Source organism: Nuphar pumila, chromosome 5, assembly GCF_984573655.1.
Source record: "Nuphar pumila chromosome 5, dmNupPumi1.hap1.1, whole genome shotgun sequence".
NCBI classification, from domain to species: domain Eukaryota; kingdom Viridiplantae; phylum Streptophyta; class Magnoliopsida; order Nymphaeales; family Nymphaeaceae; genus Nuphar; species Nuphar pumila.
In genome coordinates, this window is record NC_143253.1 from 116,701,881 (window position 1) to 116,846,059 (window position 144,179).

The 144,179-nt window shown below is 37.2% G+C and overlaps 3 protein-coding genes across 6 annotated transcripts; 1 reads left to right on the forward strand and 2 right to left on the reverse strand.

Annotated features, from left to right (window-relative positions):
* Positions 1–1,977: 1,977 nt before the first annotated feature.
* On the forward strand, positions 1,978–63,549 carry LOC149838293 (ubiquitin fusion degradation protein 1 B-like). Of its 2 annotated transcripts, none has more exons than XM_090006502.1 (9): positions 1,978–2,079; positions 29,856–29,933; positions 31,970–31,994; positions 32,078–32,110; positions 32,707–32,828; positions 32,948–33,078; positions 45,422–45,651; positions 62,467–62,708; positions 62,802–63,549. In XM_090006502.1, the coding sequence occupies exons 1-9, from the start codon at positions 1,999–2,001 to the stop codon at positions 62,892–62,894; spliced, it is 1,035 nt and encodes a 344-aa protein (XP_089862628.1). In that variant the 5' UTR covers positions 1,978–1,998; the 3' UTR covers positions 62,895–63,549. The 2 variants fall into 2 exon arrangements, with proteins under 2 accessions (XP_089862628.1, XP_089862629.1); XM_090006503.1 differs by lacking the exon at positions 1,978–2,079 and adding an exon at positions 2,516–2,531.
* Positions 63,550–79,336: 15,787 nt separating this feature from the next.
* LOC149838294 (flavanone 3-dioxygenase F3H1-like) lies at positions 79,337–81,708 on the reverse strand. Of its 2 annotated transcripts, none has more exons than XM_090007656.1 (3): positions 81,525–81,708; positions 80,559–81,382; positions 79,337–79,822 (listed from the first exon to the last, which is right to left on the reverse strand). In XM_090007656.1, exons 2-3 carry the CDS (start codon positions 81,369–81,371, stop codon positions 79,577–79,579), a joined length of 1,059 nt encoding a protein of 352 aa, XP_089863782.1. In that variant the 5' UTR covers positions 81,372–81,382; positions 81,525–81,708; the 3' UTR covers positions 79,337–79,576. The 2 variants fall into 2 exon arrangements, with proteins under 2 accessions (XP_089863782.1, XP_089863783.1); XM_090007657.1 differs by having other exon boundaries at positions 81,471–81,708.
* Positions 81,709–114,514: 32,806 nt separating this feature from the next.
* On the reverse strand, positions 114,515–137,380 carry LOC149838295 (F-box protein At5g39450-like). 2 transcript variants are annotated; one of them, XM_090006505.1, is made up of 2 exons: positions 134,915–137,380; positions 114,515–115,176 (listed from the first exon to the last, which is right to left on the reverse strand). In XM_090006505.1, the coding sequence occupies exons 1-2, from the start codon at positions 136,942–136,944 to the stop codon at positions 115,173–115,175; spliced, it is 2,034 nt and encodes a 677-aa protein (XP_089862631.1). In that variant the 5' UTR covers positions 136,945–137,380; the 3' UTR covers positions 114,515–115,172. The 2 variants fall into 2 exon arrangements, with proteins under 2 accessions (XP_089862631.1, XP_089862630.1); XM_090006504.1 differs by lacking the exon at positions 114,515–115,176 and adding an exon at positions 132,822–132,887.
* Between the last annotated feature and the right edge of the window lie 6,799 nt (positions 137,381–144,179).

Below are 144,179 nucleotides of genomic sequence, written 5' to 3' on the forward strand. Positions count from 1 at the left end.
TTTACTTTTCAAAAACACAACCAAACATGGAGTAAGGGAGAAGGTTGCATCCTAATTGTTAATAACATCAAATCAATAAATGTGTTGCAATAAAAACCTTACAAAACTACAAAGCTAAGTTTCTAACCACTACTTAATTTAACATAGTTGTGTTTTTCTAAAAAGATATCAAATACATTTAAATCACTACAAAAATTTAGTCATTGTGAGAAAACATAGAAAATTATAGGAATTGTAAAAAAAGATATAAATATCTGCATTAGTAACATAATATTTAAAAAGACATGTTATATTTTAAAAATATGGTACTTTTTACATGGACCTACCTGGTCACAATCACAAAATCCTGCTCTAGCAAAGGAAAACCTTGTAATACGTTAAAAAGTGTTGCCTTTCTATTAAAAATAGCAAACATATTTAAATTTAAAAAACATGTAAGAAAATGCATACATTTTTTGAAAAAATAAAATAGAATAATTATATAACAATATAAATATTCACATTAATATAGATATAAAAACTCAACACAAGACATTTTCCTAATTGGTGGTATTTTGAGAATACTATGCTTTTGTAAAGTCACAAATCAAATCTTATTCTTTGGATATTCTCAACAAATGGAAAATTTATGAATAAATTTAGAAGTATTATTTTCATGAAAATCCAACTATATTTAAATTGCAAATATACGTGGCAAAATATGAAAAGTTGGACCATACTAATTATATAAAATATGAAACTTTGAAAACCATGCAAAGTAGCAAATCTAAAATTACTACCCACCACTTAATTTAGCAAAGTTATGTTTTCCGCAAGAAGAATATCAACTGCATTTAAATCACACAAATATTTGAGTTGTGAAAAAATATATAAATTTCTTAGAAATATAAATATGTATAAAAATATTTTCACTAGTAACATAATAATAATAAAAAAAACAAGTTATATTTTGAAAATATGGTGCTTTTCACATGTATCGACACAGTCACAATCACAAAATCCTGTTATAACAAAGGAAAACCTTTGAATAAATTAAAAAGTAATGTTTTTTCTTGAAAAATGGCAAACATATTTAAATTTCAAACACATGTAAGAAAATACATAAATATTAAAGAAACCAAAAACACAATAATTGTATAACAATATAAATATTCACATTGATATCAAACCATGACATTTCCTTAATAGGTGATATTTTGAGAATATTGTGCTTTTCTCAAATCACGATTCAAACCGTATTCTAAGGATTTTCTCAACAGAAGATATTTTATGGATAAATTTAAAAAGTATTATTTTCTTAAAAAAACAAATACATTTAAATTACAAAAACATGTGACAAAATCTATAAAAATATACAAACATTGATAAATATAAATTATACAAAATATAAAATTTTGCATTAATAACACAATAATATTGAAATATGACAACTCCAGTTTGAAGATATTGTGATATTGGTTTGATACTTATGTTATATACCAACATAGAATAAACTTTATTATATTATGCAAAATCACAATAAAGATTAGTATATCATACATGTTGTAACACGGAAATTCTAAACATGCAATAAATTAAAAAAATGGTAAATATAAACTTGTATGCTTCTTTGGATGTATGTCTCGACCTATTAAATTAAATTACTAATAAGGTATTAAAAATTAAACCTATTAATATTGATAAATAAAAGTCCATCAATGTCATTTTGAATTATATTGCTATTCGCTTGTATTAACTATTTTAAGTATTATTAATGTTATAATGGATATATTGTTAAATATTTTAACTTTTTTTTAAACTTTAATTAAATAATATTAATGTTTCAATATTTACTTTATTAGCAATTTAGAGGTGAGACGACCCGATTCCACGTGGATCGTTTCACTCGTGTTGGTTGAACACTTGAACCGAGATATACACAAACGAGTCGTATACTCACCGGTTCAAGAGACTATATAAAAAAGAAGATTAAGGTTTGGTGGCGTTGTGTTCACGAGGATGACAGAGGAGGAATCATCCTCATCCGTTCCTGGTGGTGGAGGTGCGGTTGGGGCTGCACGAATTTCACCTCTACCGGCGGCAAGTGGCTAGTCCCCATTATATATATATTCTGTTTTTTGAATTGGTGTTTGTGATGTAAGGGGGTTTGATGGGCTACTCTCTCTCTCATACCCTTGTTTGTTTTTTCTCCGTGTTTGTGACTGAGGGGGATTTGATGCCGTGTTTGTGATGGAGGGGATGGGATGGGATGGGGGTCTGATAGCGTGTCTGTGATGGGGGGTGGGGCTTGATAGCGTGTCTGCGATGGGGGGCGGGGCTTGATAGCGTGTCTGCGATGGAGGGCGGATTTGATAGCGTATTTGTGATGGAGGAGCCTTGATAGCGTGTTTGTGATAGAGGGGGCCTTGACAGCGTGTTTGTGATGGAGGAGTCAACTGTGTTCCTCAAGGTTCCTGGTGGCTCTCCCGGCTCCCTCCAATATGGGTGTCGCCGTCACCAATTATGGCGGCAGATCTACTTTCGTAGTCTAAGTTGCCTTCTTCCTCCTCTCTCGCTCCGTTTCTCATTGCCCCTACATCACCTTGGGTAGTAGATTTGCAATGCTGTCAGATCTGACGAGCATGAGTCCTTCCTGATTGGTTAAACGTCTGGTTCTCATTGTTATTTTCTGTTGATTTTGAGATGATCTATATCGCACCATCTTTTTTCTCCCTTTTCTGTTTCACAAATCGATATTGCTCTTTGATTTTTGCATGGGTGACATTCTTTTTAGTTTAAAATATCCTACTTTTAGCTACTTTATTTACTTTGTTGTTGATTTATTCAAGGTTAAGATAAATTTTTACTAAATGGTTTTCCATCTAGATTGTCAATTGATACTTCAGTATACTGAAGTTGCTTGATGTAACTATTACTATTCCAATTTTATTTAATGCATACTACTAGAATAGACATTTTCAGTACTATATCACATGTTCACCTTAAATGACTGCTTGTAAGAGTTTCTAGAAAAATAATTTTAGATGTTTGTTATTTTATTTCATTTGATTATATGATGTGTCGTGCATTGGTAGTTCTATCTTCTAATATTTTAGATGGAAATTAGTAATCCTGTAACTGGTAAAAACCAATGTTGTATGTATCATAACCTGTATCGTTCGGGCTCAAAATAAGATACTTATCATACCGTATCTTAAAAAGTCATAAATTTTGAAAAAACCCTAAAAAATATAAAAAACCATAAAAAATAGCAAAAAATAAAAAAAATCATAAAAAATGATGAAATGCAAAAAAAAATGCAACCATAAAATCACATGTGAAGCATTTATGTCTCTATGAGTTACATAACACATCATCAATCATCAAATCTCATAAGAACAATGCAAAATAATAATATCTTCTATTAAGAACATGCCACAAGATTCATCAAAAAGCAAAAAAAACCAAGTTTATGAATACTTAACAGTTATAAATTACAATACATAACCAAGTTTTTTAGGAAGTATACCATCAATAATCATTATCATCATTATATTATTCTTGTTCTTCATCTTCTTATTCTTCTCCTCCGACATTCAAATTATCTCCAATATACGTGGGGTCTTCGTCATGTACATCTTGAGCTTCCCTCACGTATATCCGTTGAATGCCTTTTTCATTCAGGAAGGTCTGCTTCTTGAGCCCATTTATCCAATGCATCAAAGTTTTCTAAAATGATGGGATCAAAATGTTCTTTGTACCTCCTTGATGACAATTTTTGTATTCGCCTAGAAAGATAACATGAAAATTTAAAATTAGTTGAGTTTTGTATGTATAAAAAAGTATTAAGTAACACATGAATATGATAAATAAACTTTATAATTTTAAAATTACCTTTGCCTCAGTCGTAGGTTTTAGCGAATGTACACGAGGTCATTGATCCCTTTGTGCTCTAATATGTTTCTTCGCTTTATATGAATTTGTTCAAAGACACTTCAATTTCTTTTGCATCCATTTGCACTGCATGTTTGACTTAGGATGCGAATAACAAAAGCTCTTAGGTTTGGAACATTACTTTCAAACCTAGTCCACCACATGTCTGAAAAAAACAAGAAAACGAGAAATCAAGAAGACAATAACTGATACAAATCATACAACCATACAAAACATCATAACTAAATAACAATATTTAATCAAAATTGAACTAGATAAATAAATTACCTGGGTGCATCATGGTACGATTTCATATTATTGCAGGTCTACCTATATCATACCATGTATTATCGTAATATTTCATTTCCTTATGAATCCGATCTTGAATTCCATAATCAACGCTTCAACCTTTCAATTGAATCCAAGCGACCCTTTTTAACTTTCCTATCCATCTTAAATGTAGAGTATCTAAATGCATGATTTAAATAATACGTTGCAACATGAAGAGGTTGATGAAGCTGCCCAATCCACTTATGGTCAATGATGTTCCATATATGCAAATACAATTTTTTGTTTTCATTTAAATTATATGTAATGACCTCTTTTGCCTTATCCATGGCCTCATAGAGATAACCCATAGCTGGTCGGTCTTCGCTGTCAACCAATCGAAGCACCTTTTCCAAATGTATACTTATTCTCAACAACTTAACATATGAATCCCAAAATTCACTTTCTCATTGCCTTCTTTAGGAATGGGGATATACATTCCACTCATCTGAATAAACCATTTTTTTAAGTGTACTTATATTATTTAAATGTAGAGTATCTAAATGCATGTTTTAAATAATACGCTGCAACATGAAGAGGTTGATGAAGTTGCCCAATCCACTTATGGTCAATGATGTTCCATATAGACAAATACAATTTTTTGTTTTCATTTAAATTATATATAATGACCTCTTTTGCCTTATCCATGGCCTCATATAGATAACCCATAGCTGGTCGGTCTTCGCTGTCAACCAATCAAAGCACATTTTTCAAATGTATACTTATTCTCAACAACTTAACATATGAATCCCAAAATTCACTTTCTCATTGTTTTCTTTAGGAATGGGGATATGAATTCCACTCATCTGAATAAACCATTTTTTTAAGTGTACTTATATTCTTTAAAAGACTATGCACTGTAAAAAAATTTGTAGCAAATGTAGTAGCTGTGCTACGAATCAACCAACATCATTAGTATACTTCCTCATTAAGTTCAAAACCCATGCATGATTATAAAAAAGTTTTGTAATTTCTTGGTAGCATTCAACTATATGTCGTTATCTTATCCATGTTGTCAATGTTCTCAAGCTTGAGGTCTATGCAATGAGTAGCACACGAGGTCCAAAATAATTACCCATAATTCTTTACCTGCTACCCTATATTTCGTTATATTATCAATAATGAACTGTACAATGTTTTGAGGTTGAATCTCTTCCACAATCTGTTTAAAAACCCTCAGCAATACATCTGCTGTCTTGGGCGTATCAGGCAAATCAATTAATTTAAAAAACATGGTTTCTTTGGGGCAATAGACAAGAAAATTTATCAAAGTCCTCAACTTTCTGTCTATCCACTCATCTGCCATGATGCTATACCTAATATCTCTTCATGACTGCCTCATCTCATCTAAATACTTTACTCTCAAAGCATGATATGAAATCATCTTGTATCCAAGCCCAATACTCGTTATGGTATCTGCCACGACCTGAAAATAAAATGAATTTGCCGCATTCAAAGGAATACAAACATCATAAAACCATCTCCCAACCGCGACATTCACCCGCTCGACTAAATGTTGAGGAGTTATAGCAGTACGAATGTTGGGTTTTCCTTAGGGCAGTCCTAGGAGGGAAAAAACTCCTAAAAGAGTCTCTAGCTCTACCTCATCTCGAAGAACTTCCTCTTACTCATCTTTTTGTGCACGCTTCTCTACTACTAACGCCAGCCACATGTGATCATCGCAAAATTTTTCCTCTCGTAATATTCTCTCTCTTCCTTTCCAACCTCTTATTTTCCTCCTTTTTGAAGGGAGAAAGATAAAAAGACAGAAAGAAAGAAAGAAGAGAAAAGAAAGAAGAGAAGAGAAGATGAACTCTTTTGCGGGTTTCACTTGACCTTAATTTTTGAAAATATTTTGAAATAACTCGCCTCCATTTTTGAAATATTTGCGGGAAAATCTGGAAGACGGGATCCGCTCGTCGGTACGAGGTTCGACCGTTCCTGGCGCCTTTACCAGGGGTAATCGAACCAAGGGTCGAATTAATGCCTTTTCGCTTTGTTAAGAAATTATCTAAGTGTTTATCCTAAGTCTAGATGCACAAAGAATCATGCTTGTGTAAATGCAAAGATGTATGCTCTTTTTGAAAAACATTTTGAAGAATTTCCAAGTGAAATTGATAAAGTGAAGAAATGATTCCTAACTTAGAACTTAAGATTAAAGTTCTAAGTTTTTAGAATAATCAAGAGCTTGGGAAGATAAATCTGGATCTGGAAAGAGATGGTTTTTGAAGTTTTTGAGATAAAAGAAGAAGAAAGAAATTTTCTAAGTCATAAATGGACTTTGAGTCAGAAATAGAAATGAAAACGAAATTGAATCAGTAGGAAAGATAGAATTGGGAAAAATTGAGAAATGTAATTGATTTAAAAGTTGAATTTTCAAGATGAAATCCGAATCCAAGATCTGGATTCTGAATAGAATTCAAAGTTTAAAATTTGAATTTAGGATGGGAACTTGATTTGAAACCTGGAATGAAATGGAATTGGTTTTGAGGATTGAAATTAAAGTGGAATTTGGGATTTGGAATTTTGGATGGAACTGGATTCAAGATTTGGAATCCAAGATGATATTCGGATCTGAAATCTGAGATCCAAGATAGGGTTGGACTCTGGATCCTAAGATGGAAATAGATCTGAAGTCTGAGATCCAAAGTAAAATTGGATTCTCGATCATAAAACGGATTTGGATCTAAGATCCAAAAGTGAATTGCGTTCTGGATCCTAGAATGTATTTGGATCTGAAGTCTGAGATCCAAAGTTGAATTGGATTCTGGATCCTAAGAGTTGTAATTTGGATCTGAATATGAGATCCAAAGTAGAATTGGATTTTGGATCCTAAGAATTGGAGTCCGGATCTGAATCTGAGATCCAAGGTAGAATTGGATTCTGGATCCTAAGAATTGGAATTTGGATCTGAATCTGAGATCCAAGGTAGAATTGGGTTCTGGATCTTAAAATGGAATTGGATCTGAAGTCTGAGATCCAATGTAGGATTGGGTTTTGGATCCTAGAATGGATTTGATCCAAAATTTGGAATCCAAGATGAAATGCGGATCTGAGGTCTAAGATCCAAAGGGGAAGTTGGATTCGTACTTGGAAAGCTGGATCCAAGTTTGAGATTTAACTTTGGATTTGGGCTTTTGAAGGTCCAATTGGGACTCTTAAATTATGGATCTGGGTTTTGAAAACCCAGATTGTATTTAAAATTTGAGAAAGGTCAAGCTTTTGAGAATCAATCTTAAACTGTGGTTTTTGAATTTTGATTTTGATTTTGAGTCCAGAATTTCAAAGTTTAAATGGAACTTTGAATTTTTTTGAATTGAATTGGAATTTCAAAATTGTTTTGAGAATTTGAATTATAAATGAATTTCAAAGTCAAATTGGACTTTGAATTTGGAGCTTGAACTTGGAATGAATCAAGAATATAAAGATTGAATTTTGAAATTTCAAAGTCAAATTGGACTTTGAACTTGGAATTTAAATCTTTGAAATATGATAGAAGAATGAATTAAACTATAGACTTGAAGAAAGATATTTGAGATCACTTGGATTTTTGAAAGGAAATTTTGAAAATATTGATGCAATTCTATCCTGAATGATGAATGAATTTGAATAAGTTAAAATTGGATTTGAAAGTCAAATTTCATTCTTCAAATGAATTTAAATAAGATTAATAATATAATACACTCCTGACTATGGCCATTGAATGTATTATATAATAGTCATATCTAAATTCAAATGAGGAATAAAATACCTTTTTGGTGCTTTTATAGAATTTAAAACGAAATTAACCCCCAATATACCCTGACTATGGCCATTGGTATATATTTTGAGTTAATTTTAAGTTAAATTCTAATAAAAGGAGAAAATATGATGAATTTTGAAAACGGATTCGGTGTGGATCCAGTGTTATTTTGTAAAAGATAAAAATACTAAGTTTTGTCCACATCCTGACTATGGCCAGTGATGTGGATCATCAACTTAGGATCAATTACCTCTTACGAAATGGTGCACGTGTCATTCGTGTTGCCATTTGTGAGAATTTGATAAATAAAGGCAAAAATGCATGAAAACAAGCAATTCATGATATTTACAATGCTCATTCATTCTATCTAAACAGGAAATGTAGAGTTTCTCATTAAGGTCTAGCTTATTGCATCATTAACTGGAAATTAAAATCTTAATTCAAGAAGAAAGATAGCCCCCTTTTTTTTTTCATATATCTCCTGCAAAATGTAAGTTAGTAGAAGGCAAATAGAAAAGCGAACATGTAAGAAGAAGCATCATATTGGAATCAGCATGCATATGGTTATACTGAATGAGTATATAGATGTTTAGAGTGAATGTGCATAATATATCCTATATTGCCTATATGGAGCAGGAAAAGGGTTTTTGTATCTAAAGAATGCATTTAGCTGAGAATAACACCTATGCTAGTTAAAGAACGGATATTATATCTAAACTAAGCATGGAAAATGTAGGTCATGTACATAGCTAAAATAAGGACAGCTTAGTGCAGTAGGTAGTGAAATAAGATGAAGTGGTAGGTAAGTAAATGCAAAGATGGGTGATATAGTGGAAGATATGAATGTGCAGTAGCAAAGTGAATGCAACTGGCAGCAGTGATGTGCAATAGTGCGGCTATATAGGAGGGGCTGCTGTGCAAACAACAAATTTTCCATAGATATTCTTGTGAGCATTACTGTGAACATCACAGTTGGTAAGGGTTCTGCTGCTACATGGTACGACAGTGAAGATGGAAGTAAAATGCCGTTGACAGAATGCCTTCAATGCTACAGCAAGCAGCACTGTAACAGTGAGGGAAAGGGTTGGCATGGCCTATGTTTAATAGGCTTCAAATGATGAAGATGACATATTGTAAGCATAGTAGTGGTAGGATATTATGACCCCTAATGCTATATGACAAAAAGATAAAATGTTATGAAGAGAAGGTGCTAAAGAATCAAAATGAAAGATAACAAAAATACAACCAATATGATTCCTGTATGCTGGAAATAGGGTGCAGGTGTTGGATAAAGAAAAGGGAGATGCTATGGTGACAGCCATGCGGTGAATGGTGGTGACATGGTGGAAACAGTGATGCTGCTGTGCACTGGCAAGTGGAGTGGTGTTGGTAGCTAAAAAAAAAAAAAAGGGCTTCACTATGGAGGTGGCAGCAAAATGATATGCTGCTCACGTGTATGCAGCAGGTAAGTGTACTCAGGATGATGCTGTGGGGATAAATTACACAGGTGGAATAAGTGGGGTTGTGATAGTAGTAATATAAATGGAAAAGCACATGAGTGAGTGAAAATACCCAAAAGTAGGGACTGTGGGTGTTAGGGCCAGGAACAGGGGTCATGAAGGAATCTGAGGTATTGAGAACACAGATGCTGATGCAATGAAAATAAATGTAGATGTTTTAAAAAAAAAAAAATTGTTGTCAACAAAGGTGTTGGGTTGCTAGAGGTGAATGAAAGAGCTAGGAAATCTGATAATGCCACAAATTTAAAATACAAAGAATATTAAAATGAAAGGAACAAGCTAAATCAAAAGGGGAGAACATGAATGAACTGAAATAATCATACTGAGATACAGGAATAACCCATCAAATGAACCTGCAAAATGAAATGAGTGATCAACATAAATGCAAAGAGGATCAGAACATGGCAAGTCGTAATGGCAATACTGTCCAAATAAATGATAATAGTTATATGAAAAACAAGAGTAAAAAAAAAAAAAAAACTATCAGTTGTGTATCAAACGAGGGCTGAATCCATAGATAAATACAACAAAAGAAATTTTTGAGTCATCTTTCAATCCCAGTATGGGGTACTCTGTTGACGCATATGCCTTAAGCACATTCTTGGATGCCTCGTCATACAGAAGGAAAGAGAGATGAGAACCTAAACTGATGCCGAAAAGGAAAAAGAAAAGGAAAGAAAGAAAAAAAAAAAGAAAAAAAGAAAAGAAAAGGGAGAAATCGATGATGCTTATTGCGAAGCACCATCGGTTCCTGCTATGATCGAGAATATACAAAATAAAGTTGGGGGTTCCATGTCAATCTTGGAACCAAGATACCTAATCCGTATATGGACATACAATGAAAGCGAAAATGCAAAAAAAAGGCGAACTATAAATGTATATGAAGATCTTATGAAAAACCAATCGAGAATTGAGAATGAAATAAAAAAAAGATATATATAAAAAAAAAAGATGAAAAAAAGAAAGAAAGGGTAATCTGTTGGAATCGAGGATTCCATTTACTGTTGCATCAGGGGTGGTTTGATTTGCTATATGCAAATCAATATCCTCATGGATGCTTGGAAAAGAAAATAAATAACAGAATGAAGAAGAGGGAAATGCAAAAGTAATTAGGAGTTCAGAAAGAAGAAGGGGGGATTTACCGTGCTGGGGCTTCTTATCCAGAGGGCAGAGGCGGTAGCTTCTATGAGTTGCCGCTGGGTAAGGTTGAAGATGACGGATTCTGCAGGGGAATTTGATGAACCGATGAAGTTGATGGGATCGTAATCGCCTCCTGGCAGAGAGTGCGATGATCATGGACTCTTGTGGATTTTTGCAAAAAAAACTTGGTGATCGATCGGTATTCGCAAGGAAAATGGATGCCAGAGGAGAGTGGATACAATGGGTGTAGCTTAAAGAAGATGGATGCCTGACCCCTTCTCGATGCTCTCTTTTATAGGCATCCGAAGGATCGAGAAGGTAGTTTAGGGATGAACGGGTGAAGAGGGATCAAGAGGATCGAAGGGTAGAGGAGCCATCGCCTTCTCTCCTGTGGTGTTTCCCGCAACAGATGGCCGTTAAGATTTTTCACGGGAGGCCCAATCTTTTTCAAAGAATTTAAATAACGGTTTTGCTTTCTTAAATTTTTTTTTTTAAACGTGACTTTAGCTAAAGAAAGGTTTTTCAAAAAAACGGGAGTTTTCTATCATCATCATTTTTTTTTATATTATATATATATAATTTTGTATTTTTGACATAAAAACTCAGAAAGCTAAATGACTTTAATTTAGTTTTGCAAAAGTCTGGAAATATTTATAAAAGGAAAGGTTTTCTGAGAGTTTTTTTTTTAAAGCTATTCTTTGAAAAATCCTTCAAAAAAAAGGGTTTTGATTCGAAACTCGAGGAAATATTTCAAGTTTTTGAATCTTGAATCAAGAAATATAAAGCTGTGAATCCAAACGGATGATGGACGGACTGTTCGAGCCATTCAAAAACTATTTTTGGTATTTTTGTAATTTTGGTTTTAAAAGATTGGATAACGAGGCTCGGATTTGGATTCTGGACTGGATCCAGATCCGGAATTGAGTCAGATATATAAAATAGATTTAATTTTTTTAAAATTTGAAAAATAAACTGGAATTTAGATTTGAAATTGACTCAATTTACTCAGAAAGTGGGGGCCCAATGGAAAAGGAGAATATTTACAAAATTTTGAAAAATTTGGGGTGTTCATAGATGCCCCTCTTTGCTACTAAGCCGGTTGAAAGCCGAGTTTAGTGGCAAAGAAAACACTCCAAATTTTTGAAAAATGCCCCAGTCAGCAGATCTGAACTGGGTGTGGAAGAATTATTTTTGAAAAGGTGGCTTCTGAGGTTTTAAACCTTATCCTGAATGGTTTTGGGGAACCGAAATCCTTGAAAGTAATATGTTTGAGTAGAAAATGAGGAAATCGTGATGGGATTTTGGATGAGAATTCCGAAATGGTGAAATAAAAATTTTGATCAAGCCTCATGGGTGGGACAAGATACTCTTTTTGGACTGATTCAAGTTTAGCCCTTAACCTGGATGGGACGAAGATATATCAAAAAATGAATTTGTAAATGAGGAAAGGAATACATGAGTACCTTGATGGGACATTTTGAGAAATGCCTCGTGAATTGAAGCTCAAGTGGAATCCTTATCCTGGATGGATATACAAAGCATGGGTTCCTTGATGGGAAGAGCCATGATGGGACTGGAAGAAAACATCTCGTCAAAACGAGTTATCTCATTGGAATGTGACTCAGGTTTTACCCAAACCTGTAAGGAAGATACCTCGCGAAGCGAGGTTCCGGGTTAACTCTTAATCTGGATAGGAAATCTACCATACGGATTTCTCAAATGGAGAAACCATAATGGGACCTTTAGAACTTGGACGAACAAATCCGAAAGGGGTTTTACGAGAGGGGGAAAATATGGGGTTCCCTAAAGCTTCGAAAAGGGGAAGAAATTGGGCGTCTCATTGTTGAGACTGAAATAGCTGTTGAAATCTATGACCTCTCGTAGGGGGTTCAGGTTTGACCCTTATCCTGAGTGGGGGAAAATCTACCATACAGGTCTCTCAAAATGGAGAAAACCATAATCGGACCTTCGGAATTTGGACGAACAAATCCGAGAGGGGTTTTCGCGAAAGGAGGAAATATAGAGTCCCTAAAGCTTAAAAAGGGGAAGAAATTGGGCGTCTCATTGCTGAGACTGAAATAGCTTTTGAAATTAATGATCTTTCGCAAATGGTTCATGTTTGCCCCTTATCCTGAGTGGGTCATCCATACAGAATTCGTTAATGAGAAAACCGTGATGGGACAGGAAAAGATACTTCAACTGAATGAGGCAACTCTTCTGGAAGATATAAACAACGCTAGGTTGCATCAGAATGAATATTGAATGTTTATTTCATTCTTGGAATAGCTGAAAATTTTTGCCAATAAGATAAAATTATAGTTGATTCAATTATTTGAAAAATGTGCACGTATGTGCAAAGATATTTCCTCTTTTACCTAGAATATTTCCTCCAATGAGGTTAACTCCTCAGTTCTAAGAGTCAAATTCAAAATTTTAGCACTGATGATTTCCTTCAAGGAAGCTATCCATTTCCTTGATATGAGAAAAGAAGAAATATTCTTAATTTCATAAAAGCAGGAAATGAAGAGATATTGATAAAAGAATTTTGCATGAGAAAAGATGACTTCTAGCAACTTTGGCAGTTTGATATCTGGGTGTTTTCCCACAATAATCTTTTTGCACTCTTTTTGAGTCATTGGGCTTTCTCGATTTTTCTCATCATCCTTCATTTGGATGGGTCCTGACTTTTCTCTCTTTTTCAGGGAAGCGGACGTCACAAACTCCTTCATCTTGGAGATGTTCTGATCCTTCTTTTATCTCAGGGATTCTATTGATCTCACTGGCTCAAAAGGTCTTTAGATGATAGCAGAAATCAAATATCTTTTAGGGTTTGTCGGTAGGTTCATCACACTCGCCTTCATCCCGACGGTGATCTGAACTTTCCTTGGAAGGATCCGTCACAAAACTCCGTCATCTTGGAGATGTTTCAAATCTTCTTTGGCCCCGGTGGTCTACTCGCTTAATTCGCCTTCATCTTGACGACAATTGAGAGATCCCTTTTGCAGATATTTGATTGCAACTTTTTTAAACGAAAATGAGAAGATATGGGTTGAGTGGATTCTTTTTATAGCTCAAGATATTTCCACTACCTGATTGCCAGAAAGTCATTTTTAAAACATGCGCCATAGCTACGATCAATATCAATTTGCTTCTGGCTTTTCAACATCATTGAAGATTTCTTTCATTGATCATATCGAGGACATTTCTTACATCCTTTTGGTTGATCAACAGAAAAAGATTTGAATTTTACCTCTTTTTCGCAAAGAGTCTCATCTTCTTGGAAGGAAATACAAGAGGTAATCTAAGGAAATTCTTTTTGTGTAATAAAAATGTTTAGAATCAACAAATGCTTTTAGCAAATTGGCAAAGTTTTCATGAATTTCTTGTGAAATAATCACTCAATATAGATTTTGATGAGACACTTAGCTGTAATTTAAAGAAATGGTGCAAGAAATCAGACTTTAGAAAATTGGACTGATGAAATATATTAGGTTTTGGAAATCCCGACCAGTTTATGAGAAACTGGATTTTTGATAATCCCGACCAGTGAAAACACTGGATTTTAAATCCCGACTAGTGAAAAATACTGGATTTCAAATCCCGACCAGTTGTGACAACTGGATTTCAAATCCCGACCAGTTATAAAAACTGGATTTCAAATCCCGACCAGTTATGAAAACTGGATTTCTAATCCCAATCAGTGAAAAATACTGGATTTCAAATCCCGACCAGTTATGAAAACTGGATTTCAAATCCCGACCAATGAAAAATACTGGATTTCAAATCCCGACCAGTTGTGACAACTGGATTTCAAATCCCGACCAGTTATAAAAACTGGATTTCAAATCCCGACCAGTTGTGACAACTGGATTTCAAATCCCGACCTGTTATAAAAACTGGATTTGAAATCCCTACCAGTTATGAAAACTGGATTTCAAATCCCGACCAGTGAAAAATACTGGATTTTGAAAATGAAGGATTTAATCTGATGGTTTGAAAGTGATTGAATTTGGGAGATTATAACCCGAGGGTTAAGAAAATGATAAGACTTTGAGGATATTACAACCAGAGGTTGGGAAACTGATAGAATTGTGAGATTGAAGACCTTGAAATGATAGAATTGAGGAGTCGCACCCTAAGGGTTTGATCTTTTGGAATACACGACCAGCGGGAGCTGGATTTTTTTGAAAATACGTGACCAACGAGTGTTGGATCCTTTAGGAATACATGACCAACGATTGTTGGATCTTTTGGAAATATATGACCAACGAGTGTTGGATCTTTTAGGAATACATGACCAACGATTGTTGGATCTTTTGGAAATATATGACCAACGATTGTTGGATCCTTTGAAGTGGTCTGTTTTCAGGATTTATCTTTTTATCCTGAACTGAGAAGGAAGAAAAGAAAATACCTCGTTATCAGGAGGCATCAGGTTTATCCCTTAACCTGAAGGGGAAAGAGGAAATTTTAAAGAGAATAAACCTGAATTTTTGAAATGGATTAGCCGGAAGGCTGGAATTTGGAAGAAGTTCCCGCCTGGCAGTTGGAGAGAATCCGAGTTGGGGCTCGAATCTTCAGAAAATAAAAGATAAAGAGACACCCGAGTTTTGAAAAACTTGAATTTCTAAAGAAATGATTGTTTTCCAATGCGAGGATTGGATTCAGAAGGAAGTCTGAGTCGGAACTCCGAACTTCAAACGAAAATAAAATAAAAAAAAAACCCGAGCTAGAACTCAGATAAAAGATGAAGAGAAACCCGAGTTTTGAAAAACTTGAATTTCTAAAGAAATGATTGTTTTCCAATGCGAGGATTGGATTCATAAGGAAGTCTGAGTCGGAACTCGGAACTTCAAACGAAAATAATAAATGAAAAACCCGAGCTGGTACTCGGATAAAAGATAAAGAGACACCCGAGTTTTGAAAAACTTGAATTTCTAAAGAAATGATTGTTTTCCAATGCGAGGATTGGATTCAGAAGGAAGTCTGAGTCGGAACTCGGAACTTCAAACGAAAATAATGAATGAAAAACCCGAGCTGGAACTCGGATAAAAGATAAAGAGAAACTCGAGTTTTGAAAAACTCGAATTTATAAAGAAATGATTGTTTCCAATGCGAGGATTGGATTCAGAAGAAAGTCCGAGTCGGAACTCGGAACTTCAAACGAAAATAAAAAACCCGAGCTAGAACTCGGATAAAAGATGAAGAGAAACCCGAGTTTTGAAAAACTCGAATTTATAAAGAAGTGATTGTTTTCCAATGCGAGGATTGGATTCAAAAGGAAGTCCGAGTCGGAACTCGGAACTTCAAATGAAAGAATAGAGGGAAAAAGCCCAAGTGAGAACTCGGGTTTTTGACAGAAAGTTTTTAATCAAAAGATTGAGTTTTGAAATCTTGCCAGTGCGAGGACCGGACCTGAGAATGAGAATGACTATTTAGAGGACTGAATTTATTTGCATATGATCTGATTGCCCCTTTATCTTAACTGGGGAGAAAATAAAATCTGAGAAGGAACTGACGAGAAGAGATAGAAATTGTTGAAAGATTTGACAGAAGAGAAGAATCAAGGAAATTTTATGGAAAGAATTCTCACAGGTAGCATTGTTGATCATATGGGGGGTTTCAGGATTATCCCTTATCCTGAATGGGAAAGGAATAAAATTTAGGCAACAGTTGATAAAAAAAAGCTTTGATAAAGAATTGGAAGAATTAAAATTTAATTAAGAAATAAGATTGATAAAATTTGGATGAAGAAAAAGATTTAACGGAGATTAACGAAGCTTTAAAAGAGAAAGACATTCAGGACTATCCCTTCTCCTGAAGAAAGAAGAACCTCGTAGGATGAGGTTTTAGGTTTATCCCTTAACCTGACGGAGGGGAGAAAGAAAGAAAAGAAGGAAAAAGAAATTCCTCATGGAAAAGAGGCATCAGGTTTGTCCCTTAACCTGAAAGGGTAATTTTTGAAATAAGAATCAAGAAGAAAAATGGATGAATAATTAATATAAATAAAAAATTGATAAGACTGATAACGATGGATAAACAAAAGGTTGATAAAAATCGAGAAAAAGAGTTTGATCTTGCCTGCATGTGGGATTTTTAAAATGAGAGAAGAAGATGGGAAAATCATTTTTTTGGAAAGAAGGATTAACCACGAGAGCTAATCTTTGAAAGGGGGATCATTCATGAGAGATCATCATGAGGGTTAACTTTTTTTTTTTTTGAAGCAATGATTTGAAAATCAATTTGTAGAAAATATGATCAACACGAGGGTTGATACTTGATTGTAATGATTTGAAATCAATTTTTAGAAAATATGATCAACACAAGGGATTGATCTTTGAAATGAAATCAAATTTTTGGAAAATGAGATCAACACAAGGGATTGATCCTTTAATGAAGTAAAATCAAATTTCTGGAAAATGAGACCAACACAAGGGATTGATCTTTGAATGAAATGATTTGGTCAATTTTTTTGGAAAATATGATCAACACCAGGGATTGATCTTTGAATGTAATGATTTGAAGTCAACATTTTTTTTTTTTGGAAAATATTATCAACACCAGGGATTGATCTTTGAATGTAATGATTTGAAAACCAAATTTTTAGAAAATATGATCAACACAAAGATCGATCTTTGAAATAAAATAATTCGAAATCAATATGATCAACACAAGGGTTGATCTTTGAAATGCAATGATTCAAAATCAATTTGTAGAAAAATATGATTAACACAAGGGTTGATCTTTGAAAAAGGTTGTAATAAAATATTTGAACTAAGATTTTCATGGTTTTTGAAAGACCCTCATAGGTAATATCATTTTTCTTATGAATGATGTCAGGATTGTCTCGAATTTTTGAAAAAGAAATTTAATGCCCCAATATAGCGAAAAAGAAGAAAGTATTGAATATCAAAGATATAAAGAAAATCGACATTTCATTGATAAGCAAAAGTTGATAACAAAACTGAATATTTATAAGTATTTTAACTAAAAAGAGCCACAAAGACTGGGCTGACTTGCCCCTACAAAGCGACTGACAGAAAGGGATGAAAGCGAAAAACTCTTGGTATTCTCAATTCTCTGATTGGTCTGGAAAAGGTCCAGTTGAAACTGCAGGCTGCTCTTCTCCTTCCTCTGGCACCAGGAGCTCTTTATCAATGTAGTCTTGCACAAGGTTTTGGAGGACGAAACAACTCTTTATCCGTGACCATGCCCCCTTGCTCGATGAAACTTGCAGAAGCAATCTTTCCATTTTCCCATGATGACAGGAGGATCAATCTTTCTTGGGAGTTTGATCATGCCTTTTTCAAGCAAGTATTTGAGAACTTCTTCGATCGGCTGACCTAGAGGGGTAAACTGACGATCATGACCCCAACCTTCATGCTTTGCTTTCTTCGGCTTGTTTGACCTCTGCCGAGTGCTGACCTCTACCTGGTAGCTGGACTGATCTTGCATGTTTAGGAGATCTGGACGCCTTTCTTCTTCGATTTTGATAAAGAGATTCTTATCAAGGCAGTCTTGAACTATATTCTTGAAGATGAAGCAATGCTCAGTGTTATGCCCTATTGCTCGGTGGTACCCACAGAATTGGTCTATATATTTTTCCATGATTGTGGAAGGGCTGGCAGCTTTTGGGAGCCTGAGTAATCTACTGGACAACATGTATTCGAGGATTTTGTCAAGCGGTTCATCTAAAGGAGTGAAATCTCAATCTTTGCTCCAATCCTTGCGCTTTGGCTCTTCTTGCTTCTTGCCCTTTTGCTGAGGACTGCATTGGAGAGGTCTATCGCGATTTTCACAATATTTCCCAATCTGGCTTTTATGCTCTCTCAAGTCGCTGCCCTGGTTCCCTTGATTGCTGCCCCTATTGGCTTTGGAATTTCCTGCACTGATATTGCCGTGTTTATTCATGGGGAAGGTGACGAGCGCCTTTCCTTCTGTGGGAGCTTTTCCGCAACTGGCTTCAGCTTGCTTTGATAATATCTCCAGTATCATCTTTTTGAATAACTGATATATCGCATAATCAATCTCACTCTTGCTGTCTTGAACTCCCTTTTTGACAGATTTTTGAGAATCCATTCCTTACTCTCTCTGCTTGTAACTGGGATGTTAGAGCAGCGTGATCTCTGAGTTTTGCCCGACTCAACTGATAGTGTTGATGCTCTCTGTGGATTATAAATGGGTCTTTTAGAAAAGATCTAGGAAGAAATTTTAATAAAGGAGGAAATTATAATCTGAAAATGAAAACATCCCATTACGAGGGATCGGGTTGTCACCAAAATTTGCGACAACCGCACTGTTTTTCTGAAAAAAGATAGACACGTAAAAATATGAATAAAGATAAATTTTGAAAAGGACATATCCTGACAAAAGATGTTTTATTGTAAATGGATAGAATATAGAAAAGGAAAATTTTGAAGAATTGCAGGCAAGATCAAAAAGAATTTAGAAGAAATTAAGAGAAGAAAAGGGAAATACACCTAGGTTTTAAAAGAGGAAATTTTAAATAATATATACCCAGGGTTTTGGAAAATATAAGGGATATAAAATATCATACAATCATTGATATACAAACAAGGATGCACAAACAGCAATCCCTTGAGGCTGACTCTAAATGCAATATTTTAAAATGGCTTGTAGGACCTTAATCCTAACTCTAGGGTTCAAAAATCATCTGATTCCAATCAAGATACGCCGATATACTCAAGCTGAAGCTCGAAGTACGTGGCATAGAAATATTCCTCCGGTTCTAAGGTAATGGTTTCCCAACATCCTTGAGCACCTACCGATATATCTCGGACTATGGCCCTTAGGTACGTGGTAGGGGGGCGCGAACCCAAATAAGTGGTCCAGTTGTGAGGCTCTCTCCCTAACTATGGTTCAGTGAGACAGCCCAGCAACGTGAAGACCGGGACAATATAGGTAAGGAGGTTTTCAAAATATGTTCAACATGCAAGAAATCAGATGGCTCTAATGCAAGTCCTAAAGAGATAGATTAAAATGAAGAGAAGCATACACTTGCATTCATTGTTTTGCATTCAATCCCTAGAATTGAGGAGAGTTGTATTTCAGACCTAAGTCTAATGTGAGCATGGAATAATCTCCTCAATATGGTCCTACCAAACCATACTTAAATCCTATATGCAATGATGTCAGCTTAGGACAGAATCTAGGCTTCCTAAGGTTTACATGAAGCTGACATTTGAAGAATAAAGACTTAGATAATGTCAAAGCAAAAGAAAAGGCATAGATTCGACCGGACGAAGACGGGTCCCATCTCGGTCGCCAAACCTGTGATCATCGCAAAATTTTTCCTCTCGTAATATTCTCTCTCTTCCTTCTCTTTTCCTTTCCAACCTCTTATTTTCCTCATTTTTGAAGGGAGAAAGATAAAAAGACAGAAATAAAGAAAGAAGAGAAAAGAAAGAAGAGAAGAGAAGAGGAACTCTTTTGCGGGTTTCACTTGACCTTAATTTTTGAAAATATTTTGAAATAACTCGCCTCCGTTTTTGAAATATTTGCGGAAAAAACTGTAAGACGGGATCCGCTCGTCGGTACGAGGTTCGACCGTTCCTGGCGCCTTTACCAGGGGTAATCGAACCAAGGGTCGAATTAATGCCTTTTCGCTTTGTTAAGAAATTATTTAAGTGTTTATCCTAAGTCTAGATGCACAAAGAATCATGCTTGTGTAAATGCAAAGATGTATGCTCTTTTTGAAAAACATTTTGAAGAATTTCCAAGTGAAATTGATAAAGTGAAGAAATGATTCCTAACTTAGAACTTAAGATTAAAGTTCTAAGTTTTTAGAATAATCAAGAGCTTGGGAAGATAAATCTGGATCTGGAAAGAGATGGTTTTTGAAGTTTTTGAGATAAAAGAAGAAGAAAGAAATTTTCTAAGTCATAAATAGACTTTGAGTCAGAAATAGAAATGAAAACGGAATTGAATCAGTAGGAAAGATAGAATTGGGAAAAATTGAGAAGTGTAATTGATTTAAAAGTTGAATTTTCAAGATGAAATCCGAATCCAAGATCTGGATTCTGAATAGAATTCAAAGTTTAAAATTTGAATTTAGGATGGGAACTTGATTTGAAACCTGGAATGAAATGGAATTGGTTTTGAGGATTGAAATTAAAGTGGAATTTGGGATTTGGAATTTTGGATCGAACTGGATTCAAGATTTGGAATCCAAGATGATATTCGGATCTGAAATCTGAGATCCAAGATAGGGTTGGACTCTGGATCCTAAGATGGAAATGGATCTGAAGTCTGAGATCCAAAGTAAAATTGGATTCTGGATCATAAAACGGATTTGGATCTAAGATCCAAAAGTGAATTGGGTTCTGGATCCTAGAATGTATTTGAATCTGAAGTCTGAGATCCAAAGTTGAATTGGATTCTGGATCCTAAGAGTTGTAATTTGGATCTGAATATGAGATCCAAAGTAGAATTGGATTTTGGATCCTAAGAATTGGAGTCCGGATCTGAATCTGAGATCCAAGGTAGAATTGGATTCTGGATCCTAAGAATTGGAATTTGGATCTGAATCTGAGATCCAAGGTAGAATTGGGTTCTGGATCTTAAAATGGAATTGGATCTGAAGTCTGAGATCCAATGTAGGATTGGGTTTTGGATCCTAGAATGGATTTGATCCAAAATTTGGAATCCAAGATGAAATGCGGATCTGAGGTCTAAGATCCAAAGGGGAAGTTGGATTCGTACTTGGAAAGCTGGATCCAAGTTTGAGATTTAACTTTGGATTTGGGCTTTTGAAGGTCCAATTGGGACTCTTAAATTATGGATCTGGGTTTTGAAAACCCAGATTGTATTTAAAATTTGAGAAAGGTCAAGCTTTTGAGAATCAATCTTAAACTGTGGTTTTTGAATTTTGATTTTGATTTTGAGTCCAGAATTTCAAAGTTTAAATGGAACTTTGAATTTTTTTGAATTGAATTGGAATTTCAAAATTGTTTTGAGAATTTGAATTATAAATGAATTTCAAAGTCAAATTGGACTTTGAATTTGGAGCTTGAACTTGGAATGAATCAAGAATATAAAGATTGAATTTTGAAATTTCAAAGTCAAATTGGACTTTGAACTTGGAATTTAAATCTTTGAAATATGATAGAAGAATGAATTAAACTATAGACTTGAAGAAAGATATTTGAGATCACTTGGATTTTTGAAAGGAAATTTTGAAAATATTGATGCAATTCTATCCTGAATGATGAATGAATTTGAATAAGTTAAAATTGGATTTGAAAGTCAAATTTCATTCTTCAAATGAATTTAAATAAGATTAATAATATAATACACTCCTGACTATGGCCATTGAATGTATTATATAATAGTCATATCTAAATTCAAATGAGGAATAAAATACCTTTTTGGTGCTTTTATAGAATTTAAAACGAAATTAACCCCCAATATACCCTGACTATGGCCATTGGTATATATTTTGAGTTAATTTTAAGTTAAATTCTAATAAAAGGAGAAAATATGATGAATTTTGAAAACGGATTCGGTGTGGATCCAGTGTTATTTTGTAAAAGATAAAAATACTAAGTTTTGTCCACATCCTGACTATGGCCAGTGATGTGGATCATCAACTTAGGATCAATTACCTCTTACGAAATGGTGCACGTGTCATTCGTGTTGCCATTTGTGAGAATTTGATAAATAAAGGCAAAAATGCATGAAAACAAGCAATTCATGATATTTACAATGCTCATTCATTCTATCTAAACAGGAAATGTAGAGTTTCTCATTAAGGTCTAGCTTATTGCATCATTAACTGGAAATTGAAATCTTAATTCAAGAAGAAAGATAGCCCCCTTTTTTTTTTCATATATCTCCTGCAAAATGTAAGTTAGTAGAAGGCAAATAGAAAAGCGAACATGTAAGAAGAAGCATCATATTGGAATCAGCATGCATATGGTTATACTGAATGAGTATATAGATGTTTAGAGTGAATGTGCATAATATATCCTATATTGCCTATATGGAGCAGGAAAAGGGTTTTTGTATCTAAAGAATGCATTTAGCTGGGAATAACACCTATGCTAGTTAAAGAACGGATATTATATCTAAACTAAGCATGGAAAATGTAGGTCATGTACATAGCTAAAATAAGGACAGCTTAGTGCAGTAGGTAGTGAAATAAGATGAAGTGGTAGGTAAGTAAATGCAAAGATGGGTGATATAGTGGAAGATATGAATGTGCAGTAGCAAAGTGAATGCAACTGCCAGCAGTGATGTGCAATAGTGCGGCTATATAGGAGGGGCTGCTGTGCAAACAGCAAATTTTCCATAGATATTCTTGTGAGCATTACTGTGAACATCACAGCTGGTAAGGGTTCTGCTGCTACATGGTACGACAGTGAAGATGGAAGTAAAATGCCGTTGACAGAATGCCTTCAATGCTACAGCAAGCAGCACTGTAACAGTGAGGGAAAGGGTTGCATGGCCTATGTTAAATAGGCTTCAAATGATGAAGATGACATACTGTAAGCATAGTAGTGGTAGGATATTATGACCCCTAATGCTATATGACAAAAAGATAAAATGTTATGAAGAGAAGGTGCTAAAGAATCAAAATGAAAGATAACAAAAATACAACCAATATGATTCTTGTATGCTGGAAATAGGGTGCAGGTGTTGGATAAAGAAAAGGGAGATGCTATGGTGACAGCCATGCGGTGAATGGTGGTGACATGGTGGAAACAGTGATGCTGCTGTGCACTGGCAAGTGGAGTGGTGTTGGTAGCTAAAAAAAAAAAAAAGGGCTTCACTATGGAGGTGGCAGCAAAATGATATGCTGCTCACGTGTATGCAGCAGGTAAGTGTACTCAGGATGATGCTGTGGGGATAAATTACACAGGTGGAATAAGTGGGGTTGTGATAGTAGTAATATAAATGGAAAAGCACATGAGTGGGTGAAAATACCCAAAAGTAGGGACTGTGGGTGTTAGGGCCAGGAACAGGGGTCATGAAGGAATCTGAGGTATTGAGAACACAGATGCTGATGCAATGAAAATAAATGTAGATGTTTTAAAAAAAAAAAAAATTGTTGTCAACAAAGGTGCTGGGTTGCGAAGGTGGTGAAATAGAAGGCCAAAAACAGGAAAGTATTCACACGATCTTGAGAGCATGCCATACCTTATGAAGCGAGTTATCATTCTAAAGAAAAGATTGAGAGAAAGTGCAGAATTTGGAGTTTGGGCCTATCTATATAACATTTGATTTTCTTGGCGCCAGTAAGAGACCCAACGACCTACTTATCGGATCTTCTTGTTTTTGAAGCAACCCATCCTTCTTGCCTTCAGACCCTCTTCATAGAGAGCTCAACCATGAGATTCCCAGCAGGTGATATTCCACAATCACTGCTTAAACTGGATTTGGCTGGTAGGTATGTTGCATATTGGTGGACTTACTGTATAGTCTATATTTTCAAAACCCAGGCCACAGCATGGGGATATCTCATTTATTTATAACAATCCAGCTTTTAATGCATTAAGGAAGTTATGACTGGTTATCACAAAGACAGATCTTGAGCATTTCTGCTGTAGTAACGCACTTAGTAAATCCAGACAACTGAAGGAAGGATCCTAAATGGAAAAGAAAAGCCATGATGGTGGAGCATACAACAATGAGATGAAATCTAGCAAGCCAAGTTTACTTGGGTTTCACTGTAACAGGTAATCGGACTCCAAAAAAAAGTTGAGCACTCCTGAAAGAAAAGAAAAAAAAATGTGAGGAAGTGCATGGAAAATGTACTGTAATGCTGTACCTGTAAAAGAGGATTAACTAAAAGAAAATCTCATAAGATGTGAACTGTAAAAAGAAAAGAAATGAGAAGACGCATAGTCCACTCATATAGACAGAATATTTTTTTTTTTGGGGCCAGACTGATAATCCCAGACCCATGTCAACCTGAGTGACCTGTATAGCCATGGAAAGTTGTGAGCTGAGCATTCTCCACGAATGGGATTTTGAAATGTCGTCCCTGTAATGCACTCTTAGTGAATTGAAAGGAAAAAAAAAAATATAACAAGCTGATCTTATATACATATATATATATATATATATATAAGCATACATTCTCTCCTTTTTTTTTTTTTTTACTTCCAACCATGGGAGTCGAAGCTCCTGAGGATACAACATTGCCCAGATAAGGCTGCTGGCATATCTACGCCAGCAGTACTAATTGGTAAAGGGGCAGCACTGGTTGCTTCCCTGTATCCAGATTTTCTCTTTTTCTTCCTTTTTTTTATTTGAACCATCATGCTTTCCTCAAGCCACAGGGAATGGGGTGCGTGTGTGCATAACGAAAGCGAAAACATGGCAAGATGGATGAGCCAGGGAGAAGACCTAACATTTGATTACTAGTGTAGGCTGTTCATACATTTTTTTTTTTAGATTCAGTAGAAGGTAGTGTTTTATCTGAACATATCTTTGTTTTGAAATGCTTCAGCATTGTAGCTGAGGAGACCTTCATTAACAGACTTCTTGACATAGGCTCAAGAATGGTTTGAGAGGCTTTGTTGCCCTATAGATAATTGGGATTCAAATTTTCCCATGGTCTGGTCATTGCTATGATATTCTTGCAACTGGTATTTCTGAGATTTTAGACTCAAGCATGATAGAAAAAGAAAATGAACTATGACGCAGACTCTCAAACAGAAATATGGCTGAAGGAGTGCAAACATCTGATTGAATTGGTTGCTTATAAGGACTGTCCTACCAAGGTGATGCGCCACACATCCCTCGTGACTCCTTTCAACCGTGAGATTACCTATTTGTCAAGGTCTCCGATCCATAAAACCACTAGAGACGCTACCCTGTGTATTTTTCTTTTTAACTATGAAACTGCTGATATGCAAATCATGTCCTGACCCTGATTATAATCGAAAAGATGGGTAAACTTCCACAAATGGGATGATGATGCTGCCGATCAAATTATCACATAACAGAGGATTGATATAAATATTTGTAAAAGACTGTGGTTAAATGTTAGCATGTGCTGCCGTAACAGGCAAGTTGATGGGTACTCTGAAATGAAACTATTGAAAACAATGGCATGAAATGCTAGAGGTGAATGAAAGAGCTAGGAAATCTGATAATGCCACGAATTTAAAATACAGAGAATATTAAAATGAAAGGAACATGCTAAATCAAAAGGGGAGAACATGAATGAACTGAAATAATCATACTGAGATACAGGAATAACCCATCAAATGAACCTGCAAAATGAAATGAGTGATCAACATAAATGCAAAGAGGATCAGAACATGGCAAGTCGTAATGGCAATACTGTCCAAATAAATGATAATAGTTATATGAAAAACAAGAGTCAAAAAAAAAAAAAAACTATCAGTTGTGTATCAAACGAGGGCTGAATCCATAGATAAATACAACAAAAGAAATTTTTGAGTCATCTTTCAATCCCAGTATGGGGTACTCTGTTGACGCATATGCCTTAAGCACATTCTTGGATGCCTCGTCATACAGAAGGAAAGAGAGATGAGAACCTAAACTGATGCCGAAAAGGAAAAAGAAAAGGAAAGAAAGAAAAAAGAAAAGAAAAAAAGAAAAGAAAAGAAAAGGGAGAAATCAATGATGCTTATTGCGAAGCACCATCGGTTCCTGCTATGATCTAGAATATACAAAATAAAGTTGGGGGTTCCATGCCAATCTTGGAACCAAGATACCTAATCAGTATATGGACATACAATGAAAGCGAAAATGCAAAAAAAAGGCGAACTATAAATGTATATGAAGATCTTATGAAAAACCAATCGAGAATTGAGAATGAAATAAAAAAAAGATATATATAAAAAAAAAGATGAAAAAAAGAAAGAAAGGGTAATCTGTTGGAATCGAGGATTCCATTTACTGTTGCATCAGGGGTGGTTTGATTTGCTATATGCAAATCAATATCCTCATGGATGCTTGGAAAAGAAAATAAATAACAGAATGAAGAAGAGGGAAATGCAAAAGTAATTAGGAGTTCAGAAAGAAGAAGGGGGGATTTACCGTGCTGGGGCTTCTTATCCAGAGGGCAGAGGCTGTAGCTTCTATGAGTTGCCGCTGGGTAAGGTTGAAGATGACGGATTCTGCAGGGGAATTTGATGAACCGATGAAGTTGATGGGATCGTAATCGCCTCCTGGCAGAGAGTGCGATGATCATGGACTCTTGTGGATTTTTGCAAAAAAAACTTGGTGATCGATCGGTATTCGCAAGGAAAATGGATGCCAGAGGAGAGTGGATACAATGGGTGTAGCTTAAAGAAGATGGATGCCTGACCCCTTCTCGATGCTCTCTTTTATAGGCATCCGAAGGATCGAGAAGGTAGTTTAGGGATGAACGGGTGAAGAGGGATCAAGAGGATCGAAGGGTAGAGGACCCATCGCCTTCTCTCCTGTGGTGTTTCCCGCAACAGATGGCCGTTAAGATTTTTCACGGGAGGCCCAATCTTTTTCAAAGAATTTAAATAACGGTTTTGCTTTCTTAAAAAAATTCTTTTTAAACGTGACTTTAGCTAAAGAAAGGTTTTTCAAAAAAATGGGAGTTTTCTATCATCATCATTTTTTTTTTATATATTATATATATATATATATAATTTTGTATTTTTGACATAAAAACTCAGAAAGCTAAATGACTTTAATTTAATTTTGCAAAAGTCTGGAAATATTTATAAAAGGAAAGGTTTTCTGAGAGTTTTTTTTTAAAGCTATTCTTTGAAAAATCCTTCAAAAAAAAGGGTTTTGATTCGAAACTCGAGGAAATATTTCAAGTTTTTGAATCTCGAATCAAGAAATATAAAGCTGTGAATCCAAACGGATGATGGACGGACTGTCCGAGCCATTCAAAAACTATTTTTGGTATTTTTGGTTTTAAAAGATTGGATAACGAGACTCAGATTTGGATTCTGAACTGGATCCGGATCCAGAATTGAGTCAGATATATAAATTAGATTTAATTTTTGTAAAATTTGAAAAATAAACTGGAATTTAGATTTGAAATTGACTCAATTTACTCAGAAAATGGGGGCCCAAGGGAAAAGGAGAATATTTACAAAATTTTGAAAAATTTGGGGTGTTCACACCACACCTTTTCCCTTCGCTGTATAACTTCCTATTTTTGATGCTATGCTAAGGGTTGCAGGATCAAAAGTAGGAAGCACATCTTTGTCCCCCCAGGGCTGCACATACCCCATTTTTGCCTCACTCATCTTTTTTTCTTGTCTTTTATCTATCAAACCATTAAGTAATTGCTTACATTGCCATTTCACGACATCCGACAAATTCCTTGACTTGCAAGCCACAACATTTAGATGTGTCCCAGCCAGAGTTACCAGTCGAGGAAGTGGGAGCGGGAAGCGGAAGCGGGAAGCGAGGCACTTTCAAAATTTTAAAAAACGGGAAGCGTGGGATGACTTAGAAGAAAATCGCGAACGGGGAAGCAGGGCTTAAGTTAAGGGTAAGCGAAAAAAAATATGTGGATGAATGGGCCCATATATTTATTCCCCAAGTTGAAAACTTTGCAAGCCAGTACTCGAATTCAAGAGTTCAATAAGTGAATGAATCGTGGGTTTTTTCCCCCACTGACGCATCTGGCTGAACAAGTTTACAACTCTGTGCAGATATCCATGTCTGGCATGGACCCAAATAATAGAATTCCAACAGATCACATCTTGAAACTGCATTAGCTCAAATGGTTTGATGGCTTCGCTTAAGCAATCGCAAGAAGAATACATGTCAACTATTTCATTAGCGATGAAAAAATGAGATTCATCCAATCCAGTTTTAATCATGCGACAATGCACTTGCTTTCCCTAGCTCAAAACACCTTCATGATCACACCCATGAATGACATAACAATAACTAACTCCATTTGGTACCATGCCTGCTGCCTGCATCTTTCCAAACATGTCAAGCAATTTGTCTGATCGACCATATTTGCTATATCCACAAAGTATCGAGTTTCAAGTAGCCAAAGTTCGCTCCGGCATTAAATCAAACACTTTGATCGCATCATCTATGCTCCAGCATTGCATATAAAAACCAACAAGAGCAGACCCAACATATAAATTCAACTCAAACCCAAGAACTATACTCAAATTATGAATCTGAAGTCCCCATTCTACAGCTCCAGCGTCAGTACAGACGCCAAGAATGCTACTAAATGCCGATGCGTTACCCTTAAGTCCCCCTTGATTCATCCATATATACAATTTAAGAAGCCCGTAAGCGAGGGGGAAGCAAAAAAAAAAGTAAAAAAAAAATGGAAAAAATGGGTAAGCATGCTTCCCATAAATGGGAAGCACGTTTCCAATAAAAGGGAAGTGCGCTTCCCATAAAAGGGAAACATGCTTCCCAAAAAAAAGATGTGCTTCCCTACACGTTTTCGGAAGCGCGACGTTTCACGCTTCCAAAACGCGCTTCGGGGAAGCGCGCTTCCCCATGCGCCTAGGCGCTTCCGATAACTCTGGTCCCAGCTAAATGATGTTTCGATTGAGAGATACCACCCAAAATAACAATATGACAATAGTTGCACTCTATTTTCAACCGGTTTTCTCTCATTATTCGAGTGCCCCATTGGTATGTTAGATCATTTGATGCCATCTGCTTCCAAAAAAGCTCAGTAAGAAACAAAGAATAAGTTTTTTTTACCTTAACCCACTTCCTTGAGTGGAAAAATGGTGGAAATGCACTCTTGATGAAATCACAAAATCCCTCTCTCTTGTGCACGGATTGACCCCAAATTGATCTCGCGAGTTATATGGTGCATTGTTAACTCTCTACTGACCTCTACACAAATGAGGGAGTCGGCTCTCAAGAGGTCTTTAAAACCCAAAAATGAAAAAATTATTTTCGGCCCTTTTTAAGTGCGCCACACCCATGGCGTACAATAGAGTACAATGCAGGCCCGTATCGTATGATACAGATACAATACGCACTCGTATCGCGATACAAGTCAGATCATATCGTTTTTCTTCATAGTTACGGTATGTATCATACGATACAGTATGATTACAAACAACCTTGGTAAAAACATTGCTTGATGCAGCTATCAGAAGCATATTCTTTTATTCTTGAAAAGTGCATGCAATAGGAGCACCATTTTTTGTGGCAAGAAAGTTTATTACATTAATTTGTTAAATATTATTGCTACTAATCATTTGCACTAATGATTTAATTCTTGTTTGCAGTTTTTTGAAGGCTATGGTTACCATAGAATGTCATTTGAGCAGACATATCACTGTTATCCAGCATCTTTTATTGACAAGGTTCGTCCGACTCTCTCTCTCTGATGGCCTCTCTTGCCGGCTGTAACTGTTTGCAATATAATGACCAAGTAATTCATGTTCATTATAGGCAACCATAACCCAACAATTTTTTTGATTTTGATCTCCTGGGCAAATAATTTTCTTGTTATATAAGCCCTGGTATTGGTATCTCCTCCCAAAACATTCACTAAAATTGCTGTAGCATTTTTGGAATTCTCTCTCTCTCTCTCTATATATATATATATATCAGCTTATGTGCATGTTAGCCTGTTCATGTTACTATCAGATATATTAATCTTCACAACACTAGCTTTCAGGAAGTCCTTTTGGCTTTTAATTTAAATAGCACGTCATTCTCTAGAATTTTTGGTGATCATATAACTGGCATTCTTTTCGAGCCAAAAACTATTTTTTTTTGTTGAAACAAAAGAATACAAAAATGGTTATCAGCAATCACTTATTGGGTTGTTGAGATGGTGAAAACTGCTTCTGGGCCTCTGGAGTCTGGCCACTCTTAGGGTGTGGAGCTTTAGGTTACAGAGCTCTTATAGCATCTTTATAATCTCCACAATACTGTATGCAAATCAATTTATGCGATGAGCAACATATCATCACACTCTCAGCTGTTGCACTATGACATGGTTATTGATTGTTGTCTACCTGTACTAGAGTTTTTCATATATATCGTGGATTCATGAGATTGGGAAAGGCAGCAATGAATGTTTTGAAGGGTTCTACAACTCCAAAAGAGTGGGTGATTTAATTTTGGAAAGCAGTGTTGTTTTTCATTGGTTAGATGCAGTCGCCCGATATCTGACACAATTTTAATTTATATCTTGGCCGCTAAGTAAGCAATGATTGGAAAGAGGAGAATGAATTGAAAAAGATCAAGGATGAAATGGGGGTGAATCTCATCCATGCAAGGTTAATGGATGGGTCAATAGGAATGAATAATTAGTAGAGTGGTACTGGTCTTTCTGGTACACGTATTGCACTTGGTTGCCTGTTGGTATTCCCTTTAACATATTGTCCAGTTTGAATGTTTATCGAGAAGAACCAACATTCCACCAATACAAAAAGTACTATGGAAAAAGACATTTTCTCCAATCAAGAAAAGCCAAAATATGTAAAATACCTATGTAAATAAATAGGCAGGAGAGGGGACAGATCTGAGCTCCCTTATGCACATATTCCACATTGTTGGCTCTTGGTATTCACTTTTTTGCATATTGTCCATTATGAATGTTTGTGTCGAAGAACTGCCAAGACAGAAAGCGTTAGCTCTAACAGGACCTTTTCTCAATAGAAAGAAGCCTGGATATGGAAAATGCATGAGAGGATTTTTTTTTTGCATAGCTTCCACTTGCATATATTTCCAAGGTGATTTCACATACAGTCATCCATGCATGCATATTTAACTTCATGGTGTCTATCTTCTTTATATGCTATCTTAATGTCTATTAAGATGTATTTGTATGCATATAAATATTAGGTATATATATATATATATATTTATGTACATAGTAGAATGTATTTATGATAAAAATGTATTTTTATTTTCTTTATTTATTTTTTGTATTTTTCATGCCCTTTATAGGGAATTTTTGTCTTTTAGTTGGGTTAGCCAACTAGCCGTTAGAGCTACCTAACCACTAGTTATTCTAGCCGTTAGGATGCTCTAATGGCTAGCTCTTCTCCCTCTTTTGTATATAGATGGGACTAAGTCCCTTGTACATTTCAATGCCTTCTTTGTGCATTTGAATGATTAATAAAATATTATTTTTAAGTGTGTTTGTGTGCTCTCTTTGGCCCTTACTGGCTCTTGTGCTTGTTCCCATAGTGGCTTGTATTTGTGGCTCTTGTGAGGTGTCTGGGCTCTTTTCTTATTCCATTACAATTTCTTGGTAGAAGAAGCCATTTGCTTCACGTCAATTTTCTTGTATCCTAGATTACTATTCTTAGGTGTATATTTCTTTTCTATATTTTTTTTGTGTATTCTTCATTGATTGATTGATCTATCCTTTTGCTCATTGCAGCCACATTTGGAAAGTGGTGATAAAAGTAAGTATTCTCATTAACTTATTTTCTCATAGAAAATTACACATTTCATTGCTAATCTCTGTTTTCCATTGTTGCTGTTGCAGTTATAATGCCTCCTTCAGCTCTTGACAGGCTTGGTGAGACAACTGGCTTCCTCACTCTTTTCTGACTCTACACACACATACATATGTATGTATAAATTGTTGGCACATTCACCTTATTGTAAAGTAATAAAAAATGATAGGGAAAAAGAAATTACCATGGTAGTTCTAAAAATATTGGCAATTTAAAAATATCTTGATATTTTTGCAAGGACATCCTAATGTTATCACGATATTTTAATCTCATTTTTAATTTTTAATTTTTAATTTTTTGAATATATTTTTCTTATTTAATCTTTGTATTGTATAGCTTTTCTATCTTTTATATACATTTCTGCAAAAAAGATTAAAGCATAATATTTTTGGTATTATTTTATATTTTTGTAGTTTTCAATGCCTTTATTTTCCTGAGGTTTGTCAGAAACATATATTAACTCAAGATTTTTCTTGGATCACCACCATATGCGACCATCATATGTATATGTCTGCGTGCACACTACCTTAGCTGATGTCTATTGAATGCAGCATTTGTGTTGGACATGTCTGTTGCTATATTTGCTGATAAGCATAGTTGTTTAGTTATCTAATTTCCACACTTGTATATCAATCTGCTAATTAATTTTTTTTTGCAGCATCTCTGCATATTGACTACCCAATGTTATTTGAGCTGCATAATCCTTCTACTGAACGGGTTTCACATTGTGGTGTGCTGGAGTTCATTGCTGAGGAAGGCATGATCTACATGCCATATTGGGTACACTACATAATCTTTATATGACCTAAAAGCATGCAAATTAGGAAACCCTGCCACAGAGCATTAAGCCTGTCTTCCACTTGTTTTAAGTTGCTCTTTTTCTCTCTTACAATGCACAGATGATGCAAAACATGCTTTTGCAAGAGGGAGATACAGTGTTTGTGAAGAATGCCACTCTTCCAAAAGGGACATATATGAAATTGCAGCCGCACACTAAGGATTTTTTGGACATTTCAAATCCAAAAGCTATGTGAGTATAATTTTTGTGTATTACTTTCCAATTTGTCACATGGACATGGATGCAGGCAGTGTAAACGTTGGCAGAAAAAAAAAAGATGATGAATAAGAAACTCTTAGCCTCCAAGTTTCTTTCTTAGTGAGAGGCTTGCACCATTGGAGTCTTATTCATACAGGAGTCTCCCATAAAGGGCACCACTTTTGGGTTATTACATTTGTTTCTAAAATATAATAACTATAATGCCGCCACATTGTGGCAAGCACAAATATAGAGGGGAGAACTCGGCATTAAATAATGTGGTTAAATTATGAAGAAAGGTGTTTCTCTCAAGTACATTAGTATAATTAAAGATATGTATGAAGGACTTGTGGAGGGGTGACAACCAATTTTCCGATAACGGTTGGGTTACATCAAGGATCTGCTTTAAGTCCTTTCCTATTTGCGATAGTGATGGATGAACTTACGAGACCAATTCAAGAAAATGTACCGTGGTGTATGTTGTTTGCTGATGATATTGTTTTGATTGATGAGTCTAGAGCTGGGGATAATGTTAAGTTAGAATTATGGAGACAGACATTGGAAGCTAGAGGTTTTAAGTTGAGTAAGAGTAAGACTGAATATATGGAATGTCGGTTTAGTAAGCAACGAAGTAGTGATGGGAGTATAGTGAAGCTTGGTGAGCAAGAAATACCGGTGAATGATTAATTCAAATATTTGGGATCCATCATTCAAAAGTATGGAGAAATTGATGGAGATGTAAATCATAGGATAAAGGTTGGGTGGATGAAATGGAAAAGTGCAACTGGAGTGCTGTGCGATCGTAGAATGCCATTGCGGTTGAAGGGAAAGTTTTATAGGACGACTATTAGACCCGCTTTACTATATGGTACGGAATGTTGGGCTGCCAAAAGACATCATATTCAAAAAATGAGTGTAGCTCAGATGCGGATGCTTAGATGGATGTGTGGAAATACAATAAAAGATAAGATTCAGAACGAGGAGATACGTAAGAAGGTAGGTGTTGCACCCATTAAAAATAAGATGCGAGAGAATCGTTTACGGTGGTTTGGACATATTCGGCGAAGGCCTAATGATGCTCCAGTTAGAAGGTTGGAGAAATGGGAAAATATATTAGTTAAAAGAGGTCGGGGTAGGCCTAGGAAGACTTGGATGGAGATGATAGGAAAGGATATGAATGCTTTGAACCTCACCGAGGACATGGCATTGGATATAAATGATTGGAGGAAAAGGATTCATGTGGAAGACCCAAAATGAATTTCTTTTTTGGTTCATATCGCTGATCCCAATTGTTTTGGGATGAAGGCGTAGTTGTTGTTGTTGTTGTTGTTGTTGAAAGTTAGTAATCAGGAGAATGTAGCTGGCTGCTGGAAACACTATAGAACATGGGGAAGCGTGATTCCCCGAAATGCACGGTGAAGCGACCATTTTAATTGGGAAGCGCACTTCCCACTAGCTTTTTGCTCGCTTCCTGCTCTCTTCCCTTGCGCTTCCCACTCGCTTCTCAATATCAGGAAGTGAGTTTCCTTTGGGGGGGGGTGAAAAAGGTGCAAAGGATCCGACCCGATCCATGTAACCGAGCCATGTAACCCTTTCAATATCTATCGGGTCTGGATACACCAGACCCGGATCCATATCTGTAATGTACATATATATACACAGTTATAGGTCACGATTTCATTATTGAAACCGTGACAGCCGCAGTTATCCTTCTCCTATCTTTTCTTTCTCTCACGCAGGTTCCAGAGAAGATTTGTAACATCGTATCAGAGCATAGATCCATCTAGGGGTTGAAGAGGATTCCAAAGGTGCGACAGATCAAAGGTTTGAGGATTCGTTCATCTCCCATCTTCTTTTCTCTTTCAGATTTCTTCTTTCTCTACCTCCATTCCTAATCTCCATCTCTCATTTTTCTGAAAAGTTAACTACCTCAAACTTCTTGATTTGGAAGAGACAAATCATTCATTTTATAAGGAGTCAAGGTCTCTTAGGTCACCTTGATGGAACCACTCCCGCTCCACTCGAATTTGTTACGAGAGAAGAAAAAGATGACAAAGGAGTAAGTTCAATTGTGTATGTCAAGAATGTAGAGTACCTCAACTGGGACAGGAAAGATCAGTCAGTGGTTGCATATATCACTTCTACCCTGTCCCAAGAGGTCCTTGTTGCAATTTCCAACAATTGTATCGCTCTGCAACTTTGGGAGAAATTGGTTCAAACATATTCACAAGTTTCGCAGGCGAGAATGGTTTTTCTCAAGAGGGAATTTCAGATGCTGAGAAAAGATTCCATGACCATCATGGAATATCTGAACAAGATGAAGACTATCACAGACCAACTTGCAGTTATAGGATGCGTGGTGAGTGACAGTGATATGGTGCAACAAACTCTGAGTGGATTGGGATCCGACTACAATATGATCATCATTTCACTATTGTGTTTCCCTGCCCTTTCTACCTTTGATGAGTTGCGAGCAAAATTGATTCAGTATTAGATGACTCTGAAAGGATTCTCTGAAGAATCTCACATTCACACAAATTCTCAAGAAGTTTTTGCCATATGAGTGACTTACGATAGAGGACGAGGACGAGGAGGACAAGGGCGAAGTGGACACGGAGGGCGTGGTCTGCTTTCCCCTCCAAATATGTTAGCTCATGCGCAGAGATCAAGATCCATTCCTACTTGCTTCCTTTGTAACAAAAATGGGCATATCAAGGCGAATTGTTGGCATAATCTAGAGAATAAAGGAAAGGGTCCACAGACAGAAACCAAAAGAAAGTTCTCAAATAACGGAGCCAGTGGAGAGATTAAAGATCTGCTGATATCTGCCTTGTCAGAGTTGAAATTGAAGCAGAGTGATGGAGGCACTTGGTTTGTCGACTCAGGGGTAGCGACTCATGTGACAGGTGATGCAGGTAAGATTTCTAATCCTATTCCTTATTTTGGAAAAAGTAAGTTTGTCACTGGAGATGGATCCCACCATCCTGTTTCTCATGTTGGAAAAACTGTCATTCCCATGTCATATTCCACTCTTACTCTTTCTGACGTTCTTCATGCTCCTGACATTAAGAAAAATATTGTCTCTGTCTCCAAACTTATTGATGATAATAATGCTTTAGTTGAGTTCACTCCCTTCTCTGTGCAGGTCAAGGACCTACGCACGAGGGAAACATTCGCTGAAGGAAAGAGACGAGGCAATATGTATGTCTTTAAAGAAGCTCCTTGTCATGCTGTTCGCCCTGCCCACCTGAATTAAAAGCCCTCATTAGAATCATGTTCATCCTCTTCTGCTAATGTTTTTAGTATTTCTGAATATAATAAGCCATTCTTATGGCATAGTCGATTAGCACATTGTGGGAGTTATTAAATTAGAAACTTGTCTCTAGTAATCTCATTCCAAAAGAAAGTCTCAATAGGGATGAGAACAGTCACAAGTGTTCCAGTTGTCTTTCATGCAAGAGTCATGTATTGCCTTTTCATTCCATTAATAAGAGAGCTTCAAAACCTTTTGAGATAATCTGTTCTAATGTATGGGGACCCGCCCCAATTGCCTCTGGATTCGGGAGCAAATACTATCTAATATTTGTTGATAACTATTCTCGATACACTTGGATATATTTCATAAAAAATAAGTCGAAAGTCTTTTCTTTGTTTCAAAATTTTCTTTCCTTTGTCAAAAATCAATTTTCTGAGTCAATTCAATTTTTCCTATGTGATGGAGGTGGGGAATTCTCATCCCGTGATTTTATTTCTTTTCTTCAAAATAACAGAATAGGAAGAAGGGTGTCCTGTCCTCACACCCCTCAACAAAATAGAATTTCTGAACGAAAACATAGGCATATCGTTGAAAGTGCCATGAATATGCTTCATGACAACAATCTTCCCATCAACCTATGAACAAAAGCTTTCCACTCTGCCGTACATGCGATAAATAGACTGCCTATGGTTATTCTGGAAAATAAGTCTCCTTATCACTGTCTTTTTGGAACTCATCCTAGTTATTATGATCTGCGTGTTTTTGGATGTGTCTGCTATGTGCATATTGATCAGTCCCTGAGAAACAAGTTTCAGGACAAGGCCCAAAAGTGTAGATTTGTAGGATATGCAGATGACTACAAAGGATATAGGTGTTATGATCCCACCAACAAACGCATCAGAATCTCAAGAAATGTTGTCTTTGATGAACAAAATTTTGATCACGGAGCTGACACAACGAATATGTCAACTGAAATTTAGTATCCTTGGTTGAGCTCAGAACTTTTTGCTGGCTCCAATGAAGCATGTTTCTCAGATTGCGTGCAACAAGAAGAAGAGGTGTTTGAGAACACTGGGACGTCGGGGTCACAGAATGCAGTGGAAGTACCAGGCAGATACAAAGGCATTGTCTATTCTAGACAGAGACCGACAACATCAAGCCATTCAGATCATGTCTCAGTCGCCAATCCTACTCCTTCTCATACTCTTGAGGCCAGAAAATCAAACCGCATACGACATCCTATTGATAAGTGGGTTAGTTATAACAACTTCTCCTTGGATCTTCAACTGTTTTTAACTGCCATCAATAAGGACGAAGAGCCCATCATTATTATCAGGCAGCCGCTTCTATGAAATGGGTAGAAGCCACAAATTATGAAATGCAAGCCTCACATGAATGTGGGACATGAGAAGTTATTTCCAGACCACCTGACAAAAATGTTGTCGAATGCAAATGGGTCTACAAAATCAAGTACAAGCCAGATAGAACCATTGAACGATAAAAGGCAAGGCTTGTAGCAAAATGATTCACTCAAGAAGCAGGGCAAGACTATGATGAGACCTTTAGTCCGGTTGTAAGAATGAGAACGATTCGAATTATCATTTGCCTGGCTGTTGAACATGGATGGAAGTTGAGTCAGCTTGATGTAAAAAATGCATTCTTGCATGGGGATTTGAAGGAGGAAGTATACATGAAGCAACCCCCTGGATATCAAGAACAAAATTGTAAAACCCATGTATGCAGGTTAAAAAGAGCCATCTACGGTCTGAAGCAAGCATCTCGCTCTTGGTTTGATAGCTTCTCGCTAGAGATTCAGAAATATAGATTTTCACGTTCCATGCTGGACCACTCATTATTTATTTTTAAAAGTCAGCCTGTGACCACTCTATTATTAATTTATGTCGATGATATTATCATCACAGGAAACTCTGCGGACCACATCCAAGAAATAAAAGACTTATTAGGTCAAAGGTTCAAAATGAAAGATCTTGGAGTTCTACGTTATTTCCTTGGTGTAGAAGTTGATAACCAGGCTCATGGCTTGACACTCACTCAGCACAAGTACACCGTAGATGTTATCAGCAAGGCAGGCATGAAAGACTGCAAACCTCTAGGAACTCCGAGTGTGCTCCATCAAAAATTTAGCGCTCATGATGGAGATCTGTGTGATGACCCCACCAGGTATCGCAACATAATAGGAATGTTACAATACCTCACATTCACTAGACCTGATATTGTTTATTCAGTCAATCAAGTGTCCCAATTTATGCATGCGCCACGTACTGGACATATGGAAGCGATCAAGAGGATCCTTAGATATCTGAAAGGGACTATTGGGGATGGATTGATGTATTTACCACAATCATATGGCCAAGACGAGCACGAACTTACTGTATATTGTGATGCAGATTGGGCAGGAGATCCTGATGAACGAAGATCTACATCAGGATATTGTGCCTTCATTGGAAGAAATTTAGTCTCTTGGAGCAGTAGAAAACAGAAGGCTATCACTAGATCAAGCACTGAGGCTGAGTATAGATCTATGGCTGCTGCCACTGCCGAAGTCACATGGATCAGGCATCTTCTAACTGAAGTAGGAGAAAAGATCTCCCACACTACCTTGCTCTGTGACAATCAAAGTGCTATCAACATGTCATTCAATCCAGTACATCACAGTCGTGCCAAGCACATTGAGATCGACCAACACTTTGTGAGACAAAAGGTTGAAGAAAAAGAGATTGAGCTTGAGTTTGTCAGTACTGAAAGACAAGTTGTAGACGTATTTACCTAAGGGTTAACAAAGGATCACTTTTTGATGCTTAAAAGCAAGTTGTTCATGGTCCAAAACCATGATCAACTTGAGGGGGGGGGGGTGGGTGGGTGAAAAAGGTGCAAAGGATCCGACCCGATCCATGTAACCGAGCCATGTAACCCTTTCAATATCTATCGGGTCTGGATACACCAGACCCGGATCCATATCTGTAATGTACATATATATGCACAGTTTTAGGTCACGATTTCATTATTCAAATCGTGACAGCCGCAATTATCCTTCTCCTATCTTTTCTTTCTCTCACGCAGGTTCCAGAGAAGATTTGTAACAGGGCGTAGACAGTTTTTGCTTTTAATATCTATAGTTTTAATCCAATATTGCGAAAGCTCAATTCCTATTTGCTTTCTACTCAAATCTTAGGTTGCTTCTCTCTTCGTTTCCCCTTCAATTCCTATTTCGCTTTCAGTTTTCTTCTCGCTTTCGAGACGATTCACGTTTTACTTCTAAGTTGTTCCACACATTCCGCTTCCTAAAATTTTAGAAGTGCCTCGCTTCCCTCTTCCACTTCTTTCGCTTCCTCGACTGACAACTTTGAGCTGACACTTGTCACACTTCTCTTCAAGTTGTACATTATGTTCAACCATGTTCAACTTGCTCTCAAGTAAGCATGACTTGTTGCTGATAACCTTTTTTGTAAGAATATCTGCAACTTGATCTTCTATTCTAACAAAATTTGGGTTGACCTCTTCTTTGTCTCCTTATCTTGGATAGATATTTGGAAGTGCTCTCATCTATCATGTAATAGCAGGTTAGCAAATAATGCAATTGCGCTTCCGTTATCACAGAATCTAAGTCACACGGACTCGGTTATAAGGTCGACACACCCGCGTCGACATGACCCAACACGGGTGGAGACACGGTCAACCAAGTGTCGGACTCGGTCAACACACTGGGTCCGAGTCCGTCCACATTCCATTTTAGGGCAAAAGACGTATAAAAACATAAAAAAATTGAACTTTATATATATATATATATATATATATATATATATATATATATATATATATATATATATATATATATATATATAGCCGTGTCCCCTGATAGGCACTGAAAAGAAGTGTTTTCTCTAGTTACGGGTCATGGATCTCCAGATCCAGACCCGTGACATACACCTTTCATTAATGGCATTGTGTAATATATTTTATTGTAATGAGGGTATTTTAGTACCCTAATTTTGTAATAGCAGGTTAATATAAAGGAGCATACACAGCAGCCGACCCTAACACAACAGGGTATCGGTCTTTCCTCAACCTCTCTCTCCCTTTCTCTATCTCTCTCTGTTTCGCAGCTCTCTCGCGTGGAACGACCTGCAGGTTGTAAATCTATCATGGTATCAGAGCTACGCTTCAGTTGAAACTGGAATCGATCCAAAAAGGTATGTTTGAAGATCTATTCCTTCTCGATTTCCTCTTCTAAAGTCTGAAGATCCAAAAAGGTACGTCTGTTTCTCAATTTTTTTTTGGGTTCACGACTGACCCAGCCAGTCTCATTCTTTCCTTTTTCTCCCTACAGTTTCATTTCTGTTTCTTGAACTTGATCAGATCTGACGTTAATCAGATTTGGTCAAACTATCTCACCCAGCCAATCTCATTCTTTCCTTTTTCTCCCTACAATTTCTATCTAATCTGAGTCAACTCAGAGAGGACTGAGTGACTCAGCCCAGATTTTCGACCCAAATCCTTGTTGAAAATATCTTTTCCTGTCATTAATATACCCTGTTCATCTTTCTTGATCACAACGTGAGCTAATCACTCAATTAGGCCCTAATTTGATTCAGCTGCATCCTTGATCAGATCTGATCAAGCCGATCCACTCTCATTTCTTCTATTTTCTCTCATTTAGCTTGGAAGCATTGTGTCAATATCAAGTGGGAATCCCACCTGTGACCTAGACGACCATGCCAAAGGTTTGGCTTATTGATTTCAGAGACACAAACTTGAAGCCCCAATCATCGTTACCTTCTGAAAATCCCACCTGTGTTTTCAGTGTCTCTGAAATCAATAAGCCAAACCTTTGACATGGTCGTCTAGGTCACTGCAGTAGTAGTTTCATTGAAAAACTTGTTTCAAATAACCTCATTCCCAAGTCAAGTTTAGGAATAAATGTCAATGACAACAAATGTTCTAGTTGTCTCTTATGTAAGAGTCATGTTTTACCATTTCATTCTATCAATAAAAGAGCTTCAAGACCTTTTAAGACTATCTGTTCTGATGTTTGGGGGCCTGCTCCAGTTGCTTCCATATCTGGAACTAGATATTATCTTTTATTTGTTGACAGTTATTCTCGCTATTCTTGGATATTTTTCATGAAACATAAATCAGAGACTTTCAAGTTGTTCCGTAACTTTCATTCCTTTGTCAAAAACCAATTTTCTGAAAACATCCTAAGTTTCCAATGTGACGGAGGAGGCGAATTCTCTTCCATTGACTTTACTAACTTTCTTCAAAGTAACGGGATAAGGAAAAAGGTGTCTTGCCCACACACATCTCAGCAGAATGAGATTGCTGAAAGGAAGCATCGCCATATTGTTGAGAGTGCGATGAGCATGATGCATGACAGTAGTCTTCCGATCACTTTATGGACAAAGGCTTTTCATTCTGCAGTTCATGTGATAAATCGATTGCCCATGACTGTCTTGGAAAACAAGTCTCCTTACTTGTCTCTTTTTGGTGTACATCCCAACTATTATGAATTGCATGTGTTTGGTTGTTTATGCTATGTTCATGTTGACAATTCAATGTGGCATAAGTTTCAGGATAAGGCCATGAAGTGCAGGTTTGTGGGTTATGCTGATGACTATAAAGGGTACAGGTGCTATGATCCGGTGAGCAAGCACATCAAAATATCAAGAAATGTCATCTTCGATGAATTGAATTTTGATTGTCGATGTACTAGTTCTTCAGAATCAAAACCTAAAGTTGAGGCTTATTATCCTTGGTTGAATTATGAACTTCTCTCAGGAGCTAGTAATGTTTGCTCAAACTGCACTCAAAAGGATAAGAGATCTGTGTCTACTGATGAAATGATTGCCCATGAAAATACAGACCCAACTTTGAATCCAGAAAGGTATAAAGGCCTCGTCTACACTCGACGAGAAAGTGAGCCGCCCACTATAGTTAATTCGGATGTGGATGCATCCTCTACATCCAACATCGTTGATACTAGAAGATCTACACGTTCTCGCCATCCAATTGAAAGGTGGGTCAGTTATGAAAATTTCTCATTAGTTTTTCAACTTTTTCTAACAGCCTTGAATAAAGAAGATGAACCCACAACGTTCTCTCAAGCGTCAAATTCCAGAAGATGGATTGAAGCAATGAATGAGGAGATGGAAGCTCTACATGAATGTGGTACGTGGGATGTCGTATCAAGACCACCTGACAGAAACGCTGTTGGTTCGAAATGGGTGTACAAAATAAAGTGTAAACCAGATGGGACTATAGAGCGATATAAGGCGAGACTTGTAGCCAAAGGTTTTACACAGGAGCAAGGACAAGATTATGATGAAACTTTTAGTCCAGAGGTGCGGATGGGGACAATCAGAGTCATACTTTCTTTAGCTATTGAACATCAATGGACTATTAGCCAACTTGATGTGAAGAATGCTTTTCTTCATGGAGATTTGAGAGAAGTATACATGGAACAACCCACTGGTTACGCAGAAGGTAATCCTATAAAATATGTCTGCAGACTAAAAAGGGCGATATACGGATTGAAGCAGGCATCTCGATCTTGGTTCGACAGCTTTTCTCTTGAAATACAAAAATATGGTTTTAAGAAATCTCTTCTTGACCACTCCTTATTTATATTTAAGAACCAAGACACAATTACTCTCTTGTTGATATATGTGGATGATATCATCATCACTGGTAATTCCAATGAGCACATTGAAGAAGTCAAACATCTCTTGAATCAGAGGTTCAAAATGAAGGACCTTGGCAAACTACGATACTTTCTTGGAGTTGAAGTCGATAGTGCTTCTGAAGGGATGACTCTCACTCAACATAAGTATACCATTGATGTTCTCAATAAAGCGGGTATGAAAGACTGTAAGCCCTTGAGCACTCCTAGCATTCTTCATCAAAGGCTTAGCTCTCAAGAGGGAGATCCATTTGATAATCCCACACAGTACCGTAGCATAGTGGGTATGTTACAATACCTCACTTTTACTCGCCCTGATATAGTCTACTTGGTGAATCAAGTTTCTCAGTTTATGCATGCACCATGTGAAGGACATATGGAAGCAGTTAAACGGATACTACGGTATCTGAAGGGAACGGTTGGGGATGGTCTCATATATAAGCGAAAGACAAATGGGCAAAATGCACATGAGATCACTATTTATTCTGATGCGGACTGGGCGGGAGATCCAGATGAACGCAGATTAGTATCCGGCTATTGTGTATTTGTTGGGATGAATTTGGTTTCTTAGAGTAGTAAGAAACAAAAGGCTGCTGCCAGATCCAGTACAGAGGCTGAATACAGGTCAATGGCAGCCGCCACTGCTGAGGCTACTTGGATTAGACATCTACTGACAGAAGTCGGAGAATCGATCTCTCGATCACTTCTTTTGTGTGACAACCAGAGTGCCATCAGTATGTCCTTTAATACAATCCATCACAGTCGTGCCAAGCATATTGAGATAGACCAACATTTTGTGAGACAGAAGGTAGAAGAGAAAGAGATTGAGCTTGAATTTGTTCGAACTACATATCAAGTGGCGGATGTATTTACAAAAGGATTGACAAAAGACAAATTTTGGATGTTAAAAGACAAGTTGTTCATGGTTCAAGATCATGCACAACTTGAGGGAGGGTGAAAAGAAGTGTTTTCTCTAGTTACGGGTCATGGATCTTCAGATCCAGACCCGTGACATACACCTTTCATTAATGGCATTGTGCAATATATTTTATTGTAATGAGGGTATTTTAGTACCCTAATTTTGTAATAGCAGGTTAATATAAAGGAGCATACACAACAGCCGACCCTAACACAACAGGGTATCGGTTTTTCCCCAACCTCTCTCTCCCTTTCTCTATCTCTCTCTGTTTCGCAGCTCTCTCGCGTGGAACGACCTGCAGGTTGTAAATCTATCAGGCACAACTTTGACCGAGTCTTATTATTGTTATATATATATATTTTTAAAAATATATATACATACATATAGCCGTGTCCCCGTGTCCAAAATTTTTGAAATTGCTCTGCACCCGTACCCGCACCCATGTGACATAGCACACAATATGCATAATCTTTGAACCTTCATCTTTGACACATTAATCAACCTTCCCTGATGAAGCCATGGCTTTCTCTAGTGGTTGCACAAAGCACTGGGAGGCGCTTTTTCTGGAAGGCAGGGGAAAGCTGAAATTGGGGGCCAGATAAATGACTATTGTTTTCAAAAGATTGTTTTGAAAAAGTGGTTTCTCCCTGTTCTAAAACTTAGTTTTAGCCCCAAAAATAACATTTTTCTAAAGTTATTTTGGGAATGTTGGCAGCCAAACAGAGAAACAACGTTTTTGGAAAATTTGACTCCCATAACATCACTTTATGCATTCATCCAAATGCCCCTTAAACTGTTAAGAGTTAAGAAAAATTTGAGATGGTTAACATCTGCTGATGTGTGTGTGCGCTTGAACGTTCAATTTCTTTTTTTAGCAGAACGTTCACGTGTATGTTCATGTTTGTAGGTTTTAGTGGTTGTTGACCAATCCAAATCTGTTTACTCTTCACAGTTCTTGAAATACTATAGCGTTGCTTTATATTAGGTGCAATTCCAAGGGTAATTTATTTAATTTGAAATAGTAAACATCATCCTTTTGGAAATGTTCTTTGGGATCAGAAGTATAAAAAGAAAACCTTTAAAATAGTTTTGGGTGGTTGCCTCAGTATAAGGCTCCAGATTGGGGCATTTAATGAACTTTGAAGCTGGAAAAACTTAGTCAACACTGTTAATGTGCAAAAAAGCAACATAGATAAACAACTCCCCATACTTTTGGTATTTTGGTGGTGACACACACAGTGTGTGTGCATGCATGCGTGCTTGTGTGTGTCTACGTGTGCTCATGCATGAGTGTTTTTGCGCATGTGTGTACAAGTGTGTCTGCTCATGCATAATTTGGATCTTCATGCAATGCTATCTATGACTTGCCTCATGTCCATAGCCATATCCTTGTGATGTAGGTTGTTTTACATTTGGTTGGATGCCGAGTTTTTGGATAATATTGGCTTAATTCTTGTGCTTGCAGCTTGGAAACAACACTGAGGAACTTCTCCTGCTTAACCACTGGTGACAGTATCATGGTTGCATACAATAATAAAAGATACTACATAGATATCATTGAGACAAAGCCCTCTTCGGCAATAAGTATTATCGAGACTGACTGTGAGGTAGACTTTGCTCCTCCTCTTGATTACAAGGAGCCAGAAAGACCAGCAACCTCAAGTATTCCTTCATCAAGCAATATACCTGCTCCAGGTAGGTATAAAGTTTTTGTTAACATTATGTTTGTATTTGATTTTGTTCTTCTATATGTCATTCCACAAATTTAATAAATTGCATGCAATGCCGTTATGATAAGATTTCATGTGGTTTACCATTCACCATTGTGTGATGCTGCTAATATTTTTATTGCATCACACATTAAAATATCTTACTTGAAAATGAATCATTTAGAAAATACTATTGTGCAAGAGGATTTCATATCCTGCAGTTAAACTAAATTAGCCCTATAAATAAATGCATCTCTGTTGAAGTAAGCTCGTAACTCCTATGTAAATGTAGTAGGCAGTTTCTCCAATACTTTTTTCTTGTCAATCTGAAATACCATTTTGGTGACTTAAGTTAGGACTTTGGTAAAATCATATGCTATTGAGGGCACGCACATATGGAAATGATGATTCATTTTCATATTTCTTAAGTAATTCATAAAATCTGGAAATTCCAAAGTTGGTTGTTAATGTTAGTTTTTGCACAATAAAAGCAGAGATAGCCCATCTTCTCATATTCATTTTGCACCAGCAAAAACTAATTCATGGGTTAAAAATTTACTGTTCACTAGCCCTTGGATCCTTAGAAGTTCTGGTCTTCGATGCCGCCAATGCTCGCCATCTATTGTTCAACATATCATTCACTTCAAACTCCTTTAAAGGGTCAGACTCGTGAAAGCCTGGTAGGTATTGTAACGCCTCAATTTTTGAAACCGAAAATTTAGAGATTTTTTTAAAACCCCTTTATATTATTTTCAAGAAACAAAGCAGAAACTCTTTTTAAATACGGTTCAAGCCTTAGGCGGGTTACCGATACATCATACACATAAATAAGACTATATTAACTCAATCAAACCATAGTTTGCATTAAAATAAATCAAATACTAGTCTCAAACATTATCAGAGTTTACATGACTTAATCAAATCAAATAACCAAATAATAAAAGTATTAGGTCGTCTCAAAGCCTTAAAGAATTGTGACCCTCTTAGCGCCACTCCGAGCCAGTTGTCATCACCCTCCAGCCTACTCACTACCTGAATTATTATAAGTAAAAGCATAAGTCCACGACCTCAGTAGGTAATCACCAAAATACGTGAACATAAATATTCCAACCACAGAAATAAACATTGGCACTTTTTCAGATAACATCTAAATCATGCAACATCTCAATTTATGAATTAAGTATAAATCACATCTACATAACTAATCATGCTTGCATTCATATTACAGGATAAACATGCTACAATACATCATGCTAATGAAATAACAATTTATGTACAAACTGACATATTTCAATGATTTCATTTTGATTTCTTATGTTTCACTTTTCCTTCTGTCCGAAGGTACATTTTCGGGTTCCTAACTTCGATTCAACCAATCTAATGAGGGATATATTATGCCATGTATTTTATTAACCTCATTGAACTGAAGAATATGCAACCTCACACCTTTCACTAGAGCTGTCTATAATCGAGAGAAAGTCTTAGTGGTCCTGCACGAAATCGATTCTTACTCTGCAAAGATTTTGGACATACCACCGACGACACATGGTAGTCCGGCCCCCCTATGACCGGAGATAAGGGACTAGGAGATGCCACTGCCCTAAAAAACAAAACAACGGTCAACCGGTCGTGTGTACCCCACTCTCTCCAAAGTGAGCCCCAATCTAGAGGACATTTTTCGAATGGCTCATGGGTGTTATTTAATTATTAGGCTCATCAATTAAATTGCATGTGCTCACAACACATGCACCCGGTCACAAGCCCAATCTTCCCACTGAAGATTCCATAAGCAAGTCTGTTTTGACCCATCCAGATCCAATTACGTGATTATGTGCATGGATATCTTTTCTGTCTCTGGTGCACCATATGCACCCATAGATTCCACCGAACCCAGGCTCACACCAAGCCATACATATCACACATCATTATCACCATGTCATATGCTCACATACATAAATAAAGGCTGCAACCACAAGCAATTCATGATCATGCTTAAACAAACAACATATGTAACAATTTACTTTACATTGATCATGCCTTACGGTTTTCAATGTTCACTAACATGCATGTCATATAAATAGTTATGAATGAAGAATAACATGGAATACATTCAATTTACATGCATATCAGCTCAAATTTCAAGATAACCATGCTGCATAATGTAAAATACAATTAAGCTTCCATACATGTCATAATGTATAAATTTGGATTCTTGTTAACCCGTTTTTGAAAAACCCACCTAAAATCACAGAAACCGAATTATACTTTTTCAATTTTAGTAGGAATGCCCCCATGTCTCAGGAGAATAATGCAAGAAACGGAACCGAAAAATTTATTATAATAAAATCAGAAAAATTTGGGGACTAAGCCCTGTTAAGAAAAAATATAAGACAGATCCTGTCATCTGCATAAAGTTATCCCGGTTTGAAGAATTTATCCAGACTTACAGAAAAATCTTTTGACAAAACCTTTTACAGGCTCATCTTATACAGGTTAGCTTTAACCCAATTTTTTTTCAATTCATTTTAATCAGTCTTGGTTGGGTCTTTAGAACCATCAAAATCGTTACTCGGAACAGTCCTGTAGACAGGGCAAAAAACATGTGCTCTGTTGCATTGAACGTTTTGGCCTCAATACTGATCCAAACGAAGAGAAACAAGATTCAAAATTTAAGTCCTGTATGTGTAGAACACTCCACTATGTTTGTTTTTATTTATTGGCTTCGTTTTCATAGAGGTATTCTGAAACAGGTCGGGATAAAAAATGAGGACAGAAAAACCAAGATTCAAACGCATGCAAGATCCATCAAGCAAGAACAAGATTCAAGTTAAAAATCCATATAATCATGATTTTTGATACTCTAAAATATTTACCTCATCATACAACAAATATTTGCTCAGATTCATGCTAATCTTGTTAAAACGATAACATATATCATCCAAGAATTACAAAACCATCAAGAAATACCTCAAATAAGATTTTATCTATGCAAGAATCATAAGAAACCCTAAACAATCATGAAAACATTGATTCTTTATACATTAACATGCTGTTTAATCATGTTAAACATGAAATAATCCACCAGACATGCTCAAATCAACTGTCTTTATAAAAAACATCAAAACCCTAAAAACGTTTTTGCCAAACCTTCTTTAAAACGATCTTTCGCATACAAGAACATGTATTCGAGCATATAACGAATTTTCAGAACTTATAAAACTTATATTTCATCAATATAACCTAAGATTTAACATATTAAACATCATGCTGGAACAAATAAGATCTAACAAAGAACAAGAAAAAAACTTTTCTTAAATCGTTTTTCACAAAAGAAGCTCAAAAATTGTCTTGTTTCAAAAATCATTTTTGTTTTTGATTCTATGGTAACAAAGATCCCTAAAAATGTGTTATCTTGATTATAAAGCAATCCTAGAGAGGTGTTTCAAGGTCTGATCCATCATTGGTTTAGATCTGAAAATCGTTCCATGCATATTTCATGCATTTGGAAAAATCTATGCCTACGTGATTGATGTACATACTGTAATCGGGTTCTCAAACGTAGATCGACTTTCGTCTCTCGTCTTCAAACCTTAGATGAGCTTCAATAGATGCTGAAAAAGCTCTAAGAAGAAGAAAAAATGGAAGAAGATAAAAGAGAGAGAGATTAGAGAACTTCAATGAGAATAGGAGAGGGAGAGAGAACTAATTTTGTTAATTTTCCTCGTAACGGCCTCTATTTATAGATGGGCTTAGACACGAGTCTCATCTCTAATATAAGAGGTTAATATCTATTAATTTTATTTATTAATAAAACAAATAAATAAATTATGGGTCTTAATTCATTAGATTTTGAAATTACTTAAACTAGAAAAGAAAAGTGGAGACTTCTGGTTTGGGCTCTAGTGACATGATAACCTTCAGGGAGGCTTACAGGCCCAAAGACTCAACAAAGTTCGACGTTTAAATAGTCGATTCGATAGCCCTCGAAACATAGATCGTCGTGGTGGTTTTAGATTTAATCGTACGTGCACGGATCAACAAGAAAATTTAGTCGATGTCAAAAAACGTTAATTTTTGATCTACAATTAGACATGAATTTTGGTCGATGATAAAAGACTCAAATCAACACCAATTTAGGCGTGTAGATAGTCGATTTTGATGCCCTTGAAATGAGAAACGTCAAGGTAAACTCCAAATTAATAGGTGATTTATCGATAGGCTAAAATTTCTGTCGAAACAATGACGTTTGGAGCGTCCGACCCTATGGGTCTAATCCAACGAGATTAGATCCAAAAATCCTAAGTTATATCTAATCTAATACATCCCTAATTAGATTCAAATGTCATGCATTATATCCAACCTAATTGGGTTTGATCCAAATACTATTAGTTAAATCTACTATCTAATTTAAGGTCCAAATCTATATTGAACCCGAATGCTAGGATTTAGATCCAAATCCAATATCTACAAGCTAAACATATACAAATCATTTACTTTCTTGTTTAATATACATATTTTAAATTTTATAATTATTCTTGCAATGTTCTTCATAAGTTGAGACTTAATTTCATAAAAATTCGAAATCAAGAAAATCAAGGATTTCAAGAAAACCAAGAATTCACATATATTTTTTAAATCAACCAAGATCCAAAATCGCTGAATCGGATTCCTTACAAGATTTACGGCTCATAACAGATTTAACTAGAGTCCTAGTTCAACTTAGATTCTTGAGTTTTGCCTAAATTTAACTTGAATTTGCTTACATTTAAAGGTTAAACTACATCAAAATCGCAGGTGTTACAGGTATATACCAATTTCAGGTGATTACATAACATTAAAACATATTTTTCAATATAAGATGTCACATTTATATCTACGAAACTACTCAGCAGGAAAGTTCACAATATTCGTGTTAAATTATGTAAATCAAACTTGTAATTTCGTATATATATTTTATATATATAAGGTAATACATATACATATATTATATATATGTATATGTATCTACCTATTATATATATAAAATATATATATTTCTATCTTTAGTCTTAGGGGTAGTTTAGGCATTTTACACATTCTTTTTCGTGAATATGTTTTGTATTTTCTTTTTTCTTTTCTTTATTTCTTTTTCTTTTAATAAAGCAACTTGTACTCACCTTGGGAGGGGCCCAACACACTAGTTGTTGGACCCCTCCAACGGTCACATTTGTGACCGTTGGAGGGGCTCCAACGACTATGTGGAGCCCCTTCCAAGGTCTCCTTATGCCCTATAAATATGGGCACTCCCTCTTGTATTCTCTTAAGGGTTTTTGGGATTATTGCCACAGGGGTTACTTATGCACGAGGACGAGGAAGTTATGATTTCAAGGGAAAGGGAGCACAAGGGAGAAGTGGTCATGGAGGTCGTGGATTATTGCCTACACCCAACTCATATACCAACCCACAAAGACAGAGGCCAATTCCTACCTGCTTTCTGTGTAATAAAAAGAGGCATATCAAAGCTAACTGCTGGTTCAATCCCCTAAATAAAGGAAAATCAACACAAACTGAAGCAAAAAGAGGCACAGACCAGGGTTACCGGAAGCGCCTACCTAAAAGGGGAAGCGCGCTTCCCCGAAGCGCGAAACGTCGCGCTTCCGAAGCGTGCGGGGAAGCGCCCCCTTTTTTGGGAAGCGCGCTTCCCTTTAATGGGGGACGCGTTTCCCTTTAATGGGGGACACACTTCCCTTTAATGTGAAGCGCGCATCCCATCACGCTTCCCCTCGCTTCCCCCATGCTTCCCCCTCGCTTCCGCTGTTTTTTTCATTTTTTTTGTATTTTTTATTTTTTATTTTTATTTTTTTCGCTTCCCCTCGCTTTTGAGACGCTTCCTAGGTCGCTTCCGAGACGCTTCCTAGGTCGCTTCCGAGACACTTCCCGAATCGGTCCTAAGTGGTCCCACGCTTCCCCGCTTCCTAAAATTTTGAAAGTGCCTCGCTTCCCGCTCCCGCTTCCCGCTCCCGCTTCCCGTATCGCTTCCCGCTCCCGCTTCCTCAACTGGCAACCATGGCACAGACAGTACAAGGACCAACGGAGAAGTAAAGTAGATATTGCTGTCAGCTTTAGTAGAATTGAATCTGAAACAAAATGAGCAAGGTACTTGGTATGTGGACTCTGACGCAGCGACTCACGTTACTGGTGATGCAGGTAAGCTCCTAAAACTTGTTCCTTACATTGGTAGAAGTAGTATAGTTACTGGAGATGGATCACACCACTCTGTCTCGCATATTGGAAACTCCATTATACCCTTGCCCGAATCTTCCATCAATCTTTCAAAGGTTCTTTATGCTCCTAATATCAAGAAAAACATCATTTCAATTTCTAAACTTGTTGATGATATCAAAGCCTCACTTGAATTTACTCCCTCTTCTGTTCTTGTTAAGGATCTCTGCACGAAGGAGACGTTCGCTAGAGGAAAACAGCAAGGCAATATGTATGTTTTTCAAGAAGATCCTTCAGCACATTCACTCTGCAGACCCAAACTTGAAGCTCCAATCATCGTTGTCTTCTGAAAATCCTACCTGCGTTTTTAGTGTCTCTGGAATCAATAAGCCAAACCTTTGGCATGGTCGTCTAGGTCACTGCAGTAGTAGTTTCATTGAAAAGCTTGTTTCAAATAACCTCATTCCCAAGTCAAGTTTAGGAATAAATGTCAATGACAACAAATGTTCTAGTTGTCTCTTATGTAAGAGTCATGTTTTACCATTTCATTCTATCAATAAAAGAGCTTCAAGACCTTTTGAGACTATCTGTTCTGATGTTTGGGGGCCTGCTCCAGTTGCTTTCATGTCTGGAACTAGATATTATCTTTTATTTGTTGACAGTTATTCTCGCTATTCTTGGATATTTTTCATGAAACATAAATCTGAGACTTTCAAGTTGTTCCGTAACTTCCATTCCTTTGTTAAAAACCAATTTTCTGAAAACATTCTAAGTTTCCAATGTGACGGAGGAGGTGAATTCTCTTCCATTGACTTTACTTTCTTCAAAGTAACAGAATAAGGAAAAATGTGTCTTGCCCACACACACCTCAGCAGAATGGGATTGCTAAAAGGAAGCATCGCCATATTGTTGAGAGTGCGATGAGCATGATGCATGACAGTAATCTTCCGATCACTTTATGGACAGAGGCTTTTCATTCTGCAGTTCATGTGATAAATCTATTGCCCATGACTATTTTGGAAAACAAGTCTCCTTACTTGTCTCTTTTTGGTATACACCCCAACTACTATGATTTGCATGTGTTTGGTTGTTTATGCTATGTTCATGTTGACAATTCAAGGAGACATAAGTTTCAGGACAAGGCTTTGAAGTGCAGGTTCGTGGGTTATGCTGATGACTATAAAGGGTACAAGTGCTATGATCCGGTGAGCAAGCGCATCAAAATATCAAGAAATGTCATCTTCGATGAATTGAATTTTGATTGTCGATGTACTAGTTCTTCAGAATCAAAACCTAAAGTTGAGGCTTATTATCCTTGGTTGAATTATGAACTTCTCTCAGGAGCTAGTGATGCTTGCTCAAATTGCACTCAAAAGGATAAGAAATCCTTGTCTACTGATGGAATGATTGATCATGAAAATACAAACCCAACTTTGAATCCAGGAAGGTATAAAGGCCTTGTCTACACTCGACGAGAAAGAGAGTCACCCACCATAGTTGATTCAGACATGGACACATCCTCAACATCCAACATCGTTGATACTAGAAGATCCACACGTTCTCGCCATCCAATTGAAAGGTGGGTCAGTTATGAAAATTTCTCATTAGATTTTCAACTCTTTCTAACAGCCTTGAATAAAGAAGATGAACCCACAACATTCTCTCAAGCATCAAATTCCAGAAGATGGATTGAAGCAATGAATGAGGAGATGGAAGCTCTACATGAATGTGGTACGTGGGATGTCGTATCAAGACCACCTGACAGAAACGTTGTTGGTTCGAAATGGGTGTATAAAATAAAGTATAAACCAGATGGGACTATAGACCGATACAAGGCGAGACTTGTAGCCAAAGGTTTTACACAGGAGCAAGGACAAGATTATGATGAAACTTTTAGTCCAGAGGTGCGGATGGGGACAATCAGAGTCATACTTTCTTTAGCTATTGAACATCAATGGACTATTAGCCAACTTGATGTGAAAAATGCTTTTCTTCATGGAGATTTGAGAGAAGAAGTTTACATGGAACAACCCACTGGTTACGCAGAAGGTAATCCTACAAAATATGTCTGCAGACTAAAAAGGGCGATATATGGATTGAAGCAGGCATCTCGATCTTGGTTTGACAACTTTTCTCTTGAAATACAAAAATATGGTTTTAAGAAATCTCTTCTTGACCACTCCTTATTTATATTTAAGAACCAAGACACAATTACTCTCTTGTTGATATATGTGGATGATATCATCACTGGCAATTCCAATGAGCACATTGAAAAAGTCAAACATCTCTTGAATCAGAGGTTCAAAATGAAGGACCTTGGCAAACTACGATACTTTCTTGGAGTTGAAGTCGACAGTACCTCTGAAGAAATGACTCTCACTCAACATAAGTATACCATTGATGTTCTCAATAAAGCGGGTATGAAAGACTGTAAGCCCTTGAGCACTCCTAGCCTTCTTCATCAAAGGCTTAGCTCTCAAGACGGAGATCCATTTGATAATCCCACACAGTACCGTAGCATAGTGGGTATGTTACAATACCTCACTTTTACTCGCCCTGATATAGTCTACTCGGTGAATCAAGTTTCTCAGTTTATGCATGCACCATGTGAAGGGCATATGGCAGTTAAACAGATACTACGATATCTGAAGGGAACGGTTGGGGATGGTCTCATATTTAAGCAAAAGACAAATGGGCAAAATGCACATGAGATCACTATTTATTCTGATGCGGACTGGGCGGGAGATCCAGATGAACGCAGATCAGTATCCGACTATTGTGTATTTGTTGGGATGAATTTGGTTTCTTGGAGTAGTAAGAAACAAAAGGCTGTTGCCAGATCCAATACAGAGGCTGAATACAGGTCATTGGCAGTCGCCACTGCTGAGGCTACTTGGGTTAGACATCTACTGACAGAAGTCGGAGAATCGATATCTCGATCACTTCTTTTGTGTGACAACCAGAGTGCCATTAGTATGTCCTTTAATCCAATCCATCACAGTCGTGTCAAACATATTGAAATAGAGCAGCATTTTGTGAGACAAAAGGTAGAAGAGAAAGAGATTGAGCTTGAATTTGTTCGAACTACAGATCAAGTGACAGATATATTTACAAAAGGATTTACAAAAGAGAAATTTTGGACGTTAAAAGGCAAGTTGTTCATGATTCAAGATCATGCACAACTTGAGGGAGGGTGAAAAGAAGTGTTTTCTCTGGTTACGGGTCATGGATCTGAAGATCCAGACCCGTGACATCCACTTCTTCATTAATGGCATTATGTAATATTAGTTATTGTAATGAGGGTATTTTAGTACCCTAATTTTGTAATCACATGTTAATATAAAGGAATATACACAGCAGCCGACCCTAACACATGAGGGCATCGGTTTCTCCCAACTTCTCTCTCCCTTTCTTTCTCTCTCTCTGTTTTTTCAGCTCTCACGCGTGGAAGGACCTGGAGATTCAAAATCTGACAGGGGATATTAATATCCTTGAAGGGGATGAAAGACAAAAGGCTCTTGAAGAATATTTTAAAAAGCATGATGATTGAGAAATGAAGAACTTCAAAATCTTATCTTGGATTTTTTCATCCGTTGAGACCAAGATAAACGCCAATATCATCAAATTTAAAAAAGCTTTCGAAGCTTGGTTGTATCTTGAGAGAATGTACACTTCAAGAGACTTATCTCACAAGTACGTTCTCCAAAAGAGGGCTTTGACCCTCCAACAAAATGAAATGACCATTCGGGAGTACTTTGCCGAATTATCCTCTATTTGGGACGAACTTGCCGTCCTTGAACCAAAATGGAGTGGAGAAGCAATCGAATTAAGGCACAAACAACTTGAGGAAGACCGGTTCTTCAATTTTCTAAATGGGCTTAGACCCGAATTTGAACAAGTTCGGTCCTCTCTTCTCTCCGCTTTCACATCTCCCTCACTTGAAGATGTAATCACCAAGCTAAGTGGTGAAGAAACCCGTATGGGGATTAGCAAGAATAATCCTAGCATTCTTGTTACCTCTTCTACTCAAGAAGATGGTGAAATGGTTAATGCCGTGTCAAGACCGGGGAATAACGTGAAGACCTATAGACCTCCTCATTTCAAGGACCAAGGTCAAGGAGAAAATGATCGGTATGGCGAAAGAGACTATAGCAAATTGAATCGCCACTTTTGTAAAGAACCAAGACATATCAAACCTATGTGTCCTAAATGGAAGAAATTAATTGCAACGGCTATGGCATCCCAAGCAGAAGAACGACCTTCATCATCAAGTGAGTCTCTTTCCCTTCAACAAATCGTACAGGCATTGCAACCTCTTCTCAAGGGAAGCATTTTCGGAGCTGCTATGTCATCTTCTTCCCCCGGTAAGACATCTTGGCTTTTAGATTCTGGGGCATCCTTTCACATGACCCCAAGTACTTGCTCTCTTTCAAATTTTTCTAAAAATTATCTTCCATCCTTTGTCTCAACCGCGGATGGTACAACTCTTGAGATTAAAGGAGTAAGCAATTTTGAAAGACAAGACTTCTTTGTTCCAAAAATTCGTCTTATCCCAAAACTTAATCTAAATCTTCTTTCTGTCTCCCAACTCTCGGACCATGGTTGCGATATAAAATTCTCTTCTAATAAATGTTGGATACAGGATCGCCAGTCCGGGAGATTGATTCGGGAAGGCTCTAGAAGAGGAGACCTCTACTACGTTGATTTTCTTCAAGTTCCCAAGAGTCAATTTTGTAATGTTGTTCAAAACAAAGATATTCATGTATGGCATAAGAGATTGGGTCATCCCAATATTGTTAAAATCTCCTATTTGCCTTTCATTAAACATCTTTGTAAAAGTGATTTTCTATGTAATGAATGTATTCTTGGGAAAATGAAAAGTTTGCCTTTTCCTCAAAGATCCATGTTTACGACAAAACCATTTGAAATTGTCCATTCCGATGTATGGGGTCCGACTCCTGTAATGTCAAAAGGAGGATTTTCATACTATGTGATTTTTGTGGATGACTACACTAGGTTTTGTTGGATCTATTTTCTTAAACATAAACATGGAGTTTTTTCAACTTTTAAAAGTTTTCATATGATGATTTTAAATCAATTCAATGGATGCCTAAAAATCCTTAGGTCCGACTCTTGGAGGAGAATACCTCTCAAATGAATTCAAAAGTTATCTTGAAAATTTTGGTATTCTTCACCAAAAATCTTATCCAAAACCCCCCCAACAAAATGGGTTAGCCGAACGAAAGCATATGCACATCATTGAAACAACTAGGACTTTACTCATTTCACAAAACATTCCAAAAAATCTCTGGGCTGAGGCAGCCCTTACCTCTATCTATCTGATAAACAGACTTCCATCGAAAAATTTAAGCAAAATTTCTTTGAAAAATTATACGAAAAGGAACCTGATTATAGCAGGTTAAGGGAAGGGTCTTTGAGTGTAAATGTTTTGTTCTTACTGATAAGAATGACAAACTTTCTCCTAAGGCCATTCCTTGTGCCTTTCTTGGATATTCTGAAACCCAAAAGGGTTTTCGTTGTTATGATGTCAAAAGTGATAAACTGTATGTTTCCAGAAATGTGAGTTTTTTGGAAAATCTTAGTGGATTCGAACATTGTGAATCTCATAATGAGAATGTGGATTATTCTTTTCTATTTGATTTACTGAATAAAAACGATGATACTAGTGATGATGAGTCAGATCAAAGTAACTCAAATGAATTTGAAATTGAGGAAAACATCCCCTTGCTCCTTTCATCACATCAACATATTGATGAAGGATTACCTAGAGACCCTATCACCTATACTTATAGAGATCGAAACAACTTTAGAAGTGCTCTTGAAAGATATGATGATGCGAGTTCCAGTGCTCCTCAGAGCGAAGTGATCCCTCGTAGAATCCAAAGAAGTAGAAAGACTCCTTCTAGGTTCATTTCTTATGACTCTTTTTCACCTAAATATAGGGCCTGTCTTAGTGCCATTCACTCTTATATAGAACCTAGAAATTTCGAAGAAGCACAAAAGTGCCCTTAATGGATTAGTGCAATGGACAATGAACTTGAAGCTCTGAGAAAAGCCAAAACTTGGGAGTTTCAAAATCTTCCTAAAGGTAAGAAAACAATAGGGTGCAAATGGGTTTTCAAAGTAAAGACTAAAAGTAATGGATCCCTTGAAAGATATAAAGCTCGATTGGTTGTAAAAGGATATAGTCAAGAGTATGGTATTGACTATGAAGAAACTTTTGCTCCTGTAGCTCGTATGGTCACTGTCCGATGTCTTATAACCGTTGCTTCTATCAACAAGTGGAACATCTATCAAATGAATGTTAAAAATGCTTTTTTAAATGACGATTCAAATGAAAAAGTTTATATGGATGCTCCACCTGGAATGGAGACTCCCAAGGGAAAAGTGCTTCGCCTTCAAAAAGCACTTTATGGTCTAAAACAAGCCCCCAAGGCTTGATATGATAATGATTGAAAATGGTTTTTCCTCTTGCTTTACTGACACTGTTCTATTTGTTAGAAAATCCAATGCAGGGATTGTGATTTTATTATTATATGTTGATGACATGCTCATCACTGAGAGTGATTCTAACGGGGTTAATAGTATAAAATCTATCTTGAAAGATAAATTTGAAATGTCTGATTTGGGTTTTTTAACTTATTTTTTGGGGATTGAAGTAGCATACTCTTTTAGAGGATTTTTTTTATCTCAAACTAAGCTTGCTTCTGAGATCATTAACAGGTCAGGTATTACAGATGAGAAGCTTTGTGAAACTCCTGCAGTAGTAGGGGCAAAAATGAAAATTGATGATGGGGTTCCTCTTTCGGATCCTACACCCTACAGGCAACTTGTAGGATCATTGATGTATCTGAGTATTACCAGTATCCCATGCAGTCCATACTGCAAGTAAGTTTCAACATGCGCCTACATCAGTTCACATGAGTGCCATCTTGCGAGTCGTAAGATATATAAAGGGTTCTCTGAATAAGGGAGTTTTTCTGTCCTCTTCTTCCGATTTAAAATTAATTGCTTATACTGACTCTGATTGGGGAGGTGACCTAAATAACCGTCACTCCACCACTGGTTTTTGTGTATTCTTAGGAGACTCACTAATTTCATGGAGATGCAAGAAGCAACAAAAGGTGTCGCTCTTCTCAGCTGAAGCTGAATATCGTGCTATGACAACTACTACCATGGAGATTGTTTGGATTCATCAACTGCTAGAAGACATGGGGATCACAATAGAAGGGCCCACCAAGCTGTGTTGCGACAACAAGAGTGCAATCTACATTGCGAAAAATCACACCTTTCATGAGCGGACTAAACACATCGAAATGGACTGTCACTATGTTCGTGAAGCATATCTCCGAGGAGTCATTGATCTTCCTTATGTCACGTCCGAATATCAGTTGACAGATTTCTTTACTAAAGCCTTGTGCGCTCCGCGGTTCAACTTCCTTCTTGGCAAACTTTCGGTCATCTTGCCCTAAGTTTGAGGGGGGTGTTAAATTATGTAAATCAAACTTGTAATTTCGTATATATATTTTTTATATATAAGGTAATACATATACATATATTATATATATGTATATGTATCTACCTATTATATATATAAAATATATATATTTCTATCTTTAGTCTTAGGGATAGTTTATGCATTTTCCACATTCTTTTTCGTGAATATGTTTTGTATTTTCTTTATTTCTTTTTCTTTTAATAAAGCAACTTGTACGTGAGGGGCCCAACACACTAGTCGTTGGACCCCTCCAACGACTATGTGGAGCCCCTTCCAAGGTCTCCTTATGCCCTATAAATATGGGCACTCTCTCTTGTATTCTCTTAAGGGTTTTTAGGATTATTGCCCAACCTTTTATTGTTTATGAAACTTATGAGTGCATTTGCACATTTGTGATTTCGTGCTTTTGTGCTTTTGTGCACAAGTGTTCCAAGCGAGAAGCGAGAAGCGAGAAGCGAGGCATTATCAAAATTTTAGAAAGTGGGAAGAGCGGGACAACTTAGAAGCAAACAAGGAATAGTCTTAGAAGCGACCTAGGAAGCGAATCAGAAGCGACCTAGGAAGCGAGGGGGAAGCGAAAAAAGAGAAAAAAGAATGAAAAAAAGAAGGGGAAGCAATCACGCACTTTTGAATTTTTTTGGAGCTTCTCACCACGTTTCGGAAGCACCACGAAACGCACTTCCCCGTACCCTATGGCGCTTCCATTTTCTTTGATTCGAACCCGAATAGTTTTAAACCTCATAAATCCCTATTTCAATTTGCTAATTAATAATTAATTGCTGTAAATAACAATAATTTGCTAAATATTTGAAATTCACCAATGGAGACCAAATATTGAACAGGTAAATTCCTTAATATTTCATTAAAATATTTGCTAAAATTTTCGGATATTACAGTCCTTGCTGAAGTTATGCCCATTATGCTGGGTCAAAGCACATGTAAAGGATAATCATCCAGAATCTAGCTTTAAACTTTCAAATTTTAATCCTCAAAGGGATATTAACGAGGGGCTAAGAGAAGACCACAACTATGTATACGTCTCAAAAGATTCAATTGTCACAGGGAATAAATTTATTTTTTTGGGCCAACTTGAGGAGCAGGTAGGCACGTCAGGCGCATATACATATGAAAATCAAGTTTACAATGGGCAGGGCCAGCCAAATAGGCTCTGCAAGTGATATTCATGGCCATTGGGCATACTTTGGAGAATGCTCATGCACAGAAAATAATATTTAGATTTTGGTGATTGAGTAGGTAAATTCCAATCTTCTTGCCATGTAGGGAGAGACCTGTGACTAAGGTAACATATAGGCCAATTGGAATGGGAATATAGAGAATCTTAAGGGAACTTTTGGATAAGGCTGGAAGTTTTTTTTTTTTGAAAACTTGGAGTTTGGCTGACCAAATGATTTGCATTAAGATTACTTGGACATGATTTTATGAGTCAACTAATCTCATGCATCCACCTAGATGAGCATGCTTCCAAATTAATGTTCAAAAGAAGGCCAAGGCTAAGGGTCCTTTAGTTAAAGGATCTGGCTGTCTAGGCTGGCAGCCCAATGTGAACTTGAAGGGGTGATTAAATGGCCTAACATTGTATTTATTTTGGAGTCTGTTATCTAATGAGAAGAATCAATCCCGAAAGGGAAGGCTAAGTACTATGATTCTGGGAATGAGAAGGCATCCAATGGTAGAGCTAGAGTGTTGACTTTGTAGGATTCTGGAATAAACTTGGCAACTGGCATATACTTGAAAACTAGCCCGCTCTTAAGATTTCAAGTCTCATAAGCCATCGAACTTGTTAACAGTAATGGTGGGCTTTGAATCCTAATGGGGAATTTTAATTATGTTTTGCACTAGGCTGAGAAGATGAGGAAGCTGCTGGTTAAATGGTATGCATCTCAATTATATGAATTCGATTCATCATATAGGCTGTTTGAACTTTGAAGTTTAGGACTTATAAAACTGTTTTACTTGATCAGTTAATAGAAAAGGTGAAAATGTATGATAAAAGCTGGATTTATACATAATAAACTACTAATGGTTCAATGATGTAGACTACCAACAATTTGAAAATTTCCCCTTGGACCATATTGGATCACAACCTACTATTGTTTGAAGTAAAAGATTTAGGGACTAGATGCAAATCTCGATTTAGTTTTTCACAATATGTGGATGCTCTTGATGATTGCCTTAAGATAGTGAAAGTGAGTTGGAGTCTTAGTTGCCGATTAGAGTGCTGGACAAGCTTTCTGGGATAAAACATAATTGAACACTTTCGAACCAATATAAGTTGAGGAATCTAGCAAAGAATCCACTCTGACGTAGCCACAGATTAATGCTGGTTCATGTGAAGCCATTAACAAAGAATTGAAGTTGAAAAATTAGCTTGAGAGCCCTTTTGCAGTAAGAAGTGTGTTGAAATAAAAAATCCTAGATTGCTTGGCTTAAAAAAGGGGGTAGGAACAATTAGGGGCGGGCCCATTGCCAAAAGTCCTGCCCACGGCCCATGGGCCTATTGGGCAGGCCGGGTCGGGCTGAACTGGCCTATTTCCACCTCACACACTCACACGCCGCCTCACAAACACACACACAGTCGCAAACACACAGCCTGACACCACATAGCCTCTCACAAACAACCACACTCAAACAGCCACTTATACACAGAGCCACACACAGCCTCATACACAGCCACATGCAAGCGCGCACATACAACCTCACATACACGCACACACAGATAATGTGAATTATCCAAAAAAGTTGGGTGTTGGTTTGGAAATAACCCTTTAAATTAAGCATTCTATACTTGCTTACTATTTTGGCTATGCTTGTAACATCCATAGTGCAATATTGGAAATAGTTGTCTTTTATCTGTTAAAAAATTTCTTAAAGAAAATTTTAGATGCCAAAAGTTTCCCAGTTAGGTTCAATTCTGAATATTGTATTTGGGTGCTGCAATAGTGTTAAAACAAAAATTCTAAATTTATTCAATCACATTGACCATGAGTTATGTAGTAGCACCACTTTTACCAAGATATTCATGTTTTTGTCTCAACGTTGCTTTTCCCATCTTCTATACAGTGCAACAAGAACCTGTTTTGGCGGAGCCAAAGTTCAGCTCATTCACAGGTCTTGGAAGGCGCCTGGATGGGAAACCTTTGAAGCATTCAGTGTCACCTGCTTCTAACTCTGTGCCTGGAGGGAACCTTCCATCATCTTCAAACAGTCGGCAAAAAACGAGTGGATCCTTTTCAACAAGGCCCACTCAAGGGAAGCTTGTCTTTGGCTCCAATTCAAGCAATGTCACGAGTGAAGCAAAGAAGGTATGTTTGGTGGAAATAAATGGGCCATGGTTAAAACTCTTTAAGAATCTCTCTCTGGGTTAATGTGCTATTTCTATTTGTTTTTCTTTGCAGGCTGCCAATAAAGAAGCGAAACCAGATAAGCCCCCGAAGGAAGAGCCAAAATTTCAATCATTCACTGGCAAGAAGTACTCGTTAAGGGGTTGATACTGTTTAGTGTATAGCAATACTCTCTCCCTTGTATGGGGTCTGAAAAAATAGATATCAAATGATTAGTCAAATAGAGGTTCGACTACCTGTAAGTTATTTTACTTGGTTCTCATCTTCATGCTTTATGACTTGAGTTATTGGATTATATACAGGCAGTGAGAGAAGCTGGCTTACAGATTAATACCATGTTAAAATGTTGCTAAAATAATTTATACGGGTATCATCCCACACAAATCTAATGGGGCCCTCATAGGGTCATTGCCTACCGGGGGCTGGTAAACAAGCGGAACAAACTGCACAAGTAACTGGCACAGCTGAGCTTGCGTAAAAAGGGTACATGGATCATTGCCTAGGTCTGGTAAACGAGCTGAATGAACCGAACAGTAAGGTGTTCAGGCTTTGCTTGTTTACTACTGAAAGATGTTTGGGATCGCGCTCATGCTCTTGTCTAGATGAACTGAGCTCGAGCTAGATGAGCTGGATCGTGTAAAAAGGGTACATGTATTTTTAAAGAGTGACACCAAGGAGGTTTTAACCATATTCGATTTGTAACATACATTATGCTTAAAGGGTGTTTTTATGGTGGTACTGTACCTACACATTTGATTTATGTAGATCTAAGCTCTAAAAGAAAAATCTAACTGTTGGATCATGTTTAGCATATTGTATTTATTATTTTCATGTATGAAAATTGACTCAAATGTGATGTTTTATACAGTTTTTAAACCACCCTTATTTTCAAGAATTGTGAGCTGGTTAATTTTCTTAGTCTCAGAAACTGAAATCTCATTGTATATTAAACAAGATAAACCTTTTAATATACTAAAAAGTCATGCTAAACACACCTGTATGGTTAGATTTACAATTTGGTGGCTAAATTATGCAATTAAGAGTGTTTTGTGTTTTGTGCTCGACTCGTTTAAGATAAGCAAGCTGCACATTAGTCGACTCGCGCTGGCTACACTAACCAAACACAATTGAGTTCACGAAGAGCTGAACCAACCCATGAGATGCTCGGTATATTTTCCAGCCCTGTCGCCTACTAGGATGGAATTGTGGGTTCAGTGGAGCGTTGAGTAGGTGAAATTTCACTAATTTGAAGATGCTTCATTTTGATTCTCAAGCAGCATTCTTTATATTAAGTTTGTCATTATCACATGAAGAACGTGCCCCTTCTTTGCCTGAAATATGATTTGGATCCATTACTTTGATTGAGTTAGATATAAAGTCACCATGTGACTTTTAGCACTGTCCTCTACCTCATGAGATGTATGTAAAAACATGAAGCAAAATTGAAAAAACCAAAGGGCGCTCTCATAAATCTGCTTGCAGGGTTCAGCAAACAAAGGAAAGAGTTGGGGTTGAATGAGGCAGCTGAATGGTTAGGTTGCGCATTCATAACCATGGGGTCTCTGGTTTGAATCCTGTGGGGTTATGTCCCCTAGCTTTCCCATCAGAACAGAACAAACTGCATTGACTCGATGATGTTCAACATTTTTTTTCTCTAAACTGTGAATATCCCAAAAGTGAAAGATGAAGAATGCCCTAAAAGCTGGTAGTTTGAATCTATTGTACCCTTCATGACATAAAGTCTATCCCAAGAATAAATAATAGATCACCTCAAGAAAATTTTGAATGCAATGGAGATTCTAAACAAATGATTATGATGAACATTGACAAATGTAGTTCATGAAATAGGACTAAAAGTTTATGCACTGAGCTGCTTGCCGAATTGGTTTTAAAACTGAATCGTTTTTCATAAAGATTCAGGAATTCTAACCGATCTGGACTGAATCAAATCATTTTGAATTGGTCTACTAAAAAACTGTCCTTTAAATCCAAGGAAACCATATTTAAACAATTTGAAAAAAAGTATCTAAGCAAGGAAAATACATAAATGAATTAAATGATGAATAGGGTCCAGTTAGGTTCTAAAATGTGCGTTTAATGCCTATGCAGTATAATAGCAAAGGAACATCATAACTACCAAAAAAAGGAAAAAAGAAAAACGGATTCAGGCTGATTTGCACTTAAAACAGTGAACTGACGATTCGGTTCAAATTGGCAAATTGGTCGATATGAGCCGACTCGGTTCGGTTTTGGCCACACTGCTATACATATTGCATCATGAAAATTGCAGCATGATGGCTGAGGGAGGTTGGCCTGTGGATGTTAGCTAGCTTCACTCTCTATCTTTTTGAGAAAAGTTTGTGAAATTAATTATCTAGCCCCTAGAAGGTGAGCACATTGAGTGATTGGCAAAGCAGGTTATATGTTAACCCCCGAACAGGGCATCTCATGCTCGGGGGTCCCAAAAAGCACCACGTATTTAAGCATGTGCGTCTCGTATCCCCATGTTTGTCAGCATTAATTAACGTTGGAGTTTGATGCGATTGCAAAGACTTAAGTACCCTCTCCTCCATTGGTGCCAAAAAAATGACGATTCTAGAAAAGGAGTGGTTGTAAAGACTTAAGTGCCCCGAAGATGATTATTTAAGACCCACTCTCTGCACTGCAGGATTATCCGAGAAAGAAATCTCCCCTGGAGGAGGCCATGAACATCAACCCTCTCACTCTCTCTCTCCCTTCTCTTTCTGCTTCTGTGTACATCCAACAAAAGATCCTACATTGCTTCATCAAACACTGACTGACCTGCACATTAACTATTGTGGAGCCTGATTCAGAGTTTTTACCCTTACAGGAGGAGGGTTTGGGGGCTCCTCCCAGCGTGGGTAGCATCATTCAACTAAATGAGTTGTGGATCCTGATTCAGAGTTTTTACCCTTGCAAGAGAGGGGTCTGGAGGCTCCTCCCAGCGTGGGTAGCATCATTCAACTTGAAGAGTTGTGGAGTCCGATTCAGAGTTTTTACCCTTACAGAAGGGGGGTTTGAGGGCTCCTCCCAACGTGGGTAGCATCATTCAACTTGATGAGTTGTGGAACTTGATTTAGAGTTTTTGCCCTTACAGGAGGAGGGTTTGGGGGCTCCTCCCAGCGTGAATAACATTATTCAACTTGATGAGTTGTGGAGCCTGATTTAGAGTTTTTGCCCTTACAAGAGGGGGTTTTGGGGGCTCCTCCCAGCGTGGGTAACATCGTTCAACTTGATGAGTTGTGGAGCCTGATTCATAGTTTTTGCCCTTACAGGAGGGGGTTTGGGGGCTCCTCCCAGCGTGGGTAGCATCATTCAACTTGATGAGTTGTGGAGCCTGATTTAGAGTTTTTGCCATTACAGGAGGGGGGTCCGGGGACTCCCCCCCGATGCAGGTCCCGCTGCGCGGTCAGCGGGAGGGGGGCAGCGTCCCCCGGACCAATTTTTTTGGGGCCTTGTATGATTTTTTTATTTTCTTTCTCTCTTTTAACTATCGAAAAAGAGCAATAAAGCGTTTTGTTTAATCGTGGAGCTCATGTTTCCTTCGGTTGTTTCTTGCTCGAAGTTTTCGTAACACCCCTTCCCACGATTTTTCTATTTTTTTTTCTGTTTCTTTCCCATGATTTTTTCAATGACTCTCCTACAATGATTTTTAGTGTTGTCGGGTCTTCAACGAGCCCCACAACGATTTATAGTGTTGTCCGGTCTTCCAACAACGATTTGTAGTATTATCGAGCATTTCTACAATGATTTGTAGTGTTTTCGGGTCTCCAACGAGCCCACAATGATTTATATTGTTATTCGGCCTTTCAACAACGATTTATAGTATTGTTGGGCTTTCTTACAACAATTTGTAGTGTTTTCGGGTCTCCAATGAGCCCCACAACGATTTATAGTGTTATCCGACCTTCCAACAACAATTTATAGTGTTATCACTGTTGGAAGGCCTGAAAATACTACAAATCGTCGGGGGGAGCCCCCGGACCCCCCTTCTGTAAGGGCAAAAACTCTAAATCAGGCTCCACAACTCATCAAGTTGAATGATGCTACCCACACTGGGAGGAGCCCCCAAACCCCCTCCTGTAAGGGCAAAAACTATGAATCAGGCTCCACAACTCATTAAGTTGAACGATGCTACAGTGAGTGTGCAGGTCAGTCGGTGTTTGATGGAGAAATGTAGGATCGTCTGCTGGATGTGAACAAAAGTAGAAAGAGAAGGGAGAGAGAGTGAGAGGGTTGATGTTCATGACCTTCTCTAGGGGGAACTCTTTGCCTCCCTTGATTTCTTCTCTAGAGAGAGAGGGTTGATGTTCATGACCTTCTCTAGGGGGAACTCTTTGCCTCCCTTGATTTCTTCTCTAGAGAGAGAGAGAGAGAGAGAGAGAGAGAGAGAGAGAGAGAGAGAGAGAGAGAGAGAGAGAGTTTTACAGTGTTTTACGGAGAAGAAAGAAGAAGAAGATGACGATGAAAAGTTCAAACAGACATTTTTGATGGCTCAGGTTCGTTTTGTCGGATGACCATCGGATCGCCGGCTCACCATTGGATGGCCGGCTCACCATCGTTTCGCCGGATCACCATCGGATCGTCGGCTAAGGTTCGTTTCGCTGTGTAGACTTTGAAGAGTCAACATCATCATCGACTTTCTGGATGAATGACATGTTTATCCTTTTTTTGAACCATTTGTTTTTCTTTTTTTAATGAAGGACATTTTTGTCATTTTCTCAAATCATCATTTTATGGTAAGAATATCAAGAAAGGGTACTTAAGTCTTTGCAACCGCACCAGACTCGAGTGATGTCAACATACATGGGAATAGGAGCCCCATGTACTTATATACGTGGTTCTTTTTGGAAACCCCAAACATAGACGTGGGATTCAGTGAATCACTTGAGCCTTGCCTCACCTATGTTGACATGTGGATTGAATTCCATGTTACAATCCTGACATGTCACTTGAAGAAATCCTCTACCACCCAAATGAGAAAAGTTTTTTTTTGACATAGTTAAAATCCTCTACGACCCACGTAGGCCATTGGCCGAACCACATAAATTGTGTGTCAGTCCTTATTTTCATCTAGAATCTCTCTATTTCTGTCGTGTTTATTAGGCTCTGTAACTTTCTAACACCCTCCTTTTAAGATGGGTCCCACACTTCAAGAGGATTCAGTGAATCAGATGCAATCGCATTACACAAAATGCATGTGCTGCTGCACCTGACCATCCATTTTCTGACATAGTCAGTGAGCTGTGGGTCCCAACAGAAAATGGGTGACGGCAACTGCCAACTGCACATAGACTTTGCGCGATCTGAATGCACTTGCTCCAAATTTCCCTTTAATGAGACCCCCATCACAGGAATAGCTCTCTTTTAGAAGGATGTGTGATGGATCCTAGAGAACAGGGACCAGTAGCATGTAATAATACTATTTTGGCGGATACCAAGCAGCCTGCTCCATAAGTGCTGAGTATAAAGTCTGTTGATGGAGGATGGCTCGTGGTGGGTGGACGTTCTTTCTATGAACTGCATTTTTTGTAATGTGGCTTTGTGCTATATGAATCAGGAAAGAAGATCCAGTGGACAGACTAGGACTGTCAATCGGGATTGTATCGGGTTGTCAGCTTGACTGGAATCTCAGTGGACCTTAATGGGTCGGGTTACTCGACCTGTTGGTAGCCATAGATCAGAGTACCATAGTGACAAATATCGCAACATTTATGAAAATCTTGCCATAATATCGTTTAAAACAACAAATTCTTGCAAGATTTTCAAAATATTGTGAGATTTATGAAAAACATAAATATCACGATTTAAACATCATATTTACGTGTTTATCATGGAAAAACCATGTATTTTTATTTTTAAATATTTTTTATTAATATTTTCTTATAAAAAATATATATTTTTATATATTTAATTTAGTTTTTATTGCCGAGATTTTTCCGAAAAAAATGCAAGATTTATGAAAAATTTTCAAATTCTTGCGAGTTTTTAAAAAAATAGATTTTGCCGTTTTCAACGTTTGTCAAGTACATTACAACATACTTGTCCAATCACTGAACGCCGTGAATTCATTCTCTTGGATGTTCCCAACAGCAGATGAGTGCGTGGCAAATTTACTGAGTCCGGATCAGGTCAGAAGTAGCTCTGACAGGGCTCATTATGTAGCATTCATTTTAAGCGAACCCAGACGGGGTTCATTTTGTGCCACTCCGATGCCATCCATCGGGGAAAAAAAGTGGGACCCACCCAAGCGATGGGCATACCACTCGTGGATGTTGTTCATCTTACCGTCACAGCTGCTTTTGACCCGATCTCTTCTCAATTTTTTTTTGATGACGAAGGAATCCTCACCGAAAACCAAGCCGAGGTCCAGAGACCGTTGTGCCACGTAAATGTGGGGGCATAAGTGAGTCGCTTTCATAAGCTCACAATGATTAAACCTAAACCCAAATATCTCACTAGTCCAGACGAGAGGGTGGAGTATGTTCACCCCCCCCCCCCATGATTCACTGAACTGTGTTCGGGGGTTCCAAAAAGTACCACGTATATAATTACATGTGGGCTCGTATTCCCGTGTATGTTGACATCAGTCAACATTGGAGTCTGGTTCGATTGTAAAGAAGTAAGTACCCTTTCTTGCTATTCTTGTCATATAACGACGGTTTGAAAAAATGACAAAAATGTCAATTCAAAAAAAGAAAACAAACGGTTCAAAAAAAGGACAAACATGTTTTTCATCCAGAAACTCGAGGATGATGTTGACTCTTCAAAGTTTACACAACGAAACGAATCTGAGTCATCAAAAATGTCTGTTTGAATTTTTCATCGTCATCTTCTTCTTCTTCTTTCTCCGTAAAACACTGTAAAACCCCCTCTCTCTCTCTCTAGAGAAGAAATCAAGGGAGGCAAAGAGTTCCCCCTAGAGAAGGCCATGAACATCAACCCTCTCACTCTCTCTCCCTTCTCTTTCTACTTCTATGCACATCCAGCAGACGATCCTATATTGCTCCATCAAACACCGACTGACCTGCACACTGACTGTAGCATCGTTCAACTTGATTCGTTGTGGAGCCTGATTTAGAGTTTTTGCCCTTACAGGAGGGGGGTTTGGGGGCTCCTCCCAGCGTGGGTAACATCATTCAACTTGATTCGTTGTGGAGCCTGATTTAGAGTTTTTGCCCTTATAGGAGGGGGGTCCGGGGGCTCCCCCCGGTGCGGGTCCCGCTGCGCGGTCAGTGGGCGGGGGTCCAGGAGGGGCCGCCCCTGGCGGGGGGCAGCTCCCCCCAGACCAAATTTTTTTGGGGCCTTGTATAATTTTTTATTTTCTTTCCCTCTTTTAACTATCGACAAAGAGCAATAAAGCGTTTTGTTTAATCGTGGGGCTCATGTTTCCTTCAGTTGTTTCTTGCTCGAGGTTTTCGTAACACCCCTTCCCACGATTTTTCATTTTCTTTTTCTGTTTATTTCCCACGATTTTTTCAATGACTCCCCTACATTAATTTTTAGTGTTGTCGGGTCTCCAACGAGCCCCACAACGATTTATAGTGTTGTCCGGTCTTTCAACAACGATTTGTAGTATTGTCGGGCCTTCCTACAACGATTTATAGTGTTGTCCGGTCTTTCAACAACGATTTGTAGTATTGTCGGGCCTTCCTACAGCGATTTATAGTGTTTTCGGGTCTCCAACGAGCCCCACAATGATTTATAGTGTTATCCGGCCTTCCAACAACGATTTGTACTGTCTTCCGCAAATTACTATGGCGATTTATAATGTTTTTGGGTCTCCAACGAGCCCCATAATTATTTATACTGTTGTTGGATCTCACTATAGCGATATGTAGTGTCTTCCGCAAATCACTATAGCGATTTGTAGTGTTATTTAGTAAACAAATCGCTGTAAATCGCTACTCGAATTAGGACAAACTTGTCAGGGCCATGTCGGGGGGGGGGGGGGTGGAGCCCCCGGACCCCTCTCCTGTAAGGGCAAAAACTCTAAATCAGGCTCCATAACGAATCAAGTTGAACGATGCTACCCACGCTGGGAGGAGCCCCCAAACCCTCCTTCTGTAAGGGCAAAAACTCTGAATCAGGCTCCACAACGAATCAAGTTGAACGATGTTGTCTACGCTGGGAGGAGCCCCCAAACCCTCCTCCTATAAGGACAAAAACTCTGAATCAAGCTCCACAACTCATCAAGTTGAATGATGCTACCCACGCTGGGAGGAACCCTCAGACCCCCCTTCTATAAGGGTAAAAACTCTGAATCAGGCTCCACAACTCTTCAAGTTGAATGATACTACCCACGCTGGAAGAAGCCCCCAGACCCCTCTCCTGTAAAGGTAAAAACTCTGAATCAGGATCCACAACTCATTTAGTTGAATGATGCTACCCATGCTGAGAGGAGCTCCCAAACCCTCCTCCTATAAGGGTAAAAACTCTGAATCAGGCTCCACAACAGTCAATGTGCAGGTCAGTCGGTGCTTGATGGAGCAATGTAGGATCTTCTGCTGGATGCGCACAGAAGCAGAAAGAGAAGAGAGAGAGAGAGAGAGTGAGAGGGTTGATGTTCATGGCCTCCTCAAGGAGAAATTTCTTTCTTGGATAATCCTGCAATGCAGAGACTGGGTCTTAAATAATCATCTTCGGGGCACTTAAGTTTTTACAATCACTCCTTTTCTAGAATCGTTTTTTTTTTGGCACCAATGGAGGAGAGGGTACTTAAGTCTTTGCAATCGCATCAAACTCCAATGCTAATTAATGCTGACAAACATGGGGATACGAGACACACATACTTAAATACGTGGTGCTTTTTGGGACCCCCGAGCATGAGATGCCCTGTTCGGAGGTGTGTGTGGGTGGGTGGGGGGGGGGGGGGGAGGGGGAACATATAACTTGCTTCGAGTCCAGACTGGCTATAAGCAATTTAACACCATTTTCCAAAGTCACTGCTTTGTTCCAGATTCTTAAATCCATTCCTACCTCATCTGATTTCCTTGCACTAAAAGAAAAATGCATATTAGCGATGAACTCTATTCATCGCTAATTCATCGTAAAATCCATCGCTAACGTGTTTAACAACGAATAGCGTCCGTCGCATAACCCTTGTTGCTAAACCATGACAGAATTTATCTATCGCCAATCCGTTGCTAAGTAGCGACAAATTAGCGGCGGATCATGTCCATCGCTAATCCGTCGCTAAATAGAGACTGATTTGGATATGCGACGGAATTTAATCTGTCGCTAAGCTATAACAAGGGATTCATATCCATTGCTAATGTCCGTCACCAATTTGGTGACTGACATTAGCGACTGCTTAAATTTCGTCGCAAACCAACGACTGATTTAAATTGGCGACAGAGTAACGACAAATTATATCCATCGCTAATTTAAAAAAAAAATTATTATTTTTTTTAAAACATGAAACTCGAGAAAAATTTCTCGTTATATAATTCATATAACCTGCTTATAAAAAACAAAGTATATATAAAAAATACATATACAAGTGAAACAAATTTAACATAAGTTCTAAGTTAAACAACTTTAACAACCAAATACAGTCCTTATCAAGTTATAATTAGTTACAAGTACGTCAAACAAATTAAACACATGAATCTAATCCTCGCCAAGATTCTGGGCATCCTCCTCCTTATTTTCTCGATCTGCCCCTCCCTCCATGCCTCCATCCGCTCTTCTACGCTGATCATCTCCAGCATCCTACAAGAGAACCAAAATGTTAGTATTTATAAACAAAATATAATGAAATAAATTATATGCAATGCACCTAATCTAATGTAACAAAGTAAATGCCTGAATGACACATAGACTAGCAATAAACTGAAGGACATTAACCGAATTCAGATATGTGTTCTAAGACTGATTTTTTTTATAGTGATTCAATCATGCAGATATGTGTTCTAAGGTTGTCAAAGAATGTCATAGTGATCCACGCATGCATATATGGTTTATAAGGCTATCAAATAAATGTGTTATGTATCACAATCATGCATATATGTGTTACAAGGCAATAAAAAAACTTTCATAGTGATGAAATCATGCTTATATGTGTTCTAAGGTTGTAAAAAAACTTTCATAGTGATTCAATCATGCTCATATGTGTTCTAAGGCACTCAAAAAACTTTCATATTGATTAAATCATGCATATATGTGTTCTAAGGAAAATTTTATAGTAATTCAATCATGCATATGTGTGTTCTAAGGTAGTAAAACAATTTCATAGTGATGAAAGCATGCTTGTATGTGTTCTTAGGTTGTCAAAAAACTTTTATAGTGATTCAATATTACTCATATGTGTTCTAAGGCAGTTAAAAAACTTTATATGTGATTCAATCATGCGTATCATGTTCTAAGGCAGTCAAATTTTTTTATAGTGATTCAATCATGCATATATGTGTTATAAGGCATTAAAAACTTTCATATATGCTAATATCCGGCTTATATGTGTTCTAAAGTTGTCATAGTGATGAAAGCATGCTTGTATGTGTTCTAAGGTTGTCAAAAAACTTTCATAATGATTCAATCATGCATATATGTGTTATAATGCACTAAGAAAATTTTATAGTGATGAAATCATGCATATATGTGTTGTAAGGTTGTAAAAAAACTTTCATAGTGATTCAATCCTGTGTATATGTGTTATAAGGGTGTTATAAAATTTGTATAATGAATCAATCATGCATATATGTGTTCTAAAGGTGTCAAAAAAATTCATAGTGAGGCAATCATGCATATACTAGCTTGAAATCTAATGACATAAAACAAATGATATGAATCTTTATACCTGACGGACACCAGAGCTCATGTTGAATGCAGACGAAGTTCCCCTGTCCCAAAAAAAGTTGCATAATTCATTATGGATAATGTTGGGAATGACTTCATTTAAAAAGTACTGCATTTTGTCATCAAAATGCTGACAGACATCATCCCAAGACATAGAAGGGTCAATTGGACATTGGGAGTTGATGCTGGCGGGAGAACTCTGAGAGTTATGACTGCAGGAGGCAACGACTGCTGTGTTGTTCATGTTACTCCCAAACTCGAACACACGACCCTTTTTGGCTTCACCAGTTGCAGTCACCTATGCTGCATGATAAAAAGGCGGATGCTGAGTGTAGTCATCGCCATATCGCTCTACCATTTGCTGCCCGTATGACTCCTACAAAGTAATGATTACAATATGAATTAATAATTAAGAATTACAATATTTATGATAACGTAATTGATAGTAACTTGTATATTGCAATGTTTATTAATACAATAAATACATATCGATGTCGCTCTCGCCTTCTCTGATACAAAATCTTTCGTGCTCTTATGTTTATGTGTTTCAACAAACACATCCTTGTAAGGCACATTGTCTCATTTTTATGCTTCTTGCATTGTTAAATGATAAAAAAATTAATTAATAAGTATGCAAAAATACTTACAATATATATATTGTTGAGTTACCATTTTCTTCTGGTGGCTCCCAAAAGTCCTAGATCCACCTGTGTGTAGATGGGCATCGGGCATCTTCGCTCGGTTTTGTACAACCTTTGCTAAGCGGTTTCAAAATTTATTGCTCGTCCACTTGTCACACATGCCCTCCCAATAATCTCTCCTGATAGTAGAAGGGCCATGACCCTTCCACTGCAGTGAATCATCTATCCCATCAACTGCTTTTTTTGCTGCAGTCTTCATATTGTGCAGCATGTCGGTAAATCAATTGACAGTCACCTTCTACCACACTACCCTCGCGTCTTTCTCCTCATTCACAGTTACGAAGTGATGGAAAGCTTAAAAATACTTCCAGAAAGTTAGCACAGACGAGTATAACAAAAAATTAAATATGAAACACATTAGTTATGATAAACGACTGCATACCATGAATGAGGACATTAATCTATCCAACTCCTCCGTCGGGTACTCTTTTCATTACACGATCGGTCTTGAAAGATGTTGCAGTAGTAACTTCCTAATTTCTCGTATTACTTCTTGTTGCTCGAACCTCACACTGCACATCAATTGATACACATTAACAATGGACTGTCGATATACACTATTCATAAGATAAGTATTGGACAAATGACAATGAAATACTTACGGTCGATTATCGATATACACTATTTAAATGAGTCATCGTGTGTCACACTGAGAAGACCATGCATCCGACGTTGTCTCGTGATGTGTATGAGTAGCTGATGTAGGTGGGTCATGTGTAGGCGAAACATTACCTACAGAACAATGAGTTAGAAATTCACACAATGCACATTTAAACTAATCAAGTATACAATTATTTAACTGATATACTTATCGAAGCATTGCGTGAAGACGAAGGCTGAGTTTTCCTATCACTGAGCTGAGATCCTATAAAGACGATTAACAAGTAACAATGTTTATATCAACATATAAGCAAAAACATAATGAATGCCTATATTTAAATATAACACAAAGACATTTACCTAATGATGTCCCACGGCCTCTACTTGGTCCTCGACCACTATGACCTCCACGAACCATATTCTAACAAATAAAAATGTTATTTGGATCAGTTACATGATATGCAATTTTATGGATACATATTCAAATAAAAAATAACTTCATGCAAGCATGGATACTGTCACATTAAATATGACAATACATTTAAATCATTCATAGTATATCAATGTCAAACATGTACCTGCAGCAAACACACTCCAATATTTCGCTAACTACTATCTCATAACTACTACCTCATCAAACATGGCAATACATTCAAATCATTCATAGCACTCAAACATGTATTTCACTAGATTGAGTTTGCTTCCTCATCACTTGTTTCACTTTCATATTCTTCTTTTTCCTCCTTCTCTTCGTCTTCTTCTACATTGTGCACCCATCCACTTGGTATATCATTTGGATCACATTCTTTCATACGTGTGCCATCGAACAAAGGAGATGTGACATGCAAACCATGTGTGACATCATGACCATAAGAGAAGTCATACATATCATCTGATTGACAGTAATCACTCTCTTCAGTTAACTTGTCTTCCTGTAACTGATCATACTCGAGGTATAGTTTAGACTTCACCTTGCAAACTGCCCACCATTCATTTCTATCTGACTTCCTTGTACTCAGATATGAAGTATAATAAACATGTTGAGCTTGCGTGACTAATATAAATGGTTCATATATTCCAAACCTTGATTTATGATTCACCTCCACAATACTTGAGGCTTTGTCGACTCTTGTTGTTGTGGGATCAAACCAATGACACTTGAATAAAGTTAACCTGTTATTTATGCCTAAGTAAGTGAACTTCATTATTTCTTCTATAACACCGTAGTAGTCAAGTTCATTTTCACCGTAACCGCTACCCTGGACACACATGCCACTATTCATCGTTGACTTGTTTGCGACATCAAATATCAAATTCACATATAGATTATCGTGCACCACATCCACCCATGCATTAAAATTATTCTAAAATTCTTCACCATGAAGCGTCCAATTCTGATAACTACTAACAAAACCCTTCATGTATATGTGATGTCTAACGCCATGAGGTTCTATAAATCAATTGTTTTTACATATCATGCAGGGGCATCTGATCCGATCGGTGGGATCCACTGTACTAACACTTACCGTTGTGAATTGAATAAAACCGTCAATACCATCCATATATTCATGCGATACCTAATTATCAACTATCCTACGATACATCCATTCACGATTTACAACCATTTTGTCTTATGTTACATATATTATCATCACTAGTTAAAAGGGAATCATAAAAATGCTATGATGAAAAAAATATCTAATTAATCTATTAATTCTTGTTTGATGATTGTTTGTGAGCAATTTTTTTGTTTCAGTCAATGCATAAATTTTCTTCTCCTTTATACCACAAACATGCTTAATATAAAATGCAATTCCATGAACTATTATGCATGCATTGATAATTCAATATTTTTGTGTGCAACACCATCAAATCATATTTATACACATCATGAGGATATTTAGAAATATGAAATCACATTTCATAAAATGATACATTCATTTTAAGCATGTTTTCATGATACAATTTCACATAGAAGATATAATCAAATGAAAAATAACTTCATGCAAGCATGGATACAGACACATCAAACATTGCAATACATTTAAATCATTCATATCAAAACAATGTCAAACATATACCTGTAACAAACACACTCCAATATCCCGCTAACTACTACCATGCTTAGCATGAAATCCGAACTTCAAAAATAAGAATACTTCTATTTTCATATATTAAAATCATGCTCAACATGATCTCTAAACTTCATCAAAGCAGTTCTAGATATCCACAACTAAGTGAGTGTGTGAACATAAAAGTGTTACATCCAAGAAATTAAATAACATGTGATGCACTTGCATCACTTACTCACCACATGTATTTACCCGATTTGCATTGCTTTTGCCTTTGCATTTTTTTATTTCTTTTTGCATTATATTTTTAGCCGCATGCGATGCTTAGCACTAAGCATCGTGCAATTAGCTCAGTAACGTACCTGCAAAGAACAAATATACAAAACAATACAGAGAGGAAGCTCGATCCCTCCCTGGCAAAAAAAAAAAAATAGGGGAGGGGGCCGAGCCCCTCCTTCGCATCCTGTAAGACAAGGAAACAGGGAGGGGGCTCGGGCCCTCCCTGGAGAAAAAAAAGGGGAGGGGGCCGAGCCCCTCCCACGCATCCCGTAAGACAGGGAGACAGGGAGGGGGTTCGGCCCTTCCCTGGCAAAAAAAAAAAAAACAAAAAAACAGGGAGGGGGTTCGGCCCCTCCCTGGTGAAAAAAAAATAGGGGAGGGAGCTGAGCCCCTTTTGCGCATCCTGTATGTCAGGGAGACAGGGAGGGGGCTTGGCCCCTCCCCGGCTAAAAAAGCACAGGGAGGGAGCTCGACCCCTCCCTGGTGAAAAAAAAATAGGGGAGGGGTCCGAGCCCCTCCCGTGCATCCTGTAAGACAGGGAGGGGGCACGGCCCCTCCCCGACGAAAAAAGCACAAGGAGGAGGATCAAGCCCCTTTCTCGCATCCCGTAAGACAAGGAAGCTCAACCTCTCTCTGTCAAAAAAGGAAACAACCGATGAAAAAGAAAAGAGAGAGGGGGAGTCAGGGGTTACCTGAGCCGAAGGAGGAGGTCGGTGGGTAGCGGGCGACGAGCGACGAGTGACGGACGACGTGCGGTGGGCGATGAGAGATGGAGACGAAACATAAATGGAAAGAAAGTGACTCAAATTAGGTATTTACGAGAAAATTAGCGATAGAAAAATTCCATCGCTACTTGGCGACGGGGTAGCCACAAATTTTTTTTGACGCTGATCCGTCGCTAAGTTGCGATGGATTGTGAGATGAAATAAATTCCATCGCTAATCCGTCGCTAATTAGCGACGGATTACCGATGAAATATTTTCTGTCGCTAATTTTACAAATAAGTGAAATTTTAGCGACGAATAGCTTTCTCTCGCTAAGCCATCACAAATTTGCAATGAAAAAAATTCATCACAAATTTTCGTCGCTAATTAGCATTTTTCTTGTAGTGTTATTCATCCTTGAGGGCAAATCTGTCATCTCATGATTTCTGTCAGTTCAGCTCACGGTAGTTGACCTCAAGTATGATTGTGGGATGTTTGATGAAAAGGCAAGGGATGGACTTGTCAATCACTCATAAGTTAGGGATTGATATGGAAAAAACCTTTTTCAAAATTTATGTAATTACTTTTAAGCGTCTAATACATTTGTGCCTTTTATAGAAAACATAAAGTCAAGAAAGTAATTACAAAGGGTACTTTTTAAAAAAAAAATTTAAAAATTGACTTTTTGTGACCTTAAGATAAGGGTAATTAACTTCATATTTTCAAGATTGCAATTCTTTTTTCATGGATTTGGACCTGGATTCGGATTTTTAGTGCAATCTAATGAGGTTCTTATAAGCCCTTTAAAAGATGATGTGATTTTTGGCTGTTTTGGATCTGATTCAAATCCAATTCTCCATGCATTTAGTTGTTCCAGATCCAATCCATTTGCATCCCGACAAGGAATGAGCCAATAGCATCGTTCAAGATACCAATGGGGGCTCCGCTTGTCTGGCAGTAGTTAGTGCACGTCACCTTGTGTTGGGACGTTGCAAGTTCGAATCTCAATGGTATGGTTGTATAACTGATAGGGTCTGCCTAACCCCAGTTTTCTCTATCAAAAAATATAGTATCATTCAAGATCCATTATTGCAAAACGGCCCTGAAGTAGATATCTAGTTGCATTTGTTAAGCCAAAACAATATCCGATTATAATAATTTTTTGCTACCAAATCCAAGAAACATTCGAATTTGATGGATATTTGAATCCGTTTACATGTAAAAAAGGCATATTTTATATGAGCTTGTCATCATCTGAATCCGAATCCGAATCCAAATCCAAATTCAAATTCCAATTTGTTTAGCCAACATCTCATTGGCATTGGTCACATCCTATTCGAATCCAAACAGTCCCTAATTATAATCAAAGAGGGAAAACCACAAAGTCATTCCAATAACCACAAATACTTTTGCCATTTAGCTCTGCCAAATATTAAATAGAATAATTAACAAAAGGTCACACACATGGTCAGCTGCGTAAGCCTCCGAGGCTAGGATGCCCTCCCCTCAGGGCTTATGCTAGGCGTCCCGTTGCACAGATGGGTGACACCCCATGGGAATCAAACTTTGGCCCCCCCTTGGGACCGCACACATAGCAAGTTACTAAAGCTCTAAACCAACTTTATTAATACATGTGCTAAGTGGAAGTAGGGCGTCTAGACTTTGGTCTGTGCTTTCTCTTTGTTCTTGGCAACCTCAACATCATGGATCATCTTCCTCTTGTACATCTCCTCAAATGTCATGGGCTCTTCAAGCACTGGTTTCTCACCCTCTGCTATCTTCAATGGGTAGACAATGGCTTCCTGTGCAGGATATTGGAATGCAGCAATAGATAGACGGCTATGATTTGAGTTCACCACTGCCCGGTGCTCCACTCTTGCAAACCTCCCATTGCTCAAATACTAGCAAAAGAAAAATACGACACATTTGATTTAATATTAGAAGCCTTCAACTTCAAGTACTAGGTCGTCTAAAGCACATTCAGTCTTTCAAATGAGCTCGGCGAACTGAGCTACGAGCAGCTTCTGTAATGTAAGTATATTCCAAGTAGAAACAGTGGATGCTCAGCGCAGCTTGGCTCGGCTCAACTCATTTAGATGAGTTTATAGAAGGTTTTGTGTTTTACATGTCAAAAAAAATAAAATAGCTGGTTTGATGAGGGTGGATCAGGTGCAAAGGCATTGCACGCTTTGAGTGTGCCGCTTCACCCGACTGTCCTCCATCTTTGCTATACAGCCTTTCAGCTGTGGAGCGCCGCAACGGTAGATAGAGGGCGATCAGGTACGGCAGCACACTCGAAGTGTGCAATGTGTCTGCACCTTTCCACGGAGAACATGTGAACACCACGAAACAAAATAAACTGTCCCGCTCTTGGTGCACTATCTGTTAGAAGCTGTTAATTAGGTGATTGGGCCCGAGTATTTTACAAAGTACTGGGGTCACACAAAACACAGAAAATCGCTACCCGTGTTAGTGATTTTTTGGGTAAAACACAAAACACAGAAATTCGTTAGCGCTCAGCCATTTTCTGTGTTTTGTGTAGCCCGAGTACTTTACAAGGTACTCGGGCCCGATCACTGGATATGCTCGGAAGGGGTTTGGGGGGGAGGAACTAAGGAAAAAGTTAACAAAACTTACGTGACCATGGTCACCAAGGTTGACAACAAAGGCACCCTCCACAGGCTTAACGGTGATCCAAGTCTCACCTCCATCCCTAGTGACCTGCAACCCACCAACCTGGTCCTGCAGCAACAGTGTTATGGTGCCAGGGTCAGTGTGCCTCCTGAGCCCAAGGGTCAGGTCAGGCTGTGGGCACTTGGGGTAGAAGTTGATCAGCAGCTTCTGGTCCATCTGGATGCAAGCCTTCTTGAGTGCATCCTTCTCCAGCCCCAAGCTTTCTGATAGCACCCCAAGTATCCTTGAGGACAGATCCATGTTTGCTTCACAGTACTTCTGTACCACTTCCCTCCAACCCTGGGGGTTCTCCGGCCACCTTGAGTAGTCCCTTGACTCCATCGGGTAAGAAAAGAAGGTGAAGAACTCGCGCCAGTTCTCCACGGCTTCACCGAAGAGGTGGTTGCTGAACATGAACCCGCCACGCTTTCCGCCAGACATGTCAAACCGGAGCTTCTCCTCGGCTGGGAGGGCGAAGAAGCGGCTCGAGAGGTCGGACATGGCAGCTATGAGCTCTGGGTCGATGCCGTGATCGACCACTTGAAAGACCCCCCACTCCTTGCAGGCCTTGACCATCTGCTCGAGCACCGGCAGACGGCGGGCGGCCTCGAGGTCGGTGAGGGAGATGACGGGCACGTCGTCGCTAAACTGGTTGTAGGCCACCTTGGGCCGCTCTTCCTCATTCCGAATGAATGCGGGAGGGAGGGTGGTCTCATGGTTGAGGGATGGGAGGAAGGCCTTGGTGGTCGATGCCTCCTGAACTGAGGTTGGTGCCATCTCTCTCTACACTGCAAGCTTGATGTTTAGTAAGACGAGTGTTGTAGGATAGAGATGCTAAGCATTAAAAGTAAAAAGCACATTTTTTTAATTTATAACCAGAAGAAACCGCTCAACGCGAAAACCCAATCGTGTTTGCTCAGCATGCCGTACCGGTAGTCGTGCCGGCAGCGTCAAACCACCAGTTAGGTAGGGAATCTCTCTCAACCGCAAAGTTCTGTGAGCTAGTGATGCTGCAGAACTTTTACTTCGTGCTATATTGGAGGTAGGTGTCAAAGATTTATTTAGTCGGCTGGCACATGATCACGCTACCCACCGTTTTTTTTGAGAGATTCATTATACCCACCATTCATTTCCACAGATGTTAAGGGTGGGCAACGCAAGGCAGGTTGGTCGTGGTATCCACGTCATAAAAAAAATACAAATATATCCGACATTGTAAGGATGACGGTTAATAGGGGCGACTCATTAAAGGTGACACAAAAAGTCACCACTGTTGCTGGAGTTGAATTGCCGCAATAACGGTGACTTTATATATCGCCGTTTACGCTATGTCTCTAATAGCGATTAATAAATATCACCGTTATAGATTGTCTTTAATGATGGCATATGTGGCCGTTAAATATTACCATTAAAATACTTTTGACGACAATATTTGATAGTCATTAAATGTTGTTACTGATAAATAACGATGACATTGTGACATCACCGTTATAGAGTTTTACTCTATAACAAAACTCTACAACGATAACCTTGTATGTCGCCATTATCAATGTGTCATTAACGGTGACATGTGCTACCGTTAACTATTATCGTTAAACCACTTTTACGGCTATATTTAACGACCACAGAATGCCGCCTTTATAGAGAAATAGCGGTGATGGTTTTGTCATCGTTATAGATTTTACTCTATAACGATGACATTTAGGTGTCACTATTATAGGGTTTATAATTAGAGCATGGTATCAGGCCTTAATTCAAATTCTCTCTCTCTCTCTCTGCAAACTCTCTCCATTATTGGATCGCCGCCAAAATGCCTCGTCCCTCTTCATTGCTCGGATGACACTGCCTGGCCGTTGCTGGATCGAGGATCAATCCTCTCTCTCTATGATTTCTCTGGGTGACACCGCCGGCCACCACCTCTGATCCCTACACAGGGTGACACCGCCAGACCGCTGCCGAAGGATATCCCCTCTCTCTCTACGATTTCTCTAGGTGACACCGCCAGCCACCACCTCCGATCCCTGCTCGGGTGACACTGTCAGAAATCCGTTCCTGTCTCTATCTGTGCGATCTTTACTTGGTGAATGAACTTTTCTCTCAGTTTCCCTCAATCCTGAAGACAGGTTGCTTGGTATGGTTCTCAGTTCTTTTTTCCTCTTCTTGTTCTGAACATTTGCTTGTTTTACCCTAAATTTTATGATTTCTTACATAGATTTTGGTTTATATTGGTGTGCTTCATGAGTTTAAAAAGTCTGTCATGCCCTAAAAGTGTTTGTTTAAAGATGATCAAATTGAGCTGGTAAAATGAAGATTAAAAGCATATGTTATTTTATCAATTCCTTCTTGTGAATGTGAGCACACAAATAGATATGCAAAGAATAAAGGAACAAAGAAAAGAAACACCAAAATTTTATTCTTATTAATATCTAAAAAGCATCGTGATGACTTGAAAGCTTGGATGAGAGGTCTTAAGTCAGAATAAATGCTAAATCAGAAGCTTGATTGTTTTTCATTGTAACTACTTCTTCTACATTTTTAAAGGTTCCATACTTGGTGCCATGCATATACCTCTGATCATCATAATCTGATCCAGAATCGTGATATATAATCTTGCTGGGAGCATGTACATGTGCATGCTGATGAGAGTGAGGATACGACAAAGGATCATGTTCGGGTCGATGAATTGCTGGATGACGTTATTATGGGGACAACATTGGATGCAACTCTAAATGATGATGGCAAATATAACAAAGCAGGTTATATGTTCCCCCCTCGAACAGGGGAGTTAGATACATCTCATGTTCGGGGGTCCCAAAGAGTACCACGTATGTAAGCATGTGCGTCTCGTATCCCCATGTTTGTCAGCATTAATTAGCGTTGGAGTTTGATGCGATTGCAAAGACTTAAGTACCCTCTCCTTCATTGGTGCAAAAAAAAATGACGATTCTTGAAAAGGAGTGGTTGTAAAGACTTAAGTGCCCCGAAGATGATTATTTAAGATACAGTCTCTGCACTGCAGGATTATCCGAGAAAAAAATCTCCCCTGGAGGAGGCCATGAACATCAACCCTCTTACTCTCTCTCTCTCTCTCCCTTCTCTTTGTGCTTCTGTGCACATCCAGCAGAAGATCATACATTGCTCCATCAAGCACCGACTGACCTGCACATTGACTATTGTGGAGCCTGATTCAGAGTTTTTACCCTTAGAGGAGGAGGGTTTGGGGGCTCCTCCCAGCGTGGGTAGCATCATTCAACTAAATGAGTTGTAGATCCTGATTCAGAGTTTTTGCCCTTACAGGAGAGGGGTCTGGGAGCTCCTCCCAACGTGGGTAGCATCATTCAACTTGAAGAGTTGTGGAGTTTGATTCAGAGTTTTTACCCTTACAGAAAGGGGGGTCTGAGGGCTCCTCCCAGCGTGGGTAGCATCATTCAACTTGAAGAGTTGTGGAGTCTGATTCAGAGTTTTTACCCTTACAGAAGGGGGGTCTGAGGGCTCCTTTCAGCGTGGGTAGCATCATTCAACTTGATGAGTTGTGAAGTCTGATTCAGAGTTTTTGCCCTTATAGGAGGAGGGTTTGAGGGCTCATCCTAGCGTGGATAGCATCGTTCAACTTGATTCGTTGTGGAGCTTGATTTTGAGTTTTTGCCCTTATAGGAGGAGGGTTTAGGGGCTCCTCTCAGCGTGGGTAGCATCGTTCAACTTGATTCGTTGTGGAACCTGATTTAGAGTTTTTGCCCTTACAGGAGGGGGGGGGGGGGGGTCCGGGGGCTCCTCCGGCATGGGTCCTGGGTGTCATGGTTAAAAAATGCACAGGGTATCATGGTGAGAAAAACATATTTTTGTTCCAAGCAAGGTTGAAAGAAATCAATGGAAAATCCAACAAGGAGCATGCTAGAATCAAGATGTGGATATCAAGCGAGAATGGTGTTGTGCAACTCAAATAACACATAATAATAGCTTGAGAATAACGAAACATGCCCAAAGTGCAATGCTGTAAGATAAAAATCACACAAAGGCAAAGAAATAAAAGTTTCTCAAAAGGTGTTATGATATTTTTTCGTAAAGCTGAGGTTGTAGCGCTTGTTCATGCCAACAGAACAACATCAGATATGAGGTGGCACAAGGCCAGACATGCAAGTGATGAGAACATACTAAGTCATCCATCAGATTCTGCAGTGTAGAAGGAGTTTGAGTAGAACATATATTGTTTGCGGTGGAACCTCACAATGTTTATCTCGACTTGGCAAGCAACTTTATCAATCCATTCAAAAATATGAATATATCATACATTATGTGACCTGTACCACTATTGTCGTATAATCTGCCTTCATGAAAGCGTATAAAAGATCATTTCATACAACGTTCTCTACTCATCCCTAGACCAAAGGCACCTGAAAATGAAATAGATGTTTACATGCAACCGTTAATTAAAGTTTTGCAAGTTTTATGAGATAAAAGGCATTAACACATACGACACATCGACTAAACAAATATTTTGGATAAAAGTGGCAATAATATGAACTATCAATAAATTTTCAGCATATGTAAACTTATCAGGGTGGTCTACTAAGCAGAAGCTGACGTGTAAAGTTTGTAGTGTTCATACAAGATCAGATAGGTTGAAGTTTGACAAGAACACGTGTTATATGGCACACCGTCGATTCTTACCATAAGAACACCCATGGCGTTATCGAAAGAAGGAGTTCGATGGTAAAGCGGAGCTCAAAGAGCCACCAAATGAATTATTTGAAGCTGAATTGAAGGAACAATTAAGTAACGTTATCAATAATTTTGGAAAAGTATGAGTTGGTAGAAAAAGAAAAGAACGTACTAACAACCAACAATATCTAAATTGGACAAAAAAAATCATATTTTTTTGACTGCCATATTGGTCATCACTGAAGCTAAGATACAACTTAGATGTGATGCATGTTGAGAAGAATATATGTGACAATATCTTATATACACTGCTCGATGTGAAGGAGAAAATAAAGGACAACGATGCAACATGAAAAGATTTAAGAGACAGAAAGATACATCGTCACTTGCACTGAGACACAAGCAGTGCAACATCGACAAAACCACATGCATAATATACATTTTTGAATAAGCATAAGGAGTTTTTTGATTGGTTGAATAATGTGAAGTTTTTCGAGGACTATGCATCTAACATTGGGCGATGCTGAATTTTCAGGAAGGAAGAGTCATGATAGTCACGTTTTCTTTTAGTGGCTACTTCCTATTGCAGTTCACAAATGTCTAAAGAAGACAATCATATTGCCTTTGATTCGTTTGAGCAATATGTTCAGACTGTTGTGTGCAAGGATGTTAAGAAGAGATGCTTTAACGAAAATGAAGAAAAATATTCTATTAATCTTATTCCCTTTGGAGATGATATTTCTACCCACATTTTTACCATCATGGTTTACCTAGCCATTCATTTACCATGTGAGATCGAACTTGCTAGACCAGTACAATATCATTGGATGTATTCGATCGAGAGATTCTTTGGTAGATTAAAGTGAACTGTGAAGAACAAAGCACGATAAAAAATGTCCATTGCTGAGGCATATATTTTCACAGAATGTGCGCTCTTTTGCTCACAATATCTTAGTAGTATTGATACTAGATTTAATCATCCAGATTGACATGATGATAGGCCCAGCATGGCAACGACACCCAGTTTGTCTGTATTCTCACATAACATTCACGTGAAAGCCATAGGTGGTTCATGAGTTGTACTTTCAGATTCAGAATGTGTGAGAGTTCATCAGTATATGCAATGTGCGACCTTTTGCTCACATTATCTTACTGATTTTGATACTAGATTTAACCATCTGGATCAACAGTTGTACTTCCATTATGACAATATGCGACCTTTTGCTCACAATATCTTAGTGGTATTGACACTAGATTTAATCATCCAGATCGGCATGATAGCCCAACACAGCAATAACACCCAGTTTGTCGGTATTCTCACACAACATTCGCGTGAAAGCCAGAGGCGATTCACTAGTTATACTTTTAGATTCAGAACATGCAAGAGCTCATTGGTATTTACTGGATAACTGCATTGAATGCGATCCGTATCTAATAAAACATAAACAAATAATTCACAACTTGTGTGACAATGTTCAACAAGCTACAATACGATATGAAAGTCAGTTCGCAAGTTGGTTTCTATAGAATCATGAGAATGTGTCTCAAGAATTATGAAGTCTCGTAAGAGGACCTGAGTGCGAATCATAGTCCTATCAAACTTTTGATGTGAATGATTTTAGGTTTTATACACAGTCTCTAGGTCAAGACCGTAGTTCTCAGAACAATGGAGTGATGGTCTCGCATGAAGGCGATATAGGGGAGCTTGATGTAGACTATTACAGTGTTCTAAAAGATATTATCGAAATAAAATATAGCGAATAAAATTAGGTGCATATGTTTAGATGTGATTGATTTGATAATAGGCACATGCATAAGCACAAATACTTTATATACGTCAATATATCTCACACATCATACACAAATGATTCCTTTATTTTAGCCTTTCAAGCTAAGCCAATATTTTATATTAGAGATCCCATAATTAGAGAAATGCTTATAACACAACAGATAATACCAAGAAATGTGTATGAGATTTTACCATCTTCAGTTGAACAGAACAAAGAACATGACAATGATGCGTATCAGAAGGACGATTACAGAGTGATTCATTCATTACTCTCCCACACCATCGACGAATATCCCATGCTGTTACACTATGATGATTCAGAGGATGATTAAAAAATATTATTTATGTGTATGATTAATCAAGACAATATTTATGTTATAAGAAAATCTTATTTAACACTTAGTTGTGATATGTTATGATATTGTAGGACATTTCAGAAACTGCAGTATGTCTCCATCACGACCGGAGAAGGAAGACCCTGTGTTGCTAGGAAGTCTTAATTGGTTGGTGGACTCATGGCTAAACCTAGAATTTGATATAAATGTAGTTGAACATTTACCTATTGAAGTGTTCACAAAGTATCTAGGGTCACAATGAAAGTGCAATATAATTGCATGTGTTATTGCTCTGTTTATATTTCATAATTATGTGCAATATGACTAATACAATATCAAATTTAATATTGTTCTTATATCATAGTGAATACTCTTGTATGATTCAATTATATATTATGTTTGATCTAATATTGTTTGCATAAATTTAACAGATGTCATCATCTGCACGACTAGGATGTGTGCGTTCCTCTTCCCGCATGATTGCTTCACCACCCGATGAGATTAAACATATATTACACTTAAGTGATACTTCTTTAGAAGAAGAGGAGCGCCCCCAACTCCACAGTCCACTGCAACTATAGAGCCATCAACGACGGCCTCAGGTAAATATTAATCCGGTATTTCTTTAGTATAAATAAAATTTTATTGATGTTATTGCTATTAATATTCGTAAGTAAATACAAATTAATAACTAAAGTTTTTTCTCAACACAAACGTAGGAAGAACAAATGTGTATCCCATCTGAAGAAACTCAAGAAAGGAACGACTTCAGTAACCATCAAGTCTAGGTCATGGTCGAGGCTGCCTCACGGTTTTCTAGGAGGCTTACGTGCATCGTCAAGGAGAAGACCAGACTCACTCACCAATCATGGATAAAGGTCCCATAGGACGAGAAGACGTTGTTGTGTGAGACATTTTTTGTAAGCATATTGCCTAACTATATTTTGATAAACAAATTAATCCATAAGAAAAGTATTATGAACTATTTTTTGATAATTTGGTGATATGCAACATATGCTATGATATGAGTTATTTGCCTGCATCATTATGATTAATTTTAGTTGTTACATGCTATGATACATGAATTGCATGATGCATGATTGATTACTCATGAATGAGCTTACATTTTGAGGAACTGATCAGTACTTGCGAGCACTACTTGATGTATTGCATATGCTCATGTGGATGTGCTATAAGGCGTGTAGAAACATGCAAGCATATGTTGATTTATGAGTTATGATACTTTATGTGTGTGCACGATTGTAGGGATGGGGTCAAATGATGTTCTTGTACTGTAAGGCGTGTATGATATGCAAGCACATTAGACAACTCAGTTGTGAGCAAGGACTTGTGAGAATCCATGGGTATTGACAGTGCACCAATTTGTGAAAATATCATTGACCTATGGTCTTAATAAAGATAACCTCATACTTGACGATTCCTAGTACCTTGAAAGGGTATCGGAATTCGCGGGATCCAGCATCTTAAATTTATCTTGGAGAGGGTAGAAGGTACATGCTCCTAAGATATTGTTATTGTTTTGTGGGCGAAAGTTCTCACTTGGTCCTAAGTCAAAGGAGTTAGGGGTCCGAACTACTAATTTGTCCTAGGTAGTATATCCATTTCTCTGTAGAGTATATGATTGATGATGTTTGTGTTGAGCCTCTAAGGGTTTTTTCTCGGTTTTAAACTGCTACCTTTGGATTGCTGACTTTAGTTAGTCATTCGGGTTATTAAAATATAGAGCATAATAAACACCCGAGTGGTCTCAGCTGAAGCGACAACATGAGTCTATGAGTATCAACAATGGTGTAAGCACGAAAAACAATTAATTAAATAATTAAGGTCACTTTACTTTTATTGTAGTTATGTTTATTTTGAAAGCATATCTTTAATGATATGTTATTTAATGATGACATGTTATGATAATGTATTTCCTGAAATTAATTGTTGTTGAGATTCAATTAAATACATGCTATTATGTGTTGTGTGTTGTTATAAATACATGCTTATGCATGCAATGTTAATGTGTGTCTTACTGAGACTTGGTAGAGAGTCTGACATCGTACTTTTATAATGCATAAATAATTAATGAGTTGGAGCAGTTGCAGGATACTGTGGGGGTGCCATGCGAACCAATTATTGATCCTTGGGAGACTTTTGCTTTTATACTTGTTTATTTCATTAAAATTTAGACTCATAAATAATTGATTTATGGAATGAATGATTTAGATTTGTTTATGGTTTGTTAGAGAAGTTTTTACATACCTGTAACTCGCTCAAAATGTTTGATCAATTTCAAAATAATGATTCTGCTGTGATTTTGAATTTATTTCATAAAAAAAGGTTTTATCAATTGGATGTCTTTTCTTGAATTTGGTTCTAGAGATCTATTAAATGTCAGTGCTTGCGTAGGCTAACTCCTTAGAGCTCAATTCCATTAAGCCAATGCCATAGATGAGACATAATATTAAAAAAATCTATGTATTTTTAGGTTAAATTTTTGGGGCGTTTCATACTCTATGAATGTATGCATGAGCGCTATTATTTCATCTCGGTGAGACACCCAGAACAAAAGAAGACTTTGGTGTTATTGGAACGTGTGTTCTACTGGCCATAAATGCACGCCGATGTGGACACTTATGAGCAAACTTTCTTGATATGTCAACAAGACAAGCCCATCAACCAGAGACTTGCAGGATTATTGGAGCTGCTACTAGTGGCAAGCCGTCCATTGGTGTAAGACCCGCAATTTTTCAGAAAATATCTGAATAAAATTCATGAGGCATTTACCAGTAAAAATAGCATTTTTTCTCAGAATGCGAAACGAATCAATTCCTGCGAGCCAGTTATACTTAGGATATTCGTCGAATCGCGAATATATGCTCAAACACTCTAGAAGTCATAACTTTCTACTTGAACGAAATCAAAGGATTCCTGCGAGCCAACTTTCTTAGTTACGTCAATACGAAGGGAATGGCGTACTCAGAATTTTTCGGAAAAAAATCGCCGAAAACCCGAAATTCTTGCGGGACCCACGAAAATATTGGTGGGACCCACTGAAATATTTCTCAAAAAATGTTCTAGAATATTCTAGCACCTTCCACCATCTTTCAGGACCTTCCAGCTCCTTCCAGCACCTTCAATGGAAGGGATTCTCAGAAAAGCCCAAGGGTAAAAAGGGGATTCTGAAACTTGGGGCCCAAGTTTTAGAACCTATAAATAGAGGAGCCCCCCTCTCTTTAAAAATCGCCAACCCCTCTCTCTCTCCTCCTTTTCCAAACCTCCCCTACCTAGCCTAGCCCACCTGAGCCCACCTGACCTGGTCTGAGCCTGCCTGACTTAGCCTGAGCCTGCTTGACCTGGTCTGAGCCTGCCTGACCTGGTCCTTACCCACCTGACCTAGGTCTGAACCTACTTGACCTAAGTCTGAACCCAGTTGACTTGACCTGAACCTGGTTTGGTTCAAAGTCAAAGTCCAAGTCCTTTTTCGTCTGAAGTTCAAAGTTGATCCTTTTTCTAAGTCGAGCCTCGTTCGAAGCGTTTGAAGCAATCAGAGTCGTTTCTTCCTCAAATTGAAGTAAGTTCGCTTCATTAAACCATCTCTCTCAAGTATTTGATTGTTTGTATATAGCATATACTTTCTGAAGTAGTATCTTGCTTGAGCCCTCTAGGACGCTTCGGTGTTCACGCGCTCGCCTCGTAACTATCGTCAGATATATATGTTTGAATACGCAGTATATGCGTTCTTCAAAATAATATCTCACCCTAGTTCTTGGTTGAGCCCTCTAGGACACTTCGGTGTTCACTCGCTCGCCTCGTAACTATCATTGGATACAGATCTAGGTGTATATCTACTGATTCTGCCGACGCGTCTTATATCGCACAGGCTATGTAATTTACCTTTGTCGTCGCGTCGTATGATGCCAAGGGTCCCTGCTTTCTGTACTTCCGATTAAAGCACTTCCGATTATGCATTTACTTACGTCGTCGCGTCGAACGATGCCAAGGCTCCTGTTTTGTTATATATGTAGAATATTTCATTCAGTTACACACCCTGAACAATAGTATATGCATTTCCTTTACGCCGCCGCTGTATAAAGCACAGGTTTCTGCTTATATTACATATATGGCGCGTAAGTGAGCGTTCAAATGGAGATCAAATCGCCAATGTGATTCCCTTACCGCTCCTCGTGCAAGATTCTGCTTGACGAATGAAGCCCCTATTGGAAAGGCTTCGCCTTTTGGCAAAATGCTCTTTACGTAAAGACTAAATCAATTACGTATGGCCTGGCTATGGCCCAAGGTTCCTGCAACCTTGATGGATGCAAAGTACGCACAACGGTGCACATCCATTTCCCGAGTTAAGCGTAGCGATTTCCCACCAAAGAGGGAAGATGCCGCTGAAATGGATAAAAGAAAACGCACGCTTTCTCCGTTAAAGAGAGGAAGTGCTGCTGAAATTTATGAAGGAGCTAGGAATGGCTCAGAAAGAACGTAGCAGAAGTGCTACCCAGTTATGGAACGCCTTCTACGATGTAGAAAGGTTCATCGCACCAATGCCGGTAGAGCAGAAAAGGTGTTGACAGAAGAGCTGCCAGAACCAGTTAAGTGGCACAATGATATCCTTTATTGGAACGATGTCAGAATGTCTCGTCTCCCTGGCACCTGCAAGGGCACCATACTTGTAAGAGCCGTTGCGCCAAAGTAGTGGTATCACCTTGACGAGGTCCTGAGCTCGTTGCGTAAAAATACGCCGAGTAGCCGATCCGTAGAGATCGAGTCATGTGCATGCTCACTAAGAATTATCAGACAACCAGACTCGTAAGGGTCGCTGAGCCGGAGTGTGTTGTTTCCACCGAAAGAGGTGAAGTGCTCGTCAAGGCCAAAGTGCCGAGAGCAGAGTTAAGCATGCATATGAATAAAACCTTTGTTCCACGGTGAAAACCGTGTGGTTGATTGGGGTCGGGTACATACTTCTCAAAGGCTGCCTTATGGGCATGCAATGTTCGTCAAGTAATTGTAAGACCGACAGGCCCCTTTCAGAATTTCTCACCGAGGAAGACGGTGATGGCGCAACCTTGAGTGACATATATTTCACCCGAACCTGATAGAGTTCATTGATGGCCTTCGTCACTTAGAGGTATGGAGGTCGTGGTTATCCTTAAATATCTAAGGATTGAACCCAACTACTGCAGTAGTAGAATGCATTCGGATACCTAGTAAGGATCTCTTCCGGTATGTTGTACCGTCCTACTAGGGGGATGGGGTCAACAAGCCTCTGGGGTATCTAAAATACATAGAATAATCAACCCCCAGATCGTCGCATTGTCGCCCAGATATGAGTCCCCTAAGCCCAAGGGGAGGTGCAATTATCGAAACAAAGCATTAGCTTAGGTACAACGCTACTTTGAATGTATGAGTGGATGACGTTGTTGAGTCAGTCCTGCATAACCTTTGTGAATGTGTCATGGTCGGTATACTACTGTACCGATTGGGAAAGAACCCCATTGATATCCGTACGACTAAGTGAAGCTCGGAGAGCTGTCCTTAGATTCGTAGGATACAGATGTGCCAAGCATAAAGGCTTGAGCTAGACATCCATTCGTGACTCTGAGGAAGTCAAGGCTAAGTCGTAGAGACTTAAGCGGTTATTCTAACTCACAACCCTGAAGAGGCTTATGTGAAGTCATGAAGACTTGCGTGGATGTTCAACTCATAGCCCTGATAAGGCTTTTGCGATATACGCTAAGTCATGGAGGCTTGAGCGTCGTATTACAAACTGCAACCCTGAGTGGTCTATGCATTTACTTGAGTTGAATAGATAGGTGTTTGCCTACTTACCAGACCATCAGTGGTTCTGACCCCGTTTAATGGGGATTTCAGGTGTTGAACCTGCGTGGCGATATGCGGAGCAAGGCGGCATCGAGTTCCATGGTTTCTCTAGACAGAGTTGTACTGGTTCTTTTTATTGAACCTACACTGCTTTTCTAGGCAGTAGTGTTGTAATAAACATGTGGTTTTCGATAAAATGAAATACTTTGGTGGTCAATGAGTTGCTTGACCACATACCTGCAACGTGCTCGGAGTTTTCTAAAATCGACGACTCATTATCGTCTTATTCCGCTGCTAAAAGTTTTTCTAAGTTCCGCTGCAAAGAAAAAAAAAAGAAATTCATGAAAATTTTAACTTAGCTTTGTTTTGGAAATCCGGGGCGTTACAGTTGGAGTGCATCACCATGGACTTCATCGTCACCTTGCCAAAAGCCAAAGGTTGTAACATAATTTATGTGGTTGTAGATAGGTTTTCAAAGTATGCTATCTTCGTAACTGCCTCTGCCACCTGCTCAATTGCCGATACTGTAAAGTTGTTTGTGTGAAATGTAATTAAGTATTGGAGAATTTCTGAGAGCATCGTCAATGACTGAAACACTAGCTTTACTAAGAAGTTTTGGCAAAAAGTATTTCACTTGATGGGAATGAACTTTCATTTCAACATAAGTTTTCATCCCCAAACCAATGGACAAACAGAGAGGACCAACGACATGCTGAAAGAATATGTTCGACACTTTGTTAGTACCAACCAAAGAAATTGGGTGGATTTACTTGATGCTGCCCAATTGTGCTACAACCTCTAGAAGAGCGAGTTATCCATTCATAGTTCATTTTAAGTTGTAACAGGACAACAACCGCAAACTCTACACTCTCTTGTTGTGTGAGGATGTGGCAAAGCATCTTATGCATACTAGTTTTTCAGAAACTAGCAGGATCAGGGAGAGTTGACAAAGTCGTATCTGAACAAGGGGATAAAGCACATGAAAAAATGGGCAAACGAAAAGCATCGACTAGAAGAATTTTGTGTGGTAAGGTGTTAGCGAAGCTCTTTTTTGACCATACAACTATCTTTCGTGGTCACCATCGAGGCCACATTCACAAATATAATAACTCCTTCACTATCACCAAGCGCATTGGCAACTTGGCGTATAGGCTAGACTTACCATTAAATTTTCAAGTGCATTTAATCTTCTGTGTGTGCAACCTGAAACTATTTCATGAAAATGAAGAAGATCCTCAATGGAGCATGCCTCAATGTACTCCCATTCTGCAGCACATGCCATCAACCGTCACCATTATAGGCAGAGAACCAAAAGTCATCCTCAACCACTCTAACAACTACATCGGCAAAGTCAAGAAATAATTGGTGTAGTGAAATTGTCTACCAATTTAAAAAAAACTACCCACGTGTTGCACCACCATCAATTTGTGGAGGATTACCAGAAACAATTGGCGTCGAGGATGACGCCAATTTAGGCGGGAGATGGGGGGGGGGGGATAACGACCCCAATTTGTACCCCCTTAAAAAGTGCAGACTTTTTTTTTTAAAACAAGTGCGAAAACATTCCCAGAGACCCGGGGCCTTTACAATTCCACTTACCATTAGATAACCAACACACAACAAAGGATCTTACATTTATCACCTCAAACCATAGCAACTCATTATTTATTAATTATAAAAGAAAGAGTATTTAAACAATAATTGCAAGAGACATATCAAAGTTATTTAAATGACATAAAAATAAATAAAGAAAAGCTGAGCCACACTATCCCTCTGTGAACTGTCTAGCAAAAGTGTGACACTCGTAGTTCTCTCAGAAGCGAGTCGCTTCACTGATTCTTTGCGGCTGCAAAAAATCATAGAAAGTGGGTGTCAAAAATCTGAGAAATTCTACGTACGAATCCCTCTAATAAAATAAATGAGCATAAAGAGTACATATAAGATTTAATGCAATGATTTAGAGGTATGCAATTATGACAAATTTATAATTTGATCAAGCATTTATGCATTAGAGACATTTATTAAGCATAAAGGAACATTTAATAAGTAACAATGATCATAATTTAAGCAATACAATCATTTATCATGCATTAGAGAACAATATTATGTATTCACCAATATTTAACAGTTAAAAGAACATGTAAACATACATGATCTAATGAATAGCAGGAATATGCATGGCTTCAGTGTAAAGCATGAGTAAGTTATTTCCTCTTATTAAAATTTTCTTTTCATATGCATGTTCCTATTAAACACATACAATTTAAGTTCTGCTTTTTAATTATTGTTGCCCGCGGATATATCAAACGGGTAAAATCTCTGAGGTCAAGTTAGGTTCTCAGGGTTGCTTAGCACACAATTTGTATTTTATTACTAAGTTCTAAACTTAGCCCTCGACCGAAACAACCTTCGAAACATTAGACCACCCATCTAATATCGGGGATACTAGGGACCACCCATCTACAAGTGTCACTTTTCTTGGTATACTAGAATAACAACTGTGTCTACATACCACCCCAAGGCAAAGTGGCGAATTCTCCTTAAAATCATAGCCCGGAGTAAGAACCTCAATATCGGGTTTAGGGGCAACAACAACGCGCACAGAGTTTTTTGTATCCTCATGGTTTCCCCAAAACTGCAACTCTAAGAGTCTCGTACTCACGACGAGACATCTTAGAAAGTATATTACACTATTCTTTTATTTTTATTAGATTATTATTATCCAATTTCTTTGATTTGTAATTCAACATGCAAACAAAGGCAACAACTCACATCTACCTCTGTGAGAGCCATCATGGGACTCCCGCCCGTGGAAACACATAGAGCAGTGAAATGCAGTGTAAAATATTAATATAATTTTTGTAATACATTTAAAATAAATAAAGGCGCAAACCACAACTCAAGGCCCACCCGACCCACGATGATTCATTTTGATCATCGATGCACCATATACAAAAACCATAACAATGTCAATATACACAATGATATTAACATGCTTCCAAATGCACAATCATTCATACAAATTTAATAATGTGCATGAGCCACCATACTCATATGCATGTGTTCACCATCCCATGTGCAAGTACTTCCATGTAATCACTCAATACACATGCATTTATTCATGATTCATATGTATATTTATGTAGGATTCTACATGCCAAACACACCTCATTTTCATGTATGTGCATGCACTGGAACAACTTTCATAATAGCAAAATGTTTAGGTATGTCACATAAGTTCTAGCACATGAAGCCTTCCATTTTTAGCATGTATTACAAACATAATGCATTTACATAGTAAATCTGGAAATCATCATGCTCATTACTTTCAAATTCCAGATTCAACAAATACAGGGTGTTAAATTTACATTTGCAATATATTTAAAATAGAATTTCTAACTTTTTTAATGCCCTTACATCATAACTAGTGGTTAACCTATTCTATGTATCTATCTGGCAATCCATTGGATTATTGGTTTCATCTTTGTTTTAATAAAATTTCCTTGGCCACAACAACCACTTCAATTGAATCAGTAAAAAAACCTAGAAGTGAACATAACTTTCATAGTTGTATGAATAAAATATCATTTAATGCTTGAGTAAGAGCAACTGCAACCCTACCATGTTTTTAGTGTAAACATTGCAATATCTCAAGGCTACGAGGACAGATAATACGCAACATATTGAGGAAGAAAACAAGGTCCTACATTCAAGCATATGTAACGAAGAAGAATGAAAGTACAAGGTTAGGTCGCTATGCTGATTTTTATTACACATGATAACCATGGCTAGATGAAAAATGCTGAATTAGATAAAAAATTCAAATTCCCATGTTGTAGGAAATTTGTCAATCACATGTCGCAATATCACCCGATCAATACAAATAGAATTGTTCGTAACTCCACACTATAGAAAAAGCATTAAGGGGGTCTGATGAACCATATTGAATTTCATAAATTCTTTTCATGAACAAAATTAAGTATGCACATCCTTCAGTAACACATACAACTAACAGTGATTAAGTCAGTGAGAATGGATAGCTGACACGATCCCTATGAATAAAAGACTTAGAAGAAAAACCACAATATTAAGCATGCATTCAGATTCTTGGAATTAAGTCAAAACAAGGAAGCAATTAGGGAATAAAAGAAAAGGGAACACTATTTCACACAACAGGTTTTCACATCACTTTCCCTGTTAGTATAGGACCAACACAGGATGTGAAAATCACTAAACACACAGACTGACCCTCTATTACAAAAGATTAGGTTTAGAATGGTTCATAAGTAATGTTTTATATAGATACACCATTCACCGATTTCAGCCATTATATTATCACACATAAGATCATAAAAAACAACCTGTCATATGAACTTGCCCGCATAACAAAAATCAAGAACCCCTCTGTCGGGAAAATCTGAAATCCCCAAAATTTGCAGATTTGGGATTTTGGATTCCGTACCTCCACACACTCAGATTTCACAACTGCCGAAATCCCCAACTCACAGATTTGGGGTTTTCGGTAGCCGTGATCCATTGTGGTTCCATGGCAGCCTAAATCCGAAAAACCCCCAAATCAGTGATTTGGGGTTTTTCTGTAGCATCAACTACAAGGGAAAAACTGCGACTAAGAAACTTGATTTGGGTTTCCTTGGTAGTCTAATCGTGCATGAAAACTCCACCCATAATCAATACCTCACTCAAATCATGAGAGGGAACCCATACCTTAAAACCGTCGCTTGGGGCGGCTGCTATTGCAAGAAGGAGGTTTGCCAACCACCGGTCCTCCACCGTGAAGGGGCGATCGGGAGGGAGAGCGAAAAAATGAGAGAGAGAGGGAGACAAAGAAAGAGGAGACAGAGAAGGGTGGGAGGAAGAGGTTTGGGGACCCCTTTTGTAGGAGGGTGCCCGAAAAGGGAGGAGCCTCCTCCCGGCAGCTGCACATACCCCCCCCCCCCTTGCATCTCTATCGACTCCCGCTAGGGTTCTTTCAGAACCCTAGAGGGTTTTATCGGGTAGGCTCAACACCCCCGATACCCTATTTGTTTGTTTTTTGATTTTTTAACCTTATGCATGCGTGGCACGGTCGAGGTCTGAGACCCGAGATCCATACACGGTCTGGATCCATGACACCCCATTACGGTATGGATCTACAAGTTGGATCCAGATGGGTCCAACTACCGGTCTGTGTATGAATAGGTTATACATATATGCATATATTATGTTTAATATTATATATATATATATATATTTTTATTACCCTTAGTTATTTTTCTTTCTAATAGATATATTTATATATCATATTATACATATTTTTATCTATGGTTTCTTTATGGATCCTGGATCCTAAAACACGGATCCTAGGCCCAAATTTATAAAATTATGAAAACAAAATTTCTAATTAATTAAGAAAATTTTAGGTTATTACAGGGGGGCGCATGTTCTGTACTGCCATGTTTTTCACTTTTGCATATGATGTATATACCTCTTTGACACTCTCTAGTGCTTATAAAAAACCGTTGGCCTAAGCCCCCTTTCCTCTCTCTCTCTTTGTACTTAGAAATTGCTATAAAGAAGTTTATACATCCTTACCTCCTTGCTCTCCCTTTGTGTTTGTGCATGTGTGTACTTTTGCTTTCGCACTTGCGTGTGTATTGAGAGTTTGCTTGTACACTTAAAAGCCAAGCTTTCAGTGTTTGAGATCAGCCGAGACACCATCGTAGGGGCTTTCGCTTCTAAGCCCATGACAGGTTAACTATGAGGGTGGGAACCACAAGACAAGCACTTTACTTTTTCCTTAGCAAAAAGGAAGTAATTTCACTGTTAGAATAGGATGTAGATGATTGCATAAAATAATAGAGCAAAGCAGAGTACAAGGTGACGAAAGCTCGCCCGCTCCATCCAAACGTGCAGGGACATATGCTGCCCATCATATGCAATCCTAGCCGTACAAGTGCAGGAACAAGTGAGAATGTAGATGGACGGGATGCATGCAATAGAAACCGTTAGGAACCACCCAAATATTCCATGTTGATGCAATGGTAAGATACATATAACCGTTGTGAAAGCCCATTGTTTTTATCCCTTTGGGAGCTTGCAAAAGAACAACTATATATATATATACTATCCTTGAAAAATTGTTCACTTACCAATATACTTAGCAATTCAACAAAATCTCTCGCATATCCAAAATTTTGATTTCTAACTTTTTAGGACATTTTTACCCTTTCATAAATATAGCATGACCTTCACAACTCTTACTTGCGGATGTCCTCAAAATGTGTGAACCTAAAAAAAAATGGCACAGGCAGGACGACATTCACAAATAGAGTACAACCTTCACAACTCATGGTTGTGAATGTCATCAAAATATGCAAACCTCCTTTTAGTAAATAATCCCACATTTGCGAATGTCCTCACATTGCGAACATCCTTATGCATGTTCCCCTTATGCGATTTTAGTAAAAGGTGGTTTGCACATTTTGGGGATATTCACAACCATGAGTTGTGAAGGTCCCCAAAACAAGCAAACCTATTTTAACTAAATACTCATATTTGTGAATGTCCTTACCTTCACACATGAATATCCTCACACATTTGCGAATGTCCTCTGCCTGTGCTTAGTGTCGGAGCCAGAAATTCAAGCTAGGGTAGAGCACAAATGCACAGTAAAAAAAATTATGACAATAATCTATACTAGCAAGTATAAGAAAAATTAAGGAACTACATAGTGTCATATTCATAATTAGGAACCTTGGTTAAAACTAAACAATATGTTTTCAGTAATAATTTTTTTTATTTATAATACTTCAAAATTTAACTTTGTTTGATACAAAGATCAAAGAAAGTACCTTCCATGAATAATGAAATGTGACTAAGTTCAAGCTTTGATCTTGAAATACATTTAGCAAGACATGACAAAGGAACATAAACATCCTACAAATAAATAAAAAATTAATTAGTTAATCCTTCAAAAAATCTAGAAAGGGCATCATAACTGTTTTATAAATAATTAGAACAAGTACAAGCCACTCAAAACGAAGAGGAATATAAAACACATTTAATACATTTTATGTGTTTCACCAATTTATCTTTATCATAAAGTTTTTTAAATAAATTCTAAAAAAATCATATATTAACGATTACTAACAAGTAATAAGTATTTAATAAGTGAATAAGAACTGGATTAATTGAAACAAATACAAGCTAACTAAAATAAAAAATATGCTAATTGAAATAAAAAAAATACATGCTAATTAAAAAAACCTAAAATTCTATTATTCTTAATTCTAACCAAAGTCAAGAATTAAAAAAGAAAAGTATATAACACCCTAAAAGCATAATTCAAATTCATGTCATTTAAAAAAATAAAAAATTGAAACCCTAATTCTTACATCATCAATCCGCAATGGGCTAACTCTCTGGTTTCCCTATAACTTGTAGAAAAGACGACTATAATTCATCATTAGTCTACGCTTCTCTGTAAATGTTTTTTAATTTTTCAGTCTTCTTTATAAAATTAAATTATTTTACATGTTTTATCTGTCAAAACTAGATCAATAGAAAGTAAAAAAATCTTAATTACATGCATCAATAATGTCCTCAATTAACTGATTATCCAAGCAAAGGATTTAAGTTCTTGAATAAGTTAATACATCTCACTCTCAACTAATGACTACACCATAACACAATCAAATCCGTAGAAATAAAGTAAAAAAAAGTAGATCGTCATAAAAAAAAGAACTAAAAAACTCTACAAAAAGCCACAAAATGAATAAAAGCGATGATGACTCAGCTAGGAATCTTAGAATCTTACCTAAAAATTTGATGAAATGAGCACACGTATTGATGAAAAGTATATGTTCTTTTTAGAGAGAGAGGGAGAGGAGGGCAGAATAGGGTGGGTGGGGTTAGATTGTAAGGAGTGGAGCCTCACAAAGGGCGAAACATGGTGGGTGCCTAGGGTCAGGGGTGAGGCCTTGGGGAGGGCGGAACAAGGTGGGTAGGGTCAGGGGTAGAGACAGAACCAGGTGGGTGGGGTCAGACCATCAGGGACAGAGCCTCCTAGAGCGAAACAGGGGTGCCTATGCCTGGATCAGTGGGGTCAGAGGCAGAGGCGGAGGCAGGTGGGGTCAGGCGGCTCAGGCCATCAGGGGGAAGAGTCGCAGAGAGTGTGTGTGAGGTCAGCGAAGGTGGAACAACCTGGTTGGGGTTAGGACTCAGACGACTCAAGTCGCAGAGCCTCACAATGCCTGAATGGGGTCATGGCTCAATGACCGATTCTCACAGTTTCACACACACACACACACACACACACACATATATATATATATATATATATATATATATATATGTATATATATATATATATATAGAGAGAGAGAGAGAGAGAGAGAGAGATTTGTTAGTCTATGAAAAAAAATTAGGGGAGGGAGGGGGATTCAGTGAGAAATTACAAAAGGGGGAGGGGGGGATTGGGTTGGGCACCAGTGCCCACCCTGACCCGGTGATGGTGGGCACTGGCCATGGCATACATGCACTGCCCACCCTGACCCATATCCCTCTTAAGGGATTTCTTCGAGTAAAGGTGGGCACATGCCCACCCTCTTGTGAATGTAGCTCCACCAATGCCTATGCCCCTTATGCGATTTTAGTAAAAGGCAGTTCACATATTTTGGGAGCATTAACAACCATGCGTTGCGAAGGTGCCCAAAATGTGCGAACCTCCTTTAACTAAATACTCCAATATTTGTGGATGTCTTGACTTTTGCACGCGAATGTCCTTACTCATTTGCGAACGTCCTCCTACATGTGCCCCTTATGCAATTTTAGTAAAAGGAGGTTCATATATTTTAGAACATTCGCAACCATGAGTTGCAAAGGGGCACATGCAAAAGGACGTTCACAAATATGAGAGTATTTAGTAAAGGGAGGTTTGCACGTTCATAACCATGAGTTGGGGGACATTTGCAAGTAAGAGTTGTGAAGGTTATGCTATATTTATGGAGGGGTAAAAATGTCTTAAAAAAGTTAAGAATCTAAATTTTGGATATGTGAGAGATTTTGTCAAATTGATAGGTATTTGGGGAAGCACGCCATTTTCCAAGGACAATATGGTTATTATATATATATATATATATATATATATGTGTGTGTGTGTGTGTGTGTGTGTGTGTGTGTGTGTGTACACTACAAGAAATCTGCGGATTAGTGATGGATGCTATCCGATGATAATTCATCATAAATCTATCGCTAATCTGTTTAGCGACGGATTGACGATGGCTTAGCAATGGATAGCGTCCATCATAATTTCTTGGTCGCTAATTAGCGACAGAACTAATCTATCGCTACTTTTGTCGCTATTTCATGACGGATTAGCGAATGTTATGATCCGTCGCTAAATAAGGACTGATTTGATTTTGCGACAGATACGTATTCATTGATAATTCATCGCTAACATTTCACGATGGATACGTTTTTGTTGCTAAATTTTGTCACCCATTTAATGATAGCTTAGCAATGGATTACATTCTGTTGCAAAACATCAGTTGATTCAGTTTTTGAGACAGATTAATATTCGTCCCTATTTCGTCGCTAAATTCATGATGAATATTAGCGACGAATAATATCCGTCACTAATTCATCACAAAATTTTTAAAAAATAAAAAAAATTATTTGAAATATAAATATCGAGAAAAAATTTGTCGTTATACAATTTATATAACTTGTGTATAAAAAATAAAGTACACATAAAAAAGACATATATAAAGCAGGTGAAACAAATTTAGCATAAGCCATAAGTGAAACAAATTCAACATCCCACTATAATCCTTGCCAAGTTCTAATTAGTTATAAGTGAACATGTACAAAGAGTTTTGTTTGAAACAACAAGTATGTGAAACAAATTCAACAGATGAATCTAATCATCGCCAAGATTTGGAGCATCATCCTCTTCATTATCTCAATCTGCCCCTTCATCCATGCCTCCATCAGCTCCTCTACGCTAATCATCTCCAACATCCTACAAGAACCGAAATGTTAGTATTGATAAATAAAATACAATAAAATAAATTATATGCAATGCACCTAATATAAGAAAATCAAAGTAACATGGTTGAATGACACATAGACTAGCAATAAAGTGAAGAACATTAACAGAATTCATATATGTGTTCTAATGATGACAAAAAAATTCATAGTGATTTAATAATAAAGATATGTATTCTAAGGTTGTCAAAAAAATGTCATAGTGATTCAAGCATGCATATATGGTTTATAATGTTGTCAAATAAATGTGTTATGTATCATACTCATGCATATATGTGTTATAAGGCAGTCAAAAACTTTCAAACTTATTCAAGCATGCATATATGTGTTATAAGGCAGTCAAAAAACTTTCATAGTGATGAAATCATGCCTATATGAGTTCTAAGGTTATAAAAAAACTTTCATAGTAATTCAATCATGCATATATGTGTTATAAAGCAGTAAAAAATCTTTCATAGTGATGAAATCATACTTATATGTGTTCTAAAGTTGTCAAAAAACTTTCATAGTAATTCAACCATGCATATATGTGTTATAAGGCAGTAAAAAACTTTCATAGTGATGAAATCATGCTTATATGTGTTCTAAGGTTGTCAAAATTTTTTTATAGTAATTCAATCATGCATATATGTGTTATAAGGCAGTAAAAAACTTTTATAGTGATGAAACCATGTTTATATGTATTCTAAGGTTGTCATAAAACTTGCATAGTAATTCAATCATGCAGTGAAAAAACTTTAATAGTGATGAAATCATGCATATATGTGTTATAAGGCAGTAAAAAAACTTTCAGAGTGATGAAATCATGCTTATATATGTTCTAAGGTTGTCAATAAACTTTCATAGTAATTCAATCATGTATATATGTGTTATAATGCAGTAAAAAAACTTTCATAGTGATGAAATCATGCTTATATGTGTTCTAAGGATGTCTAAAAACTTCTATAGTAATTCAATCATGCATATATGTATTATAAGGCAGTTAAAAAACTTTCATAGTGATGAAATCATGCATACATGTGTTCTAATGGTAGAAAGTAAAATCCATAGTGATTCAATCATTCATACCTGACGGGCACAAGAGCTCATGTTGAATGTAGACGAAGTTCCCCTGTCCCGAAAAAAGTTGCGCAACTCATTATGGATAAGGTTGGTAATGACTTCATGTAAAAAGTCATGCATTGTGTCCTGAAGAAATTGGCGGACACTATCCCAAGAAACAACATGGTCATTCAGATGGTGGGAGTTGATGCTTGCGGGAGAACTCTGAGAGCCCTGACTGCAAGAGGCAATGACTGGTGTGATGTTCATGTTACTTCCAAACCCAAACACATGACCATTTTTGGGTTCATCAGTTGCAGTCACCCATGCTACAAGATCAAAAGGCAGATGCTGAGTTGAGTCATCGCCATATCGCTCTACCATCTGCTGCTCGTATGACTCCTACAAAGTAATGATTACAGTAGGAATTAATAATTATAATGTTTATAATAATGTAATTCATGATAACTTGTATATTACAATATTTATTAATACAATAAATACATACATATTGTTGTCACTCTCGCCTTCTCTGATAAGAACTCTCCCGTGCTCTTACGTTTATGTGTTTCAACAAACACATCCTTGTAAGACACAATTCCTCCTTTTTTGGCTTCCTGCACAGTTAAATGATAAAAAAAACAATTAAAAAGTATCACAAAATACTTATAAATTTGATTATATATATATATATATATTGATGAGTTACCATTTTTTTCTGGTGGCTCCCAAAAGTCCTAGAACCACCTGTGTGTAGATGAACATCGGGCATCTTCGCTCAGTTTTGTGCAGCCTTTGCTGAGCGATTTCAAAATTCATTGCTCGCCCACTTGTCACACATTACATCTCAATAGTCTGTTCTGATAGTAGAAGGGCCATGTCCCTTCCACTGCAGTGGATCATCTATCCCACCAACTGCTTTTATTACTGCAGTCTTCATATTGTGCAACATGTCGGCAAATCGATTGACAACCACCTTCTACTACACTATCCTTGCGTTCTGCTCCTCTTTTGCAGTCGCGAAGCAATTCGAAGCCTATAAATAATTTCAGAAAGTTAGTGCACATGACTATAACAAAAAAATTATATATGAAACACATTATCTATGATAAACGATTATATACCATGAATGAGGACCACAATCTTTCCAATACCTCATTCAGGTACTCTTTCCATTGAGCGACCGGTCCTAGTGGATGCTGAAGTAGTGGTTTCTTAATTTCTCGTATTACTTATTGTGACTCGAACCTTGCGCTGCACATGAATTGGTACACATTAACAATCGACCATCGATATATACTATTTATAAGATAAGTATTGGATAAGTGACAATATAATACTTACAGTCGACTATCGATATAGTTAACCAAAATGATACATCGTGTGTCAGACTGAGAAGACCCTGCATCCAGCGTTGTCTCGTGATGTGTATGAATAGCTGGTGTAGGTGGGTCATGTGCAGGTAAAACATCATCTACAAAAAAATTAATTAGAAATTCACACAATTCACATATAAACTAATCAACTGTATATTTATTTAAATGATATACCTATTGAAGGATTACGTGAAGACAAAGGCTAAGATTGGCTATCACTTGGTCCTCGATCATTGGGTGCTCGACCACTGTGACCTCCACAAACCATATTCTAACAAATACAAATGTTATTTGGATCCGTTACATAACTCTTGATCTTAGCATGAATATGACATATGCATGAAATGTAAAGATTTAAAGGTCCTACATGAATCAGTTTTATAACTATGCATGAACTGTGCATATACATGCTAAGTATGCATGGAATGTAACATGATATGCAATTTCATGAACATGGATACATAATCAAATCGAAAATAACTTCATGCAAGCAAGCATACAGTCACATCAAACATTGAAATATATTCAAATCATTCATATCACAACAATGTCAAACATGTACCTGTAGTAAACACACTCCAATATCTCGCTAACTACTACCATGGCTAGCATAGACTCCGAACTACAAAAATAAGAGCACATGAGAAAGTGACATGGTATGTATTACAAGATATATTTCACTAGCTCGAGTATGCTTCTTCATCACTTGTTTTACTTTCATATTCTTCTTCTTCCTCCTCCTCTTCTTCGTCTTCTTCTTCATTGGGTGTCCATCCACTTGGTATATCATTTGGATCACATTCTTTCATATGTATGTCATCGGACAATGAAGATGTGACATGCAAATCATGTGTGACATCGTGACCATAAGAGAAGTCATACATATCATGTGATTGATAGTAATCACCCTCTTCAACAATCTTATCTTCTTATAACTGATCATACTCGGGGTATAGTTTAGACATCACCTTGCAAACCGCCCACCATTTATTTCTATCTGACTTCCTTGTATTCAGATATGAAGTATATTATACTTGTTGAGCTTGCGAGGCTAATATGAATGGTTCATATGTTCCAAACCTTGATTTATGATTCACCTCCACAATGCCTGAGGCTTTGTTGACTCTTGTTGTTGTGGGAACAAATTCAATGACACTTGAATAAAGTTACCATGTTATTTATTCCTAAGCAAGTCAACTCTATTATTTCTTTAATAACACCATAATAGTCAAGTTCATTTTCACCATAACTGCTACACTTGACGCACATGCCACTATTCATCGCTAACTTATTTACACTGTAGTCTTTTGTATGGAATCGATAACCATTTACGATGTACCCATTGTAATATTGCTCAACTTTGGTCAGACCATTTTATAAATCACATATTCCTTGATCATTAACATCACCATGGCGAACCTACAAGCATAAACAATGACTGTAATCATGACCAATTAAATAAGATATTATTGTTTACACAAAAAGAATGCATGTCATCGTCCTTACCAACTCTTTGAACTATGCCTGAAACTTGTTTTCACATTCTTTCTGTACTTTTGAATCAGTGAGTTGTGAAAGTTCTCTTCGTAACTCTAGATCAAATCGTCTATACTTAACAAATATTTATATTACCGTACTATGTACGCACGTATAGAACTTAGTATTACATATTAAGTATACTTACTTGATGTAGGGGTCGATCACTGAACAATTAAAAAAGATATAGATTTATGTTGCGTCTTGCTCTCGATCTTCCAAGAGTCTTAACCGACAACTGCCAAAGGCATGCCCAAGTGGTTTAAATATCGATAGCTTGTCAGCCATAGTAAATTGTTTTCCATCATCATTACGAGGTGGGCAAGTGTAACATGTTGGAATGTGAGTTCAAAGTACATAAATGAGAAATTTGAAATCTCTTCTAAAGTGTACGTCTCACAAATTGAACCATCCACTCTTGCTTTATTTCAAACATTTTTTTGAGGTCAAACATGCATCTGTTAACAATATACATCTCGTAATACAATAAATTCTCAATAGAATTAAAGAGAAAAGTATAAATAAAAATATACCTTTCAAATGGGTACATTCACAGATATTGCACAGGACCACCAACCCTAAGTTCATATGGCAAATGTGTGTTTACATGTTCTATAATATCGAAAAATGCTGGCAAAAATATTTTTTCTAGCTGACAAATAGTAGTGACAACAGAATCTTCAAGATTTTTTACCTCAGTTACTATAACTTCTGATGCACACAATGTTCTAAAAAATCTACTCAACTCAAATAATACCCCAATATAGGTTTGTCTAACATATCATGGAATGCTAGGGGAATCAACCGTTGCATAATGACATGACAATCATGGCTCTTCAACCCATATAATTGTCTCTCGTCTATCTTTACAGCCAAAGCAATATTAAAGACGTATTCATCTGGAAATCTCAACTGTCTCAACCACTGATATACCTGTTTTACTTGATCTGGTCCAAGCATGTACCTTGCCTTTGGTTTCAATACTTTGTCATTATACTCTTAGAGTTCCAATTCTAGTTTTGTACATATTACTTTTAAATCCATATGAGCCTTCGAATTATCCTTCATTTTTTCTTTGGCATTCATTACCATATTGAATACATTATCAAACACATTTTTTTTCACATGCATGATGTCCAAATTATGTTGTATCAATAAGGTCAACCAATATGGTAGTTCTTAAAATATAGATTTTTTTGTTTAATTGTGATCCTTCTCAAATCCAAAGAAGGGCGTCAGATTACGGGCAACTGTCAGTTTATATGAAAAGTATCGCAAACGTCTTAAAATCTTTATGCCAGACAACTGTGTAGGTGTACCTTCTATTTCAATTGTGCCTGCTCAGAATGCATTTTTTTGTCATCGAAACAGATGATCGTTGGGTAGAAATCGACTATGATAATCAAACCAGCACGACTTCATTCCATGCGTCAGTCTAAAAGATTTTGTATCCTTCATGCAGTACGGACATGCCAACCTCTCATATGCGCTCAAACCAGATAACATACCATACGCAGGGAAGTCACTAATTGTCCATAGAATAACAACTTTCATATTAAAGTTTTGTTTTTTGTGGGCATCGTACGTTAGAACACCGTCATCCCACATTATTTTCAGTTCATCAATCAATGACATTAAATGTACATCAAGATTTTAGCCTAGAGAGGTCGAACCAGGGATCAATAGAGACAAGAAAAGATTTTGACGCTTCATACACAAGCTTGGAGGAAGGTTGTATGGAGTGACAAATACTGGCCAACACGAGTATGAGATTGATCTACCTTCAAATGGATTAAATCCATCTGTACATAAATATAGCCTAACATTTCTCACTTCTATTGCGAAGGTCTGATGACTACGATCAAAGTGCATCCAAGCTTTCACGACAACAGGATGCATGATCTTGTCTTCATCATGTCGAACTTTATTTACATGCCATCTCATGTGTTTAGCAGTCCTCGAAGACATATACAATCATTGCAATCTAAGGTTGAGAGGGAAGTAGCGAAGTGACTTGTATGACACTTCTTTTGACCTCGTGCTAGCATTGCCCTTTGTCTTTGGCTTGAACCAAAGATGCCCACATGATGGACATGATCTGCTATTTTCTTGGTCTTTAAAATACAACATGCAGTGATTTAGACAAGCATCTATCTTTTGATACCCCATACCTAGAGTTTTGACCATAACCTTCGCTCATAGAAATTTTATGGCAATTTCTCATCTTTAGGCAACATAGTCTTCACAATAGAGCACAGACAATCAAAACATGATTGACTCAAATTATACTCTAACTTCAAATTCAGTAGTTGATGAACTGCAGACAAGATAGTGTGACTTTTATAACCATTCCACAATGGCTCATCAGCATCTTTAAGTAAGTAATAAAATCTACTAGCTGCATCGTTTGCTGCTTCTTACTCTACCCCAGTTATTACATCACTACAAGCCATAGCAGAACCCAGTTTTGATCCTATGACATAAAATATTAAATCCATATATGGATTATCGTGCACCACATCCACCCGTACGTTAAAATTGTTCCAAAATTCTTTACCGTAAAGCGTCCAATTCTGATAACCACTCACAAAACCCTTTCTGTATAGGTGATATCTAACGCCATAAGGTTCTACAAATCGATTATTTTTATATATTGTGCAAGGGCACCTAATCTGATTGATGAGATCCACTGTATCGACACTTGCCGTTGCAAATTCAATAAAACTGTCAACACCATCCATATATTCAAGCGACGTCTCATTATCAACTATCCTACGGTACATCTATTCACGGTTTGTAGTAATTTTATCCTATAATGTTACGAATATTATCTTCACCAGTTAAAAGATAATCATAATAATGCATCGACAAAATTTTTTTTATCATGCATTGTTGGTGGATATAATGATTTGATATATATATATATATATATCACAAAGATATTTAGAAAGATGAAATAACATTTATAAACACAATACATTCAATTTAAGCATATTTTCATAACACAATTTTACATGGAGAGCATAATTAATTCGAAAATAACTTCATGCAAGCATAGATACAGTCATGTCAAACATTACAATACATTCAATCATTCATATTATAATAATGTCAAACATGTACCTGCAACAAATACACTCAAATATCTCACTAACTACTACCATGACTAGCATGAACTTCAAACTAAAAAAATAAGAGCACTTTTATTTTCATACATTCAAATCATGCTCAGCATGATCTTCGAACTCCAGCAAAGTAGTCCTAGATATCCACAACTAAGTGAGTGTGTGAACATGAAAGTGCTGCATCTAAAAAAGTAAATAACATGTGATGCACTTGCATTACTTACTCACCATGGGTATTTACCCGATTTTCATTGCTTTTGCCTTTGTATTTTTTTTCTTATTTCTATTTGCATTGCATTTTTAGTCGCATGTGATGCTTAACACTAAGCATTGCACAATTAGCTCAAGTAGTTGTGTACCAATTTTTGTGCCTAACTAAAATGGATTAACACGACCTTTAGCAGCTAGATTATAAGAACTATCGTATGAACAATGATCTTCATGGATTTTTTGTTCTTTTCTTTTAAATCTAACCACATGGACGTTAGGGAGCAAAGCGACCGTCGACAAGATTGGTTTTATAAGGACCAGCTCTTGAAAATTCTGATTATGATGCATAAACATGTTTTTTTAAGGCTTTAAAATAAATATCTCATAATCTTTATAAATAATCAAGCATAAAAAAATTGGCAAAAATGTAGATCCAACATTTGATTCCTAGCAAATTCACCATGCTGAATAACTCCACATGGTTGGATTTGCAAAAAAAGTGATGGAAATGCCTTGTTCACATGATATTTTTTTTTTGGATAATCTAATGGAACCCCCCCCATCACCGACCACATATTTGCTGGTCTCCGGTTGGTAAAACCCTTGAGGTCCCCCCTGCCCACACCCAGCTTCAACCTTGTGGTAAGGGATCTCACTCGTGGTTTTCAAACTTTTGACGTCTCGTCAACTTGGTGACATTCACAAGTCGCCCCTACTAGATGAGCAAAGCCCTTGTGGATACGGTAGTTATCATATTTCTGGTTCTCATATTCTACTGACTCATAACATGAGTACTATTTAACTAGCTGAAATGGTTCGAACACCCTAAAAAAAGTGGCATTTTGCAATAAAAAATAAAAAAATACTTTCTTAATTTACCTGAAAAAGTAGCAACACTGAGATAAAAATGAGGCTTTTAAGGTGTTTCAGCCATTTCAATCAGGTGAACATTACTAACGTTTTTTTCAGTAACCTTTACTTAGCAAATGTTATTGTAAGGTGTTGGCATTGGATTTGTGGCCTCGATTTGTATAAATAATTTTTATAAGCTAACTATTGTGTATCATGTCTATCGACTTAGGTAGCTTTGGCTGGCTTTATTATGTCCCTTCACTGAGTAAAAATTTCCAACTTTTACAACAGTATTAATGAAGGTACGAAATTGTTTAGAAAACTATCTTTTTTCATATTTTTTTCAGATTCTTTTAGATTACACTTTATCAATGCGATCTACATTGAGCAGGAAATGTTTTTAAATCACATGACTTTAATAAAAAGCCAGTTTTTTCTAGAGCTTAAAAAATAAATAGCCTGTAACATACCAAAATTTTACAACTCAAAAAAGTTTGCTCTTACATAAGAAAAACGCAATTCAAGGTCTGATTCTTAGCAAAAAACCATGTTGAACACATTTATGTAGTTAGATTGAGTTGACATAGCTTACGTCAATGATTTTTAGCTTAATAGTTCTATACCCACATTACTACCAAATATTTATCCTATACATATATGGTGCTGCTCCGGGAGTACCTACTCTCACATACTAGAAATCATGGTTGTAGGTTGTATCTTCTCAATTAAAACTTATGGATGTACTTGACATAGTTTATTTGATAGGAATCATTCTTTGAATCATGTTTTTTTTTTACATAAAAAATAAGATTTTTTAATACATTGTGAGCTGTTGATTTTTAAAGGTATTAAAAAACATACATTTATGCTATAATCACATGATCCAAAACTTATTTTCTACTAAACAACGCTTATAAATCATATCTATAGGGTCTGATCAACAATAAAAATAAGAAAATTGAAAATCTAAAATTTGTATTAAGTGGGAGTAGGTACTTAGGGAGCACCTTGTCATTACCATACATATATAACCACCCTACGGATGTTGGCTTTCGCTAGTCAATCTGAGTGGGACGTGCATGGTAGTTATTGCAAGAAGAAGCTAAAGTACAAGCAGTCACTTGTTGGACCATCTAGAACAGGGACGAATTAATTATCAACCAGATTTTTTATTTATGGTCTCTCAGTAGACGTCTCCGTTGTCGCTTTGGGTCAATGGAAACCACAAGCTGCTCTTGGCTGTCTTGAATTCTTGAGTTAAGTCGACGTGTCAAAGAGACTCCAACCAGTTTTATCTTTTTCTAGAAACAAATGGGCTTACAAACAGTTTTTTTCCCATGAATTGTTCTTGGAGCACCTTCACTCGTCACAAAAAATTTTCTTATTTTCATGGGGTACCTTTTGTTGCCTTGGTTTAGCCCCAAACGTTGGGCAAGAATAAAAGTTGGTGGCATTCGATGGGATGGATACTAACTTCAACCAACACTGAAAATGTTCAGTCAAGTTATACCAAAGTTGAGAACTTGGGCAGTTGGGTCTACTAAGGGTTTTGCCTTTCTTGTTAGGATAGACCATAGTTTGTCACCTGACATGGGATGATCATAGTTTGAAACCCACAAAGGGGATTCATTGCCACAAGATCGAAGCTAGCTACACTTCCTAGTGGTCACAAGGGTTTTACCAACTAAAAGGCTTGCCAATGTGTGGTTGGTGGTGGAGGGCCGAAGGAAAAGACAGAGAGAGAGAGAGAGAGTATTGGCAGAATATGTAGACATGAAGAGGATAGAAGATGGATGCAAGCATAACCAGCTTACCCTTTTGGTACATGGGTCTGTTACAGGTAGTGTTTGGTTGGTTACTCATCTTTTCAAGGATATGGATTGTCATACTGACACTTGTTAAGACCTATCAGTGAATGGGGTCAAAGGATGGATAATGCAGATAACTTCCGAATATGGATATAGATGGGGCTCTTGAATAGGTTAATCAAATCCTAAACCTATTCCTCCTATGGGGAGTGCGGACCAAATGCACCTGCTTATTTTTACATGGAAATCATGGGTATAGGCCGCATATGCTCAATCTCACCCCATAATAGAGTTTATTTGCTAGAGATTGCACTTTATATTATGCTTTTTTGAACCTAAAAACATGTTTTTTTAAAGTCATGAAATTTTAAAACGTTGCGGGCCTTTGAGTTTTGGATATCTTGAAAAGTCTTTACGTATGTCATACTAGTCACGTAATTCAGAACTCTTCTTTCACTAAATAATCATCATATTTGCAGGTTTTATCAACAAACCAACGGAGGCTCAGCTTGTCTGGTGGGAGCAGCTAGTGCACCTCACCTTGTGTTGGGACGTTGCAGGTTAAAAACCCAATGGTATAGTTGTATAACTGGTTGGGATCTGCCTAACCCAGCTTGCCTTTCAAAAAAAAAAAAAATAATCTAATCATATTTGCAGGTTTGATCAACAAAAAAATTTCTCCCCCCAGACTTTTTCTCTGATAAATTTCTCCCTAGCGGAGAAACTTTCGAGCTCAGCAAACACACCCCAAGTGATATATTTTGCCATTCATTTTTTCCTTTTCACTGATCAATACCTTCTTTAGGGCACATTTGGAATTGAGAAAATAGTAGGAAATAAAAAATTATACAATTTTCAACCATTCCAAACAAAGAGAAATTTTTTGAAAAATAAAGATTTTTCTAAAAAGTGTGATTTTTGATAGAAAAAAGTCCTCCACCTAAGGGGGTGGAGAAATTTTTCTTATAAAAAATTCTTTGTGCATTAGGGCAACCATTCAGCCACAACTCATCTCATTCCAGGGGGCACCCACCACCATTTTAAGATTTCTCTCTCTCTCTTCCACTTTATTTTTCTCATGCAAAACAAACAAGCAAAAAAATTCATTTGAAAAAATTATCATATCAAAACTTCTTGTAGGCAATTTTTTTTTCCTATGAAATTTTTTCTTGCTTCCAAACGTGCCATAATCTCATAATCTCGTTAATTTTCTGATTACCCTAATAGCAGCTTATTGACCTCAAAACAGCTTTCAGTTATTTATCATGCACCAAGTTCCTAAATCCCTCCAACATAAAGACACCAACTTTTACAGTTTAAAAGCGACCCTTTCTATCATAAATACCCTGTTGCAAATAAATGGTGCAGTGGTCTACGAAAACGTTTGGCAGCATCTACTCTTTTACATCCCACATAAAATAAGAACCCGTTTGGACTCTTCAAACATGGAACAGAGCAAATTTGACATTTGTTGAAGACATGCTTGTGTATTTGGGGCTCAACTTTCTCCTCTCATGCAAAAGGAGATGCACACTCTAGAATATAATAATGTCCAGGCATGTAGCACCTTGAGAGCACAGATGGGTACACGTATTTCCAATTGATCCATCATTTTTATTTGCCCTTACAATAATTTCAGTTCAATGGCAAGGGCAAATAGTTTAGCATAACCTGACCCCAAATGGAACAGAAAGCTTATTGCAGAGACCATCTTAAAATATTTTGGCGGCGAACTCATGCGAGAAAGGAACCAATTCCATGTGATGATTCAAGAAATGAGATTTTCCATGAAAGGAAGAACCCTTTGCTGTACCAATATAAGATTGCTTTTTGTAGCTTCTAACAACTCATCTTTGGATGAGTTAGCATGTGAGGCAGCGCAACCAAGCTGATCCTCAACTAGATGTGCACTTCTGAATGCACAGCATCAAGAAAAAGGACTCCTTTTCCATCATATCGACGTGATCATCTGCCATTAAGGAAGTGGAATTGGAAACAAAATCAAGTTCCTTCTATTACAAAAGAGTACCTTGCACTTTTAATGTTGTATTCTAAATGGGAACATAACCTCAAAAAACTTTCATAGAATATGAATATCCTCGGAACAAAATAAGTGCTGGATACTAAAAATATTTCCTACGAATAATTTCACAAGCTTCTTAGCATCAGCATGCTGAAATAAAAACTGCAGATTAACATAATAATAATAATAACAACAATAATAATAAGGGTTATTTACAAAAGGATAGATAGTTTTTTGTGATAATTCAGATTCATACTTCAAAAAATTGCTACTTCAGATGCATACTTGGTTTATTTCATGCTTAACCAAAATCATAGCTGGTGTTAGCTCCTAATGTGATGGTTCAAATCCTCACTCCCAAATCTTCAATCTGTCGCCATAATTATTGAAAAAGTCAGTTTTATCCTTGATACCTTTTCCCTAATTTTCCCATCTCCTTTGTTCTTTCTTTTTCTCTATTTTTTTTCAAATTTCCGACTAAAATCCCACGTAACATTCTTCTCCATCTACAACACTAGGTTTTTCCAATAATATTGAAGTTGGTTAAGCTAATATGATTGGATCTAGGTCAAAACACAAACATATTTTAGCTTTTACTTACACAAATCAAAATGTTTTACATGTTTTCAACAAACCAAAGGCCCTAGTTGTAGATTCGTTTACCCAGTCCTAAGATGGATCTAGCTAGACCAGACAATTGTTCTAATATGATCCAGATCTATACATATATTATCCAGCTTTGATAATACACCTGGCTATTTACATCCCTACCCGATACCACATCTCAGATCTTGAGCAGATCCGAAGCACCACTTAATATTTGAGTCAGATCCTTATTTTAATATGGATCTAATCCTAGAAAGCAAAAACAGTGTTAGGTCAACCTATGTTTTTACACTAAGATGGGTTGGAGAAAGAGAGAGTCGGTGGGTGGGTTGTAGTAAACGTAGAGAGAGAGAGGGCAAAAGGATAAAGATAATTTCTTTTAATGAGGGTACAATTGGCATACTTTAAAATTTATTGATTGTAAACTATAGTTAAGAAGAGAATAGTCAATGCAGGCATGCATTTGAATAACTATGATAAAAATAAGTATTTGAATTACTGATTTTTTTAGGTATGATATGAATCTGAATTATAAAAGAAAACTGGGTAGGATTCTGTAAATAACCCTGATAATAATAATAATAATAATAATAAAAGGAAATTAAAATTAATCTTCCTCGTGGTCACAAACAATGTTGTGAAAAGCGTTGAGGCATAGTGAGGCGCTCCACCAAAATATGAGGTGAGGCGTAAGCCTCAAAATTTTTTTCTTTTAAAACTTAAAAAAACTATAAAAAAAATCTAAAATTATAAATAAATAAAAAATGCTTTATTGATGAAGTTACAACCAACAAGAAATAAAAAATCTCAAATAAATACTGAAAAAATATGAGATTAACATGTAAAAGTAACATTAATGCAACAACTTGATCTACGTAAGTATCTAAGAAATAAAAATATGAGCATTCATTCAATAAAAAAATAACATTAACAATGAAATGCATATTAACATTAACAACATTATGTCATAATTAGAAAATGCATGTTCGCATTAACATCCAAATGTTAATATATTTGTCCAAAACTCTTCAAAATGAGAGTGTTAATATTTACAATTGCAAATGAAAGACCCCAAAAAACATATAAATGGCCATAGCCCTATAATATGAATTAGGGCCTAGGCTCTTCTTGTGTCTCATCATCGTCAATATCTAAGCCTTCAATGTCATCATATGAGAAATCCATATAAATAGGTTCTCCTTCATCTTTATTCTCTGACTCTTCATCATGTGCACTTTCTTCCTCCACATCCTCGGTCACTTCTTTTGCTTTTCTTTTTTATTCAATAAAACATCATGTATTAAATACTTATTTTATCTAATTAAAAAAATACATTTATATTTATAGCAAGGTAAAAAGAATATAGCTTTACCTCATTCTCTTGAAGACCTGCCTTACCTAGAACCACTTTGTGAATCATGATGTGAAGTGACTTTTTCAATATGTACATGCTCAACGGCATTTATATCGAAGTTCAGATCCAACCATGAATCCTCCAACCAATTGGGATCACTAGGCAACACTGGATCTTCCTTCTCCATAATCCACTCATTGTCTGAGTCTATATGTTCTAGACATATAGGGTCTTTGGTAGCCTTCCTCATATTTCTCGATCTTAATTTCATATTATACATTACAAAAAACAATGCATTTATCTTCTCTTGTTCAAGTCTATACCTCTGTTTTGAATGCACTTATAATTACAAATCATTGGTAATGAGTTATAAGATAATTACAATTATAAAAATGTACTTCAAAAATAAAATACAAAGTCACAAACCAATGAGAAAGTACTCCAATTCCTCTCATAGCCCGATGCATTACACGTTAAACATAAAATTCGAATTGCAAAATTCATCAATTCAGGATTTTCTTGTCCAAATAAACTCCACCAATCAGCTGCATTCAAATAAAACAATAAAAATTTGATAAAAACATTAAGAATGTCACAATTAACAAAAACATAAAGAAAATATTAACAAATAACAACATAATTGCAAATTTACCATGACTTTTTAATTTTCTTGGTGTAACGATTGCCTCTCTACCAAACAATCCATTTGCCTTTTTAAATGCATCAATTTGTGTTGTAATTTTCAATCGAACATTTGCATCAGAAACCAATTTTTCAACACAATCACAAAAGCCACTCATAACTACTTCATCCGGGTTGAAGTTGTTGGTATAATTAAAATGAGGATTTAAATAATAGGCAGTTGCATGCAAAGGCTTATGAAGTTGCAAGTCCCATCGTCTATCAATGATATTCCAAATAGGCTTATATTTTTTTTCAACCTTGTCAGGGTTTGAAGCAATTTCTTCTTTTGCTCTATCCATTGCCTCGTACAAAAATCACATAGCAGGCTCATCTGCATCCATTAATCGTATTATTTTCACGAGAGGCAGTGTAGCTTTAATTGCATATAATATGGCAACCCAAAACTTATGATCATTAAGAACAATATAAGAAATGTTCTTAGCATAAGATTTCTTATAGTAATTGGATGATTTAAAATTTTAATACAAGAATATCGACTTCAAATCTTTCTCATAACATTTAATACTATGAAGCGTGAAATATGTTATGGCAAAACGAGTGACGACTGGACATATAAGTTCTTTTTTCTTTGTGAACTTTCTCATCAAATTTAATACTCATGCATGACTATAGATATATCTTGTAATTTTTTTTCCTTTTTCACTGTATCTTTAAAAATTGATATCTTTTCAATATCTTCTAACATCAGATCCAAGCATTGCGCCGCACATGGTGTCCAAAAACATGTTTTTCCCATTGTTAACATATTCTCAACTGCCACATAATTTGGTGCATTATCTGTAATGAATTGCACCACATTACTTTCAACTTCTTTAACAACTTTTTCAAACTTACACAAATTTGCACTAATTTTTTCCATGTTGCTGATGTCAATAGACTTCAAAAATACTAAAACATGTTTTTCTCATTGTTAACATATTCTCAACTGTCACATAATTTGGTGCATTATCTGTAATGAATTACACCACATTACTTTCAACTTCTTTAACAACTTCAAACTTACACAAATTTGCACTAGTTTTTTCCATGTTGCTGATGTCAATAGACTTCAAAAATATTGTCCCAAATGAGTTGTTCACAAGAAAATTATTTTTTTTCATTTTTCATTTTTCATCTGTCCAACCATCTGCCATAATGCTGCAACCAACCTTTGGTCATTCCTTTTTGAACTCTTTTAAAATTTCATGAGTACAATCTGCCTTATCCTTCAAAATCCATGTTCTGATGTCGTGGTAAGAAGGCGGTTTGAACCATCGCTCATAATTTGTAATAACTTCTACCATTGCACCAAAATATGGATTGTTGCAAAGATTAAATGATAGGGCATTTGAATAAAAAATCTACTAATAGCACGACATACAATTTTTCTCTCATCTCTTTTGAAAGCAGTGTTTATTGTGGTTTGTCGTACTTTTTTGTTCACAAAGAGGTCCATGGGACCACCTGTGATTGTTTTTGCAACACTACATGATCCACTGGTTTCTTTGTTCAAATTATCGCTTGTTGACGATCCAAAATAAATACTCCTGATTTTCAACTTATTTTGTTTTTTCTCTTGTTTCTTTTGCTTCTGATCGCTTAGATGATTCTGAAAAAATCTTTTCACATCAGGTGAAACCGCTTTGCACATGCTTACACCATGTTTTATGTCAGCTAAGTGATGTTTCAACCTATAGATGCCTCATGTAGTCTCTTTATAACAGTAACTGCAAATTACATGTCCTATGAGTTTGGATCTTTAGTGAGATTTGAAGCTTTAGCTCCATGATCCCATCCTATATCTCTTCCCATTGTTCAACTGCAAAAATGCATATAAGAAAATATATATTAACAGAAAAATTTAGATTCATATTCAATAAGAATCAACATATATAACTTGAAAACTAATTAAATAACTTGGAAACTAATTACATAACTTGAAAACTAATTATATAACCAAAATTATGCTATGAAAGCCCGAATAATCAAAACTCAAGAAAAATAATGCATAAATTCAAAAAAAAAAATTTATTCATCAACAAACTCCCTCTCTGTATAACAAGTATTTATACAAAAATAAAACCTTAATCTTATTTTTTAATTTTGGATAGATCCAATATCCTATAATACAAAGATCTAAAAACTCTAAACTCTAAAATAAATATAAATTGATCTGCATCAAACAGTTAAGGCAAGTCACATTTTGTTCAAACGTTGCAAGTTCGATCCCAATGTAAGGGTCTAAATAACTACAACTTTTTTTCTTTCTTTTTTTAAAAAATGCAAGGTTGCACTGCTACTTATTACCTCCTGTCTTACTACAAACCTGAACCGATCATCAATAGAGGCTTTACAAAAAAAAATACAGGCATTTTTTATAAGAAATGGTGAAAAAACAATATGCAGATTAATGAAAAATGTCGATGATCCCCTCATCATTTTCCACATAATAATATGCACAGAGTTTGCAGCCGTCCATCTCGAGATCCACAGAGTTTGCAGTAAACTTACTGCAATGACTACAGGGTCCAACCAAAAGTTTGTTCTATCATATATTTTAAAAAAAAAAACAGAAAAAAAAATGGCTGCACATCATAAGCTTTTATTGGCAGCCAAATGAGAATCATGATTCCTAAAAATTAGAATTAGAATTAGAATCGATCAAGAACCATGATTCTCAGTGATGGGAATCCAGATTCTCATGATATGAAAATCTCATTTCCTACCGAGGCTGAGTCTCGATTCCCATAACTGGGAATCCCAATTCCTTCAGGAATATTGATTCTCTTGAGATGGGGATCCCTATTCGTTTACATGGAAGTTCCAACTTGCATGACTGAAATTGTGATTCTTTCAGAAATCTTGATTCTTATGGGCATACAAATTACCTGTTTTTCGGGCTCGACCATGAGAGATTCCGTGTGATAGACGAGAGAGAGAGAGAGAGAAAGAGGCTGCGTGAGAAAAAAACAAGAGAGAGTGCATAAAAAAAATACGAGAGGGAGAGTACATGTTTTCGGGTTCGACCATGAGAGAGGGACTGTTGTGAGAGACGAGAGAGAGAGTACCTATTTTTGGGCTCGACCACGAGAGAGAGAGAGAGAGAGAGACGTGAGAAAAAAAAACGAGAGAGAGAGAGAGAGACTATCAAAAAATAAAAGGGCTCCTGACCAATTAGGGTTGGGGGCCCTTTGTTTAAGCCCTAAATTTTGGTCAAATGAGGGTTTTGACCCTCATTTGACCAAAAGCAACGAGGCGTATATGCCTCATCTTGAGGCATGCCTCAAGGCCTATGAGGCACACGCCTCGGGGCTTTTGCGCTTTATACATGAGCCTCAAGGCATAAAGTCCCTCGCCTTGAGGTGAGGTGCGCTTTTTGCACTTTGAGACGCGTTTTTAATAACACTGGTCACAAATATAAGTATCGGCTATATCTCGGCGAGGTATAATATCAAGATATTATAGGTTTTCCAATAAATCATGAAAAATTGTGAGATTTAAAAAATAAAACAAAAAATTGAAAAATATAAAAAAACAAGAAAAAATCACTCTTTCCTTCCCTTCCTCTTTTTCCTTTCCTTCCCTTCCCTTCCTTTCTTTCTTCCCCTCTTTCCTTCTCTCCTTTCCTTCCTTCCCTTCTTTTTTTCCCTTCCTCCTTTTCCTTTCCTTCCCTTCTTTCTTTCCTTCCTTCCTACTTTTTTTCCTTCCCTTCTTCTCTACCTTCCTTTTTTTCTTCCCCTGTTGCAAGGCAGCCACCAAGACATCCCTTCTATCGAGAGTCAAGACTAGGGGTGGGCAATGGGCCGGACCAAAGGCCCAGTTTGGGCCCAGCCCTTTAGGAAAGCCCTGGCCCACGGCCTGCCCATTAGGCCTGTGGGCCTAAATGGACCATGTCGGACCGGGCCGAGCCAGGGCCAAATTTACTGGCCCAGGCCCAACCCATGGTGGGCTGCCCGGCCGAGTGCCCACCTCTGGTCAAGACCCAAAGTACCCTTTACATTAAAAGTTAAAACCCTAAGAGGTCTTTTAAAAAACTGATACCAAAAGTACCCTTTTAAAAAACTACAAATGGCATATATATCCTCCTTTTCTAAAATCCAGAAATACCTTCACACTAACACTTTTAAAAAAACTCCCAAAATGTCCCTATCGTGAACTTGGAGTTCACGATATTATCATGATATATATAAATTGTCGATATTTTACCTTTAATATCAATTTTCCATTTTGCAACATTAATATCACGATATTTTCAAAATATCAGCGATATCTGTGACTATGATCTTCTTTGTTATTATAAAAACAAACTTTTTTCCAAAAAGACAATTCTTCTCAAAGCCACATGTTATGAAGCTTGTCTTAAAATTGGATGGATTATGCTCAAGAGAAAAAAAAAACTTTTGATCATTAGTTGAAATAACCAGGTTGTCATAAGCACAACCTGTTTTCTAGATTGATGAAATAAGGGAAGGACGATCTCACCAGCATGTATTAGCAATAATTCTTCCAATGCTAATGTTACTATCACTCAACCAGATATGCCCATTGAAGGACTAACAAAAACGACAACAGAAGCCAGGACAAAGTCATTTAAGAGGTGTAAAACTATCACCCTGCAAGTAAGTGGATATTTCTCCATCTCATAGGTGATTTACCAAATTCCACTTTTCCAAACTTGAAGAAAATCTTTAAATCTTTTTCCAGTTCACTCTTTTTCCCAGTCAACGATGTTATAGTGGCAATAATTTGCCAAGAAAGCACCCTTTCATATGAAAATTGATTAATAAAATGATTAATTCTGCAATTCATCATCTCACAAACAAACCCTTTGGTGTTTTGATCACCTAGAGAACTTATCCAATTTAGATTATTTTAAAATATCTGAACTCAATCAAACCAACCATAAAGGACTTTGTTGCCTTTGCAGAAGAAAGCACCTACTCATTGCATTTCCACATAGGACTCCAATGGTTTAATCGTGTGGTGTGGTTCTTGTAAATTCACTATGGTTATGTTAAATTGTTAAGGACCACCCCAGGGTCCGTCCATCCCCGGATCCGATCCAAAAGACGTCCCAGGATCTGAACCCGAGGTTTTTAGGAAACTGCCCAGCCTAGAGTCCTATCTAGGCTGTGACTCTGTGAGAGAGAGGACCTTCCAGGATGGAACTGTAGAGGTTGACCAACTTAGGGTCTCATCTAGGCTGGGACGTTCTCTTGTACTTTTACCCTTTTGCCCCTTTCTGTAATCTATAAATAGGTGTGTATAGCTGAAGTCTTTTTCAATGAAGTTTATTTAGAGGTCTCTCTAAGCTTCGTTCTTGGTTTTGGTTCTTGAATTTACCGAGGACACATATTTTTCTCTCTCTTCTTCTTCCACGTCCAACATCGACCTGGAGGAAGCACTTTTTTTCTCTCCCTTGTCATTGACCCCCATCCACCTCATGGTTCCTTATATAGCCAGCCGCCCAGGAGATACGCCTCTCTATCCCCCCGACATTGTGTAAGGAAATAGGCAGAAATACAAATAACAAGTGATAACACTTAAAGATCCAATAAAAGATACGAAATCACACGCACATAAAGTGCAAATACACAAACCCACTAAGGGAAACTCAAAAGCACATAAAGTGCAATCACATAAACCCACAAGGGGTAATGCCAAAAGGCTAAAAAGAAATAATTTTATTAAGAGAGTGTAAAACTCTGCAAAGAATGAGGGGTAACATGCCAAAAAGAAGGGGGCACACCCCCTATATATATACACAAAAAAGAGAGAGGGAGGCCTAGGGGCTCCCACATATGGAGACGTTGGGGACCCCAACGGTCATAAATATGATGGTTGGGGACCCCAACGACTCCAATAGTGGGGCCCACAAGGTCTCCTTTATGAACAAAATAAAAACAAAAAATAAAAACAAAGGAAAAGAAAAAACAAAAAAGGTTGTTTTAATAAAAACAACTTTTACAATATGTGAAAAGACCAAAATACCCCTATCGGGTATTTTGGAGTATATATATATATATATATATATATATATATATATATATATATATATTAACACGTCGCACACTGCTCCTTGTCTCTTGAGCCATGTCTCATGCCCAGCTTGCTAGAATCTGCAGGACCGACCTCCCCCCTGAGTTCGGGTCCTGACATGTTAAATAACTTATAGTGAGCTTTCTGCCTATGAAGCACCACCCTACACACTTCAGTCACCTTGTGCTACCAATTACAGTCGCCAACTAATAACCACATCAGTCTACTGCTAATAACTAAATAAAAACATTCCCAATTAAGTTTTTATAGACCTTGCTTAAAGTCCCCAAGTTGCTTGTGAAAACTCTACATAAATAGAATAGAAGCAAAATTAACTAGAAGCGTTCAACTTAATCATTAAGCACAAGAAGATACAATCATATAAATTTTACTAAGAGAATAGCGTTGACTTAGTGTAGATGGATTATATGGTCAGACGCTTGTGGACTGTCATTGGTTCAGGAGGAATTATCACAACCAAGGTAAGATCAACATTCTAATATGGTGCTGAATGGAGGCATACTAAAAACAATGAAAAGTGTTTGTTGATATGCATATATAAGATCAGGGGCGGAGCCAGGAATCTAAATCAGGGAAATCAAAACCTTAAATCCTAATAAATATCATTCACAAATATGCTAATCAGTGTTATCAAAAACGCGCCTTGAGAAGAATAATAATAAGAAGAAGACAGTTATATGGTTATATTTATTAGTTTCTTTAATCTCATATATATTTTAAGGTTAATCTCATATTATGTAATCGGTTACAGATTCCAGTTATGTAATCAGTTTCTTAGTTACAGATTCCAGTTATGTAATCAGTTTCTTAGTTACAGATTCCAGTTATATGTAATCAGTTTCTTAGTTACAGATTCCAGTTAAGTAATCAGTTTATTAGTTACTTTTATTAATCAGTTTCAGTTTCTTAGTTATTTAGTTTCTTTATTTATTTACTTTTTATTAGTTTCTTTACTTTTTATATGTTAATCTCATATATTTTAACTTTTATAGGTTAATCTCATATTTTTTAGTACTTATTTGAGATTTTCTATTGCTTATTGGTTGTTGCTTTATAGGACATTATATTTTTCAATTACATAATTAGTTTTCTAGTTATGTAATCAGTTTCTTAGTTACTTTTATATGTTAATCTCATATTTTTTAGTACTTATTTGAGCTTTTCTATTTCTTATTGGTTGTTACTTCATCAATAAAGCATTTCTTTATTTATTTGTATTTTTAGATATTTTTTTTATAATTTTTTTAACGTTTTCAAAAAAAAAATTGAGGCTTACACTTTACGCCTCGAGGCTTACGCAGCGCCTCCGTTTTTGGTGGAGCGCCTCGCTACACCTCAACGCTTTTCACAATTCTGATGCTAATTGAAAAAGAAAAATAAAGCCCTTAAAATTCCAACCAAAAGTAAGTATGCATTCATAAAATCATGTTTAATGTTGATTGAAACGAACATACCTATGTCATAGGGATACGCCATTTTGGTTGTGTGTCACTAGTGGCACGAATGGACACGCTCGAACATGGACATCGACACATACGGGCAATATTTTAACTTTTTAAATAATATTTTATTTCATTTTTATTTTTTTAATAATAATTATTTTTTAATTTAAAACATTCAAAAACAGCTTTTTATTGATTAAAAATTTAAAAAATTTGTGTCCTCGTGTCCCATTTTTGAAAAAAAAAAATCAAATTTTGAGTAAAATCTGAATCCCATATCCTTGAATCCATAAATCATTGTGACATAGAAACATACCTAATTAAATATTCATGTCATTTGAAAATCCAAAATAAAAAGCTTAAATCCTAACAAAAAATAAAAGATTGAAGGGTTTGATAAGTGATAACCACAATCAAGCATCCATTAATGGAATCATGCTTAATGACAATCGAAAATAAAAAATAACACAAAAAAACTCAAAACACATAATTAAACATTTACATCGTTTGGAAAATTCCAAATCAATATCCTAATTTCTAAAAAATCATAGATTTATGCTCATTTAAAAAACCTAATATTCTAACCAAAATCAAGCATTCATTACATGCCTAATGCCAATTAAATAAAACACAAAAAACATTAAAAACATAATTAAACATTTATGCTATTTAAAAACTAAACTAAATATAAAACCTAAACACTAACAAACATCATACATTATGCTAATTGGAAAAAACAAATAAAACATAGATTTATGCTCATTTAAAAAACCTAATATTCTAACCAAAATCAAGCATTCATTACATGCCTAATGCCAATTAAATAAAACACAAAAAACATTAAAAACATAATTAAACATTTATGCTATTTAAAAACTAAACTAAATATAAAACCTAAACACTAACAAACATCATACATTATGCTAATTGGAAAAAACAAATAAAACCCCTAAGATCAAAACATGCATGCAATTATCATACATTATGATAATTGAAAAGAAAAAAGAACACAAAAAAACCTAAAACTCTAATTAAACATTTATGTCAATTGAAAAAATCCAAATCAATACCCTAATTTTAAAATTTTCATGGATTTATGCTAATTAAAAAAAACCTAATATTCTAACCAAAATCAAGCATTCACTAGATGCCTAATGCTAATTAAAAAATACACAAAAAACCCTAAAACCTTAATTAAAAATTCAAGCTATTTAAAAATTAAACTAAATAAAAATCTAAATCCTAAACCTCATACATTTTGCCAATTGAAAAAAAACCCTAAAATCAAAACATTCATGCTAATATCATACATTATGATAATTGAAAAGAAAAAAAGAACACAAAAAACCCTATAACCATAATAAAACATTTTTTTCATTTGGAAAAATCCAAATCAATACCCTAAATCTTAAAATATTCATAGGTTTATGCTAATTGAAAGAAAAAAAAAACCCTTAATATTCTAACTAAAGTCAAGCATCCATTACATACCTAATGCTAATTTAAATGAAGCACAAAAAATCCTAAAACCCTAATTAAAGAAGTCAAGTCGGGTCAGGGCGGGCAATGCCCATCCTGACCCAACCTTTCATCGGGTGGTAGTCGGGTCAGGCTATGTATTTTGAGCCCAAATGTTGATCCCCTCCATTCATGTATGGCAGTGTAGCAAAGTTAGGAATTGTGTGCTGGAAGGCTTTGTAATGGAGTATTCCCTATCCCCTTACCTCAACTATTCCTTCTCTTTTAGCAAAGATTGGGAAGCTAAGCCTTGGTTCAATTGCCCCCCTCACTGGGTTCCTTTTGTGTGTGAAACCTTCTAACATCATGCAGAACATTCCTAAATTAAACTCATGCTAGTTACCTGTGTGTGGTGTTGGTAGCCGATCATAGAGGAGATGGCTTAAATGGTGGAGAATTGGAGAGATAAGGGAGACAATTATAGTGGAATTGAGAGAGATGGAAGAGATAAAAAAAATCTCACTAAGAACCCTAATGAGCCAATCTCAAGCCCTAAGAGGCAAGAGTCACATCCACTCTAAAAAGAGAGAGACCAAAGAGAAGGAAATCTTATTAAGAAAGCATTATGACATAACACTAGCATAGGATTATATATAGACACATGAACTCTAAATGACTAGATTACCCTTCACTAAGTCCCAAGTAACCCCATAAACCCTCCATGGATCCAAATATAAGAATGTGAGAGAATTTACACTAATCTGCCCCATACAAAGAAGACCCAAAACAAGATAACTCGCCCCAACAAGTACACCCATGGCCCAATAGGCCAATACCCTTTTATTTGGGTCATGGATCCAATACATGTCAAAAGGGGCCCCAAAATACCACTCAATAGCCCTCTTATTACAAGTAAGCCGGGCCCAATAAAATGGTATGCCATCAGGTGTGGACTGGACTCGTAAGAATTAAGTGGCCCAGCACCCACTAGTGGACATATATGTTGCAGTTTGTTGGTTTGCACATTGCAGCCTGTGAATTTGTGATAGTTTTTCAGATTTTACTAGGTATGGTTTCTAATCATAGGAGATTTATCTAAGCTGATGGTTTGGGATGATCTGCATAGGCATCAGGAATTTTGGGATTTTTATTGAGCTAGGTGCTATTCGATTTTGTTTTTGAGCAGGAGCACTTCTGATTAATTATTCAATTTGAAACTCTAACCCTTCTTCTGACACATCTTATCAAGGAGAAGGAGATGAAGAGACATGCAAACTATTTTATCTCCACACAACTGGGTTCCTACAAAGCGTGGAATGAGCTGGATATTATGACTCTCGATACGATGGATTGAAGATGGTTGAATGGTTGTATTATATCCAGAATTTCAAGTCAGTGGTGGAAGCTGTTGGTTGCACCTGACTCAGCCAGTTATAATTTCCTAGCTATGTCTTATCAATTCCAGAAACAGTAACATATCCAGCAGGACTCCTAAGATCAAAGCCACCGTACACTCTTGCTTTGTATGCCAGTTATTTTCCTGGTTCATTCTAGTGTCAGTGGACTGCAGGTGGTTACAAGATAGCAACATGCATGGTTGGCTCTCAACCTAGCAGGCTATTATAACTTACATCTGTGAATGTTCTGTAATTTCGGGGGTTGTTCATCTGTAATTTGATGCTTCTGGGTTAAGGAATCTCAAATCTTTGTGTACATACGTTGGAGTTCCATGTATAGTTTTGCCTTTCTACATTTTGATTATTTACTGTTACTTGTAATCTTGGTTGGCATTCTCTTGTACATCTCTACTACTGTGTTATCTTTTATTTTATCAATTATTAATCGTGTAAGGGTCTACCAAACCACAGCATCGCCTAGCCAAAAAAAAGGATCTACCATATTTCTTTCTTTCATTTACCCCAACAAAAAGGCATCATAACATCACAACAGCTTACTTATTTGGAGGAGCTCCCCACCAACATTTTGACAAAAAAATCAATGTTTTTTTTCAAACATGACCATTCATTCTCATGAAGATAAGCATACCAACCAACACTGGAAATGCCCAATTGCAAAACCAGAAGTTGAGGAATAATATATATTGTAAAATATATATAATATATATGTTGATGTTTCTCTCAAGTACATTAGTATAATTAAAGATATGTACGAAGGAGTAGTAACCAATGTCCGCACTTGTGAAGGGGTGACAACCAATTTTCCTATAACGGTTGGGTTACATCAAGGATCTGCATTAAGCCCTTTCCTATTTGCTATAGTGATGGATGAGCTTACGAGATCAATTCAAGAAAATGTGTCGTGGTGTATGTTGTTTGCTGATGATATTGTTGTGATTGATGAATCTAGAACTGTTGTTAATGCTAAGTTAAAATTATGGAGACAGACATTGGAAGCAAGAGGTTTTAAGTTGAGTAAGAGTAAGACAGAATATATGGAATGTCGGTTTAGTAAGCAACGAAGCAGTGATGGGAGTGCAGTGAAGCTTGGTGAGCAAGAAATACCGGTGGATGGTTGTTTCAAATATTTGGGATCTATCATTCAAAAGTATAGAGAAATTGATAGAGATGTAAATCATAGGATAAAGGTTGGGTGGATGAAATGGAAAAGTGCAACTGGAGTGTTGTGCGATTGTAGAATGCCATTGCGGTTGAAGGAAAAGTTTTATAGGACGACAATTATGCCTGCTTTACTATATGGTACGGAATGTTGGGATGCCAAGAGACATCGTATTCAAAAAATGAGTGTAGCTGAGATGCGTATGCTTAGATGGATGTGTGAAAATACAATAAAAGATAAGATTCAAAACGAGGAGATACGTAAGAAGGTAGGCGTTGCATCCATTGAAAATAAGATAAGAGAGAATCGTTTACGGTGGTTTGGACATATTCGGCGAAGGTCTAATGATGCTCCAGATAGAAGGATGGAGAAAAGGGAAAATATATTAGTTAAAAAAGGTCGGGGTAGGCCTAAGAAGACTTGGATGGAGATGATAGGAAAGGATATGAATGCTTTGAACCTCACCGAGGACATGGCATTGGATAGAAATGATTGGAGGAGAAGGATTCATGTGGAAGACCCAGAATGATTTTCTTTTTTGGTTCATATCGCCGACCCCAATTGTTTTGGGATGAAGGCGTAGTTGTTGTTGTTGTATATATGTTGGGGGCCAAGTCAAACTAGCTTTGACTTGCTCCCAACGGCTAGAATTCTAGCGGTTGGGAGCTCTCTCATTCTTTAATGAGAGATGCCTCCTTATTATATACTTCTTTACTCCTCTATTATTTTTTCACTATTCTTCCTCTCTTTTTTTCTATAAAATGTGGTGTGTGTATGTGCAAGGGTTGAGAGAGTCAAGGGTAGTATTAAGTTTGTGTATTGTTTTTTAGTGTATTTGTAATGAGGTTTGAATGTAATTTTCCTTTTGTATTTTTAATGTCCATTATGAATAGAGTTATTCATTCACCAATGTAATTTTCTTTTTGCATTTTTAATGTCTATTATGAATAGAGTTATTCATTCACATTTTCAAGTGTCTTTTTAGCTCTTAAGTTTGTGTCCAAATGTATAATCTTTTGATTCTTGGAGTTCATTATAGAGTGCATTGGAATCAATACCATTTTGTGACAATATGTATGTGTGCAAGTGTGTATATAAAACAACAATTCTAGATCACTATAATTAGGAATATCAAATAATGATAGTTGAAATTGAAATGTAATGTAATTGATGACAAATTTAAAAAAAAAATTAAGTGAATGCAGAATAAGTAAATAAGATCATAAAAGAAAGTAGGTAGAGTTAATGACACAACATTGAATGTATACTAGTTTGGCTATGTCCATGAAGTGTCTGATTGTCATGTTGTGTTGACATGGGATACACATGATATGTGAAGTGCCCATGTGACACACAGTGCAGGAGGAGGGCAAAGAAAGAATGGAGAAGAGAGAGAGAGAGAGAGAGAGAGAGTAAAGCAAACTGATTCCGACAAAAAAAGACATCAAGTGAGGTAATAAATAGTCAGGCAACCTGATTTCGATGAAAAGGCATGAAGTGATGTAGAAATCTTGTTTTTTTACCTTGGAAGATAAAGATGGAGTTGCAGTGTATACCTATGTGTGTATGTCTATGTGCAATTTACACAACCCAGCTGGAGCCTCACACCCTTCTTTTGGAAAACAACTGCTACACCAATCATACCACATTGTATCACACACTGACACCAATACGTAAGTGACATAATTGTAATGAAATAAGAATAAAAGCAAATAAGAGCCTCTTATGGGCTATGTCACCTGGGTACAGGTGCGGGTACGTGTACGGGTACGAAGGGTACGACACGGCAATTCTAAAAAATGTGGGTACGGGGACACAACTACATATATACTGAAAAATATATATTATATATGTAAAATATATACTGAAAATAGATATTATATATCTACAATATATATTATATATTGAAAATATATAATATAATATAATATAGGACACGACAAACGCCATGTCCAGGTACTAGTACTCGTGTCAACACGTGTCAACACGGGTACGGCACCCTAAGTGCCGCGTCGCGGTAACATAGCTTATGGGCTTACAAGAACACAACCCACAAAGAACCACTTATGGATCAATCCACACCACCCACACAAAGGCCAAGAGAGTAAAAATAAATTCCTTTGTATTACCAAATACTTGAGAAAGTATACTAAGATACAAGAGAAGAACCGAGTGGGGGCAGCCCAACTAGTTGTTGGGCTAGCCCCCAACGGTCACAAAATGTGACCGTTGGGGATAGGCCAATAGCTAGTAGAGGTTGTCCCCATCACCTTCTAATTCCAAGAACAAAAATAAAATCCAAAAAGCAAAAAATAAAAAGAATAAAGTCAGCCCCTTAGTGGGCTGACCACTATTATAATATGAAATGACCAAAATACCCCAGATGGGTATTTCGGTTTATATACATTTAAATCCATATATATATATATATATATATATATATATATATATATATATATATATATATATATATATATATATATTATTTATATTTATATACATATAAATACATATATATTCGGTACACAATCTTAATACCCCTACAAACTCACAGTGTAACAACTGAGAGTTTGCCAAGTAGAAAGTGAAGAAGTCCAGCGGTTGATAATCAGATGGAACATATGGCAACGTGATGGCCTTTTCAGAAATTCCTCACAAACATAGTGACAATCCATTTCATTGTGTATGGTAGGTACACCTCTTCTATGAAGGACTGATTTGGTTCATTCAAATTCGGGTCTAAGCTCATTAACAAATTGGTAGAAATGCTCTGTTCTAATTTATTTTTTACGAAGTTCTATATCTTGAAAGCAATGCCACTTTGGTTCTAAAAGAGCGAATTCATCCCAAAAAAGAGAAAGGGCATTGTAATATTTCCTAATGCTCATCTCTCCTTGGGTCATAATCCTCACCTTATTTTGCACATTGCATATATGAGCTATATCGTTGAGATTATGCATATCTTTAAGATACTTTCATGCATAACTAGCAAAATCAATTTTTGCTAAGATAGAACATTTTTTGAGGTCAACACTATTGATGAGCCATCTAGTTATCTTGGAATAACCCATCCTCCATTCTTTTCATTTTTTCTCGTATTCAATGACGGCCTTAGACATCTCTTCTCCATGAAGAGCCACTTCCTTTTAATTTTTCATCTTGGTAAGTATAAGTTTAGGCTCTCTTTTGGTGCCATAAACCAAACCCCATAGACCATTTTTCCATATTTTATGTTTTACTATGATGCCCATGTCACATAATTAGTATCATTGAGTCTCACAGGAATGGAGATGACCACTTCTCTTTCATCCTCCATTTTTACAATAATGAGAGAGAAAAAAAAAGGTAGCAAAAATTTTGTTGAGAACTTTGATGGTGTGCTTCCCAATGCAACGATCTCACGAACCGATGCTCCACCAATCTCATGATCTTCCTCTTAGCCTTTCCGAATGAATCACAACTCAAGAGCACCAAGGCTTTGAAACCATGTAATAAAATAAAAATAAAAGCAAATAAGAGCTTCTTATGGGCTTACAAAAACACAACCCACAAAGAACCAGTTATGGATTAATCCACACCACCCACACAAGGGCCAAAAGAGTAAAAATAAATACTTTTGTATTACCAAATGTTTGAGAAAACATACTAAGATACAAGGGGAGATAACAAGAGAGGGAGAGTGGGAACAGTCACATTTGTGACCGTCGGGGGGCAGCTCCAACAGCTAGTTGGAGTTGTCCCTATCACCTTCTAATTCCAAGAACAAAAATAAGATACAAAAAAGCAAAAGATAAAAGGGACGAAGTCAGCCCCTAAGGGCTGACCACTATTATAATGTGAAATGACCGAAATACCCAGTATTTCGAATTTTATATATATATATATATATATATATATATATATATATATATATATATATATATATATATATATATATATATATATATATTCGGTACACAATCTTAACAATAACCACCACTTACAGGCTTTAGTTGCTTTCTGGTTTGTGATATAGCTCTTTAAGTTGATCTCCTATATCTGTTGAGTGTGGAAATGTGAATATCATCCTAGTTTTTGCCACCTTCAGGGGTACTCTTCACTTCTATGAAAGATTGAAAATTTGCAAATAAATGTTCTATATAAAACAGAGATATGATCCACCCTATAATTTAATTTTTTTTCAAAAAAAATCAACTCGTTCTAAAACAAATATTTGAAGCCGGCACTTGATGGTAGAGGCCAATCATACAAGGTATCCTATCACCTCATTATAAAATCCTTGTTTATTCTAGTATTACTCTCTCTCTCTCTCTAGTCTGAGATTCAATGTGTAGCCATGAAATCCAATTGAACTTTATGGAACCTGTGCACTGTCATTTCATGTGAGTCCCTTAGTTCAAACTAGCAATTTTAAGTCCTTTGAAAAAAAGAAACTAGCATTTTAAGAGCTGTAGGCCCATTGTTTCAGGTAAAAGTGGATAGTCATACGAATGCAACCAGCATCAAATGGGTTTGATGACAGTCCTTCATTTTTTCCTTTTTTTGGGTTAACCAAACAAACTTCTTTTGGAAATACCAATAATAATCATTCTGTTAGATGATTTGATCATATAAAATATGAGCTTTCAATGACATCACAAATGCTTGTCTCGGAACCAGCTCCAGCAATAGATCATCATGAAATACAGTGAAGTGCATATTTTCTATTGTATATTAAGATTTCAAAGCATTTTTAGAATTTTATATGCCTGTTGAAATATGAACAGCAGAAACAACAAAAGGTAGAGCTTGTGTCAGTTATCCTTAATTTTTTTTATTGTTTTGAAGATTCATAAATCTTGGAAACGTAAACACTAAAACCAACATTTCTAAAATTGAGAAATAGAATCATTAAGCAGGATCACCAAAAAATACTCCCCACACATGCATTCTCCACACATACAAACACGTGCACAGTACACAATCACATGCACACACATGGAAACTGGAAATACTAAAATTGCCAACACTTGATGCATTTCAGAGAAAACTCGAGCATCCTGAAATAGCTGATATTAGTTAACAAACAGGCACCTATCCTCAATACACCAGTATTATTTATGGCTGAAACAGACATGACACCACAAGGAAACAAATAAAAAAGCAGAGACTTCTGAGAAAGACATGTACAATGTTGTAAATTGTAAAGCATAAGAAAACCCTGAGATTTAGAAAGAAAAAAATTCAATGATCCAACAAACCATCAATGTTCCCATGCCTTCTCCCATCTACATGGTTTCAGCCCATTTGATCATATACTCGATGAAAGGAATTGGACTTCATATGCATCATGCACATTTAAACACAGGACATGCAACAATAGCCAAAATGTGCCAGCTAGATATCATGAAAAACAGAACTTATAGTGTAAGTTTCACATGCAAATTTTACCGAAACGAGTAAAGCCAAACTAAGTAGAGCATCACATCTGATAGAAAAGGACAATGGCAGAAAACAAGCATACCTGGGAAAAGACAAAGAATGTGTACCCGCAAATCCTGCAAACACATTTGAGTAAGATTTGGTCAAGTATGCAAAGTTGGCAACTGGGGGTAAAGCAGCTACCCTTTCACCCCTCCCTAAGAGCGATTTCAAGTTTAACCTCTGTAAAGTTAATACAGCCCTTGTTTCTCTCCAAACAAATGCAAGAAGCCCTGTTTGCAAAACAAACAATGCTCCAGGTTTAGCGCCGGGATATCTGAAGCCATAGCCATTAGCTATACCCTCCCCATGATAAGCATGTTTAATTACTACAGGAAGGGAATCCCTATCTGCATCCCACGGGAATGGATCTGATGATGGCTCGTTGATGTTCACAATAAACATTGCAGAACCATTGGGATGAAGAACATAATGAGTCCCCTCCAGTATCTTAGTTGCAATCAGAAGTTTTGCCTCTTCAGATTCTTCATAAGAGAGCAAAAGGAAAAATAAGGCCTTTCCAGGTTTGTCTTCTGCAGGATGTCCAGGTGGCCAGCCAAATGTCCCACCCCATAGGCCTGCATATTCTTGGCCTACCACAGGAAGTGGTTGAGGTAATTTATACAGTGCAAATCTGTTGTCATGCATGATAGGCCATGCTCGATAAGTAGATAACCTCATTGTTGAAGCATGCAAACTCAGTCCTATAGAATTCCCTTGTCTCAGGAATTCATGCAGCTGCACATGCTTACTCTCACTGCTGGAAGAACCACTCCTTAGATGAATTCTGCCATTATTACCACCTGTAGCCTTTCCAATGATCTGTTTGAAACCATCTTTGAAATATCCGGCAATACTTCTCCTCTTCATGTTCTGTGAATTCTCCTCACTAAAAGACAAGTGCCGACTGATTGAGCAACTAAGATTATTCCTAGCCTTATGCTCCCTAGCAGCATCAACGCCCAATTTCTCCCAGGAAGCCTTCAGCAAACCTGTAGTAGTACACTGAATTCTCGAACCTGAATCCAGTTGAACAGATTCCCTACTCGACCCAGAGGTTGTTTGCCCTTCACCAATATTCCCAAGCATATACATCTGGATAAGTAATGACCTGCGCTCAGCTAACAGAACTACATCTTCATCAATGGCCTCTTTTTCCACTGCAAACTCATCTTCTACCCCCAGGACATCTCCTGACCGAGGGAACAGAGGACCGCTTGCACAAGCAGGCATTTCCAAACGTACGTGATCAGCAACAAGCTCCAGCAATTTGCGCCTGTCCCCGAAAGCTAATCGGCTAAATGGCACCGAATAATTTCCCTCCTCTGCCCCATGAGAACTTGAAACATTCCCTTCCGACCGAAAAATCCTCCTTGAAACATCGGTACCCAGACCATCAACGGTAGTCCTAACAGTGTGAGTTGTGGCATTATTTTGAGGCTCCGCTTCTAGCAAAAGAACATTACACTGATCATCGATCGCCTTCAACGAACCTGGATAACAGTAATCCTTACTCCTTTCCCTTCCATGAAGAAAGAAAAGCGGCGAGCCATCCGAATCGCCCATGATCTCAAAAACTGGAGCCCACAATAATGGACCATCCAACCCGAGCGGGCCGAGCTCTTGAGGAATTATCCTACAACCGACGACTGACATGAATCCCCACATCACGCATACTACATTGCCTAGCTCCGGGTTCTGGTGAACCCAAATCCCAATCAACGGCTTTACCTTAACAAGGAACCTACAGAGAGCCTTATACGAATCGCCCACCTTCCTCCATGACACCAAATCCTGAGAATCAATCAAGCCCAATTTCTCGCATTGCATGAACCAAACCTTATCGGACGCAACCAATCCATTAATACTCCGGCAGCAAAGACTCAAATTGCAGAGATCAATCGGGCTCAACAATCGCGAAACAAGGGCTAAAACGTCGTCCGGAAGAGCTAAAAGCAAGCTCGACCCGCAATTTAGGCCAGAATCAACCCCGTAACACTCGTTGCCCAAAATTCTTCCGCAATCCGGCGACATCATCGGAGAATACGAGCTCCCCGGCAATATGCAAGTCATAATTCACATCCAAATCGAACTTCAAGCAAACCAACACGCAGAAATCCGTATACCCATTAAGATAAAAGCAGTGAATTAGCCACAGCTTCGTTCGACGGCAAGAAAATCCCAGTTTTTTCGCGTGAAATTCAACAGAGATGCCAAAAAGTGGTTCACAGGACCCAGCAAGCTCAGATTTTGCGATTTGCGATCCAAACTAAACCGAAAAATCCCTGATCTAGAGGTGCCGATTGTTCAGTGTAGAGGTTCAATTAGGAAGAATCTAAATCACGAAAAAAATCTCTGAAAAAACATAAAATTCGAAAGAAAAGGCCACCACCATCATCATCAGAACAATCGTCAAGAGAATCGAAGAAGACTTACAGTTCGCGACGATCGCCAACTCATTCAAGCAATTACTGAAAACAGTGAAGAAGAAGACGAATAAGAAGGGGCGTGGAAGAGAAACCCTTCTTTTGGTTGCATGATTGGGATCTCTTCGTTATATACGCTCTTATTTAACGGATAATAAACTTCAGAGTCTCTCTCTCTCTCTCTCTCTCTAATTCTAGAGAGAGAAATAAGTAACGTCATCAGGAAAATATTCTCCTCCCACACATTGACGTTTTGCTCCCTCTGTCAATCAGATGCCTATTTCTAATAATGGCCTTTCTATTTTAGTAAATTACTTAAATGCCACTGCTAACTGGAAAATCCCGGACAGGGTATGACGAGATAATTTTAAAAATTGCTTTCTCGAGCAATTTTCGAAAAAAATCCGTATTTATATAAAAACATAAAACATATATAATATGAGTAATGTAAAAAAATTACCATCAGAGTAATAAATGCGTTATTTTTTAAATATTACACTCATTAAAATACCCAATGTTCGCCTATGTGGGAGCAGATAGTGGACGTCACCTTGTGTTGGGACGTTGCAAGTTCGAACCTCAAATGGTATAGTTGTATAACTGGTACGGGTCCGACTAACCCCAGCCTTCTCTGTAAAAAAAAAAAAATGAGATGAAGGCACCAAATGAAACCCCTTGGTGCACGGGTGTGTTCATAGCTTTTAAAGGTGAGTCACTTAAGGCAAGGTGATCATGGAGCTCAACCCGAGGTTTTTCTCACTTAGGCAAGGGTTTTTCGCCATAAATAAATAAATAAATAATCTTTGGTGGGCAAGAGAAAAATACAGAATGCTCATAGAGTTTTACACTGTGCACACTAAACATGGCTACAATTAATACGACACCTCTCAGCCCCAGTGTTGTGAGAGGCGTACGCCTCAGAGGCGAAGCCCAGGCTCAACGCCTCGCTTCGCCTCATTGCATTTACAACCTTGCTTGAGAGTCTCATGTTGTGAGAGGCGTACGCCTCAGTACCAGAGGCGAAGTGCAGGCTCAATGCCTGGCTTCGCCTCGTCGCATTTAACAACCTTGCTCAACCCATAACAGAATGTCCAAACTAAAAATGTGATTTCTTGCAGTTAAAAAAAAACACTATAACAAAAAACTTAACAAAAATAAACCTTAACTCTTTGAACAACTAGGTGCCACTATCTGAGCCATGGTATGACCTAGTATGAAAATTGCATCAGAACCCCAATACAATATACTAAGTTTATTTATTTATTTATAACGTGAAAAAAGCGCACCCGGCACGAAGAACTGTCCGCACTGGCTCAGCCTGCCATACCTACTGTCATTGTACCGGCAGCGTAAAACTCCAAAGCTAGGACTCCTGCCCTCGAGACCTATGCTATGCCATGACTCGTGCAGAGAGACGATGGCCATGAGAATCGAACCTTGAACAATATATTAAGTTATTAAATTACCTTAGTTTTTTTAGATAAATGGTGCATCAAAACACCTCTTTAGATACAGTTCAATTTTAGGATCGATTTCAAAGCTTGGATATAATAGCTTTTCATGTACTGCCCATAGTGCTATTGCTTGCAATTTCTAGAAATTATGCTATCTGATTCTAAAGTGGGGTGCTTAGAGAACCAAGAGGAAGAAGACAGATCAAGGAACAAACTTGAGCCATCATTGTGACATGTTTTTCAACAATAATTGGACTTTATGCAATTGATTTATTTTTTCATTGTCTCTTTCCTTATTAACCTTTCTTGAACCATAGAAAAAAAAGCATACTGACAATATCTTATTATAGGTCCAATATAAATAAAGACTTTAATATTTTTTATTTCTTTTTAACTTAATTAACTGGTAAAATACTAATTTTTTAAAATATTTGGACAAATACAGAAACAGCAAATCAGCACAATAAAGTTAACAACGGACCAGGGGAAATGGGGCCTCATCCTACCTCGCCCCGTTTGGACCGGGGATGGAAGACATGAAATGGGGATGAAGGCAGGGATGGAGGTTAAAATCAAAGCCCATGTGGGGATGGAGGCGGGGATGGACTTACGCTTTTCCCCGCCCCAACTTTTCCCGCTTCGGCCCATCCCCAATTATTCTTTTGGGATGGCAATGAACCGAGGAAAAATGGAGCCTCACCCCATTTGAACCAGGGATGGAGAACATGAAACTAGGATGAAGATTAAAATCAAAACCCATCAAAGGGATGGAGGGTAGGATTTTGAAATGGGGCCCTTGTCCTCTGTCCCTGCACTGGCCGCCCCCACCTCGGTCCACTGCCATCCCTAGTTAGGTACCAAAAAAAAACATTATACTTGTTACGGGCTGGGAAGCGAAGGCCCTCGTGACGTAGCTTCGGGCAATCACACACACCGAAGTAAGGCCTTTTAAGCACACAAGCAACGCACAACACACGTGCATGAGCGAAAGCAAGAGTACGCGTGTGCACAAGCACAAAGAAAGAGAGATGCAAAAAGCTTCTTTATAGATACTTGAAAGCAAAGTACATCAAGAGGGGAAGAGAGGGTCCGAATACTTAGGCCGCAATACCATTGGTTGGTTTTATAGGCTCAAATTCTTCACTAAAAGGAAAATAAAAAAGAACGTCTTTTTACCTAAAGTTAATTATATTTGTGATCGGTCTGTCTTCTTTTTATTTCTTAGAGAAAACCACCTAGCTCCCGAGCTGATTGGAACAAAAAAAATTAGGTTTCTTTTTATATTAAAACTTTAGGTCTTTTTGCCTACTAGAGATTATACCTAACTTCAACATGTGGATTTTAAGCTCATGACATTTTTTTAGTTTGGCAATGTGTACGAATCAATGTTGTTATAATCGTATCTAACCCTAAATCGATATTCGTTCTCAATGAGTTGAATCGGCTAATTTTTAACCAGCAAATAACATGTCAAGAAAATATTAAAAATTATTTTAAATTCTTTTTAAAAATATTTAAGAAAAATAAGCCTGTTCGGCTTATTTCGTATGGATTTTTTGTTGGTACGATATGAATCGATACGATTTGCTGCTCCTACCAGATGAGCGAAGTTTCTGGTAGGCTTATAGGTTGCCTAATGTGAGAGGCTTGATATGGTTTTCAACCCTAATGGGTCCATGTCTGGATTTCCACCCACATTAGGCCTGAAACCCGTCCGAGGTTGACCAGAAGTAAGGATGCAAATGGGTCGGATCCAGAATGAAGGTTTTGCAATTTTTAACTGTTTTGAATGTGATTCCCATCTGAATCTCCCATGTATTTAGATGTTCCTGACCCGAACCGTTTTCATCCCTAACCTAAACCACACAACGGCTCGGTATCGAGGGGCATGGAAGTCATTCTAAAATACAAGAGGACGTGAGAGGCATATTTGAATGAAATGAGGCCGTAAATGTCCTTTCAACCATTAGTGAAAAAGGAACCACTCCCGTCTTTCTCGTTCGACGATACTTACAAATTTTTGCTCGAAATCCCATAAAAGCGTGCGCTATTTAAAAGTCCAGTAGCCGGACCAGTATATTACCATAGTATCCTTCCATGATATTAGTTTTTCTTGTCTTTTTCGTGGCTTTTGTAATTTAGTTCATGGGTGCTTTTGTAAATTAATAAGTCAATGCTGACCTGAGCTTGACCCAGTCTTAAACCTTTTTGACTCTTGACTTGGTGGAGCTCACCATAACTATGCAAACGGAGAAACTTCTTCCGGGGGAAGTTTCCGGGGAGGTCCGACTCATTTACCCTGTAAGGGGGCTCCAAGGTCAGGGTACGTTTGGTTGGATCACATGAGATTCACTTACACTTGCTAATGCATTTTAAAAAGTAAATCTCATTTGAACATTACTAAAAAGCAACTAAACATAAAACTTTTTTTTGTCACAGGTAACAAATCCTAAAAGGTTTGGGTTCGATGGTGATAAATAAGAAGACCCGATTAAGACTCGGGTTTAGACTCGAAGATCTGATTAATACATGGATCCGGGTATAGTTTGTAAAATTTTATACTAGACCCTGACCTGAGTTCCGATTAAGACACACAAATTTTCAATATAAAAATGATAAAAAATAGTATTTTATCAAGTACGGCTACCCGACCTGTACCAAAACCCTATAAGGTTAAGGTATGATAATAAATAAGAAGACCCGATTGAGACTAGGATTCGGACCTTTGTAAAATTTTATACCAGACCCATCCGAGTTTGATTAAGACCCATAAATTTTCAATGCAAAAATGATAAAAAAAGAATTTATTTTACCTATATATGGCCCAGGTCTGGTTCATGTAGTTCTTATTGGGTCTGGGTATGGTTTCTCTTATGGTGGGTCTGATTAGACTCAGGCCTGAACCCGATACCATACCCAAAAATCGGGGTCCCTACCTATACCGAAAGGGTGCACGTGAAGCTCAGATCTTGGGCTCCATATGAGATCAACTTGATGGCCCAGTGGGTCCTGACTCCAAGTGGACTTGAGAAAGTAACAGCAAGTCATGTACTTGAGAATCTTGGGGTCATTGTTTATTGTTTACCAACACGATTGCCTACATCTGTGAAATGGATCTGGATCTACTTTTAGATAGATCCAAAAAGATTTAGATACAGGTTGGTTCCTGGACCGTTACTAGGTTGTACCGGGTTTGATAAATTGTTCAGGTCTGCATAGGGTACTCCAAGACATATACCGTCCTTTTTATACGCACTTACTGACTGTGATGCAAGTCAACATCCAGCAAGACCCAGCTGGTTCAATCTGACCAACCCAATAATATGGAAAAGGAACCCACTGTGAGCCTACCTGACAATGTGGGTTAGGTTAGGTCAGCTCTCTCCAACCCCTTTCGTCCTTGGTTGGGACTCGATGTTAGGCCTATCAACTAGGGGGTATTCACGTTTGGGTTTTAATAAAATGGATCCTTGGGGCTATAATAAGAAACATGGGTCTGGCTTAAAATTTAAAAACAATGGCTGAGAACTGATCCGAGATGCGGGTGCTTAAATTTTGAAATTATTATTTTTTCTAAATGACATGTATGCCATGTGTATGTTTTGAGAATATAACTAGCATTTTGTTTGGGTATTTGTAATTTTTATTTTAAAAAAGTATTTCTTACACGACACTTCCATAAAGTTTTAAAAATTGAGTAGTTAAAATTTATCAATATAACTGTTCAAACTAATAGGGAACCATATATCTCTCTCACACACAGTGGCCAGAAAAAAGGGAAAGTTGGGCTATGCATGGGGTTGGCTAGCCAAGTCCCATGCATAACGTTTATGAAATGCTTGTTTTTCATATTTTTGTATTCTTATTGCTACTTTATTTTTTCTTTTTTAATTTTATTTCTTATGTTTATCAATATGTTCATGATAAAAGCCAAATATTATATCTTCTATGATAATATATCAGTACCTTTGTGTGAGGACAAAATTTATAGTCAATCAACATGACTAATGACAGATGTTGAATAGTAAGGTTCCTAAACTCGGTTTGGATGAGATCACCAAAACAAGTGAGTCTTGTGCGCTAGAAGGAGAGACTAAACTCGGTTTGGATGGGATCACCAAATCAAATGAGGCACGTGCACTAGAAAGAGAGATTAAACTTTCAACCTCTGATGCTATACTTATTGAGCTATTCCAAACCTCTCCACGTGATGGGATTCACTCACAATCCTCTATTTCACATATTGTTCATGTTTAATTTGTCATCATGAACATGATTTTTTTTAAAGGCATCCATGGAGTATTGAGATTAACTTCACCATTAACACAAAGATAACGTCTCTTTTAATTCTTAAACTTCATTGATCATAACCCTTTTTTAATATATATAAGTATCGTGAAGATATTTACAAACTAGGTGATTTTTTTATCATGATTATTTCATGTACTCATTTCACATAATTATATGTGTTTTTTATTATATTAAAATTTCAATTATAACTGTAAAAAAATTATTTTTAGTTTTCACAATCCACTGCATTTTCAATTATACATTCTATAACTCAAGAGCAAACCATGATGAATTATTTTGCATATATATCATAAGGTTGTCATATTCATTACAATACATCATAATATGAGTCTCATTTTCTTATTTAGTCATGAGGTTTCCTATGACTCTTCCATGTTATAGGACATCATTATGTACTAATAACCTTGCATGCACATTAGTGGGGTATTTTAAACTTTCATCAAATCATAAATCCATGATAAATTATAATTCACTAAATATGACAAATACTCTCACTTTCAATTTTTTATCATGAACAATACTCTCACTATTCATGTATATCATCATCACATGCAATATGTTTTAACTTGTCAAGTTAACCACTACCTTATCATTTTGGATCAATGTATCTCGATCCAAATAATTATTAAAAACATAAATACAACTATGTTACATACCATGCATATGCAAATAAATATCCTTTGACCTTATTATGTTCAGTCAACTTGATGTTCAAAAATTACTCCCACATAGCCCTTGTGGCCAACAAGAAAAACCTTTTAATATGAACAAATATAAAAGAGTTTATATTTGGTACAACTATTAAGCTAGAAATCATAGGTTCAAGTTGTACCAATACAATCTATCCACATAGATGTGTTTAGCATGATTTATTTGCCAAGGATCAAACCTTGTATCATGTTTTCAAAGGATTTTTTTCTTTTAGCTGTGAAATTTTGGTACAAATTTTGTAGATCAGATCCATAGGGTCCAACCTATAAAACTTATCTAAAATATGAAAAGAAAGTGGTTTCAACTCAATAACTCCATACCTTCATTAGTGCAAAATATAAACTGTATGGCCACAAAAGTCAATTTCTTTGCTAGTGCTTGTGTAAAATTTCAAGCACGGATTAGG

What these genes read in the sequence shown, in the direction of transcription:
- LOC149838295 (XM_090006504.1), bottom strand. Translation starts at nt 136,944, where the DNA reads ATGACTTGCATATTGCCGGGGAGCTCGTATTCTCCGATGATGTCGCCG. An exon ending in CATTCTTTGTCTTTTCCCAG is followed by an intron (nt 132,888 to 134,914) that starts GTATGCTTGTTT and finishes ATGGTTTCAAAG; the next exon opens with CCTTGGTGCTCTTGAGTTGT.
- LOC149838293 (XM_090006502.1), top strand. Translation starts at nt 1,999, where the DNA reads ATGACAGAGGAGGAATCATCCTCATCCGTTCCTGGTGGTGGAGGTGCG. An exon ending in ATTTCAAATCCAAAAGCTAT is followed by an intron (nt 33,079 to 45,421) that starts GTGAGTATAATT and finishes TTGTGCTTGCAG; the next exon opens with CTTGGAAACAACACTGAGGA. An exon ending in AAGCAATATACCTGCTCCAG is followed by an intron (nt 45,652 to 62,466) that starts GTAGGTATAAAG and finishes TCTTCTATACAG; the next exon opens with TGCAACAAGAACCTGTTTTG.
- LOC149838294 (XM_090007656.1), bottom strand. Translation starts at nt 81,371, where the DNA reads ATGGCACCAACCTCAGTTCAGGAGGCATCGACCACCAAGGCCTTCCTC. An exon ending in ACCTTGGTGACCATGGTCAC is followed by an intron (nt 79,823 to 80,558) that starts GTAAGTTTTGTT and finishes TTCTTTTGCTAG; the next exon opens with TATTTGAGCAATGGGAGGTT.